The sequence below is a fragment of the Bos grunniens genome, chromosome 4 (genome assembly GCF_055505025.1).
Source record: "Bos grunniens cultivar Pamir isolate PY7600 chromosome 4, Bosgru_T2T1.0, whole genome shotgun sequence".
Taxonomy (NCBI): domain Eukaryota; kingdom Metazoa; phylum Chordata; class Mammalia; order Artiodactyla; family Bovidae; genus Bos; species Bos grunniens.
The window spans coordinates 50,403,672-50,547,850 of NC_141168.1; the positions used below are offsets into that span (position 1 = coordinate 50,403,672).

Here is a 144,179-nt window from a genome sequence, read left to right on the forward strand (position 1 = left end):
CACATTGCATCATCAGGATTTAAATATATGTGTTCATATTTAAATATATGAGCTCTATGAGTGCATGCACTTTAATCAACCAGTAGGCCAATTCCAACCACTTCGTCCATCCCCAGGTGCAGTTACAACAGTGGACAATAAAGTACCCAAGTGTTCAGCATCAGTCTCTCTCAATACCTCATTGTTATCTCCTAATAAATAAAACAGATGCCAGTAATGAAGGTGGACAAATTAACCAAGTGAACAAACAGCTCAGAGGCAGATCAACTATATGGGAACTTGATATATGAGATAATGGTAATGGGAAGAGGATGGAGTCAGGACATTTGGTTATCAAGTTAAAAGGAACAAAATTAGACCTCTATCTTACATCATAAAAAAATTAATTCTTAATGGATTAAAGACTTCCATGTGAAAACAAAACTTTCACATATATAAAATGAGTAACTGCAATGGTAATTATGGAAATAAAAATTAAGTCCATGATAAAATGATTTTAAAAATACTAAATTGGCCAAAGTTAAGAAATCTGGTAATGGTGTTGGAAAGGTTTGGGTCACCAGAAACTCTAAATATACTTCAGATATGGAAATAGATATAGAGATATTTCTATAGATATACATAGAGATACCTCTATAAAAATGTAGATATAATACATGTAGATATATCTATATAGATAAAATCTTAGGAAAAAGTTTGGCAATATCTAATAAGTAGTTATACTATAATATATGCAGTTAAAAAAGAGTGATCAGGTGTAGTTCCTGTGGAAAACAGCATAACAATTCCTCAAAACATGGAATTGGCTTTCAGCAATTTGACTTTCAGGTATATACTGCATGGAAGTGAAAACAGGGACTTGAGCAAATATTTGTAGAGCCATGTTCATAGCAGCATTATTCACAAGAGCCAAAGCTCGGAGCAATCCAAGCATCTATCTATGGATGAATGGATAACAAAATGTGCTATGTATAAATATACAGTGGAATATTACTAAGCTTTAAAAAGGAGTAAAATTCCAATACATGATAACAACATGGATGAACTTTGAAAACATTATTCTAAGTAAAATAAATCAGTAACAAAAGACAAACACTGTACAATTCCACTTACATGAGGTACTTAGAACAGTCAAATTCATAGAGACAGGAAGCAGAATAGAGTTTGCCAGAGGCTGAGGGAAATGGGACATGGGGAGCTAATGTTTAATGGGTCCTGAGTTTCAGTTTGGGAAGATGAAAAATTTCTGCTGATGGTGGTGGTGATGGTTGCATAACAATGTGAATGTACTTAATTCCACAAACTGTGCACTTTAACATAGTTAAAATGGTACATTATGTGTTATGTACATTTTACCACGATAATAAAAAAGAATGTACAATGTATCTACTCATCCAACCGGCAGTGGACATTTGACCTTTTTCCAGTTTCGTTTGTTCATTTGTTTGTTTTTGTTGCTTTTGTAGACAGTGTTACTATGTACATTCTTTTACATGTGTATTTGCAAGAGATTCTATAGAGAATATACCTGAAAATGGAATTGCTGGGTCAGCTTTACTATGCCAAATTGTTTTCCAAAGTGTAGTATTTTACATAATGTACATCATGAAAATAATGATTTTCAAAAGATGTTCAGGAAATGTTAAAGTATAGTTAGGAGATAGGTGAGTGTCTCAACATCCAACCATCCAGAAGTACACTGCCCAGAAAGGGGCACCCTACCAGACCATACCTCCCATGTTCCTTTCTTTGCTAGGCGTCCCTTTTAAGACCATTGGCTAATGCTGGACCTCAGGATGGTAAAACATCTGGAAACTCTGAGAGGGAGGAAAGGCTGAATGAGATGGGATGCTGGTCTAGAAAATGTTCATGGGCTCTTTGGAGAGTCTAGTTTAGAAGCACAGCTACTGTTCTTTGCTTGGCTGCAGCACTGTTCTCTTGTCTCTGGCAAGTTCATTCTCTTTGATTAACGAAGCCACCTCAGAAGGATCTGGATCTACAGAATGATCCTGAAAAAGGAAAAGGCAAGTTAGAAGACACATGCGACCTAACTTCAGATGTTAGAAAACCTGTCTTATAGAAGTGCATTCATTCTGGGACATTCAGAGAGCAGGCTGGGTGGTTAAAGGCCACAGGGAAACTGTATAAGCTTAGATCTGGGCAGGCACCCATGAAGTAGGCTGCCTGTGAAGTCCTGAGCAAGGTCAACCATCTAGCTTGTCACAGATTCCAGGACTGGAGGCTGGGGAAGCTAGAGACAGTAATGGCCAAGGTCCTCTCCCAATCTGTGACGATAGTTCAAATCCACCAAATGGTTGACACCCCACCTGCCAGTAACAATGCTCTAGTCCTAGAACCGCTGCGTTGACATTTGAGTTGGGTTTTCTCTCATAACCCATTCTGATCTTACCACGAACCACATAAGCCCTTTGAACATAATCTGTGCTCCTCAGAGAGTTAAAACTGCTGCCAGGTCTTAGGTTTTACTATCTATTAAGCAGGCCATGCACTCCACTAAGAAAAAGCCACTTAAAGCAGATGCATACACTTTTTTATATGTTTCAGAAAAGTCATAATTTGCTAGCTCTTCTATAAACGAGTCTACCATCTTTTCAAGATTTTTCTCCCACTTGCATTTTAAAACACTTCCATATTCTGCCAACAAAGGTTCTGGAAGCTCACAAGATACTGAACTTAAAGATTTAGTAAATGGCCCCAGACAGGTCTCTTTTGATACTGTCCAAGGCACAGCCATGAAGAAGGGGCCACAAATAAGCCAACTAATTACATGTCACTTTAAAACCACTGGGTGGAAACTACAGGCCACTGAAAGGTTTTGATCAATACTGACTCTGACTCGAACACCAGGAAGAATGTGAGGCATGATGCCGATGTCTTTTCCATCTGGCAATTTCTTTTCTAAGCAGTAATTAAATCAGTGAAAACTGAATATAGTCATGCGAGTTGCTCACATTTATTTTAGCAGCAACCATGAAACCCAAACCCCATTGACACTCTAAAAATCTACAACTGATAAAATTTTAAATGTCAGGTCCTGCTAATTTATTTTGTAAGCTACTCCAGGGAAGCCAAGCAGCAGCCCAAGTCCTCCCTGTGGGCGGGAGGAAGGCTTCTCCACACAGCTGAAGGCAGACTCCATGGGCTCTGTGTCCCTTCCCTGGCACCGGGTGGGTGGTATCACTGTGAAATGTTCCGCATCCACTGCCAGCACTGGCAACCTGTCAAAATCCTAGTTCAGCACTTCCACTTGGTGCTAAGTCAGAACAGGTGTAGGAATTAAGCAACTACCTGTGCCTTCATTTGCATATTGCAGCTCGAGAGCAAGCTGGCTCAGGTGTGCTTCCTTCTTTCTTTGGTCATTGGTTTCCACAGCCCGCGACAGGTTGGCTGCTGGCATGACCTGGAGGGTTGCTTCATGGCTGACGTTTGATGCGTTTCTGCCAGCATGTTTGAAGTTGTCCTTTCATTCTTGTGAGGCAACTTCTTTCTGTTGTGGAATCAGTTCTCCCCTCAGAACACACCAGCAGTTTGGGGCACTGCCTAGACATGCCCGGAGCCCAGGGCTGGAGACCCTCAGGAAAGGGGAGCAGTCATGACTTTCGTCTTAGGAGCATCTCACTACCTTTCTCCTCACCCCAGAGTGTGAATCTGGGAAAAGAACCACAGGCCACCTTTAGAGACAGGGTAGGGACGGCTTCCCTGGTGTCTCAGCTGGTAAAGAATCCACCTGCAGTGCGGGAGACCTGGGTTTGATCCCTGGGGTGGGAAGATCCTCTAGAGAAGGGAACAGCTACCCACTCCAGTATTCTGGCCTGGAGAATCCCTTGGACTGTATAGTCCATGCAGTCGCAAAGAGTCAGACATGACTGAGCAACTTTCTCAGGGACAGTGAAAAGACCCTGATGCTGGGAAAGACTGAAGGCAAAAGGAGGAGAGGGTGGCAGAGAATGAGATGTTTGGATAGCATCACTGACTCAATGGACGTGAACCTGAGCAAACTCTGAGAGATAGTGAAGGACAGGGAGGTCTGGCGTGCTGCAGTCTATGGGGTTGCAAAGAGTCAGATACAACAGGTGAAGGAAAGTTACATGGCTCAAAATAGCCTGGAGTTAAAACTACCCTCCGGGTCCTCCCCACCATTCTATGCAAAACAAAGAACTCTCTCACCCAAAGAAAAAAAAGTGGACATTAAAGTTGATTACGCCCAGCTCCCAGCTGGTCCAGCTTCTCCAGAATTCCTTGCCCCAGCCATTTAAGAGATGACAACTCCAAACAATCTTGGAGAAGAACAGGCCTCCTTAAGACAGTAGATTTCCACATATATGCCTATATATACTTACTCTTTTCTTGGGTTAGTGCAGCAGCTCACTAATCTGACTGCTGCCCCTTCTCTACTCATTAAAGGTGTTACAGATGTTCCTGTAAAGTGCCAGTCCTATTCTTTTTCCGAACCTCGCCTTCTCTGACTCCCTTACCCTACAACAGGGACAATAAGGAGCTGACTCAGATTCACAAAGAGCTTAGCCTTGAATAGTTTAGACTTAGCATCTCCTGCTTTCTGAATGAGCAATGTCAATTACGGACCTAACGTTTTTGGGGTTTTTTTAACATTTATTTGGCTGCTCTGGGTCATGGTTGTGGAGTGCAGGATCTTCAGTTGCAGCAGGTGGGATCTAGTTCCCTGAACTAGGGATCCAACCCGGGCCCCCTGCATTGACAGCAGCGGGTCTCAGTCACTGGACCACCAGGAAAGTCCCTCGACTTACTTTTTAAGGTTAATGGTGATTATGAATTGGGGGTTGGCTCTCAGTCTGACCCAGGGACTGAGGCTGCTGCTGGTGTGGGAACAGGAAAGTAGTGGATGGGAAACCATCAAAGCTTCCTATATGCCAGTGAAGTTTGTCCTAAATATACCAAGCTGCTGTATGATCCCACAACAGAGAAGTATGAACCCAGGGCTGGGATCCGCCAAATTGGTCCAGAGGTGGTGCTGATAGAGGGCAGAGGGACACAGAACAGGCAAGAGGCGGGAAGACATAGATGCCCAATATCCAGGATGCTTTCCTACCCAAGCACAGGGCTGAGGACACAGCCTAGAGAGGACATGGCAAATATGAGAAAAAGAGGCAGGAAGGTGCCGGCAGAGTGGAGAGGAAGGCAGTTAGTTGCATTGACATCCTTAAACAATTTTTAAACATAAACCAAATATATATTTTTTCCAGCCCAAAGTGGAAAGGACTAGATTTTTCCAAAATAAAATGGGAGTAGGTAGGCTTAGGACACAAAAGGCCTGGTAAAAGCAGTGACTTGGTCTAGTTTTAGCTAATTATGTAATGAGATGAAACAGGTCCCATGTCACCACGGAGGGATGGAGCTGGAGTACCCCGCCGGGCTGGCTGGTGAGAGGCTGGTTGTGAAAACTGGGCCACTGAGCACGTGGAGCCCCCAAGCCGACAGGCCAGGCAGCAGAGGTAAGGGGACACAAAAGCCTCTGGACACTGTGATGGGCGGACACTGGATTCTACTCACCTGGCAGTTTCCAGGCAGTTCCCCCACCCCACCTTCACCACCAAGAGAAAGGAAAGCTGTGGTTAATGATCCCAGGGAAGGTTTTCTCTCTTCTCGTGTGTGCTTAGTCACTCAGTCATGTCCAACTCTTTGCGACCCCATGAGCTGTAGCCCACCAGACTCCTCTGTCCATGGGTTTTTCCAGGCAAAAATACTGAAGTGGGTTGCCATTTCCTTCTCCATTTCTCATGTAGAAAATAAAGAGGAAAACAAGCTGAGTCATCATGAAAAAATTGTAACCTGATACTAGAGAGAAGAGACGAGAGATATATGGGAACCACTGGAGAGAAGGCCAGGAGGACAGCCCCAGGCAACTTAGGGACATGGATGTGAGTGTGGCCATGACCCCCCTTTTTCAGGAAAAAGGAGCGAACTGTGGTCTGGGCCCACTGGAGTGGAGGGGGCACTGAAGCCTTCCCTGTTCCAACACCAGGGAAGTCTGCTGAGTCCAGGATCCAGCTCTCCCTTCACCAACTTGCCCATGTGCAGAGTCTCTTCCGTCCCTCCTTTGCTCACCTGCCCTGGAGCGACCCTGCCCTGCCTCCTTACCCAGCACCCCAGCAGCTCTCAGAGCCAGCAGCCTGAAAGCACTGATCTGTCCTCTAGGCCCACAATTTAATCATAACAGGTAACTCTCAGCACCTTCCTTTGGCCAGGCACAGTGCTTTCGCATATCTTAACTCCTTTAATCCTTGTAAAAGACCCTATGAGATAGGTGTTGCTTTTATCCCTTCCATGGAGAGATCAAGGCACAGAGACGTGGAGCAACTTGCCCAAGGTCACACAGCTATTGAGCAGCAGAGATAGGATTTGAGCCATAGAAATCTAGCACTGACATCTGTGCTCTCAACCACTCCATTATCCTGCCTCTCAATGCCACCTGTCTGAGGATGCTTGATGCTAGGTCACGTGAGTTTTTAGGCCCTACTGGTTTAGTGAAACAGGATTTTTGACTGCATAACTTCCTGGGGGCTTTAGCACATGAGCGGACAGTGCAGTCTGCAGCAAGGGCATCTATCATATCAGCTTTTCCCACACTTTTTGGTCACCAGCCCTTTTCTCCCCCTTTTCTTCCCCTTGGAGGTATGCATGAGCTTCATTGCCCAAAACAGTGCTGCTTTAATGTTAACTGAGGCTTCCATGTAAAGTAAAGTGGTTAGGCCACCTTGACCTCTATGCCTGCTTCTATGAGAATTGTGCTGTTGGATCCCTACTGGAATAGGCAGTGGTTATCAGTGGTGGCTGAAATCAATAGATGAAAGGCCCACAGGGAACGTTATCTTATATGGATCAAGCTGAAGCCAACTGAACCCACTCATGAGTCCTAGCACCACAAAAAGAGAGGCGTTTCTAGGGACTAAAACAGGCATGCCAGCAAAACGGTACACAAATGTTCACAGCATCATTATTCACAGAAGTCAGAAGGTGGAAACAACCTAAACGTCCATTAGTAGAGAAAGGCGTAAATAAAATATCCACAATAGAGTAGTATTCAGCCATAAAAAGAATGCAGTACTGCTACATGCTATAACTTGCATGAACCTTGAAAACATTATACTAGGTGAAAGAAGCAAGTCGCAGAAGGACATGTGTCCTATGATTCCATTCATATGAAAAATCGAGAGAGACCAAACGCACATTCATGGCTGCCAGGGGCTGGCGGGTGGGAGATAGGACATGACTACTTAATGGGTACAGGATTTCTTTTTGAGGTGACCTAAGAGTTCTGAAATTAGATAGTGGTGATGGTTGTACAACATTGTGAATGTACTAAATACTACTGAGTTGTATTCTTTAATGTGGCTAAAATGCTAATTTCATATTATGTGTATTACAAATGAAAGAGAAAGAGAGGCAGGGCATATCTCCTGATGGGGTGTAACAGGAAGTTCAGAAACTTCTCACGAGGTCTAGGCCAAAAAACCCAATTTGGTTACGCCCCTAGAACTAACTACCAGTTTAAAGGAGAAACAAGGGGAAAGAGGAACATGTTCACAGCTCTATGGGGAGGTAGTCAGCAAAATCCCAAATGAGGGACATCTAAGGAACAGGAGACCAAGTTTCTTCACAAATAAATGACAAGAAAAAACAACAACAGGGGGTGAATAGTCAGATCTTAAAACATTTACAAGACCTAACACCCAAATGCAAAGTGCATGTTTGGATCCCTATTTAAACAAATCAGCTGTTTTACGTTTTGTTCTATCCCATTCTATTCTATTCTAACCAGGGATGGAACCCTTGCCCCCTGCGTTGGTAGTGCTGAGTCTCAACCACTGGACCACCTGGGAGGTCCCCAAATCAACTATTTTTAAACAGCATTAAGGAGACAACCAGGAAAATTTGATGACTGACTGGATTTTTTTATGCTCTCAAGGAATTATCATTAAACTGGTAGGTGTGATAATGGTAATGTGGTAAAGCAAAAAAGAAAGATTTTATTTTCAGAGATATATACTGAGCCATTCACAGATGAAGATGTGTCTGAGATTTGTAAAGTAATTCAGTGTGAGGAGGGGAAAGAATATAGACACTAATATAGGAGAAACAAGATTAGCCATGAATTGATAATTGTTTGAAGCTGGGTGGTTCTAGCTTAATTTTAAGATTGAAAATACTCATAATAAGAAGTTTTTTAGAAAATAAATCGTCAAACAGCAAAGGTAAAGAACCCAGTCTTGAATATGGGATAATTTTCTAATCACCAATCCTCTTTGTAGATGGAGGATGTTAAAATTGGACCTAAAGTTGTACAATCAGGATTTTTTCAATATTAATGAAGTTTTTTTCTTCCAGTTTTATTGAGATATAATTGACATACAGCACTTACACAGGTAAGTTTACAACACATAGCATAATGATTTGACTTACATACATCATGAAGTGATTATCACTTCATGTATTTAAGTATTTAACAAACACGCATTATCTCATATGGGTACAGAACTGAAGAAATAGAAAAAATTTTTCTTCTTGTGGTTTTCTTCTTAGGATTTATTCTGTTAACAACTTTCATACATGACGAGCGTGCATACTCACTCAGTTGTGTCTGACTCTACAACCCTATGGAATGTAGCCCACCAGGTTCCTCTGTCCATGGGATTTTTCAGGCAAGAGTACTAGAGTGGGTTGCCATTTCCTCCTCTAGGAGATCTTCCTGAACCAGGGATCAAACCCATCTCTCCTGTGTCTTCTGCACCGGCAGGTGGATTCTTTACCACTGAGCCACCGGGGAAGCCCAGTGGTGTTAACTGTATTTATCATGCGGTACATTACATCCCTCGTGCTTACGTTGTCTTATAACTGGAAGTTTATGTCTTTTGACACCCCCCGCCCTCCAAACCCCACTCCCCTCACCCCTTGCCACTGGCAACCACAAATCTCATCTCTAAGATCAGGATTTCTATCCTTTCTGCCATATTTTAGAATAAAAATGATTTCTCATAAAGCAGAATGGAGGTTACCTTTAGAGTCAAGGAAAGTAAAAATCTAGAATTTTGCATACTTACTGTGCACGGTGTTTTAAGTGTCTTGTGTGCATGCTGAGTCCCTTCAGTTGTGTCCAACTCTGCAACCCCATGGACGGTGGTCCGCCAGGCTCCTCTGTCCATGGGATTCTCCAGGCCAGAACACTGGAGTGGGTTGCCATGACCTCCTCCAGGGGATCTTACTGACCTTGGGATTGAACCCACATCTCTAATGTCTCCTGCATTGGCAGGCAAGTTCTTTACCACTAATGCCTCCTGGCAAGCCTTAAGTGTCTTACACGTATTAATCTCTTGTTACAGTTTCTATTGGCTTTCCATCCCACTCAGAGCAAAATACAAAACCTTCACGATGGTGTGATGTCCAGCATGAGTTGGTACCTGACACTGCTCTCCCTTCATACCGCACAGCCTCCCCCTTATTCCTTGAACATAGCTGGTGCTCTCCTGCCTCAGAGCCTATGAACTTACTATTCTGCCTTCCTGAAGTTCTCCTTCCCCCAACTGAACTCCCTCACCTCCTGCAGGTCAGACTTTCCATATCTCCCTCCTTATGTAATGTTCACCTGAACACCCAATTTGCTCCCTGCAGCCTTTCCCCCCTGTTTTATTTATTTATCTTTAGCATATATCAACCCCTGACAAACTATTTGTTTATTGTCTGTCTGCTCCCAATGGATAAAAAGTGAAAGTGCTGGTCATTCAGTTGTGTCTGACTCTGAGCTGAATGGCGTGTTTGGGGATCACGAGAATGTTGTGGACTCGGGCTCTACAGATGGTTCAAGATTCCCAAATGAATGTATTCTCTTGGGGAGAGCTGGACAACACACAGATGGATTGACATTCTGAGTGGCAAACATCCCACTGAGCACTACTCTGGAGAAGGAGGAGGACCGGGCCCTGAAAGCCATCTAATGTATTTTGAAGGATTTCACTCAGACCCAAGATGATGTCTTGAATTACTCTTCAGGTTCCGGCTCATGGGAATCTGGGTTTTCTCCAAGGGAAATCAGGTAGCCAGGTTCCCTATGGAACCTAAGTCAGGCAACCAACGGTACTTCAGAAGCAGGGCTCTGTGTCTTATGCCTCCCCTCTAAAACTGCAACAGAACTGAGCTTCCATATGTTGTAGAAGAAAGTAGGAGGCTTATTTGCTTAGGAAACAGCATGGGTGAAATAATTGGACTGTAAGAAGGAAACTGTGTCTCATCTTACCAGATGCTCGTGTCCTGAAAAACTATACAAGAAAATGACATGTTCATGATCTGAATGTTTCAATCAGCTAGGTGATCCTGCTGATTCAAAGATTCCTATGGGAAATATTTTGGTAAACAACCCTTAGTTTAGAGTTTCAAACATGAACCGCATTTCTATACTTTCCGGTTTACCCATAGCAAAGCCTCTCTTTACATCAACCAGTTTCAGCTCTGAAAGCCACCTTGCGGAATTTCAGTGTCATTTATGCCAAGTAACCATCTCTTGGCTGTGAAATGGTTTTCTGGCAGGCTTTCAAAGACAAGGACAGATGGCATTCCATGGGGGTACTCCCAGCTCTTTGTTTTAGCAAATATTGACACTTTTGTAGGAAACAGATCCAGATACTGTTTCTTCCTAACTCATCTTGGCAATCCTGAAGGTTTGGAGAGATATAGGGCAGCAGAATTGGGAAAGTGCACTTGCCACTGAATTAAGAAAGACATACATCAGGGAGAGTCATGTTCACAGTTAATTGATGCTTGTAAAAGGCACCAAGTAAGCAACACACTGATCACAAAGCACTTTCAAACAGAAATAAGACAGAGAGGGAAAGAGGAGACAACTGAAGGAAAATGCTCTCCAAAAAAATTTCAATTACTGTATGAAACTTTTTTTTTTTTTTTAAGATTCTTTCTAATCTATGTCAGTAACAGCAAGGCTATGATAGTTTTACTCAGAAAATCAGGGGATATTTGCTGTAATTCAAAATTAGGATACACTGGTAAAAAGCACTGAAAATCCATCATACACTGTCCTTCCTAGAGGGCAATTGGCATAATATGTCTAATTCCTCCAAAAGTTTATATTCTTTCACTCAAAAATTTGGGAGAATTTATGCTATGCAAATAATCTGATGCATGCCCAAAATTATATATAAAAGAAGTCTATCGTGAAGTAGTTTATAATAGAATATAACAACAACTAAGCAACCTATTTATCAGTCGAAACTATTTAAATTAAGGTACATGTGTATTCTGAGATATTTTGCACCCTGTAAAGATGACAGTATAGAACTATATTTGTTTATATGGAAGATCAATAAGTGGTGTAAGCATTATAAGTGGTTTTTATAAAGCAGTTACCAAAAAAATTGTTACCAAAACAAATTATTTTTATAAAAATTGTTATATAACTTACATATGGTAAGTTATATAAATTATAAAAATTATTTTATAAAAACAATATAAATACAGGTGTGGGTATTACATTAAAAAAGTAATTTTATCTTGGGTGGTGAAATTCTAGGTGATTTTAAGTTCCTATTACCTTTCTGTATTATCTACTGGTGTTGTTTAACAAGGAACATAGATCGCTTTTATCAGCAGGAGAAAAACTAAAAAGTATTTCAAGTTGTAGAAAGGAAGTCACTGATAAGTTTTATCCACTTCTCTTACAAAAGCCCAACACTGTTTGGCTGGGACCTCCCAGCGGGTGAGAGGTGGGGGACAGGACAAGAGTCAGTGCAGATGGAGCCTTGAAGGTAAGACATGAGGCACAGGGTTCAGGCGGCTTCCCAGACAAGCCCCCAACCTGTCTGCCCTTACCTGAGCAGGCCTCCAGAGTGCTGACATCATTGTTGTAACTCCTGTTCCACAACACTCCTTCCTTTACCTTGGCTCTGAGTTTGCCAGTAACTTGGCAGCATCCAGAGTATCGCAGTCTTTACTCAGGAAAAAATATCGTTCTTACATAATAACAAGAACAAAACAAAAACAGAAGGAAAATTGAAAAATATCTTTATTACTTTCCTAGAAATGCCCTAACAAGTTACCACACAACAACTTGGTGGCTTAAAACGACAGAAGGTGTTTCTCTCACAGTTCCAGGGACCAGAAAGTCTGACATCAAAGGGCGGGCCGGGCCGTGCTCTCTGCAGGCTCAAGGGGAGAACCCTTCTGAGCTTCCTCCAGCTTCCAGTGGCTCGTCACTCCAACCTCTGCCTCCATATTCACGTTGCCTTCTTCTCTGTAGGGCTGTGTGTGTCCCTGTCTGTCTTGTGGATTCAGCCCCACCCTGAATCCAGTGTGCTTTACCTCAGTCCTGACCTGCAAAGACATTATTTCCAAAAAAGGTCACATTTTGAGGTCTGGTATGGTGACATCAATTAGGAGGGTCTATTGGCAACCCACTCCAGTACTCTTGCCCAGAGAATCCCATGAACAGAAGAGCCTGGCGGACTACAATCCAAAGGGTCACAAAGAGTTGGACGCAACTGAAGCGACTCAGCATGCATGCACATTCAACCCACTACAAAATCATAAACCAGATTTGGTCAGCAAGCAGAAACTATGGCTAGTATTTATCTTTTAAAAAGGTGAGTAAAGGGACTTAGCTGGTGGTCCAGTGGTTAAGAATCTGCCTTGCAAAACCAATACAATATTGTAAAGTAAAAAAAAAAAAAATCTGCCTTGCAATTCAGAGAACTTGGGGAACTAAGATCCCACATGCCATGGAGGTACCGAGCCTGTGTGCCACAGGGAAAGATCCCAAGTGACACAGAAAAGATTCCGTATGTCCCAACTAAGACCTGATGCAGTCAAATAAATAAATATTAAAATTATTTTATTTTAAAAAAGGTAGATGAAGGCAGTCAAAGTTTGGCGGGGGCTCAGAAGCAGATCTAGATGGCCCAGGAAGGCCTGCTTTCTGTTCTTGTAGTTTGGCAATCAGAAAGCTGCTGCTGAGTTAAGATCAGATAGAGATTCCAGAATTTGGGAAGATAAAGCTACTAATTAGAAAAAACCAGCAAGGACAAAGAAACAGGCAGGACTTGGTTAATGATGTGAATTAGTAAAGAGAATAGTATAGCTGCGATCAAAAATACAAACATGCTTGAGAGATGATTAAGCAAATGAGAGAATTCAGGTGCTAAACTAAACCTCTGTTAGATAATTAAAAAAACCATCAACCTTATTAAATAACGATCAGGGTTGTTGGCCTCAAAATGAGCTTCTTATTAACAAAGGAGCGGTAAATCGGTCCTCAGCAAACTGCACTTATATGAATTCTCAGTGCTGGTTGCTTGGGTTTCCTACTTTGTGGATGACCAGTGACTTTCCCTACAATCCACCTTATCTGCTGCTTCCCTCATCAAACAGTGTAAAGTTGGAGAGTGAAAACCAATGTGAGTGTTAGACTTTCAAAATGTCATCAGGCAGAGGCGTGTGCAAAAAATAAGGAGGATGCATCACAAAGATGGAAAGCTGTCAGAGAGGATGCTGTTCAGATTCTTATTCCAGTTGGAGATTATTAAGAATTATTTTCTAAAGCTGTGTGATGGTGTCATCGGACTGAAAGCCTCATAATTAAGTAAGAACATGAATTTGGTTGTAATCTGACATAACTCCTCATTGCTCACCAAGACTTTGAGACACTCAAGGTGAGAAGGGAACTTAGAAACCTGTCCAGTTCAAGTTCTGACTGCGCTGGCAAGAGGCACAGGGTCCAGAGATGTAGGTACCCTTCCCAAGATGATTTGCTTGGGGCTGCTGCTGCTAAGTCGCTTCAGTCGTGTCCGACTCTTCCTGACCCCATGGACTGCAGCCTACCAGGCTCCTCTGCCCATGGGATTTTCCAGGCAAGAGTACTGGAGTGGGTTGCCATTGCCTTCTCCTTGCTTGGGGCAAGTTAGGATTAAACTGAAGAATCCCAAGCTCTCCCCACATATGTACCATAGGCTATGATCAATCTGATCAGGCAGCTCTTTTTTTCTTATTAGTTTTATTTTATTGATGTAAAGTCAATTTACAATGTTTTGTTAATTTCTGCTATACAACAAAGTGATTCAATTATATATGTACATTCTTTTTTATATTCTTTTCCATTATGGTTTATCCCAGCATATTGAATATAGTTTCCTATGCTGCACAGTAGGATCTTGTTGTTTATCCATTCTATATATAATAGTTTGCATCTGCTAACTCCAAAGTCCCAATCCAATGTCAAGTTCCCAATAGTTTACATCTACTAATCCCAAACTTCCAATGCCAAGTTCCCCTTGGCAACTACAAGCCTGTTCTCCATGTCTGTGAGTCTGTTTCTGTTTCATAGTCTACTTCTGTGTCACATTTTAGATTCCACATGTAAGTGATATCATATAATATTTGTCTTTCTCAGTCTGACTGACTTCACTCGGTATGATCATGTCTAGGTCCATCCATATTGTTTAGGCAGCATTTCCTAAATACTCAGACTGTCAGTGTGAAGTGCTGCTCTACTTTGAACAAACCATTCTGGTTTTACATTTGTATGTTAATTTACTATGAGTGGCTAAAATAATATTTTTAGTCAAAAAGAACTAGATGCCCAGTAGTACTGAATAAATGGTTTCTGAATGAGTAGAATACAAAAATCAGACCAAGGGGCAGCAGCTCACCTGATGTGCCAAAGACAGATATCCACCCTCTCCACCCTGGTCTTGGGAAGACCATCAGCCCCATCTTCCAGCTTCCTTTGCACTTAGGTGAGGCCACATGGCTGAGTTCTGGACAATGACATGTGAGCAAAAGTCATGGGGGCCACTTCCAGGCTTGGCCCCTAAAATCCTCCCAACCGGGCTTGATCTTCACTCTCTCCATCTGCCAGCTGAATGGAGAGAAGGCTGAGGACCTAAAGGAGGCTACCAATGAGAAGAGGGCCTGTGTCCTCAAATGACCCCAAAGAGCACAGACTTCCTCTATTGTAAACCCCTTTCTGGACTGTGAAATAAAAAAGCAAACTTTCACTGGGTTAGGTCACTGAGTCTGGGGGTTGTTTATGATAGTGATTAGCCACCCTGACTAGGTTTGTGTGACTGGTTAAACAGAACAGGCCCACAATAGTTTAGGGATCCACCATTCATAGACAGGACCAAGGCTGGTTACAGCTGTTTCCCTTTACTCTCACGTGTCTCTATTGCAAACTGTTGTAGATTTGTCATTAGCTGCTGACTGGCCTCACTCCATTGTTTCCTGGACCTCTTTTCTTAATTCCCTTTGTGTCCCTGCAATTCCCTTACACACACACACACCCACACACACAGACACATACACCCACCCACCCACCCACCCACCTACCCACCCAACTGCAAACTCTGAAACCTTAACCTGACTTTTAAGAATTCCAATTCACATACAGAGACAAGGTGTGGGGGTGGGGATGGGGGCAGCAAAGCTACTCAGCTTGTTGAGTTTCCCGGCATAAGCCTGGCCTTACACAAGCATACTTCTCACAGGAGAAGACTTAGATGCCCAGATCAGTGGCAGCATTTTGCCCCGTTCACATCCTGCTTCCCTAATAGGACTGTAAGCTCTTGTCCTCCCCTACTTTGTATCCCAGTGACTGTCACCAATGGGTGCCTACTGTGTTGCTGATAGTAATTGAGGCTGACATGGACGAATAGGAGTCAAAACAGTGTAGGGATCACCAAAGAGCCACACCACACAGGCTGCTGTAAAAACAGGGCTGGTTATTTTTGTGTAAGAGATCAAGAAGGACAGAGCAATGATGAACTAAGAGACAAAAACAGTACTTCATTTCCCTTTGCAGAGAAGATAAGATGTGAGCAGATATTACACCTTCAAAAGCCGTGGGAAGAACGCAGTGATTGAGAAAGGGCATCCTCTCCTGCAGGAAGAGGAGGATGAGTCAGGAGTAAACAAGGAACAGCACGGAGGCAGTGTGGACTGTGGTGGAAAGTGGAGAGATTGAATTCTGACTCTGGCATTGACCGAGGGCATGTCCATGGTCACGACCCTGAAACTCAGGTTCCTTGTCTAGACAATACAGAACGGAGGTAGTACCTACTTCATAGAGTTGCTGTGAGGAGTAAATGAGATCCTGCCTGGAAAGGTCCCAGAAGAGTGGGGTTCAGTACATTGCAGCTCTTCTAATGAAAGCCGTGTGTGACCATGGCTCACAGATGGTGATCATCACCATCCCAATGTCCAAAGCAACTTTCAGAAGATTACAGACTAACAAGAGAGCAAGAATAAAGTTCCTCTTCATGAAGTATCATTGATTCATCAAGACTGGTAGATATTAGACTACAAATCAGGTCATTCATGAACGTATTTTGCAGAAGCCTTTGGCAAAATGTCTCAACAATTGCAGATTCATTTAAATTCCTGTGACTATGCCTGTTACAAAACTAGCTATGCTTAATAGCTATCCTAATAGTTTAATAGAATAGCTATGTAGTTCTTCGTAGATAATATGATTTATATCTTAATTTATATCCTAGATTTAAAATATGCTATTAATCCTGGAAATTGTTTTGCTTAACCCTGGAATTTTTACCACGAATTTATATTTCTTGTGGCTCATATTAGCAGAAATTTTCTAAAAGAAGGATACAAGGTTTTGACCAGTTCTCTTTCCTACTAATTTCAAATAGATAAATTGTCATGAGAAAAAATACTTGTGTTCACCTCACACCAGAAATGTTTCAGTGATCTCTTTCATGTCAAGTTGCAATCTTATATTTATTTATAATATATATAAATAATAAGCCAGATTATTGCATGAAGGACTCAGAATGTACTATTGTAATGTTATTAATTCAGTCATTAATTATTCATGAAATATTTCACTAACCATATTACACAGCTGCAGTTGCATTTTTAGATTTTCCTTCCACTTGTCTGATGTTCTCTTCTGACACCGATTGTGTTAGTTAATGAGACTGTGTAACAAATTACCCCACAACTTAGTGGCTTGAAACAATATTTATTATCTTAGAGTCATTTCTGAGTCAGAATCTATGTGCAGCTTACATACATCTTTAGACTTGGGGATCTTTTACAACGCTGTGACCAAGGAGTTGGCTAGGGCTATCATCATCTCAAACCTTAAGCATGGAAGGACCTGCTTTAAGCTTGTTCAAGTGGCTGTGGCAGGCCTCGGGTCCTCACTGGCTGTTGGCTGAAGATATCAGTGCCTTTCCATGTGAGCTGTTTCTTTTTTTTAAATTTCTCAATAGGAGGATAATTGTTTTACAATGTTGAGTTGGTTTCCACCTCACAATGACACAAATCAGCAATAATTATATATATAACCCCTCTGTCTTGAGCCTCCCTAATCCCTCCCATCCTACCCGTCTAGGTCATCAGAGAGCACCAGGCTGGGCTCCCCTGTGTTACATAGCAGCTTCCTACTAGCAATCAATTTTGCACAGCCACATGAGCTTCTATATAGGGCTACTCTCCAAGAGGGAGAGAGCAAGAGATGCATAGAGAAGGTAAGTGCTTTGGTCTGAAAGCTTGTGTTGCCCCCAAATCCATGTATTGACACCTAGCCCCTAAGGTGATGGTATTTGAAAGTGGGGCCTTTGAAAGGTGATTAGGTGATGAGCCCCCTTAAGAAAGCTGTTGAGGGGTTTCCTTGGTGGTTCAGTGGTAATGAGTTCTCCTGCCAATGCAGTTAGATCCCCGGTCTGGGAAAATCCCACATGCCACAGGGCAACTAAACCCGCACACCATAACTACTGAACCTGTGCTCGAGCCCCAGGGAACCGCAACTACTAAGCCCCCAAGCCACAACTACTGAAGCCCGAGAGCACTCGGGCCCATGCTCTGCAACAAAAGAAGTCACCGCAACGAGAAACGAAAAGGAACCCCCAATCGCCACAACTAGAGAAGAGCCCACGAAGAAAGGAAGACCCAGCACAGCCAAAAATAAATAAATTAATTAATTTTTAAAAACCCACTGAGAAAGTTCCCTTGTCCCTTCCACTCTGTGAGGATACAAGAAGCCAGCTGTCTGCAACCCAGACGAGGCCTCTCACCAGACTAACCATGCCGGCACCTTGACCTTGTACTTTCAGCTTCCAGAACTGTAAGCAATAAACTTCTGCTGTTTATAAGTTACCCAGTTCTATAGTATTTTGTTATAGCAGCCCAAACAGACTAGGATAGTAAGCAAGATATAAGACACAGTCTTTTTATAACCCAATCTTGGAAATGACATTGCATCACTTTGGCCATACTCTATTTGTTAGAAGCGAGTAACCAGGATCAGCCCACACCCGAGGAAAGGGGAAGACAGGAAGTCATTTCAGAACATGTCTGCCTTACAAGAATGCATTTAAAGCAGTGCTTCTCAAACTAATCCTGGCGATAGATCAGCTTTCTTTCCCCTGTTATAGGTCAGTACTTTTGTATAATAAAAAAAAATTCATTTTTAGAAAAATTAACTACAGTATATAAAAGCAAACCCATTGATCATGGCTTCATTGTTACAACAATGTCAAAAGACTGTAAACATTTCTAAACATTCAATTCTATTACTTACCTCATCTGGACCAGAAACAAATAGTTCATGGACTAATCTCAGTAATGGACCATCCTTTCAGTGGCTTAAGGATCTGAATAAACACAGATGGCTTTTCAAGGCTTTTACAAGTCAGCGATTCATACTTTTCACTTGGCTATTCCTGGGAAGAGGGATTCTAGAAAAAATTTTTTAAAAACCTCAAACAAACAAACAAACCCGTTCCCCACTCTCTCTGACTTCCTAAAAATGGGATCTTTTGTTATGTTGAAGGTCAAAGGCATGTAGGATTGATTATGAGTCCCCTGTTTAACATTTGGCTTCAAGGTCCTTTCTGTGCCTGCATTCTCACCAGTCTGTAAGCCACAGATTTGAATTGCATGGTCTGACTCAACGTTAAAAAAACTAAGATCATGGCATCTGGTCCCATCACTTTATAGCAAATACAAGGGGAAAAAGTGGAAGCAGTGACAGATTTTATTTTCTTGGGCTCAAAAATCACTGTAGTGACTGCAGCCATGAAATTAAAAAACGCTTGATCCTTGGAAGGAAAGCTATGACAAATCTAGACAGTGTATTAAAAAGTAGAGATATCACTTTGCCAACAAAGGTCCATATAGTCAAAGCTATGGTTTTTCCGATAATCATGTATGGATGTGAGAACTGGACCATAAAGAAGGATGAGTGCTGAAGAATTAATGCTTTTGAATTGTGGTGCTAGAGAAGACTCTTGAGTGTCCCTTGGACCGTGAGGAGATCAAACCTGTCAATCCTAAAGGAATTAACCCTGAATATTCATTGGAAGGACTGATGCTGAAGCTGAAACTCCAATATTTTGGCTACCTGATTCAAAGAGTCAACTCACTGGAAAAGACCCAAAGGCTGGGAAAGATGAAGGCAAAAGGAGAAGGGGCAGCAAAGGATGAGATGGTTAATAGCATCACCAACTCAATGGACACGAATCTGAGCAAACTCTGGAAGAGAGTGAAGAACAGAGGAGCCTGATGTGCTGTACTCTGTGGGGTCTCAAAGATTCAGATACAACTTAGTGACTGAACAACAAGTCTGACAGATACTATGATTATCAGCTCACATTTTAAAGGTGAGGAGTTAGCCCCTTCTCCAACTATATCAGGAAGTTTGCAAGTCCTTCCTGTTGTTCATCTATTGGGATCCTTCAAAACACATCTCAAGTGTAAAAGATTCAATTCAACTGAAAAAAAAAATGTTTTGAGTACCAACTGAGTGAAAGTTTCTGGGACATACTACCTTGAAGAAGGTACCAACTCTGTTATCACCTGGTTTACGGCACTTACTTTATGGTCATTTACATCTCCAAAATATTTAGGCATTTGAGAACATTCTTTCGCTCCCCAATGAGACCATTAACTTACAGAGCAAAAGTACTTCATTTCCCATCCTTCACGCCATCAGGCAGTTCAGTGGGTCCTCAGAAAACACTGAGCTAGATGTCTGAATTCAGCAATGTTAACCAAGCCCAGAACCTGAATCCCTGTCCAGGGACTAAGTGTCCCCAATCTCACTAATCTGGCAGAGAATCTCTCTTCCAGCCTCTTCACACCTGATAACACACTCTCCAGGGCTTAAAGTAGAAGCCGACTTTTCAGAAGTCTGCTTCTGCTCCCCTGGTTCTCATACAGCAAACTGGCATCTGGTGTGGAGTTCTCATTACATTAGCCCCAAGACAGAGGAGAAAACCAGGTAGAGGAAGGGGCCTTTAAAAACAAGTGTTGCTCAATTTCTTACACAACTGCCAACCCTCAGCTGGGTATGCCCACCCTCTCCCTCCCTGCCCCCTCCCCAGGAAGGGAGTGAGTTAGCAAAACTTACAATGGCAAGGCCCAGTGCTGAGCACAAAGGTAAGCCAAACAGGGTTTTTTTGCCCTCAAGAATGTATAATGGACAAATCAGGTCAATTTCAATTATAATGCAAAGTGAAATGTGCCAAGTGTTGCAATGTTGGCATATGGAGAAATCACTGTGGGAGAACAGATTGGGGAAGAGAATTACAAATGGTGAAAATTCAAAGGATGTATCTTTGGGTTAAGCCTTGGAGGATGGGTAATACAAATGATGGGTAACACTCAGAGGCCACTTCCTATCTACCCAGTGCTGTGGTTGGTGGTATACACACCTCATTTAGGGGGTCACAACAGGTGTCCCGAAGGGGTGCTCTCATTAGTCCCACTTCACAGTGAGGAAACAGGTACTGAGAGTGACCGATTTGTCCAAGATCCACGCTAGTAAGCAGTAGAGGGGGGATTTGGACGCATACAGGGTAACGATGGAGCACTAGCGCTCTTATCTCATTAAAGGAGCAAAGGAGATGGTGAGGGAAGGCCTAGCCTTTGGCAGGGCAAGCCGGGGGAAGCGAGAGGGAACAGATAACAGTTCTGTTTGATCCTTATGGCAGCTTTGTAATCTATATGTCAAACTCTCGGCTTTACAATACATTGCCTCTGATCTCCCCACATCCTATTTAACAGGTAGTTTTATCCCCATTTTACAGATAAGAAAACTGAGCCACAGAGAAGTAACTTTTCAAGGTCACACGACTGGTAGTGGCGCTGGGATCTGAACCTACTGTGCCAGCTCAGTGTTCTCACGTGGGTGGAAGCCCTCTGCATGCCGCCCAGTGCCTCGACTTCCCGCCCCCCACCCCCACCTCAGTCTATACATCCTGTCCCTTCCTCCCCACCTTTACCCCGGACCCCCTACTCCCATCCCGCGGTTTCAGCCACAATCGCCCAGCCGACCACCACAGGGTTGAAAGCCACTTCGCGCCCAGAACTACTTCTGCTCCCAGGAAGCTTTGCGTTCCCCCGGAATAAAGAGCCTTTGAGCGCGGGGGCCCCCGCCCCGCCCCGCGCGGGCCCCTCCCACCGGCGCCGGCCCGGGGCGGCCGTGGGCGTGTCCCGGGCGGCGGCGCCCGCGGCCCGGGGCGGAGTCTGGCTGCCGCTCGGGGCTGCAACGCAGCCCGAGAGGGCGAGCTCTGGCCGTAGGTGGCTCCTCCTCCGCCACTCCGCAGCCGCAGGTACCCGGCCGGCTGCGGTGGAACCGCCTTTGTACCCTCCTCCGGGGGCCCGCGACGGCCGCTGCGCGCCCAGGTCCATTGTTTCGCCGCTCTGTCTCTTCCGGACAGGTGCTGGCGGCGCGCGGGGCCAGCACGTGCCAGAGCCGCGGCCTGAGCGCCCCTAGGGATCCGCGGGCGCCCGCTGGAGCGTCCTCGGGCGCGCGGCGGGGGATGAAGTACTTGAAGCCGTGGTGGTCGGACGGCGGCAGCCTTTTTCACCTCACCATCCTGCTGAGCTTGGCGGAGCTCCGCCTGGACCTGGACCTAGACCTAGACCTCGACCTCTACCTGCTGTTCCCGCCGCGCACTCTGCTTGGAGATGAGCTGCTGCTCCGGAACGGCCAGACGAGCCACATCTCCGCGCTCAGTCCTTTCCCGGCCTCGGGAGGGTGGGGGCGCGCCGAACTGCTGCACCCCAAGTGCTGGGAGCGGGACCCCGCGGCGCCGCCAGAGGGCCGACTGCTCCGGGAGGTGCGCGCGCTGGGGGTCCCCTTTATCCCCAGTATCCGAGTGGACGCATGGCTGGTGCACAGCGTGGCTGCAGGCGACGCCGACGGGGCGCACGCGTTGCTCGGCGCCGCAGCCGCCTCGTCTGCCGGGGGAGTGGGTGCCGGCGTGGAAGGCGTTAGCCAGGCTGCGCCGGGTGGCGGCGGGGGTCCGCGAGCGGTTCAGAGTAGCCCGTTGGCCGCCGGGGAGGAGGAGGAGAAGGCACCCGCGGAACCGACGGCTCAAGTGTCGGACGCCGACGGACACGCGAGCGAGGTAACAGGAGAGCGGGACGCGAGCGGGTGCTGGGGGACCTGGCCGGGAGCCCTGGTTGTGGCGGGCGGGTGGGGCGGCACGCCTGCGCACCTCCACCCGTCGCCCCCGGGCAGGTGGGGTTTGCAGGTTTGAGGATAACTGTGAGCCTCTCCTTTTTGTGAATTCGACCGAAGAAGGCTTAGTGCTGTCGCTATGGCTCTTAGGCTTTTGGGAACCAAGTGGGTGAAGTCATCAGCTAGCTTATGAGGGAGGACGGTATGCTGGAAATTTTCTGGCCCACTATCTTCGTTTAGTACCTCGTGTAAAATGACATATCTTTTTCCGGAACCGAAGGCGGCCTTGGGCTCCCGGAGGATACACGTTTCTCTTAACTGCGCTCTCAGCCCAACGCGCTCACCTCCTTCGGATATGAACCCATTGCAGTTCGTTTTTAGATGCTTCTCTGGAATGAGGGGCTATGGTCAGTGTCCACTCCGAGGCCCGAAGACAGACCGGTCTGCTCTTACCTAACGATTCTCCACACCTAACAATCCACCTCCCCCCAGAACTTGTGTAACCCCTTAGCATAAAGAACACGGGTACCCTGACAGTCATCTAGTGACTAACAAGTTTCCTTTGGTTCGTAGGTTCAAACCTTTCAGTTCACCAGAATCTATTGACTGAAGTGTCTGGTGCTCCCAACGGCGAGTTGGTGTCTACAGACACAGGATAGCAATTTCCAAAAAATCGCCTTATCCAAAGTTCCTCCAAAGGGATCTCTGTAATTGGTCCAAACCTCAGTGTTAGCAATTGGTATTGATCCGCAAGAGTTCCCTGGACGTTGTTTTTGTGGAGTGCAATCTTATGCAAAATGGGGCCAGACTGGTTTGTTTGCTGCTCTTCAGAATTGCCCTGTTTGTGTAGGCAGTTGCCAGACGAGCTTCTCCGCCCTCTCCTAGAGGGGTCATTGTGTCCAAGTGCCGGGTGATTCAGTGTTAAACGTATCCGATCCCTGCCTCTTCCTGGGGCCGGAACTAATGGGATGGGGGTGGGGGAGTCTCGGTGGGCTCCGAACAAACGGAGGGTAGGGGTGGGTAGGTCTTTTCTGCTCGCTGCTCCAGCCTCCACCCTGGGGGGTGGTCTCACCTGAATCTCTCCCAGTTCAGGGGTGGAGCGTTCTGTGCCGCTCCCCTTCCCGATTCCGTGCCACCCAGGGATGAAACCCAGTGTTGGATGCTGTCCCAGATGGCACCCTGCCCCCATCACCGCTCAGTGCCAACCGGCCTCCGAAGTGTGCGAGGACCTGGAGGCACAGGAGGCTACTCTTCAAGGACTTCGCTCCCCCGCCCAGGCTCTCCTGGTAGATATCTCTTTAGACCAGCAAGGCTGCCATGGGGGAAAGCTCTGGGGACCTAGGCAGAGCCAGACCTTGGATGCCCTGAGCCCAGATTTCCTAAGGAAGAGGGTGAGGTTCACCCTAGGCCATTCTCCTGGTATCACCTCCTCCAGCTGACATGTGCGGACCTGCAGGACTGTGGTCGCTGCTGGGATGACCTGGTTTTGTTCATTCTGGTGATAATTAGCTGTCGAGCACCTTACAGTTTTCACAGCCAGTTCACCTGTATTGATAACACTTTTTACATGCCCCTTGTGAGGTCCACGGGCCAGGCATCCTCATATCCAATTCATACTTGGAAAATAGAGATCCAGTGAGGTTGAGGGGCTTGGCTAAACCAGCACAGTTAATTAGTACTAGAAGTGGATCTAGACTCTGAGCCCCCCTGACTCCCAGGCTGGCACATTAAGCATCTCCACTGCACTTTTGTGTGCAAGCGTGCAGCGGAATGGGCATTACCCCCATTCCTGACCGCAGCACCACTGCTCTCCACTGCTGGATTGACTTTAAGAAGCAAATTGTACCATCAGTAATGCCGAGGTTAGACTTGGAAACCATGACTCTGGAGAAAATGGGCAGAAAACACAAAACAGCTCTGGTTTTTGCGATCAGCAAACCTGGGTGTGGGGGCATCACATAATAATGTGCCCTCATATGGACTACCTTACTCCCTCCAGGCCTCAGTGTCTCATCTGTTGAGTGGGAGAGTAATGCTTCCCTCGGGTGCCGTGCCCATTAAGTGGGAAAAGCATGTGTGAAGTGCCAGCCTAGTGCCTGGGATATGATTGTTTTTTTCTTTTGCCCCCATCCTCAACACACCCTCCTTAACCGGTCCCCACTCAACATTTTGTCTTGTTTGTCTCTGTGTCTAGCTTGATTGGTTGTCTGTTAAGGAGGTGGGGTGGGTTGGAGCCAGACTGCCTGGTTTGGGATCCCAGTTACACCATGCATTGCTCTGTAACCTTGGGCCATTTCTGAATCTATCTGTGCTTTATTCTCACCTGCACAATAGGAATAATATAGGTGCCTACTGCAGGGGGTTGTTGTGAGAATTAAACGATTCATACCATGGAATAGGCTTAGAACTGTGCCTGTCCCGTCTTAAATGCTCAAGGTTAACTTCAAAGAGAGGGAGTGCTGTGACATGAGAACATCTTAAGTTTGTTACAGATAATTCTGATGGCTTACATTTGAGTTGTAGGAGATTCTGGTTTTATAGTATAACTTTCCATAATTTTTGTACATGTGCAAAGATATTTTGGAGTAGGGGATTTTCCAAGTATCAAAAGAAGTACAGTTTTGGTTTCATTTCTTAGTGAGGCTAATCATTAGTTGCAAACAGAATGTGGAATTCCCCAGGGCAGACAAGCTTCCCTTCCTGACCACAACCATTCTCTCACAACTTATAAGGCACATGTTCTTCAAAGTCATGTACTGGTTAAACAAAGAAATCAATGGTAGTTGTGGAATTGAATGTGTGAGCATATTTGAAGATGGGGTGCCTACTTAACAGCCAGCAGCCGTGTTTCAGAGAGCTGTTGCCACTTTACAATTGAGAGGGCTTGTGGTCATCTTGATGTGGTTTCATGCCGTGGGACAGATGGGGACCTTCTGCCCGGTGAGGGGTCCAGCAGGACCTCTGACCTTTGGAGTTGGTTTCTTGAGGTCACAGGAAGAATCTGATACAGTCAATATTTGCTTCTAAGAGTATATAAAGGGAAGAGAAAGCAGGTTGTTAAAGTGATTGTTAAAGTGAAAGTTGGTTTTTGTTTCAAAATCAAAGATAGTCCCTGATGCCTGGGCAGTTGGAGATAGATGAAATTTCAAACACTTGCCTGTTTTCAACTTACAACCATGATACAGAAATAGTCTTTTGTGTAATGATATGCATTGCAGTACAGCGTTTCACAGTAGACTTTTTACTTACTAAAATATGCAGTGAAGATGCACCTATGATCTTCTCATGGGAAAGAAGAGCATGGGTCACTGTATTCGTGTTGTTGCTGTTTAGTTGCTCAGTCGTGTCTGACTCTTTGCTGCCCTATGGACTGTAGCCCGCCAGGCTCCTATGTCCATGGGATTTCCTAGAATACTGGAGTAGGTTGCCATTTCCTCCTTCAGGGGATCTTCCTGACCCAGGGATTGAGCCTGTGTCTCCTGCATTGGCAGAGGGATTCTTTGCCACTGAGCCACCTGGGAAGCCTATTAGTGTCCTAGGGCTGCTGCAACACAGTAACGTGAACCAGGCGACTTAACAGAAATGTACTGTCTCACAGTTCTGGAGGGAAAAAGGTGGAGAGAGGGTCTCAGCAGTTCTGAGGTTCCAGGCTGTGATGGTGAGGCTGAAAGTTGTGAGGGAGAGGTTCTGGGAGTTTCCAGGCCTTGCTCCTGGTTTCTGGTCATTTGCTGGCAGTCTTCGACGGCCCTTGCTTTTTACTGCATCAGCCCAGTCTCTGCCTTCTTCACATGGCACTGTCCCTGTACGCATGCCTGTAGCCAGATTTCCCTCTTTATAGGACACCAGTCATATAGGATTAGGGGCCCACCTTCTCATCCTAACCAATTACATCAGCAATGGCTCAGTTTCCAAATAAGGCCACATTCTGGGGTACTGAGGGTTATGACTTTGAACACATCAATTTTGAGGGACTCAGTTCAATCCGTTATGCTGTCACCATCTCCCCTTTCTGGGAACTCTTGGGGGTGTTCCACTTGCTTACCAACTAGGTACCAGTTGTTGAAAGTCCACGGTGTCTAGAAGCAGCTGGACTACATGTGGGACCATTTGCAGCAGGACTTGGTATAAGTTCTTGAGCAAAGCTGGTTTTTGGCTGGCTTGTTGTGCCACAACCCCAAGGAACCCCAGACTTCTTCCAGTCAGCCTTTGACCTAAAGTGGTAGGTTACAGAGACATCATCCCTCCAGTGTCTGAGTCTCCCCTCGCTTGCCCTACTTCTCGGCTTCACTCAGAATTGGAGCGCAGGGCCCAGGCCTGCCCTATGGGCAGACTCAGGCAGGCTGCTCTCGTGGTCAGTGTGCTGGCCCTGGAGCTTCACTGCTGACTGGTTATATGATCCGAAGCACACTTGTTAACCTCCCTGTGCCTTGGTTCCCTTATCTGTGAAATGGGTTGGTAAGAGTCCCTTCAGGAGGATTAAAGAGATCACATGCGTTCTTTGGGATTGGCACTTGGTAAGCCCTCCATGTTAGCAGCTGCTGTTAACTCAGCGGGGGCAGGAGGCGCTCCAGTGCCCCTTCCTAACTTATCCCTCTGTGCTTTGTTGCCACATACAGGTCTCCAGAGCATGCCTTGTTCTTTCCCGTTTTCATCTGGGAAGCCCCCTGGGGGTCCTCATTGCCTACCAGTTTGCTATTTTGTTGTTCAAGGCTCCCCATCTGATGCAGCTCCCTGTTCTGAGTTCATCTCTCCAGCTGGCCCACACCTGTAGCCTACTTGGCTACTTTGACTTTCTCCCTTCCTCTTCCCCAAATAGCCGGTTCTTTCCTGCCTTTGACTCGGTTACCTTTGCCCAGAATGTGTCCTTTCATTTCTTTCAAGTCTTTTACTGTTAAGTTCTCACTCCTCTCCACTATTACCTCAAGCATTTCCTGTTCTTTCCTTTGTGCCCTACTGCATTTTGTGACATTTCTTCTATGGGACTTGTGTTCTCTACTTTGAACTGCAGCGCCTTAAGTGTGGAAACTGGGTCTTCACTCTAATGTGCAAGTGGCACCCAGGGACAGGATTAGGAGCAGAAGCCCGTTCAATCAGCCTGTGTTGAGCTCCTCATTCATCCTCCACGTTGACTCTGCAGAGCTTCTCGGGTGCTGAGAGCTCACGTGTCTTGAGACCTTCCAGGCCAGAGTTCCAACTGCAAATATACGAAATATATGAAATCCTGATGGGCTATCTGATCGCTTAATGCCGATTTGAGTGGATGGGGCAGTGGAAAGCAGACTTTCAGGTTGGCATATAATTAATCAGGAGGTGAAACTCAGGATTGCTTAAAGTATGATCTTGCCCAGAATAGACAGGTTACTGTTCTTAAGTGCTGAGGTAGACTATGCCGCCCCCCACCCACTAAAAAATTGAAACAAAAACAAGCTTCTCACATTTGTGGTAGCCTTTCGATATGAATAGTTTGTTCTCAAAATCTAATTAAAGATGTACAGTGATATTCAAATACACTTCTGGGCAGCTGAAGCAGGCTGAGGCTCCAGTACATACCTGGGTGGTTTTTGGTTGAGTTGCAGGTGGTGGTTGGCAGATCATGGTCAGTGTTGTAGAGGCAAGGAAGGCATGGCCTTCTGTGATTGGGTGCAACTGGATTCCCTGGCATTAGCCAGGGTTCTCCAGAGAACAGAGTCAGAGTGTGTATGTGCGTGTGTGTGTGTGTGTGTGTGCATGCGTACATGCATGTGTGCTAAGTAGCTCCAGTCATGACCAACTCTTTGTGACCCCATGGACTGTAGCCCACCAGGCTCCTCTGTCCATGGGATCTTCAGGCAAGAATACTGGAGTGGGTTACTATGTCCTCCTCCAGGCGATCTTCCCAACCAAGGGATCAAACCCATGTTTCCTGATGCAGGTTTGAGGCAAAATTTCTTCCCCAGGGAGACCTTAGTTTTGTTCCATTTTGCCCTGAAAGACTTTCAGTTGATTGGATGAGGCCCACTTGGATTATCAAAGACACTCTCTTTTACTCAGTCACCTGGTTGGGGGCCACTGTTACCCACATCTGCACAGTACCTCAGTACCTTCACAGCAACACTAGGTTAGCATCTGATGGAATTCTGAGTCCTGTAGCCTGGCCACACTGACATGTAAAACCAGTCATCACCCCATCCCAGCTCCATCTCTTCCTGGGCAACCTCCATGAGGCTTGGTGTCCAAATTGTAAAAGGTGAATATTAACTTCTTTCTGGGAAAGTTCCTTCAGCATTAAATCATACTCTATGTTAAAGGGCTAGTGCAGGTTTTGGCATAGTAATAGATATTCAGCGAGTGATTTGCTGTCATTGCTCCAGAGCTGGGGAATGTCGAACTCCCAGGAAACCCCTGACATATGGAGGAAATGGCAGATGACCACGAGGTCTTGCAGGAGGCCTTGGGCTTGTTGAGGAGGCAGAACCCTTAAGGCTCATCTGGAAAAAGAGCTGCTTAGCCTTACTTTAGAGCTGGGTTTCTCATCCCAGTGACTGTGTCAAATTACCCGGTTGTTAGATACAATGTAAATTTCAGGGCCCACCTGAGACTGGCTGAATCAGAGCCTCTCAGATGGGGCTTGGGATGGGTCTGCAGTTTCTCAGACTTCCACATGATTCTTCTGCCACCCCATGTTGATCTTAGCCATGGTGTTACTGCCTCAGGACTTTTTGATGCCCAGCAATGTAGAAATGGAGGGCAGAGGCGGGTGGGCGGGGGACGGTGCCTGGTTGAAAACTATCCTTCTGAATTTAAAGCCCAAAAGAGCTCGTAGACTGAGCCAAAGTTACCTGCTTGAGCAGCAGGACCTGGGCTAGAGCCCTGGTTTGCCAGATGTTGTTTTAAAGTTAAAGCCTGACCTGTCTAGTTCCTTGCTGGGGATGAGGAACTAACTTGCAAAAATAACTAATAATGAATGCAGAACTAACTTGCAAATACATACAGTTCAAAATTAACTCATGCTTAAGTTCTAGAATAGGTGAAGCTAGGGTACAAATATGAGAACTTTCTGGGAGTGTCTGAGAACTTTAAATATTCTCTTTCACAGTTGAGGTACAAGTTAAATGAGTGCCTGCATTTGTCAGAATTGTGCAGTTAAGGTTTATACAGTTCTGGCCAGGTATACCCTACCTAAAAACTATGAGAGAGTGATTGAGTAGTGTGGAGGGGAAGGGTGGTGGGATTAGTGATGTAAGAACAACAGGTAAGGGACTTGCCTGGTGGCCCAGTGGTTAAGACCGCGCTTCCAATGCAGGGGGCTTGGGTTCGATCCCCAGTCTCTTCGTGGTCTCAATCCCTGGTTGGGAATTAAGATCCCATACCTCAGGGTGTAGCCAAAAAACAAAACCAAAAAGGAATAGCAGAAGATTGTTGATAATTTTTGAAACTGGATGATGGGTTCATGGAGGGCTTGCTATATTGTATTCTGTTTATTTTGTGTGTTTGAAATTTTCCAGTGTGAAGAAAATACAAAAACATCATGCATGTTGAAGGCCACTTGGCCTGTCCTGCCTGCTGGAGTAATGTAGCATTACATGAATCTGTCCTGCTCCCCCTCCCCCCCTCCCCTCTGCTCTGCCCTGCCCTCTCCTGGTCCCTCTGCTCCCCCTCTCCCACTCCCCTCTGCCCTCCCCTCTCCCAGGCTCTCAGCCTACACCTGGGGATTACTTGTGGGAGAAGCAGCTCCTTTTAAAATCAAAGCCTGCAGGTTGGAGTTCAGCCTGCCCTTGTGTCCCAGGTGTTGAGTCTCCTGTTTGGAAACACTGGCTGTCTTCATACCCAGCTTCTCCTGGTGGGCTGTCACACTGAATGACTTAGTTTCAGCCTCGTGGAGGATGCTTGCCAATTTTTTTAGCTGCTTCCTCTAGGAGCCTTCAGAAGTGAGTTTAGTCTATAGCACATTTTAGGGTGAGCAGTTTCCAGCACATAATAGCAAATGGAGAGAATGGAGATTGGATAATGGAGTCCTGTCCCCCATCCCTGTCACCAGCATAACAATCACCAGCGCAGGGCCAGTCTTGGCTCATCTGTCACTCCCCATGTCCCTCCCCCCATTAGTTTGAAACAAATTCCAGACATCATTTCTTGTGATTCTTGTGCCAGCTCTTTGCAGAGACTTAGTCAAGAGGAGAAAAAAGCCTGGATTTGTTCCTTTCCTGTTCTTCCCACTACGTTCATCAACTCAGAAAATCTTCTATAAATATTTTAGGGTATATATCCCTAAAGGACCCTTCTAAACATCAACACAATGCCAAGACCACACCTAAAAAAAAATCAGCAAAAATTTGTTACCACTGAAGGTCTAGTTCGTATTCAACCCCAGTTATGTCATGATAAATTTTTTCACAGTTGGTTTGTTGGACTTGCAATCCAAATAAGATCAGTACCATGCGCTGTAGCCAGCTGTTCTGCTTGATATTCAGAGACGGACTTGCTTCATTCGTACGGAGCGAACTTTTCCCATGTCTGCAGTTCTTATCTGTGTGAAACAAGTGGGAGCCATCGTGGGTGGTGGTGCAGTTGGCTTTCCGGTAGGAAGAAGGCACCCTTCGTCCTACAGAAGAGGAAATGAAGAGCCTTCAGCGAATGACTTCTCACAGCAGCAGACAGGGGTGTTGGGACACCCAATGACTACCAGTGAAAGGCGGAGCCCCGGGTAGGGGGAGAAATGTCCAGGCCTCTCCTGTTTCCCCCATCACCCTCTCCAGCCTCCTCCTGTACCCTCCCACCAGTGAATCCTGCTGGGAGCCCCAGAGTGTGCAGGGCTCAGTTTCTGGGGGAACACATGGGGACCGGGGGGGGGCAAATAAGAACCAGGACAGTGTCCATGAGCAGGCTGTCAAGTAAAAACGCCTGCAGCCACACCCTGTTAAGTCACTTACCAGGTCAGTGACTCAACAGCAAGTTGCTTAACCTCCCTGTGCCTCAGTTTCCCCCTTTGTAAGAGGAGAAAAGAGCAGTACCTGGGATGCCAGGCAACTTCAGTGAGATCATGATTGTGGTGCCTGGCCCAGAGTGAGTGCTCAATCAGTGTGAGCTATAATTATTATAAACTGCTGCAGCAAACCACCCAGGCTAGACAGGACACAGTCTCTCTTTATCTGGCTCCTCGTTTCTCTCTAGACCTGATGACTCCAGCTTGCCTCCAGCCTAGAGCCAGGGCCTCAGAATTCTCTGGCCTTCATCCCTCTCCCTCTGATATCATCCTTATCGTAGGCCCCACACTGTTCTTTGTCTCTGAAGGTTCTTCCAACCCTGAAGGTCACACCAGGTCTTAGTCTCTCCTCCCCCAGATCACTAAATGAAAGGCCTAGCCAGTGAAGCCAGCCGGAACTGTTCACAAAGAGTGTTTTCAGCGTCGAACTCTCCATCGTCCTCTTCCGGTCTCAGCACAGGATAGTAAGTACCGAGTCAGAAATCATGCTGCCAGATACCAGAACTTCTAAGACTCAGCAAAGAGAAGAGTCCAGCTTTGCTTCTTTCTCCCCTCTCCACTATCCTTCGTTGTCTCTGAAAACCTTCCTTTGAGGCTCAGCTCTGCTCCCTAACTCATCTGTGGTGGCAAAGATGAGTTAACAGCTGGAGGACAGGTGTCAGAAGGATACAGCCCTCGGTACCAGCAGGGAAGGATGTGGGAGAGGGGTGGTTAGGAATGGGGATTGATACGTTCACACTGCTGTAGTTGAAACAGATAACCAACAAGGACCTACCGTATATAGCACAAGGACGTTGTTTAGTTGCTCAATATTCTGTAATAACCTAAATGGGAAAAGAATCTGAGAATGAATAGATACATGTATAGAAAAAGGGAAAGTGTTAGTTGCTCAGTCATGTCTAACCCTCTGCAACCCTCCAGACTGTGTAGCCCTCCAGGCTTTCTGTCCATCGGATTCTCGAGGCAAGAATACTGGAGTGGGTTGTCATGCCCTTCTCCAGGGCATCTTCCCGACCCAGGGAGATACATGTGTATGTCTTACTGCCACCTGAAACTAAGACAACATTGTTAATCAACTAAACTCGAGTATAAAATAAACATTTAAAAAAATTATTTACAGCCCAGTAGGAAAGAAAAGACCCATATAATTGTAATTTTACATAGAATAGAAGGCATGTCATAGGAGAAACCTACAGGCCATGGGAGTTTTGAGACAGAAGAACCCAGTTTTAACTAAGGGGCCCAAACTGAGAAGGTCTGGATCCATGCAGAGGATGGGGTGGCTAGGCTCCCAGCAGTCAGGGCTGTGGCGGGAGGGCCTGCCTTTCACCACTGCCAGTTCAGTGCAAGTCCCTGGGTGGTGGTGAGCACCCCAGCTCACAAGTTTACGATGGCTTCCTGTGGTGAGCATGGAAACTTTCTTCTTTTTTTTTTTTTAAATTGAGTCCCAGCCTGAGAGTAAAAATCACCTACCTACACACAAATAAAAAGTAACTTAATGATGGGTTTTGCTTACCCATTCTTTTAAGAGCATGGACCATGAATCACCAGTATATACAACAGTGCTTGTAAAACACTTGTACTGTCTCTTTCAGCTCCTTGTCATTGAGTTGAGGAAAACAGGAAAAGAAGAAAGCAAAGAGATAGTAATTACTGGCTACTAGGGGCTGGGGTCGCTTTCTCTTGGGGTTCTAATTGAGTTGTCAGAAGTTAGTCATTAATTACAACTCTTCAGAATCAAAAAGCAGTAGAAAGTACTGATTAATGTTTGCATAGGATCTTAAAATGTATAAAGTGCTTTTCCTCAACCACTTCCTTAAAATATGAATTAGAACTGTTACCCTTCATGTCACAGACAAGGAGACTGAGAGTCAGAGTGGCCCAAGGTCACAGCTGGTAGGATTAGGAGTGGCCTCTCTTACTCAGCTGTTTTTGGACATGAGTCTTCCTAGCCAGGAGGCTTTTATGGGACCTTGTAGACTGTGCAGAGTATACAAGTGCAATAGCCCTTTTTCACTTTCTAAATAGAAATAATATTGGACCTCCCTCTCCTCGTCTTGTGTTCCTGGTGTCTCCACCCCACCCCACCCCAAGATAGAATTGCTTAACTGTCACAAATCGGTCCCTGGGAAGAGGACTCTCTCTGAGCCCAAGTTGAGTGGGCAGGATGTTTCTAAGGGAGTACATTTCCAATTACAGCTGTGGAAGGGAATACAAGAAAGCAAATTTGGACAAAAGTAGGAGTCAAACTGGAGCAGGGCAGTGCCAGGAGCTCTGGGGCTTAAGTGACCCTTCACAGTTGTCCCACGATGGGTGAGGTGGCCAGGCCTTTGTGCTCTCTCTGTTCAGTCCTGAGATGTAGGTGCCCCAGGAACAGTGTCACCTTAGGTGAGGGGGCCCTAGGTAGGCGAGGCATTCTGTAAAGGCCCAGCTGGAGGCTCTTTGCTCCCAGGTCAAGGAGAATTCTTTCAAACTTTCCAGTGAGGAGTTCTGATGTTCCATAAAGCTTCCCAATTCTTTTTTCTTCAAAACTAGCATGACAATGATACAAAAAAAAAAAAAGAGAAAGAATCCAGGAATTACTTTTATGCATATTCCTGCAAAACATTAAATAAAATGTTAGCAAGTCATACAGAAATATAGGTGCATAAAGCATTTTTTAAAATGGATGTATTAGTTATCTATTGCTGCAGAGGAGATTATTCCAAAACTTAATGACTTAATACCACATTTATTATCCTATTTATTATGTGAGCTAGAAATTCTGGAGTGGCTTAGCTGGGTGGTTCTCCTTCCTGGTTTCAAGAGGTTGTAGTGAAGATGGTGATTGGAGTGCATTTATCTGAAGGCTGAACTGGAGCTGAGAGATCCAGTTCCAAGGTGGACCACTGACAGCTGTGGTCAGGAGGCCGCAACTCTACTCCACGTAGAGTTGGAAAGGCCAAGGCCTCTCTGTAGAAAGCTTGAATGTCCTTGCAACGTGAGTGCTCGCTTTCACCAGTACGAGTGATCCGAGGGAGAGCAAAGAGGAAGCCACGGGGCTGAACCTTTACGCCCACATAATAATACTCCTTTTGTTAAAAACAACTCATTAAGTTTGGCCCCAACTCAGTAGGGGGGTTATATATAATTTGTGGATATTTTTGAAACACCTAAGTATTCAATATCCATTTCTACTTTTAAAAATGCCCTTCAAAAATAAGGATAGAGCTTCATACTACCAAATCCTCAGATACAGTCTTGTATCCACTTTCTACTCCTTATCCTGAAATGAAGGCTTTATTTTTCTTTCTTTCAAACTCAGTCCTGCCATTTGTCCTTTGGAGTCTTTATCTATAGCTTTCTGAATGTTATCCTTTCTCCTCAGTCATTGCCTTACAAACATATTCCAGCATCTCATCTTTAAAATATTGCTCTGACCCACTTCCCCAGTCACTTCATAGCCAAAATTCTTGAAAGAATGGTCTGTATACTGTTCCCAATTTGTTATCTCCCATTTACTCTTCAACACCGTATCACTGGGCTTCTACCCTAAGTTTTTCGAAGGCCACCCACACACTGCTTTCTTATTGCCAAATCCATTGGATACTTTTCTGTCCTTACTGTGCGCAACCTCCAAGCAGCATTCAACACAATCAACCACTCCATTCTTATTGAAACAGTTTTGGATTCTGAGACACTGCTATTCTGTCTTCCCCTGCAACTCATTTCTTGTCTTCAGTCTTTTCTCACCAGCTTTTCTGCTTGACCTCTGAATGTTTCAGTTCTGCAGGACCCTGTCCTGAGCCCCTTCTAGCTTTGTGCTCGCTTGTTGGAATCTCGTTAGTTCCTGTGTGTGTGTTTATGTTGATGTGTTCCCAGTTTTTACTTTCAGTTCAGACCTTTGCTCTAAATTCCAGATTCTCATCTCAGTAATGTAATAGATATTTCTGCTTGACTTTTTACGTCTCAAACTTGACATTTCCAAAATGGAAGACCCCTCAGTTTCCCTTTTTAATGGTTCTGTTTGTAACTATCCACCATCTTTATTCAAGCCAGAAATCTAGGAGTCATTCTAAATTTTCTTCCCTTTCCTTGATCTCCCATTTCCAGTCCATCAACAAGCCCTGTCTCATTTTACACAGCGTATCATGGATTCTTCCGCTTCTCTGTCACCACCACCTTTTTCCAGACTCTTATTTCTGTGTGCATGTGTGTGTGCACGCGTGTGCACTAAAGTCACTTCAGTCATGTCCGACTCTGTGCAACCCCATGGACTATAGCCCGCCAGGCTCCTCTGACCATGGGATTGTCCAGGAAAGAATACCGGAGTGGGTTGCCATGCCTTCCTCCAGGGAATCTTCCCAACCCAGGGATCGAACCCTGGTCACTTATGTCTCCTGCACTGGCCAGCAGATTCTTTACCACTAGGCCATCTGGGAAGACTGTTACCTACTGTCAATTAATTACTGTAGTAACCTCCTAACTGGTCTCCCCACTTCCATGCTTGGATTTTCTCTGTAGTTGCAGAGGAAGAAGAAATAACTGTAGCTCAGATTCCTACTCTAACTGTAACTTTTCCTGTCTTGGCCCTTTTGCTGCGCATGCTTCCATCCTTAGGAGAACTCAGGCTTTCTGTCATGTCTCTAGTCTCTCCCCTACTCCTGGCTAGGTCTCTTCCCTTACTGTCTTCATAGTCGCCACTTGTTTCATACATACATTGATCGGAGACTGAATGGGAGAAGGTGAGTAAAAATGCTACTACTGTAGTAGACCCCAGTAGAAAACCCAGTAGAAAAGACCCCAGAGAAAAATGGACAGAGACCACACAGAGTTCACAGAAAAGGAAATACAAATGCTTTTAAACTTGTGAAAGATGTTCAACTTCACTCATAATAAGAGAAGTAGAAATTAAAACTACAGCGAGATGCCAGTTTTCATCTATCACATTGGCACGTTTACTGGTAGGAAATGCATGTATGTGTTGACCTAGGGAAATAGGTGGGGAAACAGTGGAAACAGCGTCAGACTTTATTTTTTGGGGCTCCAAAATCACTGCAGATGGTGATTGCAGCCAAGAAATTAAAAGACACTTACTCCTTTGAAGGAAAGTTATGACCAACCTAGATACCATATTCAAAAGCAGAGACATTACTTTGCCAACAAAGGTCTGTCTAGTCAGGGCTATAGTTTTTCCAGTAGTCATGTATGGATGTGAGAGTTGGACTGTGAAGAAAGCTGAGTGCCGAAGAATTGATGCTTTTGAACTGTGGTGTTGGAGAAGACTCTTGAGAGTCCCTTGGACTGCAAGGAGATCCAACCAGTCCATTCTAAAGGAGATCAGTCCTGGGTGTTCTTTGGAAGGACTGATGCTAAAGCTGAAACTCCAGTACTTTGGCCACCTCATGCGAAGAGTTGACTCATTGGAAAAGACTCTGATGCTGGGAGGGATTGGGGGCAGGAGGAAAAGGGGACGACAGAGGATGAGATGGCTGGATGGCATCAGTGACTCGATGGACGTGAGTCTGGGTGAACTCCGGGAGTTGGTGATAGACAGGGAGGCCTGGCGTGCTGCGATTCATGGGGTCGCAAAGAGTCAGACACGACTGAGTGACTGAACTGAACTGAGCATACATTCTAGGAATTTATTTTACTTAACACATGTGTGCAAAGAAGTATGCATAAGGACATTTTAATTCTTTTTTAAGAAATGATTGGAGACAAATATCCATCATTAAGAAACTAATCAAATCCATTGTGGTGACAGGAATGTATTGGTTGCTCTCCTCTGTACACAGCTCTTTCTGTTTTTAGATCTTTGCTAAAATATCACTCCCTTGAGAGGTCTTCCCTAACCAGTCTTTCTAAAGGTGGGTCCCCCCTTCTTCTCTTTCACTTGCCATAACTTGCAGTAATTTTCTTAGTTCACTTGTATTTTGGGCTTCCTCTCCCTTCAAATCTAAGCTGTGAAGAGGCAGTCTAGACTTTTTTTCACTATTGTATCCCCAGCATCCAGTATACTATTTGGGATTTAATATGTATTGATTGAATGAGTGAATGAATAAGGAAAGCTGCATGATATCCTTATTGATGGAACATTATGAGTAAAAAATAAGAATGGCAGGTGTGATAATGTGATGTAATACGTGTGTAGTCCTCATCTGCCCCCACCCCCACCCCTATGTGGCAGAGCTCCCAAAGACCTTGGAATTTCCTAAGCATGAGAGCGATGGGAGCATCTTTTGTTATAATATTTGGTCTCTCAGTCCTCAGTTCCTGAAATAGTTCCAAAGCCCTGAAGGTGAAAGGAAGTTTTTCTTATTTATAACATGCCCCTTCTAACCACACCTGACTTACGGGGTTGTTTTTTGTTTTTTAATATTTATTTGGCTGTGTCATGTCTTAATTGCAGCATGTGGGGTCTAGTTCCCTGACCACAGATTGAACCTGAGCCCCTTGCATTGGGATTGTGGAGTATTAGCCACTGGACCACCAGGGAAGTCCCTTCATTCTGTTGATGAGGTAGCTTTGGGAGAGCCCCCTAAAGATGGGAGCTGGTTGCCAGGGGAACCAACCACATGATGAGAGGATTAGAACTTTAAACCCTTCCACCCACCCACCCACACCTCTGGGGAAGGGAGGGTGCTGTAGATTGAGTTTAGTCACTAACAGCCAATGATCGCTCAACCATGCTTGTGTAGTGATACCTCCATAAAAAGCCAGAAGGAGGACTTTGGAGATCTTCCAGGTTGGTGATCACATGGAGGTGCTGGGAGAGTGGTGCAGAGCATGGCAGCTTGTGACCTTTCCACAGTCCTTGCTTTTAGGCATCTGTTTGTTTCTGAGTTGTGTCCTTTTGTAATAAAATAGTAATCTAGTGAGTAAAATGTTTTCCTGAGATCTTTGAGCCACTCTATCAAACTAATCACACCAGAGGAGGAGGAGGGTTATGGGGACCTTTAATTTATAGGCACTTGGCGGGAAGCAAGGTAACCACCTGGATTTGGAACTGACCTCTGGAGGGAGAGAGAGCAGTTTTGAGACTGAGCCTTTACCCTGTGGGATCTGATGCTGCCTCTAGGTAGATAGTGTCAAAACTGAATTAAGTTATAGAACATGCAGGTGGTGTCCCAGAACTGCTAGGTGTATGAACAGCCCACACATCTGTTGCCAGAAGTGAAGTAGCAGACCATTGAGAATGGAGGGACGACACAGTGTTTTCTTTTACATCAGATGTCATTATTATTATTGAGCAGTATTCTGAAAGCATGAGCAAAGCAATTAGACAAGAAAATGAAATAAATTTAAATCGTGAGAAGGAAGAGGTGAAAAATAATTAGTAAAGCAATGGACATGACTGTATACACTTTGGGGGAAAAAATAGAAATTAACAGGAATTATAATCGAAGAATAGTTTTTTGAGACTACCTTCTGTAGTTGCCTTGGACAAAATGAGTTTGCCATATAGGAATTTTAGGGGATAACTTTAGTTAGATATAATTTCAAACTTTAAAAAAAGTTGTGAGAATAGCATATATCCTTTACTCAGATTTGCCTGTTGTTTACATTTGGCCCCATTTGAGTTACCTGTTTATAATTATATCTATATACACATACAGTTCTTTCATTCTGAAACACCTAAGAATGAATTGCAGCCATTACGTATAGTACTTCCTAGTATGATCTATAACCAGTTAAACAGAATCAGGAAAATTTAACCTGAATCTAAGACTATAATCTATTGTCCATACTCAAATTTTATCTATTGCCCCAGTAATATCCTATGTAACTACTTTTTCTCCTGGGTCTGCATCTAACCCAGGAGCACATGTTGCATTTACTTGTCAAATCTCTTAAATCACCTTTAATATGGAAAAGTTCTTTCAGTTCCTGACCTTTAGATTTTGGAAGAATATCTTTATTTTGTAAAGTGGCTCCCAGTTTTGATTTGTCTGATGTTTCCTCATTACACTGAGATTATGAACACCACAGAAATGGTATTGTATCCTTCATATTGTGTGAGGAGGCATCTTGCTTTATTGCCATATTGTGATGATAGATTTGATTGCTAGTTTATTTTTCTTTTGAACTTATTTTGTGTTGGGGTGCAGCCAGTTAACAATGTTGTGATAGTTTCAGATGAACAGCAAAGGCACTCAGCCATACACGTACACATTCTTCCCCCAACCCCCGTGACCCCATCCGGGCTGCTGGGTAACTCTTGACCACTTGGTTTAGATGGTGTTTGCCAGGTTTCTCCTGAAGGGCTATTAGTTTTCTCTTTGTAATTAAAAAGTAATCTGGGGTGATACTTTGAGGCTACTTAAATATTTTTATTTTTCATCAAGTTTTTATTCCCTAGTTTCAGTATTCATTCATGATTTTCTAACTCCATCATTCTTCTATATTTATTAGTTCCATTCTACTGTAAGGGAGATATTTCCCTTTTTCCTCATTTACTTGTTTATACTGAAATGAACTCGTTGGTCCTTTTATTTAACACATTTATTGAGTTATGATCCATTATTATATGATATAATAGGGTTTTTAACCTATTTTCTGCTTCTTGCCATGTGATTTGTGGTCATACAGAATTTCTCTATCTTCCATTCTTCTCCCGAGTTTTAAGGCAGGCCATCTTACAGACTTTTGTTACCAAACTCTTAAACACTTTGAAAGTTTCCTTATGGGCTTGATCTAGTTAGGTGTTAGCCACTGGTTTCCTCTGTTATTGTTTATTTATGTATTGTTATAGATAACATTCTCATGTTTGCAAGTTTATGTGTCTCTCTACATGTGTTGTATTAATTCTGATATTACAGACTAAGGAGACCTTGCTTCATGGTTCTAAAATAGATCTTGTGATTTAGAGGTTAGAAGCTTCTATGCCCACCAGCAGCAAATTTATTTGTAAACAAAGTTAACTGCCTCAGGAATTTAGAATTTTGAATTAGATTCTCTTAAAGTTATGACCAACCTAGAGAGTATATTAAAAAGCAGAGACATTACTTTGCCAACAAAGGTCCGTCTAGCCAACGCTATGGTTTTTCCAGTAGTCATGTATGGATGTGAGAGTTGGACTGTGAAGAAAGCTGAGCACCGAAGAATTGATGCTTTTGAACTGTGGTGTTGGAGAAGACTCTTGAGAGTCCCTTGGACTGCAAGGAGATCCAACCAGTCCATTCTAAAGGAGATCAGTCCTGGGTGTTCTTTGGAAGGACTGATGCTAAAGCTGAAACTCCAGTACTTTGGCCACCTCATGTGAAGAGTTGACTCATTAGAAAAGACTCTGATGCTGGGAGGGATTGGGAGCAGGAGGAGAAGAGGATGACAGAGGATGAGATGGCTGGATGGCATCACCGACTCAATGGACGTGGGTTTGGGTAAACTCCGGGAGTTGGTGATGGACAGGGAGGCCTGGCATGCTGCGATTCATGGGGTCACAAAGAGTCGGACATGACTGAGCAACTGAACTGAACTGAAGGCTTAACAAAAGAAACCTTCTCTTGGCAAAAGATTGAGGTTAAAAGAGTGATGACGAGTCTTATCTTTTCCCTTCTTCCCTGAATTTAGATGGGAATCAGAGTTTCAGTTGCAGAAAAGAGCAAGAATATGGAATCTCACTCATCAGAAATTGCATACAAACTCTTAGGATGTTGTATCTAGGAGTTCATCTGTTCAGCAACTATTATTAAGGGTCTGCTGTGTGCCAGGCTGTGGTGTAGGCAGAGGGTATACAGCAGGAATCAAGCAGAGTCCCTGCCCTCAGGAAACTTGCATTCTAGTGGGACAGATTAGACAATAAACAAATAAAATAACATGTTCAATTCAGTCGCTCAGTCGTGTCCAACTCTTTGCAAGCCCATGGACTGCAGCACGCCAGGCCTCCCAGCCCATCGCCAACTCCCAGCGTTTACTCAAACTCATGTCCATTGAGTCAGTGATGCCATCCAACCATCTTATCCTCTGTTGTCCCCTTCTCCTCCTGCCTTCAGTCTTTCCCAGCATCAGGGTCTTTTCAAATGAGTCAGTTCTTCACATCAGGTGACCAAAGTATTGGAGTTTCAGCTTCAGCATCAGTCCCTCCAATGAATATTCAGGACTGATTTCCTTTAGGATGGACTGGTTGGATCTCCTTGGAGTCCAAGGGACTCTCAAGTGTTGTCCAACACCACAGTTCAAAAGCATCAATTCTTTGGCGCTCAGCCTTCCTCATAGTCCAACTCTCACATCCATACATGACTACTAGAAAAACCATAGCTTTGACTAGATGGACCTTTGTTGGCAAAGTAATGTCTCTGCTGTTTAATATGCTGTCTAAGTTGGTCATAACTTTTCTTCCAAGGAGCAAGAGCCTTAATTTCATGGCTATAGTCACCATATGCCGTGATTTTGGAGCCCCAAAAAGTAAAGCCAGCCACTGTTACCACTGTTTCCCTATCTATTTGCCATGAAGTGATGGGACCAGATGCCATGATCTTAGTTTTCTGAATGTTGAGTGTTAAACCAGCTTTTTCACTCTCCTCTTTCATCAAGAGGCTCTTTAGTTCTTTTTCACTTTCTGCCATAAGGGTGGTGTCATCTGTGTATCTGAGGTTATTGATATTTCTCCCGGCAATCTTGATTCCAGCTTGTGCTTTTTCCAGCCCAGCATTTCTCATGATGTACTCTGCATATAAGTTAAATAAACAGGGTAACAATATATAGCCTTGATGTACTCCTTTCCCTATTTGGAACCAGTCTGCTGTTCCATGTCCCATTCTAACTGTTGCTTCCTGACCTGCATACAGATTTCTCAAGAGGCAGGTCAGGTGGTCTGGTATTCCCATCTCTTTCAGAATTTTCCAAAGTTTGTTGTGATCCACGCAGTGAAAGGCTTTGGCACAGTCAATAAAGCAGAAGTAGATTTTTTTTCTGGAACTCTCTTTTTCAATGATTCAACGGATATAGGTGTTAGTTACTGTGTATTGGAAGGCTGATGGGAATTATCCAATAGACAAGGAAGTACTGTTGACACAGAAAAGAGGATAGGGTAGCAGAAGCAATGTCTTCAAGCACATGAGCTACTTGTGATGGAGGATGTGAACAAGAGATCATTGAGGTAAGAAGACCAACATCTACAGTGTCAAGAATTTGGTACAGAGAACAGAGAAGCAAGTAAAACCAAGTGGGCCATCAGCACATTAGCCTCCTTTTCCTTTTGCTCTTGCTTTGATTTCTCTCCTTGTTTTAGCATCTGTGTATTTACATTTCTTTGACTTTTATTTTCTTTTTAAAGATTAACATTCCTGTGGTTTAGAGTAGGGGGCAGTAATGCTGTCCTTGAGTTAGTCCAGTATGTTTTGTTGCTGGAAGAGAGAAATTAAAAACAGATCCTTGGAAAGAATTTAAGAGGCCTTGATGTTATGTTGGGCTTCCCTGTGGCTCAGATGGTAAAGTGTCTGCTTGCAATGCGGGAGACCCAGGTTCGATCCCTGGGTCTGGAAGATGCCCTGGAGAAGGAAATGGCAACCCACTCCAGTATTCTTGCCGGAGCCTGGTAGGCGACATTCCCTCAGGTGACAGTTCATGGAGTGGAACACAACTCAGAGTTGGACACGATTGAGCTTAGTGGGGAAACGGTATACAGAGAATTTTTAATATAATTGGAAGTATCAGAATATATATTATATGCTAAATGGCAACTGTTTGAATGTTCAGAAGAATTCTCTAGCCTTTTAATTGTCTGTCTCCTTTTAATTATCTGTCTCCTAAGTTAAAGGTGAAGGACTCATCTGTATAAATAAGCATAGTTGAAAATATCAATGGAGATGTTAGTTTAAGCTTTTACATTAAATTTTTTTCAAAATAAAAATTTATTTACATTTTTTCTGATTGTAAAAAAATACATGTTTATGGTAAAACATTCAAACAGTACAGAAATGTATAAAATGAAGTCAACTCTCTTTACCCTCCCTGAAGTCAGGGGGTTTATAAATGCAAATAATTTACATTATCCAGATCAGAACAGCCTGTCTCACAGTGAGTTTTTGAAAAGGACAGGACACAAAAGTGACCTTTGTTTCAGAATTAAAATGTTTCTTTGATACCAAAATAATGAAATGTCAGTCTTAGCTTTCGACTTGTGGGTTTTCCTGATCACTGAGCAGTAAGTACAAAACAGTTTTAAAGATTTTACTTATTTGATGAAATGTGGATTTGTACTTAGCACATTTTGGGGTCGGTCCTTTTTATAGGAGAATGAGGTATTAAGAGGTGTGAGTCACAGTCCCCAGCATGAAGAAAATGAGCAAAGATCATCAACCCAGAAGGAAAAATCACTACAGCAGAAGAATGAAGATGAAAATAAAGTAGCAGATAAGCCTGCCTGGGAGGCAGAAAAAACCACTGAATCTAGAAGTGAGGTAAGCATGTCAGAATATTCCAACCATACTATTTTGGCTTTAAGGTAGATTTTATGTCTTTTGACAATTTGTGTTGAGAATGGATTTTATATATGTGTGCCTTACTAGAAGTAAATTTGATATATGAAAATACATATTTTTTAAAATTGTGGATGTGGTTATTTTATTTACAAAGGAATTAGCCATAGACCATTATATCTGGTTAAACCCACACACCCGTCCAGAAACCTGCTAGCAGGTTTTGTTGTGGTTTTGATTGAGGATTCCTGGGTTCAGGATGCATGGCTGGCATCCTGAACCCAGGAATCCTCAATCAAAACCAGCCACTTTCAGAAGTAGTAGACAGGTTGGCTAGGTCTGGGAAAGGAGAGGACCCTACAGGGATATCACTCTCAATCCGGTTGGAACTTGGGCTCACACCCTCGCTCAGTCTCCTGGTGCACCATGCTCACTGGGCATCCATGAGCCCACTTTGCATCTTTGGCCTAGGTGGAGTCAGATAGCCTCATTGACTCCTTGCAACTAATAACCACACTCATGAGTAGTGGAGAGAGTGGAGAAAGGTGAACTCCAGGAGCCAGGCTGAACTCCTTCCTTCTTTAACATGGGACCTAATCTGGGTTCTACTCAGCAGTGGTCCAGACAGGTGAGCATTCCACAGACATTTAACCACTTAGTACTTCCCCTGGCAGGTGGCACCCTTGCAGGTCTTGCCTGACAGGGCTCCCAGCCCTGCACTGCCCCAGGTGGAATTTGGGGCTGTGCCTTGAATACCCATGGAGGGTAGAGTACTATGCCTTGGCCCTTCTCAGGCAGCCCATCATCACTGTAGCCTTGACTTTCTAACATCACCCTGAACATAACATGATTGACAGAATGAAGCCTGAAAGCAGTTCTGCTCCCTCTGCTCACTCACCACTCCCCCGCCCCTCCAGCCTGTTCTAACCTGTTTTAGGGAACTAGTTCTTCCCTGCATGCTGGGTGAAATCTAGGACAGGCCCTATGCTAAATAATCAGACCCAAAACCTCTCTGCTCATCCCAGTGCAACAGTTGGTAGACAGAACCAGTGTAAATTCTCAGCAAGTCTGTAGTTTTCCCACTCCTCTCCCTGCTGCAACCTCAAAGCCTGGCGGGGAGGAAAAGGGTGTGTGGCCAGCTTCTTGGCTTTTCCCAGTTCTTCCTCCCTTGTTTGTTCAGCCATCTTCTCTGAAGCTGAGGGTGTGATGGGTGGTAAGAGCTCAGAAAAGGTGTTCCTTTACTGTTGCCAGTCTGAAACTGGTTTCCCTGGACTGCAGAATGTATTTAAAAGCACTTCTGTTGGTTAGGCACTTTCATTTTGCAGGTTCTTTGGAGACCCCTCCGAGTCCCCTCCAGCTAGGAGTCTCTCACTGTCCTTCTCAAGGACACATGCACCTCCACCTCCAAGTGGCCTCTCAAGCACCTGCTGGTCCTGGAAACCTGCACCTCACCTCCTTTGTCAATCATTTCTCTAGCTGCAACCCATGCTTGCATCTAGAAATATGCCTCTTGGATTATTTTTCAGGCAAGCTCTGGATGCTCATCTGTTCTGTTCCCTAAACACACCATGTTTCTAAGTGGTCTCTTTGAATCCTTTTTTGCTAGTCTTTAGAAGATGTGGAGTTCACCCCAAGGAACCCCTTTCCATTTTCACTTTACCTCAGGCTATTCAACCCTTTTATGAGCTAGTTAAATGAGACCCCACTGCAGCCTGGCATTTCACTGTAACCTGCAGAGGTATGCCCAGCTGCCTCTGCTTTTACCCACTGGTATTTTCCCCAGGCCTTGTGTTCCTTTGTAATTCATGTACCTTGCTATGTGGCTTTACCAGCTCCTTATGTGAACACACACGCACACACACACAAATGCCAGAGAATTGCCACATCGGTGCCAGTGAGTACTGAAATAACCATGTCTGTTTTGGAGGAGACATTTCAGGCCACTTTACTGAGTGCCTCACAGACCATCTTTTCTGAGGTGAAAGATGTCCTTAAACTGGTCTTACTGCCACTTCCTTGTGTATAGATTTATGCTGTTGATTCATTTTTTTCCTGGGTATGTCTTTGCAATTATACCCCTTCACAAGGCTTCCCAGAAAAGTAGGACCTTATTTTCTCCTTTTTTGAACTGCCTATAGTAACTCACTCACTGCTAGGTAATAGGCACTCATTAAATAACAATGAAGTGATAGATAAAGTAGAGAGCTTCCTTGGAGAATTTGAAATATTTCACTGCAGACAGACATCAGTTTGGACAAAACTGTCTAGAAACACAATCACTTAAGAGTGTGGCATTTGTGCCTTGGTTCTTAATTATCAGACTCAGCTCCTTTTTTGTAGGTCCATGTTTCTATTTTGTGTCAGTGTTTAAATTACACTTCTTGTAGGAACTTCTAATGATGAAGCAGAAAGGAGTTACTCTGACCACAGGGAATCACTGGCATTTGAGAATATTTAGGATGACTGACATAATTTACTCATTAACAGTGACTTCCTTCTAGCTGCAGTGCAAGCCTAGACTGCTATTAATGAAAAACACACAAATATATACAGGTTAATTGGTCTGAAGACACATTTTTCTCACTAAAGACAAGTTGAATTTAAAAAGTAAAAAAAAAAAAAAATGCAACAATACATATTTTTTAACTTTACAATATTGTATTGGTTTTGTCATACATCAACATGCATCCGCCACGGGTATACACGTGTTCCCCATCCTGAACCCCCCTCCCTCCTCCCTCCCCATACCATCCCTCTGGGTCATCCCAGTGCACCAGCCCCAAGCATCCAGTATCGTGCATCAAACCTGGACTGGCGACTCGTTTCATATACGATATTATACATGTTTCAGTGCCATTCTCCCAAATCATCCCACCCTCTCCCTCTCCCACAGAGTCCAAAAGACTGTTCTATACATCAGTGTCTCTTTTGCTGTCTCATATACAGGCTTATTGTTACCATCTTTCTAAATTCCAAATATATGCATTAGTATACTGTATTAGTGTTTTTCTTTCTGGCTTACTTCACTCTGTATAATAGGCTCCAGTTTCATCCACCTCATTAGAACTTATTCAAGTGTATTCTTTTTAATGGCTGAGTAATACTCCATTGTGTATATGTAAAGGTAGAAAATGTGTCCATATTTTTTTTTTACATTCCTAGTGATCTCTGTTCAAAATGCAGTGAATTCTTGGCCAAAAACAGAACTGATTAGGAAGGAGGACTTTTATGTGAAGATGTAGGACCGCAGTCATGTAGTCCACAGTTTAGGCCCTCAAGTAAAAGGTACAGGCTCATGGGATTCTGAAGAGAAGTGAGGGGATTTTCTTTGTAATGGAAGTTAAGGGCAGGCTTAAGGGCAATACCAAGAAATAGGGAGACCCCCATAGACTAGCAACTACCTGAACCCAAAACCGCCCTCAGAGCAGAAAGGAACCTGGGGAAAAATACAGCTCAGTGAGAGTGGACATAAGAGGTGGTAATGTGGTAATAGTGAGATAATGGGTGTTTAAGGGACCCCGTCACTTCTTCCTTCCATCTTCCCATCTCCTGCGGAATCAACCAGAATGCTTGTTTTAAGGGGTTAGCTTCTCAAGCCTCCATCGATGGGCACTGAAGAGGAACAAACAGGTAAAAAAGATCTAATGAGACAGATATATCTTTGAATAGCCTGAAGGGTCAGTCCATAATTCACTTTAAACAGAATGATCTTCATACCCATATTTCCATGTTCTAAATATTAAGGCTTTCTTTTCTGCAAACAATGTTATTTACCCATAATTAAGGGGTTTTTTGGGGGAATGAATATAGATTTGTGCTGATGTTACCCGTTCTCACACTTGTGACCATCAGGCAAATTTTGGTCAATGGTTGGCCAGGACGAATGAATCAAGTTTCTGAAATTTCTTAATATCTTTCTTAGTATCATTTAAAATATCATTTAAAATCTTCACCAATTGGTGAAGAAGTTTGCTGCCCACTAAGGATGCATAATTTCCAATTAAAGAACAAGAAACACTATCCACCAGCTTATCTTAAATATGTCTTACAACATCCAAAGAAAGACACACAGAAACCTTGAAAACATGGCAAACCCATTTGTACCACATACACAAAATCATGAAATTAAAAGACACTTGCTCCTTGGAAGAAAAGCTACAACAAACCTAGACAACGTATTAAAGCAGAGACATTACTTTGCTAGCAAAGGTCTAGTCAAAGCTATGGTTTTTTGCAGTAGTCATGTATGGATGTGCGAGTTGGACCATAAAGAAGGCTGAGTGCTGAAAAGTTGATGCTTTTGAACTGTGGTGTTGGAGAAGAGTCTTGAGAGTCCCTTGGACTGCAAGGAGATCCAACCAGTCCATCCTAAAGGAAATCAATCCTGAATATTCATTGGAAGGACTGATGCTGAAGCTCCAATACTTTGGCCACCTGATGCGAAGAACTGACTCATTGGAAAAAGACCCTGATGCTGGGAAAGAGTGAAGGCGGGGGGAGGAGACAACAGAGGATGAATTGGTTGGATGACATCATTGATTCAATGGATATGAGTTTGAGTAAACTCTGGGAGTTGGCGACGGGCTGGGAGGCGGTTGCAACGGGTCGGACACGACTGAGTGACTGAACACCACCACCACAAAATCAGTCCAGCTGATCTGAATCTTCAAAAAAGAAAACCCTTGAGTAAAAAGTTATGGGTGGGAGTTATACACAGCACAAGTCATGAATGTGAATTTACTAACATGTAAAGACACACCAGATACAGAATTCCTGGATGAGGCATAATGGATACTATCTTCAAATCAGGCACAAAAGCTGAAGATATCAGATGCCATGACGGAGGCTGGGGTTGAGTAGATCACAAGTCCATGCCTGTGGGTACCTGAGTTCCCCGCTTTAAAGCTCAATGTTTAAAGGCTCTTCTAGTTTAGGAAATGACAGCTAGGACACTTCTGGCCATGAGCTAGGAGGCAGAGCAAGGAAGCGGTCCATCCAACCTTTAGAAATCAGACCACCAAGTGTTGTGGATTCAGACTACCATCACAGTCAGGAATCCTGAGTCAAGAAAAGGTGTAGAAAGTGATAGAAAAACTGGTCCTTGAAGAGAAAAACATAAAACTGAGTTGGTAAACACTTTGTATGTGGCATTCCTATAGAAAACAGCTCTCAAATATGAACTTTTGCATTAAAAAGAAAAGACAATGATAGAATAAGAAAATTACTTTTTTTAAAAATTTTATTTTTAAACTTTACATAATTGTATTAGTTTTGCCAAATATCAAAATGAATCCACCACAGGTATACATGTGTTCCCCATCCTGAACCCTCCACCTTCCTCCCTCCCCATACCATCCCTCTGGGTCGTCCCAGTGCACTAGCCCCAAGCATCCAGTATCGTGCATTGAACCTGGACTGGCATCTCGTTTCATACATATTTTTCATGTTTCAATGCCATTCTCCCAAATCTTCCCACCCTCTCCCTCTCCCACAGAGTCCATAAGACTGTTCTATACATCAGTGTCTCTTTTGCTGTCTGGTCCACAGGGTTATTGTTACCATCTTTCTAAATTCCATATATATGCGTTAGTATACTGTATTGGTGTTTTTCCTTCTGGCTTATTTCACTCTGTATAATAGGCTCCAGTTTCATCCACCTCATTAGAACTGATTCAAATGTATTCTTTTTAATGGCTGAGTAATACTCCATTGTGTATATGTACCACAGCTTTCTTATCCATTCATCTGCTGATGGACATCTAGGTTGCTTCCATGTCCTGGCTATCATAAACAGTGCTGCGATGAACATTGGGGTACATGTGTCTCTTTCCCTTCTGGTTTCCTCAGTGTGTATGCCCAGCAGTGGGGTTGCTGGATCATAAGGCAGTTCTATTTCCAGTTTTTTAAGGAATCTCCACACTGTTCTCCATAGCGGCTGTACTAGTTTGCATTCCCACCAACAGTGGAAGACGGTTCCCTTTTCTCCACACCCTCTCCAGCATTTATTATTTGTAGACTTTTGGATCGCAGCCATTCTGACTGGTGTGAAATGGTACCTCATAGTGGTTTTGAATTGCATTTCTCTGATAATGAGTGATGTTGAGCATCTTTTCATGTGTTGGTTAGCCATCTGTATGTCTTCTTTGGAGAAATGTCTATTTAGTTCTTTGGCCCATTTTTAAGTCCTAGGACAGACTGGGAAGTATGAAGCAGCAGTATTCAAAGTTTATGCCAAAATATTTCCAAAATTAAAATGATCTTATGACTCAGATTAAAGGGATACACAGAATCCCAAGCAGACTAAATAAAAAAATTAAGTCCCAGATCTATCACAGTGAAATGACAGGGCAACAAAAACTAAGGAAATAAAACTACCCAAGGGGGGAAATGGGTGAATTTAACTCAGATGACCATTATATCTACTACTGTGGGCAAGAATACCTTCGAAGAAATGAGGTAGCCATCATAGTCAACAAGAGTATGAAATGCAGTACATGGATGCAAGCTCCAAAATGACAGAATGATCTCTGTTCATTTCCAACGCAAACCATTCAATATAACAGTGATCCAAGTCTATGCCCCAACCAGTAACGCTGAAGAAGCTGAAGTTGAATGGTTCTGTGAAGACCTACAAGACCTTCTAGAACTAACACCAAAAAAAGATGTCCTTTTCATTACCGGGGACTGGAATGCAAAAGTAGGAAGTCAGGAAACACCTGGAGTAGCAGGCAAATTTGGCCTTGGAATACGGAATGAAGCAGGGCAAACACTAATAGAGTTTTGCCAAGAGAATGCACTGGTCATAGCAAACACCCTCTTCCAACAACACAAGAGAAGACTCTACATGTGGACATCACCAGATGGCCAACACCGAAATCAAACTGATTATATTCTTTGCAAAGATGGAGAAGCTCTATACAGTAAGCAAAAACAAGACCGGGAGCTGACTGCGGCTCAGATCAAGGCTCCTTATTGCCAACTTCAGACTTAAATTGAAGAAAGTAAGGAAAACCATTAGACCATTCAGGTATGACCTAAACCAAATCCAATTATACAGTGGAAGTGACAAATAGATTCAAGGGATTAGATCTGATAAGAGTACCTGAAGAACTATGGATGGAGGTTCATGACATTGTGTAGGAGGCAGTGATCAAGACTATCCCCAAGAAAAGCAAAAAGGCAAAATGGTTGTCTGAGGAGGCCTTACAAATAGCTGAGAAAAGAGACGAGAAAGGCAAAGGATAAAAGGAAGGATATACCCATTTGAATGCAGAGTTGCAAAGAATAGCAAGGAGAGATTAAAAAGCCTTCTGATCAATGCAAAGAAATAGAGGGAAACAATAGAATGGGAAAGACTAGATATCTCTTCAAGAAAATCAGATACCAAGGGAACATTTCATGCAAAGATGGGCTCGATAAAGGACAGAAATGGTATGGACCTAACAGAAGCAGAAGATATTAAGATGGCAATAATACACAGAAGAACCATACAAAAAAGACTGTCATGACCTAGATAACCATGATGGTGTTATCACTCATCTAAGGCCAGACATCCTGGAGTATAAAGTCAAGCAGACCTTAGGAAGCATCACTATGAACAAAGTTAGTGGAGGTGATGTAATTCCAGCTGAGCTATTTCAAACCCTAAAAGATGATGCTGTGAAAGTGCTGCCCTCAATATGCCAGCAAATTTGGAAAACTCATGAGTGGCCACAGGACTGGAAAAGGTCAGTTTTCACGCCAATCCCAAAGAAAGGCAATGCCAAAGAATGCTCAAACTACCGCACAATTGCACTCATCTCACACACTAGCAAAGTCATGCTCAAAATTCTCCAAGCCAGGCTTCAGCAATATGTGAACCATGAACTTCCAGATGTTCAAGCTGGTTTTAGAAAAAGCAGAGGAACCAGAGATCAAATTGCCTACATTCCTTAGATCATCAAAAAAGCAAGAGAATTTCAGAAAAACATCTACTACTGCTTTATTGATTGCATCAAAGCCTTTAACTGTGTGGATCACAAGAAACTGTGGAAGATTCTGAAAGCAATGGGAATACCAGACCACCTGACCTGCCTCTTGAGAAATCTGTATGCAGGTCAGGAAGCAAGTTATTATTTTTTAATTTTATTTTTAAACTTTACAATATTGTATTCATTTTGCCAAATATTGAAATGAATCCACCACAGGTATACCCGCGTTCCCCAGCCTGAACCAGGAAGCAAGTTAGACTGGGACATGGAACAGCAGACTGGTTCCAAATAGGGAAAGGAGTACACCAAGGCTGTATATTGTCACCCTGTTTGTTTAATTTATATGCAGAGTACATCATGAGAAACGCTGGGCTGGAAGAAACACAAGCTGGAATCAAGATTGCTGGGAGAAATATCAATAACCTCAGATACACAGATGACACCACCCTTATGGCAGAAAGGGAAGAGGAACTCAAAAGCCTCTTGATGAAAGTGGAGAGTGAAAAAGTTGGCTTAAAGCTCTACATTCAGAAAACGAAGATCATGGCATCTGGTCCCATCACTTCATGGGAAATAGATGGGGAAACAGTGGAAACAGTGTCAGACTTTATTTTGGGGGGCTCCAAAATCACTACAGATGGTGACTGCAGCCATGAAATTAAAAGATGCCTGCTGCTTGGAAAAAAGTTATGACCAACCTAGACAGCATATTAAAAAGCAGAGACATTACTTTGCCAACAAGGTGTCCGTCTAGTGAAAGCTATGATTTCTCCATGTCATGTATGGATCTGAGTTGGACTATGAGGAAGGCTGAGCGCCAAAGAATTGATGCTTTTGAACTGTGGTGTTGGAGAACACTTGAGAGTCCCTTGGACTGCAAGGAGATCCAATCAGTCCATCCTAAAGGAAATCAATCACGAATATTCATTGGAGGGACTGATGTTTAAGCTGAAGCTCCAATACTTTAGCTACCTGATGCGAAAAACTGACTCACTGGAAAAGACCCTGATGCTGGGAAAGATTGAAGGCAGAAGAGGATGACAAGAGGATGAGATGGCTGGATGGCCTCCCCGGCTCAATGGACATGATTTTGAGTAAACTCCAGGAGTTGGCGATGGGCTGGGAGGCCTGGTGTGCTGCAGTCCATGGGGTCACAAAGAGTTGGACACGACTCAACAATTGAACTGAAGGGGGTGGGGGAAGACTAGTTTACTATAGGTCTGTCATTTTATAACTAAATGCCACAAGACCGTGCTGAGGGAAAATATTAAGCCTGACCTAAGCATGAAGGCAAAATAGTTCCAAATTACAAAGACTAAAGAGTTCATTAAGCCACTCTAGAAAACTATGAAATCATTTCAACAAGAAACTTAAACCCTTTAGGAAGGCAGGAGATGAAGCAATAGCGAATAAAGAGGTTGATAAATCTTGGTAACTCTAAATACATGTTTGACTGAAAATTACAATATCCTCTCAATCAATCTGGAAGGTTGGCTGGGGAGGGACAAAATAATGTGGAACTAACAAGCCAAAAAAATTGATGGAAGATTATTAGGGCAGGAATAGAGGGAAAGTTGAGTTAAATGTTGAAAGCAGGATCTTAAAATACTGAGTACTAAAAAAGGGAATATAAAAATTCTAAAATAAAGATAAAAAATTCAGCTTAGATATGACTTGGTTATCCTTTCTAGATTAAGTCTAAAAGTCCCAGGCAACCACTTTAACCTTTTAAATGACTTTTTCTACAGAGATATCAAAATGGAACAGATGCATTTTTCTCTCTGGAAGACTTATTTCAATTGCTTTCATCGCAGCCTGAAAATCTACTGGAGGTAATTAGAAACTTGGCTTTTATCCTAGCAGGAAAATATCTGCACTGACCTCTTTGTGAGTAAACATTAACATTTTTACCTGGGATATACAGCTTTAATACGTAATGGTTCCTAGTGCATTACAACCCCGTGGGTTGTAACCAGGCTCCACTGTACATTGTTCCCCCCTTCCAAATAATCACAAAGGTATAATCGGATTCATAAAATCCATGTTGGATCAATAGACAGTACATACTTGACAAATTAAGGCACACCTTAGTCTTTCTGGTAGCACTGTACTTACATGACAGTCCACAGGGTGGATTTAGCTTAGCTTATAAACAGCTAGGATAAGTAATAAAAATAACAGGAAGATAATATTAGATGTAAGACCAGCTTTTATATTGACAATCTATTTAAAAATCAAATGTGATGTTCAAAGACAGTCTTTCCCCCACTATACCATAGTCTCATTTGAGCTCACATTGTGTAGTCGGTTGCCTGCATTTAAGGGAAATTGTTCACAGCCAACAGCATATCCTTATTTGTATAGAGGCGTTAACAAAGAGAACTGTAAGTACTGCTTTATGTATTAGAACTGGTGTTGAAATAGTTTTATGTATTTACAGCATTTTTCCTTTCCTTTTTCAGGGAGTCTCACTGGGAGATATTGCTCCTCTCCCCAGAAGTATCAATGATGGCATGAATTCCCCCACACATTATAATGTAAATTTTAGTGAAGCTGTAAGTCATGATGTAAGTCTCCACGAGGCCATGTTACGGTGTTCTGACAATACATTTAGAAGGGATCCAGTAGCAAGGACTTCACAGCCACAAGAACAAATTCTACAGTTAAGTTCTATTACCAATACTGAACAGACCCTTCCTGGAACTAATTTGACAGGATTTCTTCCATTTGTTGACAATCAGATGAGGAATCTAAGCCAAGACCATCTGTATGATCTTGATATAAACATACTTGATGAGACAAACTTAATGTCTTTGGCCACAGGTTTTGATCCCATGGAAGTTTCTTGGCTGCTTGAAGAACCAGGTTATGATTCTGGGCTTTCCTTAGACTCAAGTAACAATAGCACCTCTGTTATCAAGTCTAATTCTTCTCACTCTATATGTGAAGGTGCTACAGGTTCTAGCAGTGACCTTTCCCACCATGACCTAGAAGGGGCTGTAGGAGGATACTGTCCAGAGCCCAGTAAGCTTTGTTACATGAATGACAAAAGTGATTCTCATTTTCACGGAGACCTTGTATTTCAACATGTATCACATAACCACACTTACCACTTAGAGCCAAGTGCACTAGAATCCACTTCAGAATCTTTCTCAATGCCTGGGAAGTCACAGAAAATAAGTAGATACCTGAATGACACAGACAGAAACTTAAGCCGTGATGAACGACGTGCTAAAGCTTTGCATATCCCTTTTTCTGTGGATGAAATAATCTGCATGCCTGTAGATTCTTTCAACAGCATGTTAAGCAGGCATTATCTAACAGATTTACAAGTGTCGCTCATCCGTGACATTAGACGAAGAGGGAAAAATAAAGTTGCTGCTCAGAACTGCCGAAAGCGTAAACTGGATGTAATTTTGAATCTGGAAGATGATGTATGTAGCTTGCAAGCAAAGAAGGAAACCCTTAAAAGAGAGCAATCCCAGTGTCACAAAGCTATAAACATAATGAAACAGAAACTGCACCACCTCTATCGTGATGTTTTTAGTAGGTTAAGAGATGATCAAGGTAGACCAGTCAGTCCAAACCAGTATGCTCTTCAGTGCACCCACGATGGAAGTGTTGTGATCGTACCCAAGGAATTAATGATTCCAGGCCAGAAAAAGGAAAACCAAAAGGGAAAACGAAAAAATGAGAGAAAAAATTGAAGATGGATTACACCAATACACATAAAAGCAGTCAGAAACTGATAAAGGCTCACACATCTGCTTCCAAGTTTAGCTCATGTTAGCTTTTAAGTACTACAACTTCAAGCTTATGTGGACAAGTTTAGGTATCAGTATCAGACCTGGGGCAGAAGCCACAACTTCATTAAGTCGTAACAGTACGTACAATGTGACATGAAAACAGCATTACTTTGGTAGCCATTTCTTAAGATGGTCTTTTAAAAAGCAAACACTGGATGAAATTATTTCAAAATGTTTTTTGACTTAAAATGCAATTTAACCTTAAGGTTTTTTCACTTAGCACTGAAGTTTGGTGTTTTTTCAAGAGCCTTTTTAATTTTTATGAATCCTTAACTTATATAGCTTTTTCTGTGGAAATAAACTTTATATTTGACTTTATAAACTGCTCACTTTTGCCTTTTATAGATGCTAAGCAAATTTACCTTATAGTTCTCCTCCAAAACACCCACAAAAATACAGGTGAATATCCAGCAAATAGGACAGCAATAGTATTAAATTACAAATTGATCAGACTCTAGCCAAACTGAAGTCAGTATACTGAACTGACAATATTGGCCTCCCCCACCCCTCCAAAATTAACACATGACATGAAACAGACCAGGTTCTACTCTAGGATGCACCCCCCGCCAAATTATCCAGGAGCTTTCAAAATACTGTACTACATTAATGTCTGAGGACAAAGAGCCTCCCCCACGTAACTACATGCATACAGGGAACTGGAACTCCCTGGCAGTAAAGCCAGCCTGTAGGGATTGGCTCCCTTATCTAGGAAATTGTCAAGTTCACACCAAAAAACAAAAAAAACACCCCACCAAATTGCTTAAATGTGAAAACATTATGGATCATACAAGAACTCAAGACTTACACTAAGGGATAAATCAGTAAATGAGTAGACTGAACAAATAAAAGCAAAATGAAATGATTTTATAAAAACAAAGGAGACTTGAAAACTTGGTCATCTTAGAAATGACAGCACTCGAAAAGAGTTAACATGGGGACAGCTGTCCGAACTATCATGGTTTGAGAACAGTAGCACAAATGCTGTCCACTCTGACAGGGCTCCCTGAATGGTGCTAGTGGTAAAGAATTTCACCTGCCAATGCAAGAGATGCCAACTTTGATCCCTGGAACAAGTAGCTGCCCACTTCACTCAGGTCAGGCACAACTGAACTCCTACACACACAGTATCTGATTAGAAAAACCTAAGGTTAGACATTAGAATCTTCACTACCCAGTATCACAAGTCAGTTATTTTAGATTACTGAACTGCGGAGTAAGTTACAGAAAACTTCCATTTTAAACTGAACCTAAGAATCTGTTTCAAAGCAAAATGATTCCTGATCAAAGTTCAGCTCTTCTGACCAGTTCTGAACAATGCCCACTTCAGTGCTGACCCGCCTGCTTTTTGGAAGGCAACACAACTCGTGTGTTCTGGCTTAAGAGGCACAAGTTATTTCAAGTTTGTAACAATGTCCACAAAACCAATTTACTTGTGAAAGTTTATGCAACTATCCTGGTTTGCTCAATTGAATGTCCTTTTCAGGCTCAGCATCTTCCCCAATCCCTGAAAATGTCAAAATCACAAAGAACTATAGAACATCAAACGAGGAAGAAAGGGGTACAATTTAAGAGCTGGAATTCAAAACATTCACAGTAAAATTTAAACATTGCAAGATATAAGGTATTTGGTGCATTGTCCCCAAAGATATATGAATGAAGCAATCACCAGCCAGTTCAATCTCACTTGCCATGGGCTTGTCTGGACAGTCACTTTGTACAAGACACACACTGGACTCTGGTACAGTACTGAAGCTGCTTACTCCCCAGGGGTTAGCAGTCAAAGCGTCATCCCAGCATTTTAGTTGAAGTTCCCTACTTATCAATTCATACCCCGAGACTAATCAGACTGTTCTAGTTCCGAGATCATCTTGAGTTCACACATTGACCCAAACATTTTGAATTGCTTCCAACGTTAAAGTAGTCCCTTTTCCTTTCCTATAGGACATTGTTGGTCCTGAAATCATCCCTTTGTGATAAAATTACATTAGTTGAAAATCAGGTGAAATCTGGTTCAATCTCTTTTTCTTCCTATGAAAAGCTTACATCCCTTTTGGCACCTAACAGGCCATGATGAAATCCCCAGGTGAAATTAAAACTACTGTACGTAATTCAAGCAATGCAGATGTTAAGTCAGTCTTCTCTTTTTGACCCCCTGGATTTGCTGGGATCCTATGGAATTCTCTGGGCAAGAATAGTGGGTAGCCATCCCCTTCTCTACCCAGGGATCAAACCCAAATTTCTTTGGAGGATTCTTTCCTGTCTGAGCCACCAGGCAGTTCAAACAATGGGTGCTCAACAAGACCTGGATATTTGGGGTCCATTTCAAGGCTGGCTCCAGCTCAGCACTGACCCTTAGGATACAGAACCCATTGAAAGCCTAAATGCCAAAATTCCTACTCCAGAAAAAGTCATCCTATGGAATATGTATCAGTGTTTGACAATTTAAACATTTCACTTAAATGTTAAAATACCTTAGTCTCCCTTCACCCATCATCTTCAAAGATCTGAATGTTTTACTACTTGCAGTAACAGCAGAGCAGCATTAAAATCATCGGGTACATACTACCTGAGAACATGTTTCAAATTTTGAAGACACATAAGTGAAACCAAGACCAAACTGTATACATGCACTTCAGGTATACTGAAATCAGTGATATTTTCTACCTCCTGCAAAGGCACCATATACCCCACACTTGAACAGTAACTGAATATAATTAAAAGAATTTGAGACCAACTTTAACTTGTACTCACACACTTACTTGGGATAGTGAAAACCAAAGAATATCCAGTTTCGAAACATTTCACCAGACACACACTCACCAGGGGTGGGAGCAACCCCCAAGATGGCTCCCAGTAATGCGTGCTTTTTGTTTACCATGTGAGCAACTCCTCCCACCCCCCGACATGATCACAAGACAACTTTCAAACATGTGTTGCATTTGTTAAGTCTGTTGCTTCACTACAGGTGAAGTAAAGAGCCAGCAGCTATCTTCAACTCATATCAATAGGCCATTTTGGATTCAAATTTTCAAGCCCCAATTATGTTTTCAAGCTCAGGTTATACAACCCTGAGCTTCAGCTAGAACCACAGCTAAGCTGTTTCCAAACGCTTTATGTATAAATACAGTGAGGTGAATATATTTAACAGAACTCAGAACTAACTCCGCTCTTTCAGGAAACTTCCTTAAACCTCATTTCTAAAAGAAAATTAGCAGCTCAACACTTAGGACACACCAACATTCCACATCACCTATTTCAAAATGTTAGTTCATTTCAGCCTGTTCATTCATATTAAAATATCTTCCCCTATTTGTGCTGGTGTGAAGTGCTAGGTGTTCCAAGATCATCTTATACCAACTTGATTTATCTTCAAAGTTTAACTTCTTCGCAGAGCTGGACATTTTTAACATCTTATTTTTCCTAATAAATCCACAGCCAGATGTTAACAAGTTCATAGTTAATAATGGATGGATTTTAAACAAAGCTCATCTTCTGTTAGCCATCATTTTGACTTACCTGTGAGATACCTCATTAAGAACCAAAATAGTAAAAACGTCAACTTTACTTCGTCCCCTTTGGTTTTTCATTGTTTCAAGTTAACATCCAGGTATACCATCATGTTTAACCCTCAAGACAACCACGATACTAGTGTAATACAACAAAACAAACCTAATTCAGAGATTTTATGTCTCCATGCATTTGCATAGCCACCTCTTTTGGACCACTTTAGCTGGTTAAAATCTGTAATTATTTTAAAACCACCACCAGCAATGTTAAACATACAAGGCAAAGCCAGAAATCTATAGCATTATTCAAACGCTGAATATACAGTGTATAAAGAATGGCATTTTATTAGGGACAGCCAGTAATGTCCACAATGCTTTTCTCATTTGTCTATCAATATTGAAAGGAAAATGGCAATATGCATTTGCTTTGTGAAACTGCTTTAAAAATCTAGGGGATGGCAATCCTTTAGACAACTTAATGTTCATAGAACAAGATTCACATTTTATGTGTAAACATTACACCAAGTATTTGAATACAAAAGTATTTATTTTATAACTTTATATTTAAAATAGAATTTTAATCTGTCTACTCACAAAACCTAATTCAAAACATGATAACATTTATCTCTCTAGCTGACTTGATGTTTACTCTTTTACAAACAATACTCAATTTGTAATTGTTTTATATTAAGACCCTGTAACTAAATGAAGTCTGTTTTATCAGAAAACATTTCCCTTTAATCTTAAAAGAGTGCTTTTTTAAAATGAAGGCACCAACAAGAACTACTTTCAGATGGTACAGAATTTCTTATTTCTTGAAGACTCTGTGGTTGACCACTTCTTCATTAGTTACCTGCAGCAAGACACCTTCCTGCCAAAGGAAAAAAAAAGTATCTGAAGAAGTTTATCATGTTTGTCCAAAGAACCTAAATAACTTCAGTGGTGGTCTTAGGATCAAAGAAGACTCAGGTGCATACAGTAGAATATGCCCTGATTATCACATTCCTGAAAAGGCAATAAAGCCAGGCAATCAATCTCTGATGACATCTAAGAAATGAAATTTCAGCAGCCAAGCTATCTCTCTCCTATAGGGTAGGGATTGGGAAAGAATTACTGCATTTAAACCCAAGTATTTAGAATTGGATATGTACAGATTTATAATGCAGACACTTTATTCATAAATACATATTATCTGAAAGTAGATCCAACCATCTTGCCCTACCTTTTCCTTAGCCTGATCCTGATATGCATGTAAAGCTAGAACAGTATCAAAATAAAAAAAAAAGTCTTTATTTTAAAAACAAACAAAAAAAAGCCCTAGTTCACTCAAAATGCTTGATCCAAGAAATGTGAATACAGAAGGGTGTTAACGATGGGAAATTTCATGATTTAACTTGCAGCCTAACTTTTACCTACCATTTTACTACCAACACCACTGAAGGAACCAAGAAAAGCTTTATTAATGATCACTTGGCTTGCCTCAGCTGTTGAAATGAAGCACTTTACAGTCTTTGTGGCAGCAGAATATACTTGTCCATGGTTCATATCAATGCTAAAATTCCAGCAGGGAAAAAAATGATATGTTAAGCACCTGAATCTTCATAGAGGGGGAGGGGGTGGGAAAGAAGGAAAAAAAGGGGGAAAAAAAAAACAAAAACAACCAAAATAATATAAGTAAAATGACAGATTGGAAAACAGGGTTTATAAAATTATTCTCTTGAGTTTATAAAATTGTTAAACTCAATTTATAGCTATGTTATACTACATAAGAACCAACTATACTGAAAGACCATTGAAGAGTATTAGTTTATCTTTGGGGGAGGAAAATTAAGAAAGGAAAAGTAAATGAGATCTTACCTAAAGAAGTTTAACTGAAGCTTAGAACTATTTTGCTCTACACCCTCAGCTTTCGTTGGCATCCTTAAAAACTACTGTAGTTAAAGCTTTGTAGAAACAGCACAGTTTTTTAAGACTGGCTGACCTTAGTAGCCGTCAAAGAGTTCTCTTGTACTAGACCTGTATCCCTGAAGAGTACCTCGCTGGGGTTATTTTCCTTTCCTTGCATTGAAGCAGCAGCATCTAAAAGATCTAAAAAGGTGTTTCTCCTTGCAGAGATATCCCTTAAGTTATCTAGATAATTTAATCCTCATGAATTGCAGACAACACACTTACATCTGACCAGCATTTATCTTACACAAATATAACAGCTTTGCAATAGACCTTAATTATACTACCCACTCCTTAACTTATTTAAAATAAAAAGTCTATAATTACACAATTTCCTTTAGAATTATTTTATTAAATCATAAATGTACAACAGCTTCTTAACTCTACACACGCACTTAAATTTTTTTAAAGGAAAAACGTTATGTCTTATTACACCATGATCCTGGCTAATAGCTTTTCAAAACTTTGAGAAAAATCTTAAAAAAGGTTTCACATGTCACCTGAAACTTACAAATTTAACATTATCAAAGAAGGAATGCTTCTACACTCTTACAAAGACCACTAGAAAGAAACAACAATTAAAAAGCTAAGAAACTGTCTCAAAGGCATTTTTTTTACAATCCTTCCTCCACAGTAAGGTAATGTTATTAAATAATCCAATCCATTCACAAAATGGCTCTCTGCATCTGCTCTGGTGTCTTCTGCCATATCACTGCATATTTATGCATGACTGAGATAAGATTTTCCTTAACATTGTTATTTCGATAACCTGAAGCTGTTCTGTTACCTCTGGGCTCTCATCCTCTCCTATTTATACAGTGAAGCCTGTTTCAACAGAAGTAAAGAGTAAAAAAAAAATAGGTTATGAAATTATCCATCTAACCAGATTTTAAGGAAAGATAACATGATCCTAAAAAGCTTTTAACTCCTGGCAGCTAGGTCTCCCAAGACATTAACAATGTAAAACTTAAAAGCTACTTACCCATGGCAAATAGGAAGAAGCTCAGTATCTGCTTCTCCCTCCATAACCCCCACTTCCTCCACTGCCTCCTGGACCATAGTTTCCTAAAGTTAATGGAATAAGAGAAAACACACTTAATTTCCCAAATTATTTTATAACCAGTCTTTAAAACAAGCAGATCACAGACCATTAACTTGTTTTTAGTTAACCTCTTTACTCAAGAGACAAATTATCCAGATTCATAGATTATCACTGCTATTCTTTTAGAGGGCTCTTTCCCATAATCATACAAGTTAAGAGATTTTAAAGTATAACCAGCTTAAGAAAATGTAAGAAATCTATCTCAAGAATAACAATTTGAACTAAAAATTCAGATTTACTAAGCTAGCTTTCAAAGATCCAAGTCATACAAAATTTATACCACTTGCAAAGTGCTCTCAGCAAATTTGGCTTTTTCTTAGTCAGCCAAAAGGAAAAATCCCACTGAAAACATGTAGTTCATTTATTTTACACTACTAGATACCCCAACCTCTACAATTTCCCAAGGTGATGTTGCATTCTTATTTTCCCACAACTTTAATCTCCGCAACACTTTGTATTTGGTGGGACGTGTTACCCAAACATAAATAATGAACAATTGTCATCTTCAAGTCATGAAAACTTAGTAACATTTCATCACTAATCTGAAAAATCTAATTACCTCCACCATATGGTCCCCCCATGTTCCTGCTACCACCAAAATTTCCACTCTTCATTGGACCATAGTTAGAAGGTTGTTGGTTATAATTTCCAAAATCATTGTAATTTCCACTCCCGTAATTTCCTGTAAAAAAAATTTGGAAATTTTTGCACAATGAACCTCATACAATCAAGTATTAAACCGATGATACATGCTAGGTATTTTAGACAAATTTCCCACAAAAACAAAGCAGAATGCAAAACACCTATCTACAGTTCTACATTTTTAAAGACAACTATTGACAACAATGAAATGAAAAATCTTACGTGTTAAATCCATTAATTCCAATCCAAATTCCCACATAAAGGTTGCAGGTGAATTTATTACCTCCTCCATAGTTGTCATAACCACCTCCGTAGCCCCCACCCTGGTTGCCATATCCAGGTCCTCCACCACCATATCCTCCTCTTCCTCCTCCATAACCAGGGCTACCTCCAAAATTGCCACCTATTATAAAATAAGCCTTTAAGTAATTAGTATTTTCAACGCCATTTGAACTGTCTTATTATATCCATTTCCAGCTTTCCAAAACTTAATTTTGCAAGATTCTTTCCATAACATCTTCTCTAATAGCCTCAAGGGCAGATTCTGAATATCCACCTTGGTGAACAGTTGCCAGTGAAGATGGCCTACCCACAACCAACTGGGTAAAACCTTTATAAATATCTGTAATGCCACTGGTCTCCCCCAAAAACTAAATAAATATATTATGGATTCCCTTGACGGTATCTTGAAATAATTATATTTGTGTAAGTTTGTGGGGTAAGTTGGGGCAGACAAGACGTGTGGGCTAATGCGAATTACCTACCATTTCTCTTAAATAAAATGCCCACTATACCTTTTTCTTCAGTAGAAATGGGGGGAGGGGGGAAGAACCAGAAATTAGCAAACTCACACTGACTTAAAACTTCAATCGGTAGTTTCAGATTGCTTGCAGTTAACTGTAAAAACTCATCTTTCTCATAAAACCAAATCAATATTTGGATTTCAAAGCAAAGCTGGAAATAGTGACATGTAGGAGCGTAACTTAAATCATGCCTAATCAGTGCAAAACCAGAATGAGGTCTATCCTGAGCTCAGTTTCAAACCTCTTCTTTCGACATTTGTCATTAAGTACCTATCTTTTCTGTACTTCAATAAAAGACATGAACTAAAACTTAACAGTGGCTTAAAACCTTAGCTAGACACAGAAGCAGCACACTAGGTATGTTCTGGAAAAATTCTCTTGGGGACTTTTGGGACATTGTCCTTGGTAGATTCATCTTGGTAAGAGATGAGACAACACAGTGCTCCTACAAACACTCCCCTGTCATAATGTTCATCTTGCCAATAACCACTTTTTAATACTTTTAAGGAAAACACTATACAAAATATCACTATCTCCAATTCTTTTGCTTGAGAAACAATTGGGCATCTTTTAAATTCTTATTTAAAATCTATCCAATTAATGTTGCAAAAGTATAACACCACCTCCAAGTAATTTTTTTGGTAATTTTCAACAGCTAAGATGAAAATTTAGAAGAAACATTTCATGTTTATGCTTAAGATTTTAGACAGGTATTATCAAAAAGTAGAAAAAACTGACCTCCAGGTCCTCCTCCATACCCATTATAGCCATCCCCAAATCCACGGCCACTTCCATATCCATCTGTTAAGGGCGGAAGAAAAGGAGGATTATTTCATTCTGGTTTATGTCACTCAATTTTTTAGCTTCTACTTCCTCCAGGTTGTCCACTTTTAAAAAGCAGTTAACAATGGACAGTGGCAGTTTTTCTACTTACTACATAGTTAACTGAGATTAACCCATACATAAAGCCTAAAACAAAGAAACTTTTAGATCTCTTCAAACCTCACTATTCATAAAATGTCTCCTAAATTTAAAATGGCTACAATGTCCTTTTAACTCTTCCAGAAAGTGAAGACCATGAAACAATCTCTGCCATTATCTGTCCATGATTAGAGGTATACAAATCTGATTTTAAATGTTACCTCTTGCCAACCAAATTAGAATATCCCATTAGGACAGATCTCACTTTAAGTCTTACAGATAACAAAGTAGGTTGGACTTCCTAGATTCCAATCAAAACTGTTTTTCAAGCACATTCACCCTCCTAAGCTTAGAAGGTGGACTTACCAGATCCTCCTCTAAAGTTACTTCCTGGTCCTGGTCCAAAATTTCCACCGCCACCACGAGAATCTCCAAAACCAAAGTTGCCTGCAATAAACACCCTGGTTAGTAATGAACATTTATACAAATAAATCCTAAGAAAAATATGGAATTAAAAGTTACCTCCTCTTCCACTTCTAGAACTTTGGACCTCCTGCATTTCTTGTCTAGACAAAGCCTTTCTTACTTCTGCATTATGACCATTGATAGTATGGTATTTTTGCACTGGAATGAAAAGTTCAGAGTCCATTAAGTCAGCATCCTGTAATAGCTAAGTTTCAAGCTCACTTTTTAACAAAGTTGTAGGTGTCAATATACCCAAAATGTTCAAGAACTACAATCCTAGCACTTATAAACACTTACACACAATCTTATCCACAGGATCATGGTCATCAAAAGTAACAAATCCAAAGCCTCTTTTCTTTCCAGACTGCCTGTCAGTAATAATCTCAATGGTATCAATTTTTCCATATTCCTCAAAGTAATCTCTAAGATGATGTTCCTCAGTATCTTCCTTTATTCCACCAACAAACAGCTTCTTCACAGTTACATGAGCCCCCGGCTTTCCAGATTCCTGAAATAAGAGGAAAAAAAGTCATCCTGACAGAAGAAACCACAAACAGGAGTAAGAGCACACTATCTGGGTAATAAGCATGGCTTCTATCTTATGGCCAAATACTAAGTAAGGCACCTTTATGATAAAGAACCTTGTTCTTCGAAAAGCCACTAACTGTGAAACAGAATTTAGGCCCAAATTGTTTACTGAACAAACAAGTTGCCTATTTGCTCACCTCTCTTGCAACAGCACGTTTTGGCTCAACCACTCTCCCATCAATTGAATGAGGTCTTGCAGCCATGGCAGCATCAACTTCAGCCATGGAAGAAAAAGTCACAAAACCAAATCCTCTTGATCTTTTGCTTGCAGGATCCCTCATTACCTTGAAATACAAAGCAGTGATGTTACCATTTGTTATTACTTACAGCATTTAAAAATAATCAACATAAATTTAAGTGAGTTTCTCTAAGTCACTTAACATCTTTCAGAGAAATCTAACAGTTGAAAGATTAGTACCCCTAAGCACTTCCACAATTAACGTACCACACAATCTGTAAGTTTTCCCCATTGCTCGTAGTAGTTCCTCAAACTTTCTTCTGTAGTTTCAAAGCTCAAGCCACCAATAAAGAGTTTACGGAATTGTTCCTTTTCTCTCTGCAAAGGAAAACAGCATTTCAATTTTTATTTACATTTTCTTTTTGTATGCTGGAAATAAAATTCTTAAATATGAGGTGACCTGCTGGCAGAGTACCTTTTTCCTCTCCAAAGGAACAGTTTCTAAAGTTTTCTGGGGGGAAAAAAAAAACTTACATCAAATTTAAACCATATGTTAAACTGCATATTAGTTGTGTTACACCAAAAAAAAAAAAAAAAAATTGCCTCAACCAAACTACACGTTTCAAAACCATTATGCTTGATATAAATTTACTTGACATTAAATGAGTTTAAACAAATATAGCATCACTTAGTTTTAAAAAAAATCTTTCTGAAGAAAGAAGAGCAAATCTATTCCCTGGTGACTGTAAAGTTAAGAGTCTTATCAACATCTGCATTCGATCCTATAACTCAGAACAGAGAAGTTCACTTTTACATATTCAAATACAAATTCTTAAAATATAACAACTTTTGCTTTATAACCCACAGTTCCCATTTATTTCTGGATTTAGCATTTAAAAAATGAGTTTCCCGTCATTGCTCCCTCTGGTGGTGACTATAATGTAACTCAATTTTCAAAACCCTGGAAAACTTAGTATTGACTTTCTTTCTCATATACCAACTCTCCAGAGAAAATCTTAAATGTTCAATATATGTGGCAAAATAGCCTCAAAATTTATGTTTTCTGACCAAGGTAAAATGACTTTTATGATTAACGGTGTCTAAAGCACATACTTTAATATAGCTGGTTTTGTTGACGGCACAATCAACTATTACTGAACCAAAAGACAAATACAGTAAAAGACACTGTAATCACTTTTTTCAAAAACCATAAAAATATTTAAATGACCACTGTGACTATCCCCTCTAGTTACAAAATATCACTACTACGATTTACACTTCACCATGTAGAACTCAGTGGTCTTCTGGCAAATTACACAGCATAAAACAACTTTCACGTGAAAAGAGAGCCTGAGGTGAAATCTCAATCCTTACAAACCAGCACGCAATATAAGCTACATTATATTTTGCGCTATCAGTTAAGGAAGCCTGGACCACTGTATTTGGTTTTCAGTTGACTAGGTTAAATAACATAGAAACAGAAAATTAGCCACCAAGTGCATGTAGTTAAATTTATTAAATAGAACTACAACACTCAACCCATAGTTCCATGAAGTTTCTCTCCATGCATGATATTATCCCAACAGTTCAGAAAACAGTGATAATTCAGAGATTTCTTTGCCTGTATAGCTACTTTTAAGATTCTGACATTTTTGAAAAGACAAATAAATTCTCAAAGTAGCTTATGAAACACTTAAAAGATCTATTAAAACAGTAACTTGGCATACTGGTATTTGTACACTCAAGCATATTTTATTTATTCCAAATACTTGTCAGTTAACTGGCCTTTTAAAACCCAAATAGAGAGACTAAAATACATCTACAACATTACAAATCACTAACAAAAGGCAAAAACTCATTACTTACCTCATTTTCCAAACTTACCCGCTGTCCACTATCGATTACAAACAAAGTTATTTTATAAGCGTGCTTAGGGTCAATGAAAATACCCAGGCAGACCCCCTTCGCTTGAGACCTTATGCTTATCAATGTAATCATCAACCATGATTGCAAACATAAACGAGAAAAGCAAGTGACAAAGTTCAAAAACATAGTGGCTCAGCCTAATAAAAGTTTTGTATACAGCAGAACACGCATTGAGGGACCGAGCCATGTTTTAGAGTACAACTAAACTCATAATTTCAAGTTTATCACTAAAAAAACACCCGTAGTTTTACCCAGTAAAGACTAAATTCCCCGATAAAAATACTACTTAAAATACAAACAAATTATACGATTAAAAAAGAATCCGTCAGGAAAATAAAGGATTCTGTACCGAACACCGCCCACCCCCAAAGACCACCTTCCCCACGGCCTCCCGCAAAAACGATAATCTTCTCTAAAATTTTCATCTTATTTTCCTACGATTCAACTGCCTTTTCAATCACCGGAAACGCAGGTAAAACTGTTACTCAAACAAGGACTGAAAAACAAAATGTGAGGTCTTTATACCATGGCTCGCGTGAAACCGGGCCCAACACCCTAGAGGGTTTCACCTCCTAGGCCGAGCGAAACCGCCCAGGAGAACGCCGCCCCTCCCCCCGCCCTTCGGTGCGGCTCCTGAACGCAATGGCGCCATTTCATCGAGGGGAAGGGAGCGAGCCTCTAATGAGGTGCGCAGGACTTTAAAGCGCCAAGCTCCGTAAACACTCGGAATCCACCTCGAAATAGCATGAAAACAGTCCGAAAAGAGAAATAAATAGTTACCCACTTCTAGTCCTTACTGAAAAAGTCAAGCTAGTCAAATTTAGAGAGTTAAAAAGAAATCGCTGCGAGGAAGGAGAGAAATGAAAATGGCGGCCGCCAAATCCGGTTCCCGGGAGGGGGGAGGGGAAGCTCCGCAGCCCGGTTCGCTAGGACCCAAAACCCGCCAAAACGCTCCAACGCGGGGACGCCGGGACCCCCATACCACCCTTCCTTAAAAACGATGTAGGAATTCCTGCCTCCGCGCCCCACTTTCAGTAAAGAGGGGCTGCGTCCGCCATGTGGAAGCTCCCCATCCCCCACCCACAGCAAAGGGAAATGGCGCCGTGAGGCTGAGGGTGGGGAAGGTGCTGTACAATTAGGCCTCTGCTAACGACCCCTCTCCAAAAATACCCTGAGACCAACCGCTTATGAAGTGGCCCAATTTCGCTGCCGCTCTCCCACGGAGGCGGATGGCCGACTTCCAATAAGGCGCCAACGGCCTCGCCATGCCCTTTCCAACAACTCATTGATTTCAAACCCGTTACCTCCATCGCGGACTCAGTCGCTTCAGCCCGATTTCCCGCAGCCGAGCGAGATGAGAGAGATCTCCGCGGACGAACACGAACCGGACTCGTCCTGGCGCTGTAGTGAGAACTGCCGCTGCTCGAGAAACAACACCGCTGGAGCACCTCCACTCCAGACCCGGCGCTGCTGCTACTGCCGCTAGAGCCGCTGCCGCCGCTTTTCTAGAACCTTCCCCCCGACTAACGCGTCTTCCCCTACGTCAGGCCGTTGCGTAAACGTCCTAACCGCCGCCAATGGCGGGAACGCTCTACGACCTCCTAGCGCCAAGTACGTGCCCCTCCCCTTTTAAGGCCAGCACTGGTGCTGGACGTCAGTTGCGTAAAAGGGCTCTGTAAATTGCGGAAGGCTCGAGTCCTGCGTATTTCTGTCTCTCGGAATTGGGGCCTGCCCCCGCAGGGCAGGTGAGAAACGGTCGCGCAGTTTGAAATTAACGCTGTTGGGAGGAGCTTAATCCTCAACCCAAAGGTCCAGCCCCCTCAACCCAGGAGGTGGTCCTTACAGCAACGCTTCGATAGCTTTTCCCCGGCCCCCAGTTTTAAAAAAATCTTTGTAGCCTCTTCCACTGTGTTTTCCCTCCCCCACCTTCTCCTATCCTACCCCGTCTGCGCGGAGAACCGACTGGCCTCTTCCGGAAATACCCGAAGCGACTTCTAGTCAACGAATTACACTTAACGATCCACCACCCTAACCCTGGCCAATGTTTTTGGGGTCCACATTTCAGGTAGTCGAAAGTGGTGCTCGTTCTTAGTTCCCGATTCCTCCCACCCACCCCCAGCTTTTGGAGGCACCCAACCCCAGGGGCGAGGAAGTGGGCGGAGTCCTGTTTTGGCGCCAGTCGCTAAGGCGGCAGCAAAGCAGGAAACACCCCCGCCGAGTACACTTAGGTCGAAGCCCTCAGACCCCTGCTCGCCCTCCCCTCGGGGGACCACCAGACGCCACGCCGCGAACTCTTTAAGAGCCGCCGTCACCACCCCCCTCCTTTCCCCCCTCCCTCGGGCCCGGGCTCGGGCTCCCGGCGGGCACTGCGCGGCGCGCTGCCCCACCCTCCCCGGGGCGCGCGCCCACCCCGCCCCTCGCGGCTGCCTGGCGTGGGCGGTGCCACCTTCCCCTCCCCCCAGTGGCGGCCCCGCGCGCAGCGCTGCTCCCCAGCCCCCCTCCCCCTCGGATGTGACTGGAGCTTGAGGCGCGCAGGGCCGGAGACGTCGCAGACCCGGGACCCGGAGCAGCTCAGAGGCGGTGAAGTCGGTGTCTTTTTTTTTCTCTAGCTTTCACTCGGTGGTGTTGCTTAAGATGCCACATAAGCCCCAGAGACCCCCATTTCCCCGCTTCCTATCCTTCCTCGCCGGACCCCGAGTCAGGACCTGGCGGGAAGGAAAGGAGAAGAGAACAGAGACCCCGTGGCGGGCCTGGCTCCGGGCCGGCGTCTGTAGTTGGTTTAGGGGATGAGACTCTTCACAAGGTTGAAAGCTGTGGCGGCAACCGCCTTATTTCTAGACAAAGCGCATTTTCCCCTCCCCTCCCCCATCCCGGACGAGGTTGAGGGGGCCTTCCTTCCCGTCCCGTGCTTGGTCGGCGACTTGGGCCTCCAGGGAGGGCGGTGCATTCTCCCGCATCCGCGCAGCCGAGTGTCCGCAGACTGCGGCGGGCGCTCCGTTACGTGGCCGCCGCGGGTGGGGAGAGGCTCGGGCCCCGTGGCGCAGTGCCCTTGAGCCCCCGCGCCGCGGCCTTTTGTTTCTCCCCTCGGATGCGCTGACCACGAGGCCCGCGCTCTCCTTTGGCGGGGTTAGGGGCCGGGCGCTAAGGCCTCTTTAAGCCGGGTGGGGTAGGGGTTTAAGGGGAGCGGATGAAAGTGCAGAAATAGCTGATTTGTTTTCAGAAGTGGCACGAAATGTAACTGGAGCATCTCGGTATGTTTTAGTTTGTCAACTAGTGATTGGAAAGGTCTCTAAGAAGAAACCCAAGTTAGAATTAAATTACATAGACGACTCTTCAGATTGTTAATGTCTAGAGGAAAAATTCACACTAATTATTGTAATCGATTGGGCACTTGTCTGATTTTGAACCAAGTTATTTTGCCGGTTTTTAAAAATGCTGACTATGGTTTAAATGGGATTTGGATTGGGGGAAAAAAAAATTGGTCAAATTTTTACCCTGTAAAGCTTTCGCGGATACTAGGTTCTCAGTAAGGTTGTATAGATAAGTTACAGCACTTATAATACTCTCAGGCACGTATCACTAGTTTACGCAGAATCTTAAAACTGCTTCTCTATGGACTTGTGTATATGTTTGATGACATGAGCTTACCTAGGTGGGGGTTGGAATCCAAACAAAAACTTGTATGTAGGTATCTTTTTATGTCTTACAAACTTCTTAACTGTCATGCATTTTTCTAGTAATAGCTCTTCAAGTCTGCAATAAAAGATGGCCTCCAATAAAACTACATTGGTAAGTTAATGAAAACCTAAAATATTTAAGGATCTAATTCAAACTTTTTTCCTCCCAAAATTATAACTGCATCTCTGTGGTTGGGAAATTACACCCATATATATTTCCAAGTCCCCTCTCCCCCACAACTGTTATGGGAAGTTAGGAGCAAAAAAGGAAATTATTATATTCACTTGACTTCATGGTGTTTTGATTCATTTAACGAAACCTAATTTGGGGAGGGTACCACAATGTGAATTTTACCAAGTATTTTTGTCTTGGAAGAAAGATACACAAATTTATGTGACATGGAGTACGGTTACAAGCATAGACAGACAAAGCAATAAAGCCTTGTTGATTGGTATACTGTTCTCTAAGTTACTCTATACTGAATTCTAGAGAAAGCAGGTATTTTCAGTATTGCCCTGTTTAAAGAATAGATATCTTGTACACTTAGATTGAGACAAAAAGTCGTTGTGTCTTTCGAATTGTTTTGGTCACTGTCATATTTCAAACGTGCTTATTCTGAACTACAGAGGGACTTTAAATCATTGCGGTGCAGTTTTTTTAAATACTCAGCATGAAAAACATCACACATGTCCAGAAAAGAGAGAAGACTAGATCTTCTGAGCAATTTTTTTTCTCTCCAGCAGTTTCTTAAACCCACAGTTTGCATTCTTAGGTTTCATTAAAAGTTCTATAGATATGTTGACATATGTGTATTCAGCCATGTTAAGTTACAAATTTTAACATAAGCACTGAAATATTCACATAAAAACCACAAAATTCAAAGTTATGGTTCCCACAATATGTAATTCTAATACATTGTGTTAATAATTGCAAGTATATGAAGGTTAGTGTTTTAACATCTAAATGAGCAAAACATTTCATTTTGGTTTGTGAATTCTCCCCTTGGGTTTCACAACAAAAGGACAAGTTGGTGGGTTTTTTTGTTTGTTTCATCATTAGATTGCACTTTGAAGTCAAACATCCTGAGAAATGTTTAAATATGAAATATAAAGCATGTCTGGTGGCATTATTTATTCCCGGTCATCCATGGGGAAAGCCCAAAGCATCTTCGAACACTTCTCAGGAATGAACTCTCTTTTAAATTTCATAATCAGTAAACTAAAATGTAGGTAATTAAATTGGCTTTACAATCACCAGTATCTAAAGTATTGGATGGGAAAGGAGCTACCTGTCCCTGAGACTGTGGGGCTGGATATATAGATACAGAAGTAGATGGCTTCTGTTAAAGTTAAATTGCTCCTGCTTACAGTTTGATAGTCTTCAGTATCTACCTTTCATTTTAAAATAATTTTGTTAGTGTTGTGAGGTAATGTGTGCTTTAAGTGGGAAAGTGAGTGGATTTTCTGTTGAAAAAGATGAACGTTTGAAACCAGCTTATGAGTGCTATAGTAGTAAATATTTTGTTTCCTCTGCTAAATTTTTTTATCTTTTAATTTTCTGTGTTTATTTTTGTCTCTTTACTCCGTTAGCCTCTTAGCTTTCGTGGACATAGTTTTTTCATTTAAGATCAGTATCTAGTAAGCTTTATGTCTATGTTAATTTTTCTTCTTTCTTCCCACTACCACTACCTTTTTTGTACTGTACAGAGGCAGAAAGTTATTGGACTAAGTACAATATCCAAGTATCTTGACAAATGAAAGTTGTATGCCCTAACATGGAGAATGATATCCAACAAAATCAGATGCTTGCTGCATTATTTAAATTTCACAGGATTTTTATTTCTTTCATAGGATATTTATTTCGAAGTGTGTGTATACACTTCTAAATGATAACGTATTTTTTAATGTCCTTTGTAATCTTGAGGCATTGGTGTTAATTTTCCCTGCTTTCATGCAATGTGCGGGATGACTTTAGTAATTGGACAATTACGATTTTTCTTAAATAACACCTGTTTTAAGGTGAAATGATTACAAGAGGAGCATAATGTGGGGTTTCCCCCCTTAGTCTCCATTTTGAGTTACTGGAAAGTAGATTGGGATATTGGTGTCCTGCTGCTCTCAAATAGTGTTACACACACACTTAAAACCTTGTTTTAAGTGAATTTCATTGACCAGTTTAGAGTCTTTCTCTTGAGAAACCAAGAAGAAAAGGATTTTTTTTCTCATTAGAGAATTAAAGTGATCTAGCATTTTGGCCTCTTGAAGTAACAGTGTTATAGATTTGTTCCAAGTGGTCAGTAATATTTACCGAAATTGTGGGGAAACGATTTTGTCCTTCTTAAACCTACTTATGGTCTCCTTGGTTGACCCTGCAATTGATATCAGGGTTCTGAACCACATTTTCGTTCTGCAGCTATCTTTTCTCTTTTTTGTACAGATTTTAACGTTGGTGTTTGAATTGAAAAGGGGGGTTCTTAGAGTTTGGTAGCTGTATTTTTAATGGGTGTATGGTTCACCTAATAAGACCTGTCACTGTTATTCTCCTTTGTATTAGTCTCTAGTAGTTTCTAATAGTCGTTTTTTGCTGTCCTATAGTTACAATGAGTGAAAACTACTATACTTGGTCTTGTAGATTATGTAGAAATAAAACTAGGAAAAGATAAAACAATTTTCAAGAGAAATGTCTTTGATTAAGTTATTTTAGTGAAGGGTAGAGGGGGATAGGTTTGAGCTAAACCCACAGAATCAACCATTCCTTGATTTTGCGGATTATCTGTTAACTTTTTCAGAAAGTGTTTGCCTTGGGATATAAAAGTGAAAGTTTAGGTGTTAAATGTAATCATAATATCAGCAATTTTAGGCTTTAAAATGTACTCAAAAATCAAACAAGAAAAAGACATCTCTTAAATCTCTCTCTCTTGTTTTAGCAAAAAATGGGAAAGAAGCAAAATGGAAAGAGTAAAAAAGTTGAAGAGGCAGAACCTGAAGAATTTGTAGTAGAAAAAGTGCTGGACCGCCGTGTAGTGAACGGGAAAGTGGAGTATTTCCTGAAGTGGAAGGGATTTACAGAGTAAGAAATCTCAGTGCTTTTATTATATGTTTAACTGTACTTAAGTAGTGTTTAATGTTTATTTTTAGCCTAAAATCTTTTTATCCATTTTCTCATAGGTTTTTTTGAATTTAAAGGCATCTTTAATCCAGGGTACCTTGTTTAAAGAGTCAAGTCTTTAGCCTACAATTGTAAACAAGTAGATTTGAGACTAGTTGATTACCTTGGAGAGTCAAATTTATATAAATATATAGAGTACAGGTTGCTTTTTTTAATGTAGTTGGATACTGTGCTAATTAATTATATTGTTTCCCTACAGTGGACATTAAAAAATATTGACGCTATATAAGATATACTAGTGGGTCTTAAACAGAAGTGCTCATCATAATTCCGATCCTACCCTAGGCTTACTGTTCTCCTAATCTCTAAGTAGAGCCTGGGTATTTTTTAAGCAACCTGGTTCTTCATATTCCCTGTTACTAATTGCTATCAAAACCAGTCTTTATAATGTTACTGTTTTGTGAATAACTTACATGCAAAAATTATATTCAAACTTTATCATGTACAGTTTACTTGAATTCTAATCTTACACCACAAAAACAGCAAGACTGAGCAGTGACTATTGAAAATGGAAAGGTGGAGGTGGACAACAGTTTTCTGAGCTTGGTTGAGGTGGGGAGTATGATGGTTCTCTTATCTACTGCTGCTTTTACCATTCACATTTAAAATCACCTCCACAGCAATTTGGGAATTATGATTTGAGTGGAAGATTTATGTTTCTCTGTTTTATTTTTGCAGTACCCTTAGTTGAGCTTAAATATATATATGTAAGTTTGTGATTTAGGCACTAGAAAAAAATTTCTTACAATTAGAACCAAGTCTGCAGTATTTTAAGTAAGACTTAACCAATTTGCTAAAGAAGTCCTTACCTTCATATGGCAGACAGTTTTGTGGGTTTTGTTTATTTTATCCTATGAGACATTAAAAGCTGTTTGTATCTTACCCATCAAAACATTGGAAAATTAACTCCTCCCTCTTTCTCTCCATGGTTGAGGCCACTAGTGTGACTAAGGACCTGCTATCTCCTGTATAATGTATTAGGTAATATTTGATTGAAATAACACTACAGAATGGAGGCTCCACTTTAGCTCTTTTGTCCTCCTCTACTCTTAAGTCTGCCAATTTTAGAGTCTCAGGACATCAACAGACCTTGTTGTAACCAGAGGTTTAAAGCATCTTTCCTAGCATCTCTAAAATAATTCATTTCATTGTGTGTAGTTCTGTAAAAGTTTTTTGAATCAAAGCACACAAAGTTGGCAATCTTGTCACAAATGTTGTAGGCTGATCTTTCACATTTGGTAATTGATATTCATTTTCTTTCCATCCCTTCTGAAAAACATGAAAATGGTCATCTTGGCCTTATATCAGGGATTGGCAAGCTTTTTCCCGAAAGAGCCCATACTAAAAGATAATCTGAGCTTTTGGGGCTTTGGCTTTCTGTCCCAGCTGCTTTGTGACTATAGTACAAAAGCAACAATAGGCAATATAGTAAACAGTGTTCTAATAATTCTTTTGCTTATGGGTTCCAAAACATGATTTTTATTTTGAAGTTTTTTTCCCAACCAATTAAAAATGTAAAAAACATTCTTTCTTCATTTCCCACTTTGAGTAGAATTGAAATCAGATCAGATCAGATCAGATCAGTCGCTCAGTCGTGTCCGACTCTTTGCGACCCCATGAATTGCAGCACGCCAGGCCTCCCTGTCCATCACCAACTCCTGGAGTTCACTCAGACTCACGTCCATCGAGTCAGTGATGCCATCCAGCCATCTCATCCTCTGTCATCCCCTTCTCCTCTTGCCCCCAATCCCTCCCAGCATTAGAGTCTTTTCCATTGAGTCAACTCTTCACATGAGGTGGCCAAAGTACTGCAGTTTCAGCTTCAGCATCATTCCTTCCAAAGAAATCCCAGGGCTGATCTCCTTCAGAATGGACTGGTTGGATCTCCTTGCAGTCCAAGGGACTCTCAAGAGTCGTCTCCAACACCACAGTTCAAAAGCATCAATTCTTCAGCGCTCAGCCTTCTTCACAGTCCAACTCTTTCTCACTTTCTTTCAGAAAAGTGAATTCTGGATCCCACCCCAAATTACTTTATCAGATAGTGCCCAGGGTTAAGGCCTCCAATACTGTGTTTTAAAAAACGTAGTTCAGAAGCATTCTCAAACACGAGACAGTATTTTCAATTTCTGCTGTACTGTCTCATGTTTGAGAATGCTTCTGAACTACGTTTTTTAAAACACAGTATTGGAGGCCTTAACCCTGGGCACTATCTGATAAAGTAATTTGGGGTGGGATCCAGATTTCACTTTTCTGAAAGAAAGTGAGAAATTCCAAAGTGAGTTGTCTGTGTAACTTGGAAAAATATTAGCTGCATTTATTCTGCTAGTCAGGTTCAGTTACCTAGGAGGTAATACAACACATTACCCACTTAGCACAGACTGTGGAAGTAGACACAAAATGAAGTACAGATTCTTCATGTGGGGGAAGTATCTGCAGTACAGATGGCTTTTTGTCAGGTATTATTAAATTGATCTGGATAGTGGTTATTAACCAAGAACTTTTTTTTTCTTTTAAACAACACAGTGCAGACAATACTTGGGAACCTGAAGAAAATTTAGATTGTCCAGAGTTAATTGAAGCATTTCTTAATTCTCAAAAAGCTGGTAAAGAAAAAGATGGAACAAAAAGAAAATCTTTGTCTGACAGTGAATCTGATGATAGCAAATCAAAGAAGAAAAGAGATGCTGTAAGTATAAAACATTGGCCAGCAGACTGGCTTCTTTGTAAAAGGATGGCTTGATTTTTTAAAATACTTTTTAAGACACTAGTACTTCAAAAATATCATTAAAAAGGCTCTTTAAATACATAATATTTAGGATGAAAGGAGAGGCATGATTTAACCCTACATTGTGTAAATGTCCAGTAAGCACTTAAATTTCTTTAAATCATTGTGCTACTGTTATTTCGGGTACAGTGATGGATTTGGCGCCAGATGAGATAATTTCCTCTGATCTAAACCAGCTGTGTTAAATAAAAACAATACCAAGTTAGATCATCGAAAATCACTTACAATACAGTGAAAACAGTCTACATCGCACATTCTGATTATAAATCATTAGTGAGTGGTAGTGACCAAAACTTTGGCATATGATTCTTAGTATTCCCCCAAAATGCTTTGATTTTGAAGTATATAATCTTGCATAATAGTTTTTTATTGGCATGAATTGAGAAAACTGGTTCATTCACTGCGTGTGTATTTTGAACCAACCTTTGCTTTATTGATTTCTCTGTGGCTTTGGGCAAATTACATCCTTGCTTCTACCCTCAACTTTAAAAAAGTACTTTACAGGTACTCCAATAACTTAATGGCAACTCTGTCAAGATCGTAGGTGTATTATCTTTGTTTTTATAGAAGGAAAACAGATGTGGGCTATAGATTTGGTTCTGAATGCTTTAGCAACCAAAGCAAAAAGGTGGCAATGTTAAGAATCAGTTATAAGTAAATTGAAAGTCTACCACATGCTCCACAGGAGCACCATTTCATAACAGTTGTTTAGTTGCTAAGTCCTATGGTACTCTTTTGGAACCCCATGGACTGTGTAGCCTGCCAGACTTTTCTGTCCATGGGATTTCCCATGGAAGAATACTGAAGTGGGTTGCCATTTACTTCTCCAGGGGATCTTCCTGACCCAGGAATCAGACCCCCATCTCCTGCATTTGCCAGTGAATTCTTTACCACTGAGCCACCAGGGAACAATGGTTATCCTGTATTGTGCCCATGTAATGTGCCAGGCAGTGTTCTGAATAACTAAATTTGTGTTTCAGATACTTCGAAATGTCTATGAAACAGATAGTATTAATAGTATGTATTTTATGGAAAATGAACCTGAATCACAAGTTAACTTGCCCAAAGCCACAGAGGTTAGGCACATCATTATAACCTAGGCAGTCTGGCTCCAGAGCTTGAGGTAATGATGTAAAAGTATCATGGGGGGGAAAAGGATTTGTTACACTCTAGAAAATTCTCAAGGATCCCAAAAAACTTGTTTATATGGATTGTAACTTTCAGTACTAACTGCATTTGAAATTAAAGTACAAATTTATAAAATACCGTATTTTCAGTTAAGAATAACAAGGCCTGGCATTTTACATTTTTGCAAATTTTGTCAGTGTTTGTCTTAATAAGACTTTAGTTCAGTATTCAGTTTGCTGTGATATGTTGCTTGGTAGAAGTATGTGAAGATTATGTAGAGTCACAGATACATGAAAAAAGGAGATCATGAAGATAAATAGTCCAGAAGGTTTCTAGCATCCCTGGGGGTCCCTCAGACCACACTTTTGAGAGCCACGGGTTTATTTTTATAAGGTTTGTTATCATTCAGATTGATTACAGCACTGATTACTGTCAATTTTTTTAAACTTTTTACGATTTTGCTATTTATAGTTTGTGCTTTTAAAAATATGTAATTTAGACTGATTCCTAGAAGTAATTTGAAATACTACTTTCAAGAGTTTATAATCATTAATTAAAAATAAGAGATTTGGGGTTTTTCCTGCCCTGGGGTGTCTTTGAAAAAAATTCTGTTTTCTTGATTTATGATTCAGAATATTTTTATAGACATCTAAATTTATTTTTTCTGCTTATAAGTTTAATGGAAATTAAAAGGTGTTTAGTACTCTTGATCTAGTCATTTGTTTCACTATCAGAAGGCTGTATGTCTTGAAGACAAATTGGAAGTTAATATTAGTTTGCTCTATGATGAAATGTGTGGAAACATTTATATAATCATTTAACTTCTTCTGAACAGGCTGATAAACCGAGAGGTTTTGCCAGAGGTCTTGATCCAGAACGAATAATTGGTGCCACAGACAGCAGTGGAGAATTAATGTTCCTCATGAAATGGTGAGTGTGAATTGCTATTATATTTTAAAGTAAGAATAGATATGTTTTTTATTAAAAAAACAAAAAAACTTGTGAATTTTTTAAAAAACCTGTCTATCTAGGCTTTATAAATAGTTCACCATCATTAGGTAGCAAGTTGGTTTTAGTCACTAAGTCGTGGCTGACTCTTTGCAACCCCAAGGACTATTGCCCACCAGGCTCCTCTATCCATGGTTTTCCAAGCAAGAATACTAGAGTGGGTTGCCGTTTCCTTCTCCAGGAGATCTTCCTGACCCAGGGATTAGACCTTTGTCTCCTGCATTGGCAGGCAGATTCTTGGCACTGAGCCACCAGGGAAGCTCTAGGTGGAAAGTAGTTATCTGTTGAAAGAATGATTCGCGTTACTTAGCTAAAGCAGTGATTGGCAAACTGTGACCTGTCTGCAAAATGCAATTTTATTGGAACACAGCCACAAGTAACCACATAACCCTCTTGAAGCACTTAAACATGTTTTGATTGAATTATAATTTTTTAAATGCATGGTTATCAGTTGACGAAAAAATGTTTAGGCTTTTTAACTGAATACTTTTTTCTCTCATGACAGGAAAGATTCCGATGAGGCAGACTTGGTACTGGCAAAAGAGGCAAATATGAAGTGTCCTCAAATTGTAATTGCTTTTTATGAAGAGAGACTAACTTGGCATTCTTGTCCAGAAGATGAGGCTCAATAATTGTTTGCATTGCCTTTTATATATATTTATATATATATATAAAACATGGGTCTTGGTTTTTTGATTTATTAGTGTGAAGAAATAACTACATTCTAATGAAAATCAGGTTTGATTTGTTTGTTTTGAAGTAATATTGGGAAAGTTACATTGGGTTTTTTGTTTTTTTTTTTCCATCTGTAGCACTGGTTACTTTGAACAAATAAAAGCTTTCTGTAGTTGCCTCCTTCAGTAGGAAATAATTTGATACCATGGTATATTATTTCCTCAGCATTAGAGAACAGTTTTTCTAAATGTTGGAGGAAATCTCCATAGTCATTACTCAATCAGAATTTAGAATTTGCATTTAACTCATATATGCCTGAGGACCATTCTAAGTTTTTTATATGTATACATAAAAGACATATGTAAATGGTTTGGAAGTTAATTTTTTTGTTGTGGTTTTTGTTTTGGTAAATATATTTAAATCACAGCCTTTCATAACCATGGATAAGCCCATGTTCTGGAATTACATCATTTTGAGCAATATAAGAAATAACTTCAACTTAGATTAAAATTTTAAGTCTTAACCTTTCAAATTAAATAATTTTGTAATTAGACACATTAAGGAATTTAAATTGGGTAATTTTTTAAAGCATCCCTATCAGAATCTGCATATAAATGCAGTTTTATATGCAGAAACCCTGGAAGGAAAATTTTTATCACTATCAACCACCTTCCCAATCAAATGAAAAAAGTAGAAAAATTCTGGTATGTTTTAATATAGCAAAGCAAAACTTAATTAAATGGACACTTGATGATTCCTTCTGGTGAACCATTGTTTTACAAGAAATTGAAGTCTCTGTGCTGTATTTAGGAAAGGTTGTGATACATGGGATGTCTCAGATTTGTTCATGGAAACCTAATCAGATATTGGCAGTTTACGATCTACAGGAATAAATGAGTGAACAAACTTTTCTAATCTACGCTTGACCTACATGTTTTTTCAGACTTGACTCCAATCCATTCCTTACATGAAGGCTCAATTTTCTCAGTATTTTGGGTTACTAGTTCAGCAGAAGCCAAGAAAAACAATAACTTTGTAGTAATCAGAATGTTATTCAACTGTATATTGTTTACTTTATTGTAAATACTGGTGAACAGTGGTCAATAAATAGTTTTATATTCCTTTATGTGATTAGACTTTTTTTTTCTTTATCTGGTGACCTTTATGGTGGGAGTAGAGACATATTCACTGAATTAATAACATCATGTTTATAAATATGATCAGTGGTATCACTGATAGCTTACTGTGAACAATGTCGGATTTGTGATCGCTGAAGATTTAGCTTTGGGTCCAGGGACCAGGGTTGATCACTCAAGAGCTTTTGTGTAGCAGAGTTTTATTAAAGTAAGAAAAGGGGCAGAGGAAGCTTCTGACACAGACATCAGAAGGGGGATGGGGTATGCCCCACTAGCTAGTCTTATCAAGGCCTTATATACTTTTTTCAGACTCACTCCCACTACATACATCTTAAATTAACAGGATTAGAATGAACAATAGATTTTACTAGACCCACTCCATAATATACATTTTAAGATGACAGGATTAGTCAGAAGGTTTTTGTTAAGGAGAAACATGTCCTCTAGCAAGATAACATTGTTATATTGACTAAGACAAAGCAATGTAGAAAAGAAATTGTCTTTTTCTCCTTGAGAGCCCCAGACCCCTTTCTCCTTTTCTAGGGCTCCAGACCTGTTTGTCCTCAGGAACCCTGGACTTCTGATGAACCTACCTGGGAATTGACTCACCACTAAGGCATTAAGAGTACCTGTTTTAGACCCTTTTGAGTTTAGTAGTTTCAAATGGAATATGTATTAACATGAAAAGATTTTCTATTAAAATTAGTTTCCAGTGATGCTTAAGAGGAACTTTTTTCATCAAAGTGAAATTTTGATACTTAGATTCTAGGCTGTTGAAACTGCCATCTTGAATCATAGGTATTCTGAGGACTGTTGTGACAGACACATTTCTACTAATTTTGAAAGTTTATACAGAGAAAAGGAAAAATTATACTAAACTGTTTATTAACCTTTTTGTAGACCTACTGTTTGCTCTGAACAGTGGGTTTGTAAGCAATACAGAACCTTTTGTTATGATCAGAAATTGATGACCCTGCGTTAAGCGTTAGAGATTTCTGCAAACTGTTGTCCATGTATTTTAATATTCCTTATGTTGTATCTTTCTTGTGGGTGCTTTTAAAAGTCACAAACTTGAATGGCTTAAAACAACACATTTGTTCTAGTTCTGGAGGCCAGAATTCCGAAATACAGTGTGAGGGCTGGTTCCTTCTGGAGGCTCTGATGGCAAAATCTGCTTGTCTCTGTTCCTAGAGACCATCTCTTCCTTGGTTCCCGGCCCCTTCCTTCTTCAAAACTAGCAGTGTAGTGTAGTGTCTCAAATTACTTGACCTCTCTGTACTTCAGTTTCCTCATGTGTGAAACACGATTCACGATGAAATAATAATTGTGTGAGACACTTAGTGTCTTGTAAGTGGTAATAAGAATTTTTTTATCTGATTTTAATAGGGACACTGTAAGCTGTTGTATGGAGGTTCCCCAACTGAATCAGTTACTGAGTATGAACACTTAGGTTGTTTGTAGTTTTCTGCTTTTAGATGATTGTGAACAGTCTTTTACATAATGTATAGTAAGACTTGAATAGATAGAGATGGGATTCCCAGAAATTTTTGAAGTCAAGCTTGTACTGGTGTACTCTTCTATCAGTAGTCATTATCCCACATCTTCATTTGTACTGCAAATTAATAGAGTGATTTTGTTGCCAGTGCAGTGGCATCTTGTTTTAATCTGCATGTCTAATATTTTTGTTGAGCATCCTTTTCATACTGTGCATTTCCTTATCAATAAATTGCTAGTTTTACAAATTTTTTTTTAGAATTTTTATTTTTATTTTTTTTTAATTTTATTTTTAAACTTTACAGTATTGTATTAGTTTTGCCAAATATTGAAATGGATCCGCCACAGGTATACATGTGTTCCCCATCCTGAACCCTCCCTCCTCCCTCCCCATACCATCCCTCTGGGTTGTCCCAGTGCACCAGCCCCAAATACCCAGTATCGTGCATCGAACCTGGACTGGCAACTCGTTTCATATGTGATATTATACATGTTTCAGTGCCATTCTCCCAAATCTTCCACCCTCTCCCTCTCCAACAGAGTCCCTAAGACTGTTCTATACATCACTGTCTATTTTGCTGTCTCGTACACAGGGTTATTGTTATCATCTTTCTAAATTCCATATATATGCGTTAGTATACTGTATTGGTGTTTTTCTTTCTGGCTTACTTCACTCTGTATATTACTTACGTAATATTTTTTGTGTTGCAAATAATTTTCCTGCCAATTTTTTGGACACGATTTATGAGATCCTTTTGTTGTAACAAATGTTATGTGGTCAACCTTTTAAAAAAGTATTTGACTGCACCAGGTCTTAGTCACAGCACGAAGATCTTCCATCTTTGTTGTGACATGGGTTCTTTTGTTGTGGCATGCAGGATAGAGTTCCCTGGTCAGGGTTCAAACTCTGGGCTCCCTGCATTAGGAGCACTGGATCTTATCCGCTAGACCAGCAGGGAAACTCTTGTCAGTCTTTGTCTTATGGATTTCATGTCATGTTTGAAAATACCTCTCCCATTCTGAAGTTGAAGTTACATGGATAGTCTTTTAAAATTTCATCTATTTTCATTTTCTTCCTTGCATTTTTATAGTCAGGTGTTTAGTCAAAGGTTTTGTTCCATATTGTGAACATTTCTGATTTTTGTTTTCCAAGATGGACATCAATTCCTTTGAAGAAGTCAGATGTGTAGATAGCAGTTTCCCTGATCTCATAGATCAAAAATAGTAATGCCACTACAAAAAAAAAAAACTTGCCGCATATATAAAACTGAAGTTTTTCATAAAAGGCCTGAAAAGTGTTCAAATACCTGAACAGATTGGCATCAAGGAAAAGATAAAAATCTCTATAAGTTGAATGTGAATATGTGTGTGTGTACATATGTACACTGTATGATGTACTTAGCTGCTCAGTTGTGTCCAACAAATTTGCAACTCCATGGACTCTGTGTAAGTCTGCCAGGTTCCTCTGTGGGGATTCTTCAGGCAAGAATACCGGAGTAGGTTACCCTGCCCTCCAGGGGATCTTCCCAACCCAGGGAACAAACCGGGGTCTTCTGCATTGCAGGCAGATTCTTTACTGGCTGAGCTACCAGGAAAGCCCAACCATATATGATACATTGACCCTTTTCTTCTGTTAAATGAATTTGTGCCTTTGAGCATTTGCTAAACAAGCGGAGCAATTTTAACAACTTAAAGCACCAGTAGGTAATTTGGTATAACTAAGGAGGTTGGAGAAGGCAATGGCACCCCACTCCAGTACTCTTGCCTGGAAAATCCCATGAACAGAGGAGCCTGGTAGGCTGTGGTCCATGGGGTCGTGAAGAGTCAGACATGACTGAGTAACTGCACTTTCACTTTTCACTTTCATGCATTGGAGAAGGAAATGGCAACCCACTCCAGTGTTCTTGCCTGGAGAATCCCAGGGACAGGGGAGCCTGGTGGGCTGCCGTCTATGGGGTCGAACAGAGTCAGACATGACTGAAGTGACTTAGCAGCAGCAGCAGCAGCAAGGAGGTTGTAGTAGGTGCCTATCTATCCTGTTAATAATACTTCATAGCTCAGTTCTCCTCGTGAATGTATTTCCTGTAAACGTGCTGCACTATTCAGGTACATAACAATCTTTAGCATATCTACTAGTAGAGTATAAGGAGGGGGGATTTAGGGTTGTTGGGTTTTATGGTGGGGTTTTATGTGTGTGTTCTAAGAATTTATGTTAAAAGATTTCTGTAGGCAATCATGTTAACTGGAAAAGTACAAAAATAAGAAATTGTGTTCATGGAATCTTTACCATTACAACCCATGTTTTTACTGTAAAAGCAAGCAGTATGAAAATCTCCCTGATCACACATAAGAATGGTTTCATTCTTAGAAGAAATACTCTGATAGTTGAATGACTACTGGTTTTTATACTTTTATCACATTTAATTCTCAAAATAGCCTTCTGGAATAGGTGTGATTGACCCCAGATTACAGGTAAGGAAAAAGGGCACAAAAAGGCTGAAGGAAGGTCAAGGTAAATTGTATGAGCCAGAGCATTAACTATGGGAATAAAGAGAAGGGGATTGGCTTGAAGGTAAGAGTTTTGTCCGTAGTAACTGCCCAGTATGTGCTTGTATAATAAAGTGGTTTTGCATATAAAATGAGGTGATGTGGAAGTTAGGAAGAAGGATCCAGAACGATTCCTAAGATGCCATTTTTTCTGTAATGGATGACAATGTCATTTAGTGAGAAAGGGAAGCTAGGAAAAAGCTTGGGGAGAATATTAAAAGTGGCTTTGGACATATATTGAGATATTCCTTTGGTTAGTGTATTAGTACACATACTACATAATTTGGCCAAAAGTGGGAGATAACCAACTCAAACTTTAATAAGGGAAGTTACTTGCTGGCCTGGAGACAAAAGAACAGTAGTTCAGAGCATGTGTTCTGAAGCCTAACCTGTTTTTCAATATTCTCATCCATAAAACTAGGAGGATGATCATGACAGTTTTTACCTCATAGGATTTTTCAGTGTTCAGTGAAAAATACCTAGAGCTGAATCTCCAATACTTAATAAGAACCAGATAAATATTACTGTTCTCCACTGTAAACCTCAGGATGACTGCAACCCTGGACTGGCACAACCCCAAGACTCACCATCTCTGGTTATTGGCTCTCTTCTTTGGAACTGATTTCTGCAAATCAAAAACAGAAGTGCTGACAGCTCCCAGATCTCCAAGTCTGCTTCTACAGAAACAATTTTTATTTCTCTGATGGCCAATTCAAAATCCTGTAAGAGATCTGCTTGGGTTAGATGCCCTCCCTGGAACTATCAACTATAACCAGAGGTGTGGAGAAATACAGTTAGATCAATCACTGGAAGAGTGCTTTCCAAAAAAATGGTAGATATTTTTTATGAACAAAATGTATAAGTATTGGGGGAAAATTGACCTGCGAGAGTAAGACAAGAACATTGATATTTAAAACTGCTTTTAGCTCTTTGACTGCTACAGGAACTGGAAGTTCAAAGGAGAGCTCTCAGCATGGCCATGTGGTGCAGGGGTCTCACTCTCATGATCTAGGATTCTCTCAGTGATGTCTTATTCTTGAATGGTTCTAAGTTCTTGTCAGCGGGACCAAAGTCGGGAATGGACTATTCTGCCATCTTGGTGATGTCATTCCTCACTTCTTAAAACCATACATTCAATCTTTTATCATTATTCATAAATCCTGCATTTTAGCTTCTTAAAGGAGAAAATAATGACACTGAAACTAAAGTGACCTTTCATAGCAACCTTTTTCGTTACCATGATACTCCAATGTGACTATATATATCAGGCTCATTAGTATCCACCATCTCCTTCCTCTTCCCCTGATGCCTTTACTGGATACTGATAGCACCGTAATACAATGTCCTGAAGTGGTTGTTGTGATATGTTATGTTATAGCTTAAATTTTTCTCCAAGTTCACTTTTTAGTATCTCAAAGCTCTTAGCCATTGATGAGCAGTAGGAGAGAATCAAGTGGAATGAGAAACAAGAGGTAGATGTCTGGGTAGGGGCAGAATCTAAATGAGAATGGGCACTGAAAAATTTGAGAATGTGATTAATAAGCCAAAAAAAGATACATATTTCATTCAGGATTCAGGCCTGCACTTAAGTCACTCAGTCATGTCTGACTCTTTGCAACCCCATGAATTGCAGCACGCCAGGCCTCCCTGTCCATCACTAACTCCCGGAGTTCACTCAAAACTCACGTCCATCAAGTCGCTGATGCCATCCAGCCATCTCATCCTCTGTCGTCCCCTTCTCCTCCTGCCCCCAATCCCTCCCAGCATTCACAAGGCCTTTTTGGTATTTCAGTAACTCTATCTGGATAGATCCCAGGGTGGACTCACTTTTAAGTGAATTCATCTTTCTAGCAAATAGTGTCACCATAAGGTTCCTACCACACCTCACTCTTCTGGTCTCTTTATTTAGCTTTCATGGACATCTAATTCCTCTGCACCAGGAATTTCAGAGTTCTGGAAATGTATCTCTGATGTGCTGAAAGGGATAAGAATCTGTAAATTTTGCAGAAGGAATACTGTAGCTTTCTTGCATTTTGCTGTAGAGTGGCAATACAAAGGAAAACTCAGTTTTACTCTGAAATCCAATTTTTCTCCAGAGAAAGCCATCCTCAGCAACTTTCTAGCACCAGAGCCCTAATAGGAGAGGCTTCTTAAATTATATTTTCTTATACTAGCATGGATAAATAGAATATTGATCTCACTACAGGTGGATGTTACCAAATGAAGGCAGAAAAGAACTCTGAACTGTCGTTTTCTAGAATATAAGTGTCATGGGAGCAAGTACTTGTCTTTTCACTATAGTGTGTCTAGCCCCTATAAGAGGGCCTGGCATCAGTTTGAGGAAGGGAGTGATAGAGAGCGAGGGGGTCGGGGGAGACTGGATTTAAATTTGGGCTTGTAATAAATATAGTGTTGCTACCATTCAAAAATTCCAAAAGGATCTTTCAAAAGAGTAAACTAAAATAGGTATGGGGAAAAGGGAACTCTCCTACACTGTTGGTGGGAATGTAAGTTGATACAGTTACTATGGAAAACACTGTGAAAGTTCCTCAGAAAACTAAAAATAGAACTACCATATGATCCAGCAATCCCACTCCTGGACATATACCCACACAAAACTAGAATTTAAAAAGATACATGCACACCTATGTTCACAGCAGCACTATTCACAAAAGCCAAGACATGGAAAAATCCACTGACAGGTGAATCGATAAAGAAGGTGTACATATATACAATGGAATATTACTCAGCCATAAAGAAGAGTGAAATAATGCCAGTTGCAACAGCATGGATGCAACTAGAGATTATCGTTCAGAGTGAAGTAAGTAAGAAAGAAATACTATATGATATCACTTATATGTGGAATCTAAAATAAGGCACAAATGAAACTACCTACAAAGCAGAAACAGATACACATAAAGAACAGACTTGTGGTTATCAAGCAAGAGGAGGAGGGACTGGGAATTTGAGGTTGGAATAGATGCAAATTATTGCATTTAGAAAGGAGAAACAAGGTTCTACTGCATAGTACAAGGAACTGTATCCAGTTTTCTGGGATAAACCATAATGGAAAAGAATATAATAAAATAATGTATATATGTGCATAAGTGAGTCATTATGCTGTATAGCAGAAAATAGCTGCTGCTGCTGCTGCTAAGTCGCTTCAGTCGTGTCCAACTCTGTGCAGCAGAAAGTAGCACAACATTATAAATCAACTATACTTCAACAAAAAATTTTAGCTTAATTTTTAAAAGGCAAAAAATAGTAAACCCCTAAATCAAACAAGCTCTGTATATGGACCTCATATTAAGGCTGAAAAGGGCAAAGTTATATATTTTAAAATTTAAAGTGCTGTAGTTTGGGAAAGTCAAGTGCCTGAATTAATAAAAATACATCTGGGAATATTCACTCTTTTTTTTTTTAATTTCAAAATCATGAAGCCTACTTTCATTAACCCCCACATAATTTGCAATGGTCTCCCTTGTGCTCATCAATGTTTTTTAAACTTCTGATAATTTCTATTACTTCTCATTTGTCTAACCAGAGCATAAGTATTTGTCTTCAGTAGCAAATGCACATTCCCCATTCAGCATATATATTCCAAGAAAAGTGGACTCAAAGGGTCCTATTTTGCTGTTTTGAGCTGAAAGAAATAAGAGGAAGGAGGAAAAGTAAGAACTTAGAGATTGTGATTACATATTCATTTTCACGGATGAATTAAATCTATGGTGGAAATCACAATCATCCCTTCCAACAAACAGGTTCCAATTTAAAATGGTACAATTATTATGAAATAAGTGTCCATTTGCTCTGTTCTTGTTTGGTACGGTCCTAGGTGGTGGATGCAGGTCTATTTTAGACATACTTCTTTTCCTGGTGGCATTTACATTTTAAGATGGACACTAGTGAGAATACCCAATCAGGTTGACCTAAAAATAAAGCATTGAATAAAACAGACATTCAGTTGTGAAACCATGTTCAGTCAACCAGAAAAAAGAATATGCCACATTGAAGAATCATGCCTCTGGTTGAATATATTGAAAGTCATTGAATCGTACACTTTAAGCTGGTGAATTTTATGGTATGTAAGTTATATCAGGAGAAGGCAATGGCACCCCACTCCAGTACTCTTGCCTGGAAAATCCCATGGACTGAGGAGCCTGGTGGGCTGCAGTCCATGGGGTCGCTAAGAGTCAGACACGACTGAGCGACTTCACTTTGACTTTTCACTTTCATGCATTGGGGGAGGAACTGGCAACCCACTCCAGTGTTCTTGCCTGGAGAATCCCATGGACAGAGGAGCCTGGTGGGCTGCCGTCTATGGGGTCGCACAGAGTCGGACACGACTGAAGCAACTTAGCAAGTTCTATCAATAGTTTTTAAAGAAAAGGCTGGGATATGAGAAGGCTCAACAATTTTTTAACTTTGGCAGACTTTCAGGTTTTCAATAGAAAGTTAAAAAATAACCCACTTTTTTTTTTTTATCATTCATTTACGAATTGATTTTTACTGATTTCTCCTTGACCCTTCCCCCGACCCACCAAATTTCAAAACGAACATGCAAAGCAATCTCTAACCCAAAGACAAATCCTACAATAAAGTATTTTTTTTAAGTTGGCAAATTTTTAGAATAATTTCACCTAATGTGTCAAATTATTATTACCAACTTGTTCCTATGCAACAACAAGCCAGCAGTTTAATTCTCAAACACAGGAAACAAATATCTTTAGGATAACAGGCTTTCCTGATGGTTCAGATGATAAAGAATCTGCCTGTACTGCAAGACACCAGGGTTTGATCCCTAGTTTGGAAAGATCTGGAGAAGGCTAAGGCAATCCACTCCAGTATTCTTGCCTGGAGAATTCCATGGACAGAGGAGCCTGGTGGACTATAGTCCATGGCATTGCAAACAGTCAAACACGACTAAGAGACTAACACTTTCACTAGGTTATGAATCATAAAAGAATCCTTAGATCTTAACTGAAATTTTCCTGAGAGGCATCATACTTAATGCTCATTGAAAGGATTCTTGTACCAAATTGGTCAACTAAATTTTAGAAGAATTTTTTTTTAAAGTTGTGTGATTGTCATAGTACTCTGATTTGTAGCATAGAAAGATGTTAGAGATGCTAAAATAAATATGACAGCACTGAAGTTTGCAGAATACATACATACTAATACATACTAATCAGTGAACAAGCAATTCTGTTTGTTAAGGGGATGGAAAGTAGAGTGAGTCAACTCTAAAATTAAACCTTGATGGTTATATCTCTTGATTTTCCCCTGTATTTTAAGTAAGGAATCACCCTAGATTAATAGTTCATATGTAGATTTATTGCATTTTTTAAGCTGTCTTAGCTCTAATGATATGTTCCCTAAGAATTAATATGCAAGTGAGTACGTAAGAAAGATCTTTGTAAAATATCTTTCTAATCCAACTGGTATATAAGAAATTCAGAAGTCTGTTTTTATGAGAATGATTATTTCATTGATATTAGCCCAAAATAATTCACCTCATCACTTAAATCTTCTGATGCTTATTTTTAAAAATATTTATTTATTTTACCGCACCCGTGGGTCTTAATTGCGGCAAGTGGGATCTTTAGTTGTGCCATGTGGGATCTAGTTCCCTGACCAGGGATTGAACCTGGGACCCCTGCATTGAGAGCACAGTGTCTTAGCTGCTGTACAACCAGGGAAGTCCCATGCCTTATGCCTTTATTTAAAGCAGAGGATGGCAAACTTTGCCTATAAAGGACCACATAATATATAGTTTTGGCTTTTGTGGACCATATGATTTTTATGGTAACTACCAACCCTGCCACTGTAGCAGGGAAGCAGCCATAGATGAATGAGTGTGGCTATATTCCAAAAAAACCTCTTTATTGATACTGAAATTTGAATTTCATGTATTTTCAAGTCATTAAATATCTGTCAATATTTTTTCAGCCATTTAAAAATGTAAAACCCATTCTTTGCTTTTGGATCACTGAAAAACAGGTAGTTGATCAAATAAGCACAGGCAGATTTGGCCTAAAGGCAGTAGTTTGCCAATGCCTGTTCTATAGCATTAAGTGTGTGAATAAACCTTCTCTGTAAAAGAATGGTTAAGAATCTTTACCCTACATAATCAGTGAGGCATAGCTTTCTTTTTATTCATTGTACACTACTACCTTCTAGGGCCAATATCTGGAAAAATCATGAGATTTCTAGTCCCTCGTCCTCACTTCCTGAGACTCTCCTTTCCTTCATTGGTTCCTAAACAGCTGCCCTGGGTCTCCTCTACGGAGGACTACCCATATCTGTGCTTTAAACCAGACATTCCTAACCTGATGCCAGAGGCCCAATGCAAAACAGAAAGAGAGAGAGAGTGTATGTGTGTGTGTGTGTGTGTTTCTTGGGAGAATGGTGGTGGTGTGTGTGTGTGTGTGTGTATCAGGGAGAATGGCCTATAATTGGAACACATTCTCAAGTAATTCTATAACTAAAAGTTGGTTTAAGACTACTATTTTAGTTCTTTTCTGCAGCATTTTTCAAAGCCACATGTCCTGTTTCTATCTTTCAGAACCATATCTAAGTAATATTTGCAGGCACGTTAAATGAGAGGTAGCCATCTTCATTGAGGGGAAAAGAGGTTTGTGTGAGGGGACATGGACACAGCTGGAGCTCGAATGTGAGTGTTGTAGCTACATAAGAGTGGCCACAGGAGGCTCCCATGAAATCTGTAGAGGGAAGAAAGGCAGATTGCTTGCAAAAGAAAGTATTTTTATTCAATTGTATTTGTTAAATGGAAAAGGGGAAAGAATCTTGCAGTGTCTTCTGTGGTGGAATTTAATTACTATGTTAAAAAGAGTCCCATTACCCATTCCAAAAATATTATTTTTTCACAGTAAAATAGGCTAACTAAAGAAATAGTTTAACCCTCCTTCTCCATCCTTTTAATATGTGTGTACTTTAACAGTGTCATAGAAACAATACCCAGACCCAAAGTTTCCCAAGTGGCACTAGAGGTAAAGAACCTGCCTGCCAATGCAAGAGACACAGGTTCGATTCCTGGGTCAGGAAGATCCCCTGGAGTAGGAAATGACAACATACTCCCATATTCTTGCCTGGAGAGTCCCATGGCAGAGGAGTTTACAGTCCATGGGGCTGCAAAAAGTTGGACACGACAGAGTGACTCAGTCAGTCAGTTCAGTCACTCAGTCATGTCTGACTCTTCACAACCCCATGAATCACAGCACACCAGGTCTCCCTGTCCATCACCAACTCCTGGAGTTTACTCAAACTCATGTCCATCGAGTTGGTGATACCATCCAGCCATCTCATCCTCTGTTGTCCCCTTCTCCTCCTGCCCCCAATCCCTCCCAGCATCAGAGTCTTTTCCAGTGAGTCAAATCTTTGCATGAAGTGGCCAAAGTATTGGAGTTTCAGCTTTAGTATCATTCCTTCCAAAGAACACCAGGACTGGTCTCCTTTAGGATGGACTGTTTGGATCTCCTTGCAGTCCAAGGGACTCTCAAGAGTCTTCTCCAACACCACAGTTCAAAAGCATCAATTCTTCGGTGCTCAGCTTTCTTCACAGTCCAACTCTCACATCCAAACATGACCACTGGAAAAACCATAGCCTTGACTAGATGTACCTTTGTTGGCAAAGTAATGTCTCTGCTTTTGAATATGCTATCTAGGTTGGTCATAACTTTCCTTCCAAGGAGTAAGCATCTTTTAATCTCATGGCTGCAATCACCATCTGCAGTGATTTTGGAGCCCCCCCAAATAAAGTCTGACACTGTTTCCACTGTTTCCCATCTATTTGTCATGAAGTGATGGGACCAGATGCCATGATCTTAGTTTTCTGAATGTTGAGCTTTAAGCCAACTTTTTCACTCTCCTCTTTCACTTTCATCAAGAGGCTTTTTAGTTCCTGAGTAACACTTACTTAAACCCAAATTGGAATTACTGGTAGGCTAGAGGTCTTAAAGTACCCCTTACAATGCTCACATAGACTTAGACATGCCCTGCCCTTCTGTGATCTCCCTTCTTTTACTTATCTCCTCCATTTCTAACCAAATCTTTCTGCCTTCTGTTATGTTCTACTTTACATTTTCCCCTCTAAAAAGAACTTTGTAAGTTAGACTTCCTACCGTGAGCTTCCTGCTTCTGCCCCATAGTACCTCTTACCTTCATGATATTATAATTGCTGGTTCATTTGCCTGTCTTCCTATGACAAGCCCCTAGGTGGCAGGGATTATGTCTTGGTCACCGTTTGAGCTTCTGTGTCTAGCACACACACAACTGGTTCTGATTAACCATTTGACAATGATGTAAATAAAAGCTCAACTAGTTAACCTGTATAAGCACCACACACATCCACATGCTCCTAGAGCCTAAAGACTATTTCCATCTAAACTTATAGGTTTATCCTTTGTAATGTCCTTACCTGCCTTTGACCAAAAACTTTCAACTCACTTCACAAACCAGACACTTCCAGCCCTAGTCAGATGCAGTTCATATATGTATACATCTTGTAAAATTCCAAGTATGTGTAACATATCCTAGCAGTACATCTATATTAAACAGTGTTACTGTATTACAGCAACAAAGGAAGCACTAGTCTGATTATGTATTAATTCCATATCAATAATTCACAGCTCATTCATAACTCCTATGTACAGATGCCATTGTTCATCATCTATAAGCATGAGATAGATGCCCCTGAAAGATAAAGAAACCAGCTCTTCAAAAAACAAATTGGGAAGACAAGTTTCTTGAATTTATAATATTTTTAACTAAAGGGCTAAAACTCTACAATTTATTGCCATCTCTTGATGACAATTCTGAAGCATCCTAACAGTATTTTAAAAGGGATAGTAAATTATAAGGTTTGGGGATTATGTTATCCGATTTCTCACTGATCTTCAGCCCTCTTTAATTTTTCCTGTCTCTGAATTCTGTGTGTGCTGAGGCTGATCACTGCACTGATTCTTAAGGGAGATAGGAACTAGAATCACCAGATACCAGGGTATCACTGTGAATGGAATGACTGACTGGGATGTTGAGGGGAAGGAAGTTCCCAGAAAGACAGCAGCTCTGAAAGTGACTGCAGTCTGTATCAGGTGGGTCATTTCTACTCTTTGTATGACTGTTGCCTGCCTTCCTCCACCAGAATGTAAGCTTCATTAGAACATAATTGTTTTGTTCTCCACTGTACCTTTTGGAGAAGGCAATGGCACCCCACTCTGGTACTCTTGCCTGGAAAATCCCATGAACAGAGGAGCCTGGTGGGCTGCAGTCCATGGGGTCACTACAAGTCGGACACGACTGAGCGACTTCACTTTCCCTTTTCACTTTCATGCATTGGAGGAGGAAATGGCAACCCACTCCAGTATTCTTGCCTGGAGAATCCCAGGGATGGGGGAGCCTGGTGGGCTGCCATCTATGGGGTCACACAGAGTCGGAGACTACTGAAGTAATGCAGCAGCAGCAGCAGCAGCAGTACCTTTACCACCTAGAACAGGTCCAGGTGGAGCAGATGCTTAGTAAATATTTGATGAATGGGTGATTACTGCAGCGATAGTGTCTCCAGTATATAATCAACCCAATTTTACCTTTTCTTTCTTATCATCCATGAATTAGATCAAATTGGCTTCATTATCCTCAGGGATCATGGCTAAGGATTTCTTAATGGGTTACACCCACAACTCAGCAACTATGTGAAGCAGGCTTCTCAAACATTTTGATGGTGAATCTTAAAAAGATATAAATTTCACATAAACAGAAGTGTATATACCCACCCACCCACATATCTGAAATTAAAGCTTCACAAAACAATACTACATGTTTTCTAATATTTTTCTTTTATTATTATGATTATTATTTTGCTGATCCCAGACCACCACTAATTTTATGTACAACCTCTTAACAGATGGGAAACTGTAGTTTAAACAACACTGGCACAGAGCATGCTCCGTCCTGCCCAGCTATTCCTGAATGGCAGTCAGGAGAGCTCTGCTCCTTGCAGGAAGTAACAGAAAAACAGACCATAGATTTTCTTTTTTTTTTTAATATGAATTTATTTATTTTAATTGGAGGTTAATTACTTTACAATATTGTATTGGTTTTGCCATACATCAACATGAATCCACCACGGGTATACATGTGTTCCCCATCCTAAACCCCCCTCCCACCTCCCTCCCTGTACCATCCCTCTGGGTCATTCCAGTGCACCAGCCCCAAGCATCCTGTATCCTGCATCGAACCTGGACTGGTGATTCGTTTCATATATGATATTATACATGTTTCAATGCAATTCTCCCAAATCATCCCACCCTCTCCCTCTCCCACAGAGTCCAAAAGACTGTTCTATACATCTGTGTCTCTTTTGCTGTCTCACATACAGGGTTATCGTTACCATTTTTCTAAATTTCATATATATGTGTTGGTATACTGTATTGGTGTTTTTCTTTCTGGCTTACTTCACTCTGTATAATAGGCTCCAGTTTCATCCACCTCATTAGAACTGATTCAAATGTATTCTTTTTTATGGCTGAGTAATACTCCATTGTGTATATGTACCTCAGCTTTCTTATCCATTCATCTGCTGATGGACATCTAGGTTGCTTCCATGTCCTGGCTATTATAAACAGTGCTGCAATGAACATTGGGGTACATGTGTCTCTTTCAATTCTGGTTTCCTCAGTGTGTATGCCCAGTAGTGGGATTGCTGGGTCATAAGGCAGTTCTAGCTCCAGTTTTTTAAGGAATCTCCACACTCTTCTCCACAGTGGCTGTACTAGTTTGCATTCCCACCAACAGTGTAAGAGGGTTCCCTTTTCTCCACACCCTCTCCAGCATTTATTGCTTGTAGACTTTTGGATAGCAGCCATTCTGACTGGCATGAAATGGTACCTCATTGTGGTTTTGATTTGCATTTCTCTGATAATGAGTGATGTTGAGCATCTTTTCATGTGTTGGTTAGCCGTCTGTATGTCTTCTTTGGAGAAATGTCTGTTTAGTTCTTTGGCCCATTTTTTGATTGAGTCATTTATTTTTCTGGAATTGAGCTGCTGGAGTTGCTTGCATATTTTTGAGATTAGTCCTTTGTCAGTTGCTTCATTTGCTATTATTTTCTCCCATTCTGAAGACTATCTTTTCACCTTGCTTATAGTTTCCTTTGTTATGCAGAAGCTTTTAATTTTAATTAGGTCCCATTTGTTTATTTTTGCTTTTATTTCCAATATTCTGGGAGATGGGTCATCCTGCTGTGATGTATGTCGGAGAGTGTTTTGCCTATGTTCTCCGCTAGGAGTTTTATAGTTTCTGGTCTTATGTTTAGATCTTTAATCCATTTTGAGTTTATTTTTGTGTATGGTGTTAGAAAGTGTTCTAGTTTCATTCTTTTACAAGTGGTTGACCAGTTTTCCCAGCACCACTTGTTAAAGAGATTGTCTTTTCTCCATTGTATATTCTTGCCTCCTTTATCAAAGATAAGGTGTCCATATGTGCATGGATTTATCTCTGGGCTTTCTATTTTTTTCCATTGGTCTATATTTCTGTCTTTGTGCCAGTACCATACTGTCTTGATGACTGTGGCTTTGTAGTAGAGCCTGAAATCAGGCAGGTTGATTCCTCCAGTTCCATTCTTCTTTCTCAAGATTGCTTTGGCTATTTGAGATTTTTTTGTATTTCCATACAAATTGTGAAATTATTTGTTCTAGCTCTGTGAAAAATACCGTTGGTAGCTTGATAGGGATTGCATTGAATCTATAGATTGCTTTGAGTAGTATACTCATTTTCACTATATTGATTCTTCTGATCCATGAACATGGTATATTTCTCCATCTATTAGTGTCCTCTTTGATTTCTTTCACCAGTGTTTTATAGTTTTCTATGTATAGGTCTTTAGTTTCTTTAGGTAGATATATTCCTAAGTATTTTATTCTTTTTGTTGCAATAGTGAATGGGATTGTTTCCTTAATTTCTCTGTTTTCTCATTGTTAGTGTATAGGAATGCAAGGGATTTCTGTGTATTAATTTTATATCCTGCCACTTTACTATATTTATTAATTAGCTCTAGTAATTTTCTGGTGGTGTCTTAAGGTTTTCTATGTAGAAGATCATGTTATCTATAAACAGTGAGGGTTTTACTTCTTTTCCAATCTGGATTCCTTTTATTTCTTTATCTGCTCTGATTGCTGTGGCCAAAACTTCCAAAACTATGTTGAATAGTAGTGGTGAGAGTGGGCACCCTTGTCTTGTTCCTGACTTTAGGGGAAATGCTTTCAATTTTTCACCATTGAGGATAATGTTTGCTGTGGGTTTGTCATATATAGCTTTTATTATGTTGAGGAATGTTCCTTCTATTCCTGCTTTCTGGAGAGTTTTTATCATAAATGGATGTTGAATTTTGTCAAAGGCTTTCTCTGCATCTATTGAGATAATCATATGGCTTTAATTTTTCAATTTGTTAATATGGTGTATTACACTGATTGATTTGCGGATATTGAAGAATCCTTGCATCCCTGGGATAAAGCCCATTTAGTCATGGGGTATGATCTTTTTAATGTGTTGTTGGATTCTGATTGCTAGAATTTTGTTAAGGATTTTTGCATCAATGTTCATCAGTGATATTGGCCTGTAGTTTTATTTTTTTGTGGCATCTTTGTCAGGTTTTTGTATTAGAGTGATGGTGGCCTCATATAATGACTTTGGAAGTTTACCTTCCTCTTCAATTTTCTGGAAGAGTTTGAGTAGGATCGGTGTTAGCTGTTCTGTAAATTTTTGGTAGAATTCAGCTGTGAAGCCATCTGGACCTGGGCTTTTGTTTGCTGGAAGATTTCTGATTACAGTTTCAATTTCTGTGCTTGTGATGGGTCTGTTAAGATTTTCTATTTCTTCCTGGTTCAGTTTTGGAAAGTTGTACTTTTCTAAGAATTTGTCCATTTCTTCCAAGTTGCCCATTTTATTGGCATATAATTGCTAATAGTAGTCTCTTATGATCCTTTGTATTTCTGTGTTGTCTGTTGTGATCTCTCCATTTTCATTTCTACTTTTATTGATTTGATTTTTCTCCCTTTGTTTCTTGATGAGTCTGGCTAATGGTTTGTCAATTTTATTTATCTTTTCAAAGAACCAGCTTTCGGCTTTGTTGATTTTTGCTATGGTCTCTTTTGTTTCTTTTGTATTTATTTCTGCCCTAATTTTTGAGATTTCTTTCCTTCTACTAACCCTGGGGTTCTTCATTTCTTCCTTTTCTAGTTGCTTTAGGTGTAGAGTTAGGTTATTTATTTGACTTTTTTCTTATTTCTTGAGGTATGCCTGTATTGCTATGAACCTTCCCCTTAGCACTGCTTTTACAGTGTCCCACAGGTTTTGGGTTGTTATGTTTTCATTTTCATTCGTTTCTATGCATATTTTGATTTCTTTTTTGATTTCTTCTGTGATTTGTTGGTTACTCAGCAGCGTGTTGTTCAGCCTCCATATGTTGGAATTTTTAATAGTTTTTCTCCTGTAATTGAGATCTAATCTTACTGCATAGACCATAGCTTTTCTTCACTGAAACATGAGTGCAAATTCTCCTACCACCACAGGGTGGAACTGCAAAAACTTCTCAGCCTCAGTTTCTTGGAAAAGGAAACCGAGGAAAGGAAAAGCCTCCTTATCTGAAAAAAAGGGGATAAGATCCTTGTGGGGCTTCTGTGAGGACTAAATGAGACAGTGTATAGCACAGTTTCTCAACCTTGCCACTACTGACATTTGGAGCTGGATAATTACTGTTGTGGGGGCTGTTCCATGTATTGTTGTTGTTGTTTAGTTGCCCAGCTGTGTCTGACTCTTTGCGACCCCATGGACTGCAGCACACCTGGCCTCCCTGTCCCTCACCATCTCCCGAAGTTTGTCCAAGTTCATGTCCATTGCATCGGTGATACCATCCAGTCATCTCATCCTCTGATGCCTTCTTCTCATTTTGTCCTCAATCTTCCCCAGCATCAGGGACTTTTCCAATGAGTCGGCTGTTCACATCAGATGACCAAAATACTGGAGCTTCAGCTTCAGCATCAGTCCTTCCACTATTCGGGGTTGATTTCCCTTAAGACTGACTGATCTGATCTTCCTGCTGTCCAAAGGACTTTCAGGAGTCTTCAGCACCACAGTTCAAAGGCATCAATTCTTTGGCACTCTGCCTTCTTAAAGGTCCAACTCGCACAACCATATGTGACCGGCCACTGGGAAGACCATAGCTTTGACTATACAGACTTGTCAGCAGAATAATGCCTCTGCTTTTCAACACAACTGTCTAGGCTTGTCATTGCTTTTCTGTAAAGAAGTAATTGTCTTCTGATTTCATGGCTGCAGTCTCCATCTGAAGTGACTTTAGAAGCCAAAAAGAGGAAACTGGTCACTACTTCCACCTTTTCCCCTCTATTTGCCATGAAGTAATGGGGCCAGATGCCATGGTCTTAGTTTTTTTAAATATTATTTTTAAGTCGGTTCTTTCACTCTCCTCCTTCACCCTCATCAAGAGGCTCTTTAGTTCCTCTTTGCTTTCTGCCATTAGACTGGTATCATCCGCTTATCTGAGGTTGCTGATATTTCTCCCGCCTATCTTGATCCCAGCTTGTAACTCATCCAGCCCAGCATTTCTCATGATGTGCTCAGCATATAGATTAAACCAACAGGGTAACAGCAGACAACCCTGTCATACTCCTTTCTCAATCTTGAACTAATCAGTTGTTCCATATAGGGTTCTAATTGTTGCTTCTTGATCTACATGCAGGCTTCTCAGGAGACGGTTAAGATGGCCTGGTATTCTCATCTCTTTAAGAGCTTTCCACTTTGTTATGATCCACACAGTCAAAGACTTTAGTGTAGTTGATGAAATAGAGGTAGATGTTTTTCTGGAATTCCCTTGCCTTCTCTATGATCCAGCAAATGTTGGCAATTTGATCTCTGTTTCCTCTGCCTTTTCTAAACCCATCTTGGACATCTGAAAGTTTTTGATTCACATAATGCTGAAGTCTAGCATGCAAGATTTTAAAGATGACCTTACTAACATGAGAGATGAGTGCAATTGTCCGATGGTTAGAACATTCTTTAGTACCATCTTTCTTGGGAATTGGGATGAGAATTGACCTTTTCCAGTCCTGTGGCCACTGCTGGGTCTTCCAGATTTGCTGATATGTTGAATGCTCCATGTATTGTAGAATGTTAAATAACATCCTTTGCCTCTGGCCCCTAGATGCCAGTAACACCCATTCCTGCTGTGACAGCCAAAAATGTCTCCAGATGTTGGCAATTCTCCCCTGGAGGGTAACGACCCCTGGTTTGGGATCACTGGTGTCATATAAAGCATCTGCCACATTCCCTGGCCACCGTTATTCCCTAATGCGTCTTGCTTTGAAGAGACTGGTTTCATTTATGGGAGAGGACATATAGGAAACATAGCATCAAGCTGTGTTTCCATCAGAGTAAATGAGGACATGAGCACTGTGGTGGCAGAAAGATAGGCATGAACGGTGTGTCAGCTATGCCATTACGACAGGGCCAAACTGAGTTTGGAGTCCGAGGAACATTATATGGTGAGAACATTATGCTAAACCACTCCCAGATCCTTGACTCTCAGAAAACAGTGTGAGCTAATAAATGTTTTCTGCTTTAAGCTGCTAATTTGTTATGCAGCAAAATTTAACTAATAAACATGACTTCCTTGTCTTTCACACAGAGAACTCTAAGAAAACTGGATGAATCTAATTTTGTTAATCTGGCAGAACACCAGCATGAGGAAAAATAAATAAACCCAGGACAGAAAATCAAGCAAGTGAAGGATCCTTTAAGGAGGACTAGTACCTCATTGGAGAAGGAAATGGCAACCCACTCTAGTATTCTTGCCTGGAGAATCCCAGGGACGGAGGAGCCTATTTGGCTGCTGTCTATGGGGTCGCACAGAGTCGGACACGACTGAGGCGACTTAGAAGTAGTAGTAGTACCTCATTAGATTGTTCCTATAGTGTTTATTCTTTATTAATGAAGTATTCACATGCATATCATTTTTTTAAAAATTTCACTACACCCATGCAACTATGCTAGGTTGAACATGTCCACTGAGACAAAGAAGAAAGATAAAACATTTATGAACTTCCCCTCACCTGTCTTCAGGGGGTAGGTGACTCAATAATTGCATATTGAAATCTTTTTCCTATAAAACTATAAAATGATGTATAAAAATGAAATTCCAATGCCACATGACTAATAAAACATCAATCACTAAAGGAATGGTAAATTATGACACAGATATATTATGAAATCTTAATGGAGCCATTTGAAAGAATTTTGATGATGAACACTGAAATTGAGAAATTTGCTGGAGCAGCCGTGAAGAGATACCCCACGCCCAAGGTAAGAGAAACCCAAGTAAGATGGTAGGTGTTGCAAGAGGGCATCAGAGTGCAGACACACTGAAACAATACTCACAGAAAACTAGTCAGTCTAATCACACTAGGACCACAGCCTTGTCTAACTCAATGAAACTAAGCCATGCCCGTGGGGCAACCTAAGACGGGTGGGTCATGGTGGAGAGATCTGACAGAATGTGGTCTACTGGAGAAGGGAATGGCAAACCACTTCAGTATTCTTGCCTTGAGAACCCCATGAACAGTATGAAAAGGCAAAATGATAGGATACTGAAAGGGGAACTCCCCAGGTCTGTAGGTGCCCAATATGCTACTGGAGATCAGTGGAGAAATAACTCCAGAAAGAATGAAGTATGGAGCCAAAGCAAAAACAATACCCAGCTGTGGATGTGACTGGTGATAGAAGCAAGGTCCGATGCTGTAAAGAGTAATATTGCATAGGAACCTGGAATGTCAGGTCCATGAATCAAGACAAATTGGGAGTGGTCAAACAAGAGATGGCAAGAGTGAATGTCGACATTCTAGGAATCAGTGAACTAAAATGGACTGGAATGGGTGAATTTAACTCAGATGACCATTATATCTACTCAGTGGGCAGGAATCCCTCAGAAGAAATGGAGTGGCCATCATGGTCAACAAAAGAGTCTGAAATGGAGTACTTGGATGCAACCTCAAGAACGACAGAATGATCTTTGTTCGTTTCCAAGGCAATCCATTCAATATCACAGTAATCCAAGTCTATGCCCCAACGAGTAACGCTGAAGAAGTTGAATGGTTCTATGAAGACCTACAAGACCTTTTAGAACTAACACCCAAAAAAGATGTCCTTTCATTATAGGGGACTGGAATGCAAAAGTAGAAGGTCAAGAAACACCTGTAGTAACAGGCAAATTTGGCCTTGGAATACGGAATGAAGCAGGGCAAAGGCTAATAGAGTTTTGCCAAGAAAATGCACTGGTCATAGCAAACACCCTCTTCCAACAACACAAGAGAAGACTCTACACATGGACATCACCAGATGGTCAACACTGAAATCAGATTGATTATATTCTTTGCAGCCAAAGATGGAGAAGCTCTATACAGTCAACAAAAACAAGACCGGGAGCTGACTGTGCCTCAGATCATGAACTCCTTATTGCCAAATTCAGACTGAAATTGAAGAAAGTAGGGAAAACCACTAGACCATTCAGGTATGACCTAAATCAAATCCCTTATGATTATACAGTAGAAGTGAGAAATAGATTTAAGGGACTAGATCTGATAGAGTGCCTGATGAACTATGGAATGAGGTTCGTGACATTGTACAGGAGACAGGGATCAAGACCATCCCCATGGAAAAGAAATACAAAAAAAGCAAAATGGCTGTCTGGGGAGGCCTTACAAATAGCTGTGAAAAGAAGAGAAGTGAAAAGCAAAGGAAAAAAGGAAAGATATAAGCATCTGAATGCAGTGTTCCAAAGAATAGCAAGAAGAGATAAGAAAGCCTTCCTCAGCAATCAATGCAAAGAAATAGAGGAAAACAACAGAATGGGAAAGACTAGAGATTTCTTCAAGAAAATCAGAGATACCAAGGGAATATTGCATGCAAAGATGGGCTCGATAAAGGACAGAAATGGTATGGACCTAACAGAAGCAGAAGATATTAAGAAGAGATGGCAAGAATACACAGAAGAACTGTACAAAAAAGATCTTCACGACCCAGATAATCACGATGGTGTGATCACTCACCTAGAGCCAGACATCCTGGAATGTGAAGTCAAGTGGGCCTTAGGAAGCATCACTACGAACAAAGCTAGTGGAGGTGATGGAATTCCAGTTGAGCTATTTCAAATCCTGAAAGATGATGCCATAAAAGTGCTGCACTCAATATGCCAGCAAATTTGGAAAACTCAGCAGTGGCCACAGGACTGGAAAAGGTCAGTTTTCATGCCAGTCCCAAAGAAAGGCAATGACAAAGAATGCTTAAACTACCACACAATTGCACTCATCTCACATGCTAGTAAAGTAACACACAAAATTCTCCAAGCCAGGCTTCAGCAATACATGAACCGTGAACTTCCAGATGTTCAAGCTAGTTTTAGAAAAGGCAGAGGAACCAGAGATCAAATTGCCAACATCCACTGGATCATGGAAAAAGCAAGAGAGCTCCAGAAAAACATGTATTTCTGCTTTATTGGCTATGCCAAAGCCTTTGACTGTGGGGATCACAATAAACTGTGGAAAATTCTGAAAGAGATGGGAATACCAGACCACCTGACCTGCCTCTTGAGAAACCTGTATGCAGGTCAGGAAGCAACAGTTAGAACTGGACATGGAACAACAGACTGGTTCCAAATAGGAAAAGGAGTACATCAAATCTGTATTTTGTCACCCTGCTTATTTAACTTATATGCAGAGTACATCATGAGAAACGCTGGTCTGGAAGAAGCACAAGCTGGAATCAAGATTGTGGGGAGAAATATCAACAACCTCAGATGTGCAGATGACACCACCCTTATGGCAGAAAGTGAAGAGGAACTAAAGAGCCTCTTGATGAAAGTGAAAAAGGAGAGTGAAAAAGTTGGCTTAAAGCTCAACATTCAGAAAACTAAGATCATGGCATCTGGTCCCATCACTTCATGGGAAATAGATGGGGTAACAGTGGAAACAGTAGCTGACTTTATTTTTCTGGGCTTCAAAATCACAGCAGATGGTGACTGCAGCCATGAAATTAAAAGACGCTTACTCCTTGGAAGGAAAGTTATGACCAACCTAGATAGCATATTCAAAATCAGAGATATTACTTTGCCAACAAAGGTCCATCTAGTCAAGGCTATGGTTTTTCCTGCAGTCATGTATGGATGTGAGAGTTGGACTGTGAAGAAGGCTGAGTGCCGAAGAATTGATGCTTTTGAACTGTGGTGTTGGAGAAGACTCTTGAGAGTTCCTTGGACTGCAAGGAGATCCAACCAGTCCATTCTGAAGGAGATCAGCCCTGGGATTTCTTTGGAAGGAATGATGCTAAAGCTGAAACTCCAGTACTTTGGCCACCTCATATGAAGAGTTGACTCATTGGAAAAGACTCTGATTCTGGGAGGAATTGGGGGCAGGAGGAGAAGGGGACAACAGAGGATGAGATGGCTGGGTGGCATCACCGACTCGATGGACATGAGTCTGAGTGAACTCTGGGAGTTGGTGATGGACAGGGAGGCCTGGCATGCTGCGATTCATGGGGTCGCAAAGAGTTGGACATGACTGAGTGACTGAACTGAACTGAATGGGTACACAGCTAATATAGAACTATATAGAATACTACACTATTTATACATAGAACATGTAACACTAGTAATATGCATTAAAGGAAAAAGAAGCGGAAGATATTAAGAAGAAGTGACAAGAATACACAGAAGAACTGTACAAAAAAGATCTTCATGACCCAGATAATCACGATGGTGTGATCACTCACCTAGAGCCAGACATCCTGGAATGTGAACTCAAGTGGGCCTTAGGAAGCATCACTACGAACAAAGCTAGTGGAGGTGATGGAATTCCAGTGGAGCTATTTCAAATCCTGAAAGATGATGCCATGAAAGTGCTGCACTCAATATGCCAGCAAATTTGGAAAACTCAGCAGTGGCCACAGGACTGGAAAAGGTCAGTTTTCATGCCAATCCCAAAGAAAGGAAGTGGCAAAGAGTGCTCAAACTACCACACAATTGTACTCATCTCACACGCTAGTAAAGTAATGCTCAAAATTCTCCAAGCCAGGCTTCAGCAATATGTGAACCATGCACTTCCAGATGTTCAAGCTGCTTTTAGAAAAGGCAGAGGAACCAGAGATCAAATTGCCAATATCCACTGGATCATAGAAAAAGCAAGAGATTTCCAGGAAAACATCTATTTCTGCTTTATTGACTATGCCAAAGCCTTTGACTGTGTGGATCACAATAAATTGTGGAAAATTCTGAAAGAGATGGGAATACCAGACCACCTCACCTGCCTCTTGAGAAACCTGTATGCAGGTCAGGAAGCAACAGTTAGAACTGGACATGGAACAGCAGACTGGTTCCAAATAGGAAAAGGAGTTCGTCAAGGCTATATATTGTCACCCTGCTTATTTAACTTATATGCAGAGTACATCATGAGAAACGCGGACTGGAAGAAACACAAGGTGGATCAAGATTGATGGGAGAAATATCAATAACCTCAGATATGCAGATGACACCACCCTTATGGCAGAAAGTGAAGAAGAACTAAAGAGCCTCTTGATGAAAGTGAAAGAGGAGAGTGAAAAAGTTGGCTTAAAGCTCAACATTCAGAAAACTAAGATCATGGCATCCAGTCCTATCACGTCATGGGAAATAGTTGGAGAAACAGTGGAAACAGCGTCAGACTTTATTTTTCTGGGCTCCAAAATCATTGCAGATGGTGACTGCATCCATGAAATAAAAAGATACTTACTCCTTGAAGAAAAGTTATGATCAACCTAAACAGCATATTAGAAAGCAGGGACATTACTTTGTCAACAAAGGTCCATCTAGTCAGCGCTATGGTTTTTCCAGTAGTCATGTATGGATGTGAGAGTTGGACTATAAAGAAAGCTGAGCACCGAAGAATTGATGCTTTTGAACCGTGGTGTTGGAGAGACTCTTGAGACTCCCTTGGACTGCAAGGAGATCAAACCAGTCAATCCTAAAGGAAATCAGTCCTGAATATTCATTGGAAGGACTGATGTTGAAGCTGAAACTCCAATACTTTGGCCACCTGATGCGAAGAGCTGACTCATTTGAAAAGACCCTGATGCTGGGAAAGGTTGAAGGCCAGTGGAGAAGGGGATGACAGAGGATGAGATGGTTGGATAGCATCACCGACTCAATGGACATGAGTTTGAGCAAACTCCGGGAGATGGTAATGGACAGGGAAGCCTGGTGTGCTGCGGTTCATAGGGTTGCAAAGAGTCAGACACGACTGAGCAACTGAACTGAACTGAACTGAAAGGAAAAAGGTATGCATGAAATTTTACTTGTGCCTGTCACTGAAAGGTGAGATTATGGGAGAATTTTTTGGTGGGGCAGGTAGAGCAGCAAGTGTTTTCTCATAGGATAGCATAGTCAATAGGTTTGGAGTTAAAAACTCTAAGTATGTCACTTAAAAACTATATAACTTTTGGCCAGTTAGTTGATTTTTATCTCTCTATGTTATAGTTTCTTTATCTGGGAAATGGGGATAATGTTAATAATGTCAGCGCTTACAGACAGAAATATGTCTATGACAGACCAAAGAAATTATGTAAATAAAGTACAGATCTTCAATTTACAATGGGGTTATGTCCCAACTAGGAAATCTGTCATAAATTGAAAATAACTTAAGTCAAAAATTCATTTAATACACCTAATCTACCTAACATCATAGCCTAGCTTCGCCTACCTTTAACATTCTCAGGACACTTAAAATAGCCTGCTGCTGCTGCTAAGTCGCTTCAGTCATGTCCGACTCTGTACGACCCCGTAGGCGGCAGCCCACCAGGCTCCCCCGTCCCTGGGATTCTCCAGGCAAGAATCCTGGAGTGGGTTGCTATTTCCTTCTCCAATGCATGAAAGTGAAAAGTGAAAAGTGAAAGTGCAGTTACTCAGTCGTGTCTGACTCCCAGTGACCCCATGGACTGTAGCCCACCAGTCTCCTCCGTCCATGGGATACAATAGCCTACAGCTGGGCAAAATCATCTAACACAAAGCCTATTTTGTAATAAAGTGTTGAATATCTCATGTAATTTACTGAATACTGTTCTGAAAGTGGAAAGCAAAACGGTGTTTTGGATACTGAAGGGCTGTAAATGTATGGTTGTTAACTAGATGATTGTATGACCAACTGGGAGCTGTGGCTTGCTGCCTTGCCCATTAGGAGAGAGTGTCATACTATGAATCTCTAGGCTGGAAAAGATCACAATTCAAAATTCAAGGTATGAACAACAAGGTCCTACTGTATAGCATAGGGAACTGTATCCAATCTCCTAGGATCAACCATAATGGAAAAAGGATATTTTTTTAAAAGAATTTATATATGTATATAACTGAGTCACTTTGCTGTACAGCAGTTTGGCTCAACATTGTAAATCAAATATACTCCCATAATAAAATGTAACTGGTAAGTTTATAGGCCACTGAAACAAAGCCCATGGATGAAAAGTTCAATGACTTAAAAAAAGAATACATATATGTGTGTGTATGTATGTATAACTGAATCACTTTTCTGTACAGCAGTAATTAATACAACACTATAAATCAACTACTTCAATAAAGAAAGTATAGTTCCTACTGAATTGTATCACTTGTACTGGTTTTGGACCATCCTGAAGTTGAAAAAGTGTAAGTCAAACTATCATTAGGTCAGGGACCATCTGTATTAACAAATACATAATATCTATTATATAACTCATACTCATGACTTTTTTTTTTTTAATTTCTAAATGATTTTAATTTCCTTGCAAAGTAGGTGCCACAGAGTCAACTTACCAGTTGAGTTCCTAACTGTGTATTTTAGTTTGGGGTTGGATTTGAGGTAAGAATGGGAGTATCCCATTGGGTTGCAAGCCCCAGGGTTGTGCAGAGCAGTATCTATATAACCAAGCATGGTGGGGTAGGGATGGGATTGGTGGTATTTACAGGCATCTCTACATGATGAGGAGTCTTTAGAGAAAGTCTTAGAAGCAGCGGGTTTTAAAACCAGTTCTTGAGGCAGAGGTAAATCAAGAGAAACGGGACTAGGTAAGCCCAGCCTAGGCCCTTGATAGCCTTTCCTGATTGTGCTGATACTGAGCAGCCATAGTTCTAGGTGCTAAGAGCCCTGCTCTGCAAGGTTTTCTGTTGTGCCCATCATTATGAAGCTGTGGTTGGTCACTAAGAACCATGCCTTTTAGGCCAATACTGGACTTCTCAAACTAGCCAAAATATTATTAGGCCTGCATCTACAGCAATGAAAACAGCATAAAATTGAAAGTTTGAAAGCAATCCGAACGTCCAAAAATAAGGGCCAGTTAAATAGAGATGGTGTTTCCAGTTAATAAACTAGTATACAGTCATTACAATGAAAATTAGAAAGGTGCTAATAAGTTACAATAAAAAAGAAGACAGAAAGGTTAGTAAACTATAGCTGTATAAATTACTTATGTTTATGGACAAGGTTTAAAAAGAAAAACAAAAATATCAGAAAAGTTTGTTTGGGTGGTAAAAATGAAATGATTTTTTTCATGAATTGTCAATTATTGATAAAATAAGATTGTGTAAGTAATTTTAAAATATATTCATGTTTTTAAAACCCAGAAATTTGACTCAACAATTCTATTTCTAGAAATGTATTCTAAGAAAATAAAACAAATACAATATATATTTAAATATAAAATATATATACATTTAAGATAATTCAAAAGAAGCATTATTTGCAATACAGAAATATTAGAAGTAACATATGATGCCAAAATAGGGTTAGTTACATCAAGAGAACTGTGTGTTTATATTATGAGACCTGTATAATTATTGAGATAATGCAGTTTTGTGTTTATAAATACAGATAAATGTTGTGATATGGTATTAACCTAAGGAAAATACAGCTATGCATATACCAATACAAAGAATAGTCTGAAAGGATGCAGGCCAAAATACTAGCAGTGATTACGTCTGAGCATTGCTGTTTCAGTGATTATTTGAATTTTTCCAAATCTGGATTTCCAATTCTTCTACAATTAAAATGTGTAGTTTATGTCATTTTACAAAGGGGGAGAACTTTAGGTATGTAACTGTGCTGCATATTCTTTCTTATCTTCTTGCCTGAAAGAATCAGAGACCAGTTTGATGTCCAGGTGGCACGTGAACCGTTGTGTCGAGCCCTAGAGATGATGCACAGATGGGAGCAGCTATGAGAACCTGTGGCCCAGAGGAATGAGCAACAATCCCAGAGTTAGTCTTTGTTCTACCCCTGCTTCCTCAGGGCTTTGGACAAGTCTCTTAACTGATACCTCTAATATTTTTTGAAAGCAGATTGAAAATAAATCATTATAAATAAAATCAGTTATTTACTTCCCTGAGTCTTATTTCTCTTTATTTACTAAATGAGAATATAATGTCTGTTTTTCCCATCTGGCAGAGTGGCTTTGAGAATCAAGTGAAAGGATAGGAAAATATTTCTAAACATGTCAACATCATCATTTCAAGATGACAAATATGCACATTATGATACAATGTGGGGAAATGTTTTCTTATCAAAATAAGTGAAATAGAAGATATCACATCCTTGCACAAACATGCTGATCTTGTTCAGTCTCTCAGTCATGTCCACCTCTTTGCGACCCCATGGACAGCAGCACACCAGGCTTCTCTGTGTTTCACCACCTTCCAGAGCTTGCTCAAACTCATGTCCATTGAGTCACCGATGCTATCCAACCATCTCGTCCTCTGTCTTCTTCTCCTCCTGCCTTCAATCTTTCCCAGCATCAAGGTCTTTTCTAACAAGTCAGCTCTCCACATCAGGTGGCCAAAGTATTGGAGCTTCAGCTTCAGCATCAGTCTTTCCAATGAATATTCAGGACTGACTTCCTTAGGCTGGTTGGATCTCCTTGCAGTCCAAGGAACTCTCAAGAGTCTTCTCCAACACCACAGTTCAAAAGCATCAATTCTTCAGTGCTCAGCCTTCTCTATGGTCCAACTCTCAAATCCATACACGACTACTGGAAAAACCATAGCTTTGACTATACAGACCTTTGTTGGCAAAGTAATGTCCCTGCATTTTAATATGCTGTCTAGGTTTTTCATAGCTGATGACACTGATGTAAAACAGGTGTTGGGGTAGAACAGTGAGCAATATTTTTGCGGTACTTTATTGAGATAAAATGTACTTACAATCAAATGCCTAAATCTTAAGTTTACAGTTACAGCTCAATGACTGCTTTCATAGGGATACAACTATCAGACCATCACCCAGATCAAGGTAGAGAACGTTCCCTTCTTCCCACGGAGTTCATTCATGGGCATTTCCAATCGATCCTCACCCCTCCCCAGAGGTAATCTGACCTTCATTTTAACCATAATGTTAAAGTTATAAGTTGTTCAGGAGTTCCCTGGAGGTCCAGTGGTTAGGACTCTGCTCTTACTGCCGAGGGCCTGGGTTCAATCCCTGGTTAGGGAAGTAGGGTCCCACAAGCCTCGCAGAAAAGGATGTTCAAAACTCATTCAAGGTCATTTGACGTAGAACCTGAATTCCTGGATTCATGCCTGAGATGCCCTTTCCTATGCGGAAGTCACAAATGCTTTTAGTTCCTCCCATTCCTCATCTGTTTAACCTGAATGATAATTCTCCCTCAGCATTCATGGCTGTGGGGAAATTTAAAGCACCATGAATAAGTCCTGCTGTATTCCTGCTCATAGGAGGTACTTCACAAACATCGTTGCTTGTGTATTTTTCCTGTAGTGATTAGTGTTCCAGCTGAAGTCCTGGGTTTGGATCTCTGTTGCCTCCCAACCCAGCTGAGCAACCTTGGTCAACTTTTAAAAAAAATACTTGTGTTATTTATTTAGCTGTGCAGAGAGCAGGGGCTACTCTTCATTGCAGTGTGGAGGCTTTTTATTGTAGTTTCTCTTGTTGCGGAGCGCAGACTTCAGGGCATGAAGGCTTCAGTAGTTACAGGATGTGGGCTCAGTAGCTGTGGTTCTTGGGCTCTAAGCACAGGCTCAATAGTTACGGCCCACGGGCTCAGCTGCTTCACAGCATGTGTAATCTTCCCGAATCAGGGATTGAACCCGAGTCTCCAGTATTGGCAGGCTATTCTTTCCCACTGAGCCACCAGAGAAGCCTCAGCCTCGGCCAACTTTTAACCTATCTCTTTCTCAATTTCATTGTCTGTGAATTAAATACCTTATTGTTTTCAGAATACATAATGTGCAAAGAAACCTGCAGGCAAAAAGGTTTTGAAAGCTGGAGCTAGGGCACTATTCTGAACACTGGGACGCTTTTCCAGGTCACTGTTTAAACCCTTTTGGAAATGGGCTCAGAGGACCTTGAACACAGTGGATTAGTGACGGAATTAAGATCAGCTTTGTGTCATGTCCAGGTTTGACCTTTACACCACCAGGCATCTCTCTTCATAGCCATATAATTGTAAAAGAACAGTGAAAGCAGAAAATGCTCTATGGAAATCACTGTCAAATCTTTCACTGACAATTTTTTAAAAAAACATGACAATTTTGTCTCAGAGACTACAAATTACTTTTTGTTATCTTGTCATCACATACTCCTAAGCCAACTTAGTGTCATCTATATCCATGACAACAGCTGCCAGTGCCTACTTCTGGCTTCACCATGGAAACATGGCAAAAACAAACATGATTGAGAGAAAAATTCCCAGAAAATTGGATTTAATACAGAGTAAAAAAGGTAAGCTTGGCAAAGGCAATAGCTATTAATATAGCACCTTGATAGTGAGAGCAAAGCAGAGACTGAGTGTTTACAGTATATTATTAAAAGGAAAGGCAAGAAAAGTTGTGCTTAGGAGCATTTCTATTAACACTCTTTCATTTTTCAATTCCAAAGGTAATTCCTATTCATTCTAAAAAAAGAGCCAAAATTGAGAAAAATTCATTATGTGAATATTTTGATATATATTCTTCAATCTTCTTCATGCACACTTTAAAAAATCTTAGAATTCTATTAGATATAAACCCAGCTGTGCAAGAATCATAACTCTTTAAACTCTTCTATATAAGTGAACTTAATATTTTTTTAAGCCCCCTTCCATCTAGGAGTAGAACCTGACTCTCTGTAGATTAAATATCCTTTCCCTTTCTCTGCCCAAGGTTGGGGGAAGGGAAGAGAAGACTAGTATCTGGTCTGAGCTCATTTTCATCTATCTACATTGGCCTCTTCACCTTTTGAACCTTAAAAATCTTTCACTCTCCCACTGAGATGATGACTACACATACTGAATGGGAAGAGAGTAAGTGATTCATGGAAATGTGGGGGACCCTTCTTAACATCGCAAAAATGTGATTACATATTGTTTGGCTGACATTATTCTCTCATATAGATATTATAATTTACTTAACTACCTTCTCTTATTAGGCATTTTAGTGGGAATTTTTCTTTGCTTCCTTAGTACAAATTCCTTCAAGTGAGATTGCTGCATCATGTGCTATGCTAATGTTAAAGGATTTGGAAACAAAATGCCAAATTATTCTTGTAAGGATTGTAGGAATTTACCCTTCCATCATACGTATGAATTTCTACTTATTTGTACATTCCACACAATATGATTTTTTTAAATTTTATTTTATTTTTAAACTTTAAACTTTACAATATTGTATTGGTTTTGCCATATATCGAAATGAATCCGCCAAAGGTATACATGTGTTCCCCATCCTGAACCGTCCTCCCTCCTCCCTCCCCATACCATCCCTCTGGGTCGTCCCATCGCACCAGCCCCAAGCATCCAGTATCGTGCATCGAACCTGGACTGGTGACTCATTTCATATATGATATTATACATATTTCAATGCCATTCTCCCAAATCCTCCCACCCTCTCCCTCTCCCACAGAGTCCAAAAGACTGTTCTATACATCAGTGTCTCTTTTGCTGTCTTGTATACAGGGTTTATTGTTACCATCTTTCTAAATTCCATATATATGCGTTAGTATACTGTATTGGTGTTTTTCTTTCTGGCTTACTTCACTCTGTATAATAGGCTCCAGTTTCATCCACCTCATTAGAACTGATTCAAATGTATTCTTTTTAATGGCTGAGTAATACTCCATTGTGTATATGTACCTCAGCTTTCTTATCCATTCATCTGCTGATGGACATCTAGGTTGCTTCCATGTCCTGGCTATTATAAACAGCGCTGTGATGAACATTGGGGTACATGTGTCTCTTTCAATTCTGGTTTCCTCAGTGTGTATGCCCAGCAGTGGGATTGCTGGATCATAAGGCAGTTCTATTTCCAGTTTTTTAAGGAATCTCCACACTGTTCTCCATAGTGGCTGTACTAGTTTGCATTCCCACCAACAGTGTAAGAGGGTTCCCTTTTCTCCACACCTCTCCAGCATTTATTGTTTGTAGACTTTTGGATCGCAGCCATTCTGACTGGCGTGAAATGGTACCTCATAGTGGTTTTGATTTGCATTTCTCTGATAATGAGTGATGTTGAGCATCTTTTCATGTGTTGGTTAGCCATCTGTATGTCTTCTTTGGAGAAATGTCTATTTAGTTCTTTGGTCCATTTTTTGATTAGGTCATTTATTTTTCTGGAATTGAGCTGTAGGAGTTGCTTGCATATTTTTGAGATTAGTCCTTTGTCAGTTGCTTCATTTGCTATTATTTTCTCCCATTCTGAAGGCTGTCTTTTCACTTTGCTTATAGTTTCCTTTGTTGTGCAGAAGCTTTTAAGTTTAATTAGATCCCATTTGTTTATTTTTGCTTTTATTTCCAATATTCTGGGAGATGGGTCATCCTGCTGTGATGTATGTCGGAGAGTGTTTTGCCTATGTTCTCCTCTAGGAGTTTTATAGTTTCTGGTCTTACATTTAGATCTTTAATCCATTTTGAGTTTATTTTTGTGTATGGTGTTAGAAAGTGCTCTAGTTTCATTCTTTTACAAGTGGTTGACCAGTTTTCCCAGCACCACTTGTTAAAGAGATTGTCTTTAATCCATTGTATATTCTTGCCACCTTTGTCAAAGATAAAGTGTCCATATGTGCATGGATTTATCTCTGGGCTTTCTATTTTGTTCCATTGATCTATATTTCTGTGTTTGTGCTAGTACCATACTGTCTTGATGACTGTGGCTTTGTAGTAGAGCCTGAAGTCAAGCAGGTTGATTCCTCCAGTTCCATTCTTCTTTCTCAAGATAGCTTTGGCTATTCGAGGTTTTTTGTATTTCCATACAAATTGCACACAATATGATTTTGATCTTTCAGAATTGAAATAAATCATAAAATTGATATATGCAAATTTAAAAAATTAAGCAATGCTGAAGACCAATTAGCAGAAAGTGAAATCCTGCTTCTCCGAACTCTACTCTCCACTTTTAAATCAATACCTGTCTAGGATTTTTTTCACATAGTAAGGTAGAGATAGGTATATGATAAATAGAGAAAGGGGGTGGGGCAGAGAGAGGCAGAGACATGCATATATAATATAATGTAACACAGATATATATATATATATTTTTAAAAACAAAAATAGAAACATGTATATTGTTTTATAACTACTATTATAAATTGATTCATCCAATACATATTATTAAATATCTACCATGTGGCAAACATTATTTTATATACTAGATATTTTTCTATGTCAATAAATATAAATCTGTATAATCATTTTAATGGGTACATAGTATTCCATGCTATAATACACAACAAGTGGAAAACAAATTCTCTATTATTATCATTTACAGCTATATTTAATTCTTATGCAACCATTTTTGTATATTTGGATTATTTTCTTAAATTAAATTTTCAGAGGGGAAATGCTGAGGCAAAGGACATGCACATTAAAAATGTAAATACATATTCTCAGATGTATCCCCAGAGAGATGGTTAATCACACCAGTAGTGTATGAGAATTCTTGTTTCTCAACATCTTTACCAATATATGCACTCTTTACTTTTTTAATTTTTGCCAACAAGATAGTCAAACAAACAAAATAAAACCCCCCAACTTGCTATTCTATTTTGGTTTTAATTAGTTCAGTTCAGTCGCTCAGTCATGTCCAACTCTTTGTGACCCCATGGACTGCAGCATGCTAGGCTTCCCTGTCCATCACCAACTCCTGAAGCTTGCTCAAACTCATGTCCATCAATGATGCCATCCAACCATCTCATCCTCTGTCATCCCCTTCTCCTGCCTTCAGTCTTTCCCAGCAACAGGGTCTTTTTCAATGAGTCAGTTCTTCACATCAGGTGGCCTAAGTATTGGAGCTTCAGATTTAGCATCAGTTCTACCAATGACTGATTTCCCTTAGGATTGACTGGTTTGGTCTCTTTGCAGTCTAAGAGACTCTCCAGAGTCTTCTCCAACACTACAGTTCAAATGCATCAATTCTTCAGCACTCAGCTTTCTTTACGGTCCAGCTCTCACATCCAAACACGATTACTGTAAAAACTATACCTTTGACTATACGGTCCTTTGTCAGCAAAGTAATGTCTCTGCTTTTTAATATGCTATCTAGTTTGGTCATAGCTTTTCTTCCAAGGAGCAAGCATCTTTTAACTTCATGACTGCAGTCACCATCCACAGTGATTTTGGAGCCCAAGAAAATAAAGTGTCTCACTGTTTCCATTGTTTCCCCATCTATCTGCCATGAAGTGATGGGACCAGATGCCATGATCTTAGTTTTTTGAATGGTGAGTTTTAAGCCAGCTTTTTCACTCTCCTCTTTCACTTTCATCAAGAGGCTCTTTAGTTCCTCTTAGCTTTCTGCCATAAGGGTGGTGTCATCTGCATATCTGAGGTTACTGATATTTCTCCCGGCAGTTTTGATTCCAGCCTGTGCTTCATCCAGCCGAACGTTTCTCGTGATGTATTCTACATATAAATTAAATAAGCAGGGTGACAATACGCAGCTTTGACGTACTCCTTTCCCAATTTGGAACCAGTCTGTTGTTCCATGTCTAGTTCTAACTGTTGCTTCTTGACCTGCATACAGGTTTCTCAGGAGGCAGGTAAGGTGGTCTGGTATTCTCATCTCTTTAGGAATTTTCTACTGTTTATTGTGATCAACAGTCAAAGGCTTTAGCATAGTCAATGAAACAGAAGTAGATGCTTTTCTGGAATTCGCTTGCTTTTTCGATGATCCAACGGATGTTGGCAGTTTGATCTCTGTTTCCTCTGCCTTTTCTAAATCCAGCTTGAACATCTGGAAGTTCTTGGTTCATGTACTGTTGAAGCCTAGCTTGGAGAATTTTGAGCATTACTTTGGTAGCATGTGATACGAGTGCAATTGTGAGGTAGTTTGAATATTCTTTGGCATTGCCTTTCTTTGGGATTGGCATTAAAACTTTTTAACTAGTATTTATTTCTCTATGAAGTTGAGAGAGCCAATGAAACTTCTGAGCAGGGAAGGACTCTGCTCATCAATTTAAGGGTTGGAATTTCAGGAGGAGACCTGGGAATGGGGAGACCTGGGAATGGGGAGACCTGATGAGAAGTACTGAGGTATGAAGCAGCCTGTGAAGATGAGATTGACTTCAGGGCAGTGAAAGTCAATTAAAATCATCTGGATGAAATATCATGACAGGGTGGTCTGATGTGGTTATAACTAAGAAAAATCAAACTTTATATTTATATAAATATATATTTTTTGTCCTTTATATTGTCCTTCAAGAAAGAATTAATAAAGTGAGGATGATATGCATGATAAATTTGGGTACATTTAGCCAGTTCTGTGGAGAGAGGGCGGGGATGCTCTCTCAAGAATGAATGAATGACCTGCCTCAGTGTACCTTGGTGGAGAACTAGATAGTTCATTCAAATCTACCATGACCTGGATTTTTTTTTTCAATTCATCAGAATAATTTTTTCCCCCTGGAGGAAATCATGTTCATCATTAAGAAGAAAAGATCAAACATTACTAATGTTTATACAGGGAAAACAAGCATTCTTGTCTTAAGATGGCCAGAATTAGAGACTGCTTTCCTTCCCTCTCTGGGTATAATAATGACAATAGGTCACGTATTGCTAGCGGTTGCTGTGTGCCCAAAACTAAACTTCCTACATATGTTAACTCATTCAACCCCTACCCCCACCACACACACAGCTCTCAGAATATTTTCAGTTTATGATCTCATTTTTTAGATGAGAACACTGTATCACAGAGTTCAGTAACTTGAACAACGTTGCAGGATTTATGAGCAGTGGATTTGGGATTCAAATCCAGATGAACTGGCTTCCCAGCCTATTTACTTAATCTAATCACACTGCCCAAAGTACTTTCAAGGTAGAGGGACATTTCTGGACACAAAGAAACAAAGGTCACTAAAAGGGCTTTACCTTATTCCCTATCATAGGGATGCTAAGCAGATTTCATCTACCTGACCTCAGAGATGGTGAGGCTCCCTGACTGGTACAGGTGGACCCCAGTGGTCTGTCCATAGCTACCCATTATTACCATTTCTCATGTACCTTTCATGGGTTATAGAAGTATATGCATAGTGTTTCTGTATAACTTTTAACAAAGTGGTTAAAAATTCACCTTGGACATTATTATTTTTCAATTCATAACTAACTCATTCTTTTTTTATCAGCTGATATTCTATTTCTTTATTTAACCAGTTCCCTGGTAATAGATATTTAGACTGTTTCTAAACAATGCTCCAATGAAAATCTTTGCATATATGTCCTTTGCATAAGTGAAGGCCACACTATATTCTTTTATTTTTTTTAGACTGGGTATTTATTTTTTATTTTTATTTTTAATTTTATTTTTAAACTTTACAATATTGTATTAGTTTTGCCAAATATCGAAATGAATCCGCCACAGGTATACCTGTGTTCCCCATCCTGAACCCTCCTCCCTCCTCCCTCCCCATACCCTTCCTCTGGGTCGTCCCAGTGCACCAGCCCCAAGCATCCAGTATCGTGCATCGAACCAGGACTGGCGACTCGTTTCATACATGATATTATACATGTTTCAATGCCATTCTCCCAAATCTCCCCACCCTCTCCCTCTCCCACAGAGTCCATAAGACCTGCCTTATGATCCAGCAATCCCACTGCTGGGCATACACACTGAGGAACACACTATATTCTTACTTGTGAAATTATTATATCAAAGGGTATATGCATTTTAAAATTTAATAGATTGTACTTAATTGCTCCCCAAGGTATACCAATTTGCCATTACCATCAAAGTGTATGAGAGCATCCACTTCGTGGATTAAATATAGTTGACCCTTGAACAATTCAGAGGTTATGGGTGCCAACTTCCACAGTCAAAATCCACCTATAACTTTATAGTCAGCCCTCCATATAAATGGTTCTGAATCCTGGGATTCAATGAACTGCAGATCATGTACGTATTTAGTGAAAAAAAAATCTTGTATAAGTAGATAGCACAGTTCAAACCGGTGTTGTTCACGGGTCAGCTGTAACTATACCTTCTGTCTGACCCTGCCCCCTCACCTCCAGAAATCCATACCCTGATTCTGTGCTTCCAGGAAGCCTTTTGGTCAATAATTCTGCCCCCCGGGCAGAAGAGGAATACAGTAATACACATCTATTCCTTCCACGGGATAGTTACGTCCTCTTCACTGTAAAATTAATGAACAGAAATGGTATGGTTAACCTAAATCTGTTTGCTTAATTCTGGCTTATGAACAAAAGCAAATTTCCAGAGCCACGAATCTGTGCACGAGACTGCAAAATGCTGTGACCACATCAAGGCACTGATCAACACAGATGGGACCTTATGCTTCCAGTGATAAGTCTTAAAGTGAACATTGAGTGGGGGCAGATGGGAACAGAACATGTAGAGTCTTGAAAATCACTGAAAGGACTTTGGCTTTTACTCTGTGGATTTGAAGGCCTGCCATCAGAGGAGGATCTTTAAGGGGAAAAAATCTTCTTCTCACTGATCCTCCAAAGGGGTTTTGTGAGAACCTGGTTATTGATGGCACATTTTTAAGCCTTCCACTTGGTTGTTCTTTCAAGTCAGAAAATAAATCAATCAAGATTTTATGTGTGGTATCATCTTTTAGATTTTGTGCTTAGGTTTTATGGCATGGCTGTGGCTGGATCTGCCCCACATAAGAAGGTGAAGACCATGGATCACCTTACAGGGAATTTCACCACTATTCTGTTAGGACCAGCAAGGATTTGGTCTTGAGTTATCAGTTGGACCACTTAGATTTGGGGCTGGATAATTTCTATGCTTTGTTTTCGTTGATCTCCTCTCTTCTGCACGCCAAGAAGGTAGTTAGGCTCTTTAAGTGTCCTTATCTTCTTGTGTCTTTTTTTTTACAGGACTTAAAGAAAGAAACTTCTTGACAATGGCTATTCCTGCCTTTTGTCAAGAGATTATGCTAGGAATCCAGGAGTAGGCAGGGAGGACGACGGATCCGAAATAGATCCTGGGAGAGGTAGGCAACAGGCCTCAAACTTGGTAGTGTTCCCGGTGGGCAGGCAAGCTAGACCCAGACACAGAGATCATAGCCTCTGCGGGGATTTCTGACTAACTTTGCAGGGTGGCCAGACTAAACAGGGACCTTGTGCCTTGGAAATGAGGATATGAGTGGTGACTGATGGAATGGATATGAGCTAGAAGTCTGAGGTCTTCTGTTGTTTTCTAGATGCTCTGGAGCTCTCCAGACTCTTGTGTGGAAGGTAAGGGAGCCCCAGGACTGACTGAGGTTGAATTTCTCACCAGCCTGGTGAAATGAAGATTCGATAATAATTAGATTTAGAGAAAGAAATGCAATACTTTGTTCATAATCTTTTAGCGAGAACACTGCATATTATATTTCTGATTGCATCACAGCAGAAAGTCGTTTTATTTTGTTTGATTAATTCTGTTTATACAAGATCTAGTTGAGTCCCTTAAGCAAGTTACTTAAACATCCCATGATTCAAAATTCTCATTAATAAAATGGGGGAAATAATGGTACCACTTCATAAAATTTTCTAAAAATTAAGTAAGTTAATACACACAAAATACTAAAAAATAATGTCTAGTATGTAATGTTTGTTGTTATTATTATCCTCTATTTAAGCCATTATAATTATTATTATATCCAAAATGCAAATTTCTGGCTTGATGAAAAGAGGTGGTGGGAACTCACTAGGCTGGTAGCTCAGGTCTGGCTTCAAGTCATTTAAAGCCTGGTATAGTGGTAGATCGAAGAAGGCAATGGCACCCCACTCCAGTACTCTTGCCTGGAAAATCCCATGGACGGAGGAGCCTGGTAGGCTGCAGTCCATGGGGTCGCACAGAGTCGGACATGACTGAAGCGACTTAGCAGCAGCAGCAGCAGCATAGTGGAGGTATGTGGTAGATATTGCTCGAGTTAATCAGTAGCTGGTTCCTTGCTGGACATCTGGGAAACTGCACTCCCCAGTCAACCAGTGAAGTTGCTCAGTCGTGTCCGACTCTGCAACCCCATGGACTGTAGCCTACCAGGCATCCATGGAATTTTCCAGGCAAGAGTATTGGAGTGGGTTGCCATTTCCTTCTCCAGGGGATCTTCCCAAACCAGGGATTGAACCCAGGTCTCCTGCATTGCAGGCAGACACTTTACTGTCTGAGCTACCAGGGAAGCCAAAGCCTGGTACAGAGAATTTATAAGGCAGCTTAACTCAATCTACAGTAACAAGCCTAGAACTAGAAGCAAGACACACCAGACACAATGAATGTGCCTTTTACTCAGGTCTTCATTTCTAAGTTAACTAAATATCATTCTCCTGGAAAAGGAATCAAGGCTCCTTGAGAAATGACTGAAACAGAGGTCCAGGGTGGAGAAATTACCCTGAACTTCTTATTGCACTGAAAAGTAAGGAAATCCTCAAAGAATTATGGGGAGCGTATCAAAAGGACATAAAACCAGTATTGAGGGATTCCCACTGTATAATATGTAATAATTTATGCTATAAAGATAATTTTGTTTTTTATGAATAATTACATCAGATTTTAACATAGTGAATAAGGAATCTTTGAGTCTATTGTGATAAAAAAAATAGATAGATAAATGGAGAAAGTAAAGCTCTACCTTTTAGTATATGCCAACAAATAAATATAGAAGGAATGTTAGAATTAGAAAAAAATCAGTTGACCACCACTGTAATAGTAATAAATGATTCAGATAAGAATCATCAATAAATCCTAAAGTATATGGCTGAAAGTTAAATGAGGAACAGGATATTTAAATAATCTCTTTTCAAAAAATAGTAATTGATTACTTATTAATTAATAGGGCAGAATACTTACTAATTAACTTTATAGTGGGAAAGCATGGGAGACATTAACTTAGCACATTAACCAAGTGCTAAGAGTTAACATCACCAGGAATGGAACAAACAGACATTATGCACCTTCTGATATGTTACACTAAGAACACATCATCACTTGTATATTTTCTTTGTCAGCAGTGCATACCTTGAACATAAGTATGAGGAATTAGGCAAATCCAAATTTCAGCACAATTTTCTAAGTAACAGAACTGTTCTTTTAAAGTATGTCAAGGTCATGAAAGACAAACTGTTCCAGAATAAAGATTCAGAACCATAACAGTAAGTGCAATTTTAACCTTGGATTGGATCTCAGACTTTAAAGGACATTATTTGGATTAACAGTGAAATCTGAATGAGGTCTGTGGATTCATGGAAATACAATATCTACGTTAATTTTGTTGGTTGTACAACAAAATTTGTTTGTAGTTATGTAGAAGAGCATTTTTGTTTTTAGGAAACATAACCTGAAGAATTAAGAGATAATGAAATTTCATGTTTGCAACTTACTGTCAAATAGTTCAGAAAAATATGTATGCAATACAAAGATAATAACAGGCAAATAAGATAAAATCTTATCAATTGGGGGAATCCAAGTAAATGATATATAGGAATTCTTTCTAGTGTATGTGCAACTTTTCAGTAAACTGAAATTATTTCAAAATAAAAAGTTAAGACAATGTTCAAAAAATAAAACAAATCACCATGACAATAAGAAAATTTTACTAAGCTTTCAAGAAATAGATCATTTCCAGTTTAATAAAAGACTTCCAAAGAATACAGAAGGAAGAAACAGTCCTCAACCTTGATACCTAAACAAAATATGATAGTAGAAAAAGGGGAAATTACAGCCCAATCTCATGCACGAACATAGGTGCTGCTAAGTCACTTCAGTCGTGTCTGACTCTGTGCGACCCCATAGACGGGAACAGGCACCCCCGTCCCTGGGATTCTCCAGGCAAGAACACTGGAGTGGGTTGCCATTTCCTTCTCCAATGCATGAAAGTGAAAAGTGAAAGTGAAGTCGCTCAGTCGTATCCGACTGTTCGAGACCCCATGGACTGCAGCCCACCAGACTCCTCCGTCCATGGGATTTTCCAGGCAAGAGTACCAGAGTGGGGTGCCATAGTAAACTGAACACAGCCATGTGTATAAAAGATAATACACCTAAACTAAATTCAGTTTATCCCTGGAATACAAGTCCAATCTAGCATGAAAAGTTTTATAAATGTACGGGACTTCCCTGGTGGTCCAGCAGCTAAGACTCCATGCTCCCAAAGCAGGGGCTGGGGTTCAATCCCTTGTCAGGGAACTAGATCTCACACGATGCAGCTAAGACCCAGAACAGTCAAATAAATTAATAAAAATAAATATTATTTTTTTAACGTTTTATAATTCATAACCTTAATAGATTAAAGAAGAAAATTACTATATTCTCAATAGTTGTAGAGAAAGCACTTGTGGAAAAAGAACCTTGGCAAACCAGGAAACAGAGTGAACTTTCTTTAGCCAGATAAAGAATATCTACAAAAAAACAACAGTCAAAATAATCCTATTAATAAAACATGAGAAACGGTCTCCTTAAAAATCAAGAACAAGGAGAAGGAAATGGCAATCCACTCCAGTATTCTTGCCTGGGAAATCCCATAGACAGAGGAGCCTGGTGGGCTACAGTCCAAGGGGTCACAAAAAAAAAAAAAAAAAATCAAGAACAAGAAAAAGATGCTCACTATTTATTATCTACACTATTCTATATTACACTGTACTAGAGTTTTAGCCATTGAATTAAGGAAGGAGGGGGAAGAGGGAAGAAGAGGGGAGAAGAGGGAGGAAGGGAATGTAGGAAGGAAGGAGGGACGAAAAGCAGGCAAGTATTAGGGTTAGAAATGAATAAACAAAATTGGTTTTATTCACAAATGATAAATGTCTACACAGAAAACCCAAGATTATTCAGACAAATTAATAAATTTAGTAAGATGAAGAGATACAGAGCCAATATAAAAAAAATTCATTATATGTAGATACCACAGCCATAAAGAAAACAGTTTCCAAAATGCCATTAACAAAAGAAAGATAAAGACCCTATCAATGAGATAGGCTGAGAGCTGAGGCCATTTACCTCAGTGCTTGCATCTGAACAAAGATCTCCTCCATCAACAGAATACAAACCAACCACAGTTCAGTTCAGTTCAGTCGCTCAGTCGTGTCTGACTCTTTGCGACCCCATGAACCACAGCACGCCAGGCCTCCCTGTCCATCACCAACTCCCAGAGTTCACCCAAACTCATGTGCATCCAGTCAGTGATGCCATCCAGCCATCTCATCCTCTGTTGTCCCCTTCTCCTCCTGCCCTCAATCCCTCCCAGTATTAGGGTCTTTTCCAATGAGTCAACTCTTCTCATGAGGTAGCCAAAGTATTGGAGTTTCAGCTTCAACATCAGTCCTTCCAATGAACATCAGGACTGATCTCCTTTAGATCAGGACTGGTTGGATATTCTTGCAGTCCAAGGGACTCTCAAGAGTCTTTTCCAACACCACAATTCAAAAGCATCAATTCTTCGGCGCTCAGCATTCTTCACAGTCCAACTCTCACATCCATACATGACTACTGGAAAAACCATAGCCTTGATTAGATGAACCTTTGTTGGCAAAGTAATATCTCTGCTTTTGAATATGCTATCTAGGTTGGTCATAACTTTCCTTCCAAGGAGTAAGCATCTTTTAATTTCATGGCTGCAGTCACCATCTGCAGTGATTTTGGAGCCCAAAAAAACAAAGTCTGACACTGTTTCCACTGTTTCCCCATCTATTTCCCATGAAGTGATGGGACCAGATGCCATGATCTTCGTTTTCTGAATGTTGAGCTTTAAGCCAACTGTTTCACTCTCCTCTTTCACTTTCATCAAGAGGCTTTTTAGTTCCTCTTCACTTTCTGTCATAAGGGTGGTGTCGTCTGCATATCTGAGGTTATTGCTATTTCTCCCAGCAATCTTGATTCCAGCTTGTACTTCTTCCAGTCTAGCGTTTCTCATGATGTACTCTGCATAGAAGTTAAATAAGCAGGGTGACAATATACAGCCTTGATGTACTCCTTTTCCTATTTGGAACCAGTCTGTTGTTCCATGTCCAGTTCTAACTGTTGCTTCCTGACCTGCATACAGGTTTCTCAAGAGACAGATCAGATGGTCAGGTATTCTCATCTCTTTAAGAATTTTCCACAGTTTATTGTGATCCCCACAGTCAAAGGCTTTGGCATAGCCAATAAAGCAGAAATACATGTTTTTCTGGAACTCTCTTGCTTTTTCTATGATCCAGTGGATGCTGGCAATTTGATCTCTGGTTCCTCTGCCTTTTCTAAAAGCAGCTTGAACATCTGGAAGTTCACGGTTCACATATTGCTGAAGCCTGGCTTGGAGAATTTTGAGCATTACCTTACTAGCGTGTGAGATGAGTGCAATTGTGCGGTACTTTGAGCATTGTTTGGCACTGCCTTTCTTTGAAATTGGCATGAAAACTGACCTTTTCCAGTCCTGTGGCCACTGCTGAGTTTTCCAAATTTGCTGGCATATTGAGTGCAGCACTTTCACAGCATCATCTTTCAGGAATTGAAATAGCTCCACTGGAATTCCATCACCTCCACTAGCTTTGTTCGTAGTGATGCTCTCTAAGGCCCACTTGACTTCACATTCCAGGATGTCTGGCTCTAGGTCAGTGATCACACCATCATGATTATCTTGGTCATGAAGATCTTTTTTGTACAGTTCTTCTGTGTATTCTTGTCACTTCTTCTTAATATCTTCTGCTTCTGTTAGGTCCATACCATTTCTGCCCTTTATCGAGCCCATCTTTGCATGAAATGTTCCCTTGGTATCTCTGATTTTCTTGAAGAGATCTCTAGTCTTTCCCATTCTGTTTTTTTCCTCTATTTCTTTGTATTGATCACTGAGGAAGGCTTTCTAATCTCTCCTTGCTATTCTTTGGAACTCTGCATTTAGATGCTTATATCTTTCCTTTTCTCCTTTGCTTTTCGCTTCTCTTCTTTTCACAGCCATTTGTAAGGCCTCCTCAGACAGCCATTTTGCTTTTTTGCATTTCTTTTCCATGGGGATGGTCTTGATCCCTCTCTCCTGTACAATGTCGTGAACCTCTGTCCCTAGTTCTTCAGGCACTCTGTCTATCAGATCTAGGCCCTTAAATCTATTTCTCACTTCCACTGTATAATCATAAGGGTCATACTTGAATGGTCCAGTGATTTTCCCTACTTTTTTCAATTTAAGTCTGAATTTGGCAATAAGAAGTTCATGGTCTGAGCCACAGTCAGCTCCTGGTCTTGTTTTTGCTGACTGTATAGAGCTTCTCCATCTTTGGCTGCAAAGAATATAATCAATCTGATTTCGGTGTTGGCCATCTGGTGATGTCCATGTGTAGAGTCTTCTCTTGTGTTGTTGGAAGAGGTGTTTGCTATGATCAGTACATTTTCTTGGCAAAACTCTCTTAGTCTTTGCCCTGCTTCATTCCGTATTCCAAGGCCAAATTTGCCTATTACTCCAGGTGTTTCTTGACTTCCTACTTTTGCATTCCAGTCCCCTATAATGAAAAGGACATCTTTTTTGGGTGTTAGTTCTAAAAGGTCTTGTAGGTCTTCATAGAACCGTTCAACTTCGGCTTCTTCAGCATTGCTGGCTGGGACGTAGACTTGGATTACTCTGATATTGAATGGTTTGCCTTGGAAACGAACAGAGATCTTTCTGCCGTTTTTGAGATTGCATCCAAGTACTGCGTTTCAGACTCTTTTGTTGACCATGATGACTACTCCATTTCTTCTAAGGGATTCCTGCCCACATATATATAGATATAATGGTCATCTGAGTTAAATTCACCCATTCCAGTCCATTTTAGTTTGTTGATTCCTAGAATGTCGATGTTCACTCTTGCCATCTCTTGTTTGGCCACTTCCAATTTGCCTTGATTCATGGACCTAACATTCCAGGTTCCTATGCAATATTGCTCTTTACAACATCGGACCTTGCTTCTATCACCAGTCACATCCGCAGCTGGGTATTGTTTTTGCTTTGGCTCCATCCCTTCATTCTTTCTAGAGTTATTTCTCCACTGATCTCCAGTAGCATATTGGGCACCTACTGACCTGGGGAGTTTCCCTTTCAGTATCCTATCATTTTGCCTTTTCATACTGTTCATGGGGTTCTCAAGGCAAGAATACTGAAGTGGTTTGCCATTCCCTTCTCCAGTGGACCACATTCTGTCAGACCTCTCCACCATGACCCGTCCATCTTGGGTGGCCCCACACGGCATGGCTTAGTTTCATTGAGTTAGACAAGGCTGTGGTCCGTGTGATCAGATTGGCTAGTTTTCTGTGATTATGGCTTCTGTGTCTGCCCTCTGGTGCTCTCTCATAACACCTACCGTCTTATATGGGTTTCTCTTACCTTGGACGTGGGGTGTCTCTTCACGGCTGCTCCAGCAAAGCTCAGCCGCTGCTCCTTACCTTGGACAAGGGGTATCTCCTCAAGGCCGCCCCTCCTGACCTTGAACGTGTAGTAGCTCTTCTTGGCTCTCCTGTGCCTGTGCAGCCACCGCTAAAGAGACTAAAAATAACTGCACAAGAGAGGCATATTGTGAACAAAAGGGCTAAGACCCAATTGCCACTTCTAAGGTACAGGGAGCATGATGCAGGATATTATTCATAATCTCTGCACACAGCACCATCAAGGGGGTGGGCAGACCGCCTAAGCCACCCCTCACACCCACCCCACAAAACACCCGCCTCCATCATCTCAGCATTTAAAGGACTAAGTCGACCAGCTTGCCTCCCCCTTCCCCCGACCAACACACACACACACACACACACACACACACACACGAAGGAGTAAGAGTACACACATGTACACACACACACGAAGGAGTAAGAGCACACGCGCACGTGCGCATACACACACACAGGAGCAAGGGCACCTGTTCCTTTTTCTTGCTCCCGCTCCCTCAGCTCCATGAGTCCCAAAAAGCCTTGCCTGAATTCCTCATCTGGCCTCTTTTCAATTTCTATTGATACAAAAGTCTAAGAACTCAGGTCTCTAACAGTAATAAGTATAGTAGAAACGCACGAGACATTAAAGAACGCTTAAATAAATGCAGATACATCCATGTTTCTGGGCAGGGAGATACTATCCTAAAAGCACAGCTTAAGAGCATAAACTCTGGATCCAGATTGCCCTTGACTCAGCCACTCTGCAGCAGGCAAGTTACTTAACCCCTTAGTATTTCCGTAATAATAGCACTGAAGTCACAAGGTTAAGAGGATTACACAAAACAATGCACATGCGACTTTAGAACAATACCGGCCACATAGGAAATCTTTCAGACAACATGGTGAACTTGGGGTGGAAGTCGGGCCTTGTGGAGCAAAGGAGCAACAAAGTAAAAGCATAGTCCCCTGACCAATGTGTAGTGGGCTCTCAGTTCTTATGTGAGAAAATGAAATACCCTTTTACCTTGTCTAAGTCACTCTTGTTTGGGATTTTCCTTCCCTATTCTTGAGCTTTATCCTGACAAATACACCGGCCAACTCAAGCAACATGACCAAGCCCTAGTCTTTTGTCCATCCTCCACTACAGCCGCTTTTCCAGCCTCCCAACAGCTGAGGGAGTCCACGTGAGCCACTTGGATCAATAGGCTGTAAGAGGAATCTCCAGATGGTTTCTGGGAAATTCCCCCTCTCCTCAGAGGCAAAAGCAGGAGGACAATAGAGCTTCTGGTTCTGCTGTCATCACCTCCTGTCCTAGCTTGGGTTACCCTAGGAGTAAACTCTGAAATAAGGATGTGAGCATCAGTGGTTTCTTTGGAAGGTGTTTCCAGGAAACATTGGTAGAAAAGTGGGGAAGAGAGACCAGGAAGGACAAGAAGTCAATAAAAGATGAGTTCTCAAAGCAAGTCACCCAGTGTAGGTAATTGAGACATATTTCCCCTGGGGGAGCAATGTAGAACCTTAACTTTAATGTGATCACCCCTTTCAGGGTCAAGGCAGCAGGATTTACTCACCAACTCTCATCAACTATTACTTGAGTGCAGTTGTAGGAGGTTCTGGTGGCCAGAGAGAGATCTCAGCAGGGAGTGGGGTGGTGGAAGGGTGCTGGAAGTTGGAATCTGGGCCGGCATCCCTGAAAATGGAGTATGCCACAGAGATACGGGGTGACTACATCTGCTACACACAATGTCCTCGCTCTGTCTTACAACCACGATGGGAAGGCAGATTGAACTCAAGAGATGTGGCCCCAGAGCCTTGGTATCAAAGAGTTTCTGAACCCAAATAACAAAGCCCTACCTCAGGACTATCTATTGATTGAAAGAAAAAAGAAACTCCTCTTTATTAGGCACTGTTTGTTGGATCAAATGCCTTCTTAATGCTTTTTCTTGGCGTGTTACTCAGGAATGCTTAGGTTAATCTCAGTGGGGTTAGGGTTTTGGAAACCAAAGGAAAGCATCTGTGGATGAGCAAGGGGTGGGGAGAGAAGAAGGAAGAATATGAGCTAATATCTTTAAAACATCCTGCGGCGGTGGTTCATGATGGCTAGAACTTAGCGTGTGGAAGCGAGGCCTGCATCCAGGGTAAGTCCCCAGGCCCAGCTGTCGCCTCAGGGTGTAGTCCTCTTGCTCTTAGTTCTCCGTCCAGCTCTCTGATAGAGACCTGAGAACTGACTAGAACTGTTTCAAGAATTCAAAACAATTCTGAAAAAGTCTGAGAACAATCTAAGGATATAATTTGTTTCCCTGACCATACATGTTGTGTGTTTAAACTGCTGTGGAGAAAAAGCTGATTGGATAGGAGTGCAGAAAAAGACGACTTAGAGACACAAGGAAAGAGCGATACTTTCTGGGGCGAAATTACACAGCCTACTCTTGTTTCTTCCTTAGCTCTCTTGGCTTCTTGTATTTCTCTGTCAGGATTAACCCTATGGTTGCCTGCACTCAGTGCCTGAAATTTCCCTTTTAAAAGTTGCTCCTTCAGTGACTGGTAGAAATTAATCTCAGCCTTGATATAGATAATATTTAATCATTAACTTGTGATTATTAAATTAACATTTGTGTCTCTAATTAGATTATTAGCTCCATGAGGAAATGAACAATATCTAGTGAACCAACTAGTAGACTGACAGCTAGTAGGTGCTCAATAAATACATATTGATTGAATTAATACACTTGCTGAAGATTAATATAAACCAAAGATAGATAAATATAACCAAAGAAGATACATATAAACCAAAGCAGGGGAAAAGAAAAGGGTTGCAATGATCTATGGTTGTGGGTTTACTCTGATGGCCGTACTTACACAGAGGGAATTGTGGAAAACAAAGAAAGATATTTCAATATTTAGAAAAAATAAGTACGGAGGTGATGTTTTCTAATTAGGGTATTGATACACAGCTGAAGTGTATTCATTTCTGTATAGGAAAAGAACTCCAGAACAGCCTGAACTGGGTTCGTCTTGTTCACACTAATTTCTAGGAAAAGTGAATCACAGTGAAACTGAAAAAAGAGAAATATTCCAAATGAGGCAGTGGAACAGAACAGACTGTGATTAGCTCTGTCTCAGTTTTGCTTCACACAACTCAATGCTACTTGTATTGTTAATTTCATCTTCTCTCAACTGGAAATTGAACCGGGCTCTCTAGATAATAATATTTAAAAAAATTCCAGAACCAAACTATTATCTCTTTAGGGCTTGACCAAGGTGTACCTGAGGGAGAAAAGAAGAGACCTTCTCTTTAAAGGACTCATATCTTTGGCTTGATGCAAAGATATGGGCTGCTTGTTTTCTTTTTATAAAAATTTGTGGAGTTTTCTTCATTTCCCTTTGCTCAGTGAAATAGACATTACGGGAAAAATCCACAAACGCTCTCTCTATTCTCTACACAATTCTGTTATTTAGTTGGAGAGATATTTCTGCGGAAAGAAAGGTCACTTTGTGTATTTAAAATGTACTTAGAATTTGTTTTAATCAGATATAGTTAAGACCCACAGATATGGACGTGATTGTCATGAAGACGTTTATCCGCGCTGATCTGTAGATACAGGAGGCCCAGTACGCCCTCCACACAAGGCCACATGGGGAAGGACCAGGGACAGCCAGGTAGCAGGAGAGTGGGAGAGGGCAGAGCCTGGCCCAGAGCCTTATTGAGATTCTCTTGGGAAGGAATGTGCCAGGCAGAGTAGGTACACTGAATAGATTTAGGATAGGCTTCCCTGGTGGCTCAGAGGGTAAAGTGTCTGCAGGCTCTGGGCTATTTACAGCTTCCCAGATGGCACAGTAATAAAAAATTTGCCTGCAAATGCAAGAGAGGGGAGTTTGATCCCTGGGTTGGGAAGATCCCCTGGAATAGGAAATGACAACCCACTCCAGTATTCTTGCCTGGAAAATTCCATAGACAGAGGAGCCTCAGTTCAGTTCAGTTCAGTCGCTCAGTCGTGTCCGACTGTTTGCGACCCCATGGACTGCAGCACGCCCAGCCTCCCTGTCCATCACCAACTCCCGGAGTTTACTCCAACTCATGAATCGGTGATACCATCCAACCATCTCATCCTCTGTCGTCCCCTTCTCCTCCCCCTTCAATCTTTCCCAGCATCAGGGTCTTTTCAAATGAGTCAGCTCTTCACATCAGTTGGCCAAAGTATTGGAGTTTCAGCTTCAGCATCAGTCTTTCCAATGAATATTCAGGACTGACTTCCTTTAGGATGGACTGGTTGGATCTCCTTGCAGTCCAAGGGACAGAGGAGCCTGGTGAGCTACAAAGAGTCAGACGCTAGACTGAGCACACCCACACACTGGGCTATTTGGGTGGTCCCTAATCTTCAGCACCTGACGCTGGGGCAATTTAAAGTGAAAGTGAAAGTCGCTCAGTCATGTTCGACTCTTTGTGACCCCATGTCAGGATACTGGAGTTGGTAGCCTTTCCCTTCTCCAGGGGATCTTCCTAACCCAGGGGTCGAACGCAGATCTCCCACATTGCAGGCAGATTCTTTACCAGCTGAGCTACAAGGGAAGCCCAAGAACACTGGAGTGGGTAGCCTATCCCTTCTCCAGCAATCTTCCCGGATCTAACAGGGGTCTCCTTAGTTGCAGGCGGATTCTTTACCATCTGAGCTATGAGGGAAGCCTGGGGGCAATTTAGGGCAGGGAGAATACTGGCTTGGTGTGTGAGAGTTTGATAAACCAGAGGGTTAAGGCTTGAGCTCTGGATTGGTTGGTTCATTTGTATATTAAAGGTGCACTTGCAGGGGAGTCATTTGCTTTTTCTAGGAATTAGCTGGCCCAGGTTGGGGAGGTGGGGAGGGACAGTCTCTCCAGGATCGAGACCACAGTAGCATAAAGAATAGAGAAAATAGGGACTTACCTGGAGGTCCTCCAGTGGTTAAAACTCCGTGCTTCCGTTGGAGGAGGTGTGGGTTTGATCCTGGATTAGAGAACTAAGATCCCATATGCCACACAGCTCGGGCAAAAAAAAAAAAAAAGAGGGAGAGAGAGAAAATAGGTCAATACACCTTAAGATCAGCTGACTGGGGCTTTCTCAGCAGGTTTTGGGTTTTTGCTTTTTTTTTTTTTTCAGAGTGTTCCTTTCAGCTTACTTCCTTTTCTTTCCTTTCCTTCCCTCATCTTCTCCCCCTTCCATCCTAGTGAGTAACGAGGCCCTACTCTCCGTGTGTCAGGCACTGTGTCTGGAGCTACAGATGTCTTCAGGCACAGGTCCTGTCCTCAGGAAGCTCACAGTCTAGTGGGGAGGGTGGGCATCAGCCTTGTGGTGAGGCTGGAACTGCACGGATCTTTTCAGACTTGCTTTCAAAAAGTTTTCCTCTCTCTTTGCTGATGTGGTCATATCTATCTCTAACATTTCCTGTCCCCTTTTGCTTTCTGGGCTACCACATAGTGAAGAATTGCAGTAAATAAAAGGAGAAGAGGTCTGGATGGATTTTAAGGGGCTCTAATCTGTGAGGTGTTGGGCTTTCATAATGGGGTTGTACATTCTTCATAATAATTGTGGAGTTTGTTGCAAGCAATTGTGCTGGCCAGAATTTTCTAGTGAGGGGGTGTTACTCTTTTCTATTTCATCTCATCTGAAAAATATATAACATTCTATCCTCTAAATATGTCAAGCAAATGAGTTATTGCAGAGGCAAAGTAACGTGCAACAGGGAATACCTACATATCCCCCGTTTGACATTTATGTACTTTGACTACTCCCATGGTAGGGGCATTGAAGAATAAAATAAGATGGTGCCTGGCATGAGGGACACGAATTCATGGCAACTGTTTTCAGAGCCAGTACATTTTCTTGGCAACCCTTGACCTCCCTGTGGGCCAGAGCTGTAGCTACCTCAAGAGCCTGATTTTGTTTGTTTGTGGATAGGAAATTCCCTTCATCTAAGTGTATCTTAAATTTTATTTCACTCTTGAATGATCAATTAGCTGGATAAAAAAAAAAAAAAATTCCAGGTTGTCATTTGTTTTTGCTAAGCATTTCTGGTATCTGTTGCTGCTGGTGAGAAGGTTAGTAAAGTGAAAGTTGCTCAGTCGTGTCTGACTCTTTGTGACCCCATGGACTATACAGTCCATGGAATTCTCCAGGCCAGAATACTGGAGTGGGTAGCCTTTCCCTTCTCCAGGGGATCTCTCCAACCCAGGGATTGAACCCAGGTCTCCTGCATTGCAGGCGGATTCTTTACCAAAGGTTATGGTCAGTGTAAATAATTCCTGTAATCTACTTTTTCTCTCTGGTAGCTTCATAGATTTTCTTATATCTCTGATGTTCTAGAATATCATTTACAACTCTAAGTGTAGGTTTAGTTTTATTTTTCTTCCTGGATTTTAGAGTGAACTCTCTATGTGAAGAATCATGACTTTTAACAATTCTGGGTTGTTAAACATCAATGAAGATGGTGATTGCAGCCATGAAATTAAAAGATGCTTACTCCTTGGAAGGAAAGTTATGACCAACCTAGACAGCATATTAAAAAGCAGAGACATTACTTTGCCAACAAAGGTCCGTCTAGTCAAGGCTATGGTTTTTCCAGTAGTCATGTATGGATGTGAGAGTTGGACTGTGAAGAAAGCTGAGTGCCGAAGAATCGATGCTTTTGAACTGTGGTGTTGGAGAAGACTCTTGAGAGTCCCTTGGACTGCAAGGAGATCCAACCAGTCCATCCTAAAGGAAATCAGTTCTGAATATTCATTGGAAGGACTGATGCTAAAGCTGAAACTCCAATACTTTGGCCACCTGCTGTGAAGAGCTGATTCATTCGAAAAGACCCTGATGGTGGGAAAGATTGAGGGCAGGAGGAGAAGGGGACGACAGAGGATGAGATGGTTGGATGGTATCACCGACTCAATGGACATGGGTTTGGGTGGACTCCAGGAGTTGGTGATGGACAGGGAGGCCTGGCGTGCTGCGGTTCATGAGGTCGCAAAGAGTCGGACACGACTGAGCGACTAAACTGAACTGAAACATCACTTTACAACCTTTCAATCCAGTGTCTCTTTTTGGAGTACCACTTGTGAGTATTTTGGACTCTCTCAATGCTATTAGCTACATCTCTCAACTGTCTCTGATACATCCTGGGCAAATGCTGCAATTATGTTTTCCAGTTTAATAATTCTCTCTTCACCTATGTCCAGCCTGGAGTTTATCTCGTGTAATGAGATTTAAATTTCATTGACTATAATTTTCCCCAGAATTTTTATTGGCAATTTTTAAATACCCAATTATTCTTGCTTTTCTTCTGCCTATTTTGTATTTATGATTTCTTTTCTCTTATGGAATTACTTATTTGTCTTTTTTAACATGCTTAGAACACGCAGTTTTTTGTGTGTGTGCAGCTTCATCAAATGCCATGGCACGGAAATAACATGAAAGGACTGTGAGAGTTTGCTCAATGGGCATCTCAGTGAGAACCAGCAGAGACTAGAAATCTGAAGCTTCCTCAGGTATTTAGCTCTGAGTAAAATCTCTGGTTCCTTTTTTAGCCTGGCATGGAGGCAGGAATCAGACTGTGGGGGAAGGCATTAACAGGCATTTAGTAATGCCTGAGACTGACTTTCCCACTAATCCAGTGGAGCAGGGTTTACAGTCAGATTTATTTTCATAAACAAAATAGGGAAATGGATTATATCTTGAGAAAATGAAATTATGGTTGTCACTTTGCACCTGCTCTATGTGCCTTCTCTAAGAAAACAAAAAAGAAAGGGTAATTTACATACCTTTTATAACCTGCCATTTTCACTACTTCTTTCCATCCTTACATATTTTCTTTTGCTTTTGTTAACTTTTAAAAATTAAAATATAGTTAATTTACAATGTTGTGTTAATTGGTGGATTCTTTATACCATCTGAGCCACCAGGAAAGCCTATACATATACTCAGTTGCTTCAGTCATGTCCGACTCTTTGTGACCCTATGAAGTGTAGCCCACCAGGCTCCTCTGTCCATGTGATTTTCCAGGCAAGAATATTGGAGTGGGTTGTCATTTCCTTCTCCAGGTGATCTTCCTGACCCAGGGATTGAACCCATATCTCTTGCATTGGCAGGCGGATCCTTTACCACTGAGCCACCGGGGAAGCCCATATATATATATATATTTTTTTTTTTCAGATTCTTTTCTATTATAGTTTGTTGCAAGATATTGAATATAGTATATTGAATAAACTGTATAGCTATACAGTAAATCCTTGTTGTTTATCTATTTTATGTATAGAAGTCTGTATATGCCAATCTAAAACTCCCAATTTATCCCTCCCCACTCTTTCTTTCTCGTTTGTTAACCATAAATTTGTTTCCTATGAGTCTGTTACTGTTTTGTAAATAAGTTCATTTGTACCATTTTTTAAATTCCACATATATGTGATATCATATGGTATTTGTCTTTCTCTGTCTGCCTTACTTCACCTAGTATGATAATCTCTAGGTCCACATGTTAATTTTATTCTTTTATTTCATTGTTCAGATCAGTTGCTCCTTTATTTCTCCATTTTCTTTTTATCCGATTGTCTTTGTTTCATTGGTGAACTACTTGTGGGCACCCTAATTTTGTCCTGTGGAGAAAAGATGGAAAGTGTGCTCCTTCAGGCCTGTCTGTTGCCAAGGAGACAGAAACCAGGAGATGCTGGGGGGGTTGTCAAGTAGAGCCAGTGACAGCCAGGGTGGCAGAGGAAACTATGGCTTGCAAGAAACAATTCTAAAGGTGTCAGATTGTCTGACAATCTGAGTCCCTTGAATGCTCCTCAAAGCTGGTTAGCATTCAGGAAAGGGCTGACTGTCTTCTCCTGTGCAGTGACGAAACAAGTGGAAAAGCTTGGGGCTTTGTCTCACTCACTGGAGAGCAATGTGGAAGAATGTCTGGGCCGGGTCAGTAAGGAAGCTCATACAAGAGGAAAAAGACAAATTTTCTCTCCCAATTTGGCTCCATCACAACAAACCAAGGCGAACTTCCTTGAAGTAGCTTTACTGGCAGTGAACAGTAACGTGGGATTGTTGGAGCAATAGACGAAGAATATGATGATTCCAGATGGTGACTGATGCTGACAGATTTATCAACACATGAGGACCGCTTTGGGGGCTTCCAAAGATACCTGGAGGAGGGGTCTGAGGAAAGGGAAGCTGAGATTGTGCTCTCAAGCAGGTGATAGTTCAAAGTGTTATGATTTGGCCATTAACGTAAATGTACCATTTTTTGTACTTATACATGGAGTTCATTTGGGGGCCTTCACCTGGGGTTATTTTAAACCCTAGTGAATCTGTAGCACATCTGTACAAATTTTGCCTAAGAATATGATACAAGGGACACTTGCTAAGGGAATATGTTATGGCCACTCAGAAAAAAATAGAATGGATCCCAATCCCAAGTTTGGTTGGGATGTTGAAACTGATGATACCACATACAGATCAGAAAGGCATGAAAGCACTTCACCTTCTATTGCAAGGGATGCAGGTTTGATTCTTGGTCAGGGAACTGAGATTCCACCCGCCTCAAGGCCGGAAAACTATAACATGAAAAACAGAAGCAATATTGTAACAAATTAAAAAAAAACGTTTAAAAGGGCCCATACTAAAAAAAAAAAAAAAGGTTCAACCAAATAAAATCATTCATTACTGGCTCAAGCAAGCTTCACAGGGCTGAAAACAGATGACATTGGCCCAGGGAAGATTTTACCTGAGAGGAATGAAGACCTTCATGGAAGTCATATTGCTCAAATTCTTAATGCTGCTCTTCTTGCTTATGTAAATATTGAGCGGGGGAATTCTTTTCTTTTTTAAAAAAAGTATCCATTCACTTCATTTCTTTAATATCCAAATGCTGAGCAGGGAAATTCTTAAAGCTGTATCTAAATTTTCCAATGATGCTTATCAGGATCCTCAAAGGCAGTGAAAACTGCCAAATACTGAAGCAATGAAAAAATAATCTCATAAAGGGGAGGCCAGGACCACTGTTAGGACCAGCAAAACCACAGACTTGACTTCACTGGTTATTCAAGGGTGCCAGAGTGTTAGGGGAAGATACCTCACACAGTGGAGCACTGCTGACCCTCCCTGAGGACCTCGTCCTGGAGAATTACCAAGCGCTTCAGCTAGGAGTCAACAGTTTCCCATTCCCAAGAGGAAATTCTAAGAACCTTTAGAGGGAGTATAAAGAGTTTACATTGGCTTCTCTGATGGCTCAAACTGTAAAGACTCTTCCTGCCAATGCAAGAGATGTAAGAGATGCGGGTTTGATCCCTGGATCGGGACGATCCCATGGAGAAGGGCATGGCTCCAGTATTCTTGCCTGGAGAATCCCACGGACAAAGGAGCCTAGCAGGCTATAGTTCATGGGGTCTCACAGAGTCGGACACGACTGAGCACCAAGTACATAAAGAGTTTACAGGAGGGAGATTAGATACAGTGGTCTCTTGGCTGGCAAAGGCTGAGCTGTGAGATGTGTGAGGGGAATCTGATCAGATCTTTATCTCTCTCTGTGCTTCCATTCTCCATATGCACCTGTGTAGACACCAGCCAGGTCAAGAAATAGAATATTACCTCACTCCCCTTCCAGTCACAACCTCCCGCTGCCATGACTACTAATGCTGCAGATGACTTTGCCTGTTTTGTATCGGAGTTTGGCTTCTTTCACGGAACAATATGGGATAAGAGTCTTTCACATCGTGCATAGCAGTGGGTGCATTCACTCTCAGTGTTGTATGACTATGGAACTGAAAGTGGGGTCTGGCTGCTCGCTGCTCAAAAGCAGATAAAAGGCAAGGTTGGTGGAAAGGAAAGTTTGCTTTATTTTGGATTCTGGGAACCAAGGGTGTAGGGTGAGGAAGGGTGGACTCCTGTCCAAAGGCCTACTCTCCCCATCCCTGCCCCACCACTGACAACCACTGGGCAAGAGCTTTTATAAACGGAAGAAGGTGGCTACGTGTGGAAACAGCACAGCCAGCTCTGACAGTCATCTTGAAACAGGACGTGTCATCTTGATTGTTTTAAGTACAGTTAATCTTCAGTTCTAGGGTTGGTTTATTCCCATTTTCTTGAGGCTAGTTCCCAGAATTCTGGCAGCTTATGTCACGGCTATAGTCTGGTCATTATGTAGTTAACTTCTTCCACCTGGTGGGGGGTTTCAGCATCCACAAGACAGCTCACAGGATATGGCTCAGATTATTATCTACGGCCCTTGAAGAGGAACTAAAGATTTTTTACTATGCTTAGTGACTAAACTGTTATTATTTAGTCTTGTTGGACTATTTTTCTTTGTTTCTGTGTTTTCTCACTTCTCTGATTAAACTTATTTTTTGGCTAACTTTTTCCACAGCAAAAGGCAGGTGGAGGGCATGGTGGGAAGGACCATAGGGTCCTGTTCCATTTCAAATACACGACAATTTATTTTTCTCTCCTGATGCTCATGGTCATTGACAGCTGGGATATTATGAATAGTGTTGCTAAGAACCTTCCTGTATATCCTTACATGTATTCAGAAACATGTATGTGCATTTATGTTGGGCATCTATCCAGGAATGTACTTACTAGGCCACATCGTATGTGTATGTTCAGCTTACATAGATGACATCAAAGGATTTTCCCAAGTGGATTATGAGAGTTCTAGTTGCGCCACATCATTGGCAGAATTTAGTATTGTTAGTCGTATTCTAGTTGACATTTTTAATGTGTATTTCTCTGATAATTAATAAGGCTGAATACTTTGTTATATGTTTATCATTCATTTGAATATCATCATTTAGGGAGTTCAAGATTTTGCCTATTTTTCTTTTGAGTTGTCCGACTATTCAAAAATTGATTTTTAGGAGTTGTTTGTATACTCTGAATATAAGTCCTGTGTCAGATTTCATATATTGCAAGCATCTTCTCCAACTCTGGTTAATTTTTTTTTACTCTTTTAATGGTATCCTTTGATGAACAGAACTTCTTAATTTTAATGTTGTCCAACTTATCAAGTTTTTCTTGATGATTAATGCTTTTAATGTCTTAAACTCAACAAATAGCATTCTGAATATTCACTAGAACTTAATAATTTTACCTTTTACATTTAGGTCTATGATGCATCTTGAAATGATACGTCTATGTAGTGTGATATTAATTTTATTTTATTCATTTATAGCTCCATAAATGTGTTTATAGGTCCTTGGCCAAGAGTAAAATGAAGACAAGCATATCATATGTCTAAATATTTACCAGTTATAAATCAACCTGACAAACTGTTAAATGAAATATAATCTATTCTTCTACTTTGACAGATCAAACTTCCTAATGTCAAAATTGAAAAATATATTCATAGTCATGTTTTTATGTGATTGACGTTTAGTGAAATACCAAAGATAACTAAATTCAATTATTGAGCATATCTGGATGTTCTGTTGGGTTGGTGATGTTTGTATGAGCAATAAAGTAATACATTTATAATTTATAAATTATTGTATTTTGTTCATAAAGATCCCTCCCTGCCTTGTGGCTCAACTGGTAAAGAATCTGGCTGCAATGTGGGAGACCTGGGTTTGACCCCTGGGTTGAGAAGATCCCCTGGAGAAGGGAAAGGCTACCGACTCCAGTATTCTGGCCTAAAGAATTCCATGGACTGTATAGTCCATGAGGGCGCAAAGAGTCGGACACGACTGAGTGACTTTTCCTTCACTTCACTTTGTTCATAAAGATTTTTTAAAACTTTATTTTAACTAAATCACTAATTTTATTATCATAATGAATCTTTTTACATAATTTTTCCTCTATTGACAGTAATGATCAAAGAATTAAAAGTTATATGTAGCCTTAGTCAAAATGAACAAATTTTGAACATATTTTTATTGAATGTTTCCAGTGTTTTTTAAAAGCTAATTCCTCTTAAACATTCAATATCACTTATTAAAGTTTAAAAAACCCAAAACTCTGTTTAATAAACATAAAATTTGTTAATTTATTTCAATAAACTGGCAATTCTAAATTTGATTTTTTTTTGGGTGAATTAACGGACCCTAATGCTGGGAAAGATTGAAGGTGGGAGCAGAAGGGGATGACAGAGGTTGAGATGGTTGGATGACATCATTGACTCAATGGACATGAATTTGAGTAAACTCCGGGAGTTGGCGATGGACAAGGAGGCCCGACATGCTGCAGTCCACGGGGTCACAAAGAGTTGGACACAACTGAGCGACTGAACTGAACTGAATGGAATATTATTTAATACTTTCATACGAACAATATTCTTCACAGTTCTAACATTCACTGCTAATTAGCATCACATTTCGACCATGTGAGTCTAAATCCACATAGATAGAAATGTAACTTAATTAATTTAATACTTAATTTAAATCAATATTGCAAAAATATTTTAAGCTGTTATGAGCAAATGGCTGCAAGTAGCTTACCAATTCCTGGTGCTTCAAAACGATATTTGAAACATAAAGAAAAGCAAGAAAATGGATGCCTGGGACTACTGAGAAATGATACTTTGTTATGCAAGAATTTATTGCATTCCTGCCATCTAAACCAGAGAAGGCAATGGCAACCCACTCCAGTACTCTTGCTTGGAAAATCCCATGGATGGAGGAGCCTGGTAGGCTGCAGTCCATGGGATCTCTAGGAGTCGGACACGACTGAGTGACTTCACTTTCACTTTTCACGTTCATGCATTGGAGAAGGAAATGGCAACCCACTCCAGTGTTCTTGCTTGGAGAATCCCAGGGATGGGGAAGCCTGGCGGGCTGCCATCTCTGGGGTCTCACAGAATCAGACCTGACTGAAGCGATTTAGCAGCAGCAGCAGCAGCCATCTAAAAGGAAGGATTTGAGAGGTAATAAATGTGTCTTATCTGATACCCAAGCTTGCTACTACTTAAGCCCTCCCAGCACTTGTAAGCTTTGAGTCTGTGATGCTGGCAATGACAACCCACAAATCTCATTGCTCTGGCACCCAGCCACTTTTGTACACTGAAATGTGTTATGTGCTAAATTTTAACACATTGAAAACTAATGTTTATTCATGTGGCCAACTTAACTTGCTTTGAATAAACCTCAGAATGTAGCTGGATCTCAGTATCATTATAAGAAGTTCAATCATTACCCATAAAGGGCATGGCCTGTAGGGTCATGGAGCAGAGTTGTGCAGGTTGTGTCCTGAATAACGCTAGGTATCTCTAGGCACAGGGTAGTCAGTTTTAACATTTTAAAATGATAGTTTTCCAGCAGATGGCAGTAAATTGTCTGGAAGAAAAGAAGCTTTAAAAAAAAAAATTCTCACAAAGATGTTACATGGACCAGCCGCAGTGTTGGGTCATTCTTCTCAGGAGTAGCATCTGTTCAAAGTTTGAGGCTGCCCTTCTAGACCATATATCAATACCTATATTTATATATAAAATTAAACAGTTAATCTAAGAAAGAAGTGGGAAATTTTTATTCAAGCCAAATCTGAGGACTAGAACCCTGGAAGAACATCTCAGAAAGCTCGGGGAACTATTCCCCTAAGTCAGGGCACGTGGGACTTTCCTGGTGGTCCAGAGGTAAAGAATCTGCTTTCCAGTGCAAGGGGTGTGGATTCGATCCTTGGTCTGGAAACTATATGTCACATGCCGCGGGCCAACGAAGACCATGCTCCTCAGCTAGAGAAGCCCGTGTACCACAGCAGCATATATATACATGTCAGGGCACAGTTACACACATATTTTGAGACAAAGGGCTGTACATTAAATGATGCATATTACGGATGGTTTACACATCTTGATCTAAGCCCCTAACAAGATCTGGAAGGAATGTTATCTTTTAAGGAGTTATCTTGTTGATGTAGGAGAATGTCCCCAAATGGGGCAGATTGGTCTATGCATAATGCAGACACACAGTGCACAAAAGGGGAGAGAGAAGAAGCCAAAGGGCAGAGATAATTTTCTACGTTTAACTGTCTTTTTGTCTTGCTATAAAATATGAATTTTACTGCACACTAAGTAATATTTATGAAGTTTTAAAAAAATTCTGTTGCAAAACTGGGCTAAGTTATTTATATACTTTATCTCCTAATTCTAACCTTGTAGGGTGGATCCTATTTCACAGATAGGAAAATTGAGGTTGGGAGAGATGAAATGATTTGCCTGAGGTCAATTGGCTACCAAGTAAAAGTTTTGGAATTAGAACTGAACCTTTGACTCTGGAGCCCTAACTACTGCACTCTACTATCTCAACATGGCTATTGGCTGTTACGCACCCATGATCCAGAAGTAGTGCCATAGACGTAAAATAAAGGCTACCATAAATGCAGAGCAGGAACCTCTAACTGCTTTATCCAAGATGATGGGCTTCTCCACTGGCTCTTTGGTTGAGGTTGGTGGTAATTATACTGTACTGCAATTTGTATCAAAGGCCTAGAAGTTACATGACTTGGGCCTGGATTTATGTTCAGGATATGCTCAGTAATGCTACACTTTGTTTTTGGTCAGTTTTAACCAACAAATTTGTTATTTTTAGTCTGTAATAGTGAAGTAAAATCTGGCATTAAAACCAATGCTTTTATGTATTTATTTGGCTGCGTTGGGTCTTAGCTGTGGGATCTTTAATTGTGGCATGCAAATTCTCAGTTATGGCATGGGGTATCTAGTTCCCCAACTGGGGATTGAACCCAGGCTCACAGCACTGGGAACTTGAATTAATTTCCTGATCTGATGCTATTTCCCTCATAATTCAAATTTCCAGAAGAGTCTGATTGGCTCACTTGGGTCTCAGATCCTGCCTCCCCTACCACCCTTGATTGACAGTTGCCCCAAGACTGTGCATTCCCGTAAGAGGAAGTCTGGTGGTGAAACAGCTCACTTGCAAGTGATGAATGAGTAGCAGGACCAGTCATTCTGGTATAAACTATAACCATAGGGCAACCACTCATTGTTGTTCAGTTGCTCAGGTGTCTGACTCTTTGTGACCCCATGGATTGCAGCATACCAGGCTTCCTTGTCAATCACCATTTCCTGGAGCTTGCTCGGACTCATGCCCATTGAGTTGGTGATGCCACCCAACTATCTTTTCCTCTGTCGTCCCCTTCTCCTCCTGCCCTCAATCTTTCCCAGCATCAGGGTCTTTTCCAATGAGTCAGCTCTTTGCATCAGGTGGCCAAAGTATTGGAGCCTCAGCTGCAGCATCAGTCTTTCCAATGAATATTCAGGGTTGATTTCCTTCAGGATTGACTGGTTTTATCTCCTGGCAGTCCAAGGGACTCTCAAGACTCCTCTCCAAGCTCTTATTATTTACAAATACTTCTCAGCATAGAGTAGAATTTTCTCAGTATTGAGCAATCGAATAGAGAAATAAATTGGATGTTGACCCTGATAGGAGACTCCAAGAATCATTCACAAACTTTTGATTTTGGATCACAATAAACTGTGGAAAATTCTGAAAGAGATGGGAATACCAGACCACCTGACCTGTCTCTTGAGAATCCTATATGCAGGTCAGGAAGCAACAGTTAGAACTGGACATGGAACAACAAACTGGTTCCAAATAAGAAAAGGAGTACGTCAAGGCTGTATATTGTCACCCTGCTTATTTAACTTCTATGCAGAGTACATCATGAGAAACGCTGGGCTGGAAGAAGCACAAGCTGGAATCAAGATTGCCGGGAGAAATACCAATAACCTCAGATATGCAGATGACACCACCCTTATGACAGAAAGTGAAGAGGAACTAAAAAGCCTCTTGATGAAAGTGAATGAGGAGAGTGAAACAGTTGGCTTAAAGCTCAACATTCAGAAAACTAAGATCATGGCATCTGGTCCCATCACTTCATGGCAAATAGATGGGGAAACAGTGTCAGACTTTATTTTTTTGGCTCCAAAATCACTGCAGATGGTGACTGCAGCCATGAAATTAAAAGACGCTTACTCCTTGGAAGGAAAGTTATGACCAACCTAGATAGCATGTTCAAAAGCAAAGACATTACTTTGCCAACAAAGGTCCATCTAGTCAAG

At 41.1% G+C, this 144,179-nt stretch overlaps 4 protein-coding genes and 1 long non-coding RNA gene across 32 annotated transcripts; 2 read left to right on the plus strand and 3 right to left on the minus strand.

Moving 5' to 3' along the window:
- Positions 1-18,621: 18,621 nt before the first annotated feature.
- On the minus strand, positions 18,622-21,711 carry LOC147374098 (uncharacterized). Of its 2 annotated transcripts, none has more exons than XM_086396344.1 (2): positions 21,303-21,711; positions 18,622-18,755 (listed from the first exon to the last, which is right to left on the minus strand). In XM_086396344.1, exon 1 carries the CDS (start codon positions 21,709-21,711, stop codon positions 21,313-21,315), a length of 399 nt encoding a protein of 132 aa, XP_086252470.1. In that variant the 3' UTR covers positions 18,622-18,755; positions 21,303-21,312. The 2 variants fall into 2 exon arrangements, 1 of the variants encoding a protein (XP_086252470.1); XR_015162430.1 differs by lacking the exon at positions 21,303-21,711 and adding an exon at positions 20,733-20,847 and having other exon boundaries at positions 18,629-18,755.
- NFE2L3 (NFE2 like bZIP transcription factor 3) lies at positions 21,510-55,947 on the plus strand. Of its 3 annotated transcripts, XM_086396333.1 has the most exons (4): positions 21,510-22,433; positions 43,664-43,831; positions 53,568-53,651; positions 54,282-55,947. In XM_086396333.1, exons 1-4 carry the CDS (start codon positions 21,843-21,845, stop codon positions 55,524-55,526), a joined length of 2,088 nt encoding a protein of 695 aa, XP_086252459.1. In that variant the 5' UTR covers positions 21,510-21,842; the 3' UTR covers positions 55,527-55,947. The 3 variants fall into 3 exon arrangements, with proteins under 3 accessions (XP_086252459.1, XP_086252461.1, XP_086252460.1); XM_086396335.1 differs by lacking the exons at positions 53,568-53,651; positions 54,282-55,947 and adding an exon at positions 48,087-49,087; XM_086396334.1 differs by lacking the exons at positions 53,568-53,651; positions 54,282-55,947 and adding an exon at positions 45,175-45,927.
- On the minus strand, positions 29,929-33,363 carry LOC147374100 (uncharacterized). Its single transcript, XR_015162431.1, has 2 exons — positions 32,224-33,363; positions 29,929-31,067 (listed from the first exon to the last, which is right to left on the minus strand). It is a non-coding gene; the product is annotated as an uncharacterized LOC147374100 (long non-coding RNA).
- Positions 55,948-59,451: 3,504 nt separating the features above from the next.
- On the minus strand, positions 59,452-69,181 carry HNRNPA2B1 (heterogeneous nuclear ribonucleoprotein A2/B1). 24 transcript variants are annotated; one of them, XR_015162414.1, is made up of 13 exons: positions 69,008-69,181; positions 66,253-66,288; positions 66,045-66,155; positions 65,737-65,883; positions 65,309-65,519; positions 65,069-65,170; positions 64,913-64,993; positions 64,364-64,426; positions 63,106-63,225; positions 62,740-62,862; positions 62,061-62,143; positions 60,611-60,683; positions 59,452-60,002 (listed from the first exon to the last, which is right to left on the minus strand). XR_015162414.1 is itself a non-coding variant. In XM_086396337.1 (12 exons), exons 1-11 carry the CDS (start codon positions 69,011-69,013, stop codon positions 62,082-62,084), a joined length of 1,062 nt encoding a protein of 353 aa, XP_086252463.1. In that variant the 5' UTR covers positions 69,014-69,181; the 3' UTR covers positions 59,452-60,002; positions 62,061-62,081. The 24 variants fall into 24 exon arrangements, 4 of the variants coding, with proteins under 4 accessions (XP_086252463.1, XP_086252464.1, XP_086252465.1 ...); XR_015162412.1 differs by having other exon boundaries at positions 60,548-60,683; XR_015162415.1 differs by having other exon boundaries at positions 60,611-61,219.
- Positions 69,182-69,460: 279 nt separating this feature from the next.
- On the plus strand, positions 69,461-81,271 carry CBX3 (chromobox 3). Of its 2 annotated transcripts, none has more exons than XM_086396342.1 (6): positions 69,461-70,288; positions 71,441-71,492; positions 74,308-74,450; positions 77,073-77,235; positions 79,298-79,392; positions 79,976-81,271. In XM_086396342.1, the coding sequence occupies exons 2-6, from the start codon at positions 71,469-71,471 to the stop codon at positions 80,100-80,102; spliced, it is 552 nt and encodes a 183-aa protein (XP_086252468.1). In that variant the 5' UTR covers positions 69,461-70,288; positions 71,441-71,468; the 3' UTR covers positions 80,103-81,271. The 2 variants fall into 2 exon arrangements, with proteins under 2 accessions (XP_086252468.1, XP_086252469.1); XM_086396343.1 differs by having other exon boundaries at positions 70,243-70,954.
- The last annotated feature ends 62,908 nt before the right edge of the window (positions 81,272-144,179 follow it).

What these genes read in the sequence shown, in the direction of transcription:
- LOC147374098 (XM_086396344.1), bottom strand. Translation starts at nt 21,711, where the DNA reads ATGGACCTGGGCGCGCAGCGGCCGTCGCGGGCCCCCGGAGGAGGGTAC.
- NFE2L3 (XM_086396333.1), top strand. Translation starts at nt 21,843, where the DNA reads ATGAAGTACTTGAAGCCGTGGTGGTCGGACGGCGGCAGCCTTTTTCAC. An exon ending in CCGACGGACACGCGAGCGAG is followed by an intron (nt 22,434 to 43,663) that starts GTAACAGGAGAG and finishes TCCTTTTTATAG; the next exon opens with GAGAATGAGGTATTAAGAGG. An exon ending in AGCCTGAAAATCTACTGGAG is followed by an intron (nt 53,652 to 54,281) that starts GTAATTAGAAAC and finishes TTCCTTTTTCAG; the next exon opens with GGAGTCTCACTGGGAGATAT.
- HNRNPA2B1 (XM_086396337.1), bottom strand. An exon ending in TTCCTTTGGAGAGGAAAAAG is followed by an intron (nt 66,156 to 66,252) that starts GTACTCTGCCAG and finishes TTTCCTTTGCAG; the next exon opens with AGAGAAAAGGAACAATTCCG. An exon ending in AACGTGCTGTTGCAAGAGAG is followed by an intron (nt 65,520 to 65,736) that starts GTGAGCAAATAG and finishes CTCTTATTTCAG; the next exon opens with GAATCTGGAAAGCCGGGGGC.
- CBX3 (XM_086396342.1), top strand. Translation starts at nt 71,469, where the DNA reads ATGGCCTCCAATAAAACTACATTG. An exon ending in AAGTGGAAGGGATTTACAGA is followed by an intron (nt 74,451 to 77,072) that starts GTAAGAAATCTC and finishes TAAACAACACAG; the next exon opens with TGCAGACAATACTTGGGAAC. An exon ending in TTAATGTTCCTCATGAAATG is followed by an intron (nt 79,393 to 79,975) that starts GTGAGTGTGAAT and finishes CTCTCATGACAG; the next exon opens with GAAAGATTCCGATGAGGCAG.